The sequence below is a fragment of the Bufo gargarizans genome, chromosome 4 (genome assembly GCF_014858855.1).
Source record: "Bufo gargarizans isolate SCDJY-AF-19 chromosome 4, ASM1485885v1, whole genome shotgun sequence".
Lineage (NCBI taxonomy): Eukaryota > Metazoa > Chordata > Amphibia > Anura > Bufonidae > Bufo > Bufo gargarizans.
In genome coordinates, this window is record NC_058083.1 from 290,710,952 (window position 1) to 290,840,891 (window position 129,940).

Genomic DNA, 129,940 nt, shown 5'->3' on the forward strand with positions numbered 1-129,940 from the left:
TGGAGGTGCTAAACGCCATCGGCATCTCCTTTAATAAGTTACCTGCTGCTGGCTGCTCCGAGGTTTGGAATTTCTGCAGGGATTCCACCAGTATGCTGCAGTCTGGTGCGTTAGGGGAGTCTCTGCGGCATGGCCTCTGCTTTGCTGGGCTGTCTGTCGGAGTCGGCGGGAGAGAAGGCATCCGAGGCTAAGAAGTAGTTAGGCCCAAGTCTGTCTCCGCCAGTGGATCATACCTTGTTTTTAGCAAAGACACGGGGGAAATGTGAGGATAGCCTGTGGAGGCTTGTAGATTGTCGCCTGGTGAGGCAGGCAGAGAACCGGGGCCCGCTGATGGGTCTGCATTGGGCTGATGCTGGAAGGAGAGGAGCATGCACTGGTCATCTTTGTTGGAAGAAGTCAAACTTGCAGGGCTCCAGATGGCGACCAAAATGGTCGCCAATGCGACTTAGAATTTACAAATGGCGACAACTTTTTAGTCTTGTCGCCATTTGCATCTAGATCCGCCGCCACAGCTCTGCAGTTGAATACAGCGGTGGGGCACAGGAGATGATAGTTCTCTGCCCCGCCGCCGATGTTCTTCTCAGCAGCACAGTGGAGGAGTCTCTCCCTCCCCCTGTGCTGCTGCCGCCGCTACCAATAAGAAGAGAGACGGGAGGGGAGGGGCTGTGGCCACTGCGCCACCAATGAGGATAACTGACCTGTTAATACATATACAGGAGGTGGCTGCCGGAATCAAATAGCTGACACCCGACCTCTATGACAGGGAGCTGCGATCAGCGGCAGTTAACCCTTCAGGTGCGGTACCTGAGGGGTTAACTGCAGCGGATCGCAGCTCCCTGTCATAGAGGTCAGGTGCCGGCTATTTCATTTCGGCACCCGCCTCCTGTATATGTATTAACAGGTCAGTTATCCTCATTGGTGGCGCAGTGCGCCCTCCCCCCCAACACCCCAGTATAATAAACATTGGTGGCGCAGTGCACCCCCCCCCCCAGTGTAATAAACATTGGTGTGCCAATAAGGGTTAAAAAATTAAATAAAAATTAACTCACCTCGTCCAATTGATCACGTAGCTGCCGTTCTCTTGTTCTTTTTTCAGGACCTATCAAAGGACCTGTGGTGACGTCACTGAGCTCATCACATGCTCCATTACCATGGTGATGCATCATGTGATGTACCATGTGATGAGCACATTGATGTCACCACAGGCCTTTGACAGGTCCTGAAGAAAGAACAGGAGACCGGCAGCTAGGCGATAAATTGGAGCAGGTGAGTTCATTTTATTAATTTTTTTTTAACCCTCAATTGATCTTCTACTAAGCATTCTGTATTAAAGAATGCTATTATTTTCCCTTATAAGCTTGTTATAAGGGAAAATAACAGTGAATAGACTTTCATCCTAGCAACCATGCGTGAAAATTGCACTGCATCCGCACTTGCTTGCGGATGCTTGCGATTTTCACGCAGCCCCATTAACTTGTATGGGGCCTGCGTTGTATGAAAAACACACAACATAGAGTATGCTGCGATTTTCACGCAACGCACAAGTGATGCGTGAAAAATCACCGCTCATGTGCACAGCCCCATAGAAGTGAATGGGTCCGGATTCAGTGCGGGGTGCAATGCGTTCACCTCACACATTGCACCCGCACAGAAATCTCGCCCATGTGAAAGTGGCCTAAGGGTGAATAGAGGACAAGGGTTCCTGCCCCTAAGGGGGCTAATAGTAAGTAAAAAAAAAAAAAAAGATTGGGCGACAAAGAATTTTCTTTGGCTCCTACATTTTTCAGTTCAGGTGCCAATGGCTACTAGGTATTTTTTTTTTGGTCTGGAGCACTGTCTTGCCTTGCACTTTGTGGCTTCTTTTCCCTCTCAGCATAATGGGCGTAGGTTTTTAAAGTTCAGGAGTGAAATTAGGGTGAAAGGGGTTGCTTTAGCAAACTTTGCTGGTTCTCGTCGCTGCAGTGGAGACGGTGCTCAGGAATTATGCTGCCATCTTCCTCAGCTGCCTAGGCACGTCACACGTAGTTTTGGTTTTGAAGATGGCGTTGATGCTGAACCTGGTAACAATCGGTCTACTGGTATCGTCGCTGCTATTAATTCTGATCTGGTCGCCAAGGTTCGATGCTGTCAGCTCGCAGTAACCTTCCTCTGGTAAATTCTTTGTGCATGCATACTTTTGACTTAAAGTTTTACAGAAATCTCATTGCTCTGTACTAGCAGGTCATCTAGGTATTGCAGGGACAAAACATCTGGTCTCCTGGGCTTACTTTGTCATGTGATTTGGGCGCCTTTCTATCTGTGTGATGTGTGTGCTAGAGGCAAGGTAACCAGGAGACGTCCTGCGGGTTTACTTTGTCTTTGGAGCCACCCTTTGTACTTTGACCTTGGACCACATCTCTATGAACTTCATTACGGAGCTTCTGCCCCCCAGGGTAGGTCAGTCATCTGGGTAATCATAGATAGATTCTCAAAGACGTGTCATCTGGTGTCATTACAGAAACTTCCCAATGCAAAAGAAGAGTCCATTGTCTCGGATAAAGGAGGTGTCCAGTTTGTCTCAAGATTCTGGAGAGAGTTTAGTAACAAACTCGGGATCAAACTCTTCTTTTCATCTGCATTCCATTCCGAGACTAATGGACAAACGGAAAGGGTCAACCAGGTCTTGGAGCAGTTTTTAAGGTGCTTTGTTTCTGACTGCCAAAATTAGTGGAAAAAGTTCTTGCCCCTAGCGGCATTCGCCATTAACAACTATATCGGCTACTCTTGTGGCATCTCACTTTTTTACTGTAATTATGGTTTTAATCCGCGTTTTTCTTCTGTCTCTGGGTCCAGCTCTGTGAATCCTGCAGTGGATGCTATCATTGATGATCTGTGCACAGTTTGGGCCCAGGCTCGCAAGAGCCTGGAAAAAGTTCAAAGCCTCCAATGTAAGCAAGCTAATAGGAAGCAGCCTGTAGGTCGAAGTTTGTGGTGAGTGAGCACGTCTGGTTTTCTACTAGAGATGAGAGAATTTCATATTTTGAAATTCGTTCACACTTTGTTTGGTGGTGAAAGGTGAATTGCGTTATGGATTCTGTTACCACAGACCATAACGCAATTCTATGACGGAATGCATAATGGAACGCCTCTAAAGGAGAGGACTCCCCTGCAAAAGGGAAACGGGACGGATCCATTTTGCAGCCCATAGACTTCTATTATGACAGAATGAATAATGGAATGCCTCTAAAGGCATTCCGTCATAGAATTGCATTATGGTCTGTATAGCAGTGATAAGATACTGGACAATACACCTACCTTATGTTTGAGGAGGTGTCCATGTCTAGATTCTAGAGTAACACTGATGCGTACATTGATGGTGTTACCAAGTCTTAATAGGGTTTAGAGATAACACCCTCCTAGACCCTAGCAATACATTTAGGGATAGGAGATACAAAAGCAACTTGTATACCTCTTCCCCGCACCTAGGGGATATACCCTAGCCTGATACTTTTGAGTTATGAGTCTTTGACTCCGGTTTTAATTAATAAAGTAATAAAGTTTATTATTATTTTGTTTTAGCGTTCCTATCAGGCAGTAATGTTTTAGTATCAACAAATCTGAAACTAGTCTGCCACATGTGAACACACACTAAGGGGTAGTTTACGAAAGACCGTTGTTTTATGCCAGTCTTTGATATTGTCTGTGCACGCCTCATAATTAATTAGGCGCACCCTCTGGCAGTCTGCACACTAATAGGAGGCATACATTTCAGTTATCATTTATGCCAGAAAACAGGGGTGAATGATGATAAATGTGTTTGGGCTGATGGCCCAGCCCACATTCCACCCCTGTCACACCTCTTTTCGGAAAGTGCTGAGGGCTACGTAGAATCACCACCTGTTCTACATTTAGGTACAGTGGCATTTAAAAAGTCCCAAATGTGGGGTTTGCAACATTTTTACACCAGAAAACTGGTGTAGGGGGATGATAAACCCCTCATAGAGCATATTTACATGGTGCAGTATTGAAGCAGCTATGTTTTTTACTGTTATCACTGTAACCCCACAAAAGTTGTGGAGTCACATTCGTATAGCTTTACTTAAATTTTCAATAAAAAAATGTGAGTGTTGTTGGTATCTTTGTGGCACCATTTTGTGGTACAATGTATTGTTTAACTTTTTTAACTCTTTATGGGGAAATGGGAAAACAGTAATTCTGCCATTACATCTAAACAATTTTGCGTTGTTTCCCATGTAGCATAAATAATGTGTTACCTCTATTCTGTGACAGTATGATTACAGCAATAATAAATGGGCTAGTGGAGTGGAAGAGTGAGCCTTCAGTCTGTCTAGCTGTTTAGATGCCTTGGTCATTATTGACTACACCATCTAAAGGGTTAAAACTGCTGCAATCAGAGCTAGCTCCAATCCCAGCTTGTGCAGTAGGAACCCAGCTGTATATTACAGCTGGTTTCTACTACCTGTGGCATAGACACAACTGCTGTGCCATCTCCATGAAGTAACTGTATGTTGAGGTGTGTAAATCTAGTATTTACCACAACGTACAGTTATATCACAGTACAGGAAGGGGTTACAGTATATTTTTTAACCGATCATATGACTATATTAGAAAAACTATCCCATAACAGAGATTATAGACTAAAGAAGGGAAAGAAAAACATTTTAAAGGGATGCCGTGTTTCATATAATCCAATGACTATGGTGCATCAGCCTGACATGGTCACATGATGTCACATATGCTCTTTCATAACACGACTGTTGGATCCAGCTTAATGTATCTTTGCTATTAGGTAGGGGGGTAATAGCCCTGGAAATTTCGAGCATTAGTATTATCTTCCTCTGTCACATTAATTTTTATGCAGGCTTGGTATTTTTGTAAGCACAACAAAATGACAAATATAATAGGGGAGGGGGCGGCGGATTTAACATGAGGGGAATATTTGAAGTCAGTTTTGAAGTCGATTCTGTGTTGACCTACTTTATGCCACATTTAACAAATGTTTGATACATTTGTCTTATCCTTTAACCCCTTAAGGACCCATGACATACCGATACGTCATGCGTTGCTCTGATCACCGCCGCCCGGCGGGCGGTGATCGGAACAAGGTGCCTGCTTAAGTCATTGAGCAGGCACCTCGGCTAAATGCGCGGGGAAGGTCCCGTGACCCCCCCGTGTCGGCGATCGCTGCAAACCCCAGGTCAATTCAGACCTGCGGTTTGCGGCTTTTCTAAATTGCAGCGCTGCCTTCCGGTGACGAGCCTGTAAGATCCAGCCCCTGGATCTCACAGGCCAGAAGCTCTATGAGTAATACACACAGTATTACTCATACAGCCAATGCATTCCAATACAGAAGTATTGGAATGCATTGTAAAGGATTAGACCCCCAAAAGTTAAAGTCCCAAAGTGGGACAAAAAATAAAGTGAAAAAGAAGTTGAAAAAATGAAGTTTCCCCCCCCCAAAAAATTTAAAGTTTAGAGTAAAAATAAACAAAAACGTAATTTTCCCCAAATACAGTAAAAAAAAAATGGTAACAAATAGGGGGGAAAAAAAGTATACATATTAGGTATCGCCGGGTCCGTATCGACCGCCTCTATAAACATATCACATGACCTAACTCCTCAGATGAACACCGTAAAAAATAAAAACTATGCTAAATAAACCATTTTTTTGTCACCTTACATCACAAAAAGTACAACAGCAAGCGATCAAAAAGGCGTTTGCCCACCAAAATAGTACCAATCTAACCGTCACCTCATCCTGCAAAAAATGAGCCCCTACCTGAGACAATCTCCCAAAAACAAAAAAAAACTATGGCTCAGAATATGGAGACACTAAAACATCATTTTTTTGTTTTAAAAAAGCTGTTGTGTAAAACTCACATAAATAAAAAAAAAGTATACATATTTGGTAGTGCCTCGTTCGTATCGACCGGCTCTATAAAAATATCACATGACCTAACCCCTCAGATGAACACTGTAAAAAAAATTAATTAAAAACTGTGCTAAATAAACCATTTTTTGTCACCTTACATCACAAAAAGTGTAATAGCAAGCGATCAAAAAGTCATATGCACCCCAAAATAGTGCCATTCAAACAGTCATCTCATCCCGCAAAAAATGAAAAAAATGAGACCCTACCTAAGAAAATCACCCAAAAACTGTAAAAAACTAAAAAATATAAATAAATAAAAAGTTTACATATTAGGTATCGCCGCGTCCGTATCGACCGGCTCTATAAAAATATCACATGACCTAACCCCTCAGATGAACACTGTAAAAAAAAATTAATTAAAAACTGTGCTAAATAAACCATTTTTTGTCACCTTACATCACAAAAAGTGTAATAGCAAGCGATCAAAAAGTGACACGCACCCCAAAATAGTGCCACTAAAACCGTCATCTCATCCTGCAAAAATCATACCCTAACCAAGGTAATTGCCCAAAAACTGAAAAAATTATGGCTCTCAGACTATGGAAACACTAAAACATGATTTTTTTTGTTTAAAAAAAGAAATCATTGTGTAAAACTTACATAAATAAAGAAAAAAGTATACATATTAGGTATCACCACGTCCATATCGACCGGCTCTATAAAAATATCACATGACCTAACCCCTCAGGTGAACACCGTAAAAAATAAAAATGGTGCTAAACAATTTTTTGTCACCTTACATCACAAAAAGTGTAATAGCAAGCGATCAAAAAGTCACATGCACCCCAAAATAGTGCCAATAAAACCGTCATCTCATCCCGCAAAAATCATACCCTACCCAAGGTAATTGCCCAAAAACTTAAAAAATTATGGCTCTCAGACTATGGAAACACTAAAACATGATTTTTTTTGTTTTAAAAAAGAAATCATTGTATAAAACTTACACAAATAAATAAAAAAGTATACATATTAGGTATCACCGCATCCGTGACAACCTGGTCTATGAAAATATCACATGATCTAACCTGTCAGATGAATGTTGTAAATAACAAAAAATAAAAACGGTGCCAAAACAGCTATTTTTTGTTACCTTGCCTCACAAAAAGTGTAATATAGAGCAATATACAGAATCAGGGCCATAAATATTGAGTTTTGTTTGGCCGTTAACCCTTGCTTTGTTACTGGGAAAAATGTATTAAAATGGAAAATTTGCCCAAAAATTGAAATTCTGAAATTTCATCTCCATTTTCCATTAATTCTTGTGGAACACCTAAAGGGTTAACGACGTTTGTAATATCAGTTTTGAATACCTTTAGGGGTGTAGTTTCTTAGATGGGGTCACTTTTATGGAGTTTCTACTCTAGGGGTGCATCAGGGGGGCTTCAAATAGGACATGGTGTAAAAAAAAAAAAACGTCCAGCAAAACCTGCGTTCCAAAAACCGTATGGCATTCCTTTCCTTCTGCGCCCTGCCGTCTGCCCGTACAGCGGTTTACGACCACATATGGGGTGTTTATGTAAACTACAGAATTAGGGCTATAAATATTGAGTTTGGTTTGGCTGTTAACCCTTGCTTTGTAACTGGAAAAAAATTATTAAAATAGAAAATCTGCCAAAAAAGTGAAATTTTGAAATTGTATCTCTATTTTCCATAAATTCTTGTGGAACACCTAAACGGTTAACAACGTTTGTAAAATCAGTTTTGAATACCTTGAGGGGTGTAGTTTCTTAGATGGGGTCACTTTTATGGAGTTTCTACTCTAGGGGTGCATCAGAGGGGCTTCAAATGGGACATGGTGTCAAAAAAAAACAGTCCAGCAAAACCTGCCTTCCAAAAACCGTATGGCATTCCTTTCCTTCTGCGCCCTGCCGTGTGCCCGTACAGCGGTTTACAACCACATATGGGGTGTTTCTGTAAACTACAGAATGAGGGCCATAAATATTGAGTTTGGTTTGGCTGTTAACCCTTACTTTGTAACTTGAAAAAAATTATTAAAATGGAAAATCTGCCAACAAAGTGAAATTTTGAAATTGTATCTCTATTTTCCATTAATTCTTGTGAAACACCTAAAGGGTTAACAAGGTTTGTAAAATCAGTTTTGAATACCTTGAGGGGTGTAGTTTATAGAATGGGGTCATTTTTGGGTGGCTTCTATTATGTAAGCCACGCAAAGTGACTTCAGACCTGAACTGGTCCCTAAAAGTTGGGTTTTTGAAAATTTCTGAAAAATTTCAAGATTTGCTTTTAAACTTCTCAGCCTTGTAACATCCCCAAAAAATAAAATATCCCAACATGAAGTAGACATATGGGGAATGTAAAGTAATAACTATTTTTGGAGGTATTACTATGCATAATAGAAGTAGAGAAATTGAAACTTGGAAATTAGCTTTTTTTTTCAAATTTTGGGTAAATTTGGTATTTTTTCATAAATAAAAATGAATTTTTTCTCAGAATGGCCTGGATAAGTCAAAGCGTTTTAAAGTTATCAGCACTTAAAGTGACACTGGTCAGATTTGCAAAAAATGACTAAGTCCTTAAGGTGAAATAGGGCTGAGTCCTTAAGGGGTTTACCTAACCCCTTTGACTAGAAAAGCGACTCCAGTTTTCCTACTCCACCCTCCTACTGGAGTGAGATTGTGACTTTTTTTTTTTACTTTTAAAAAAAGTCTTAATGATAAATCTTGAGTGAAACTCATTAACATAGCTAACCACACTCACTTTCCCACCCATATTTCAAAACTGGCGTGAGTGGTGTAAAAATGCAAAAAGAATTCTGGAGTGAAGGCATGACAAATCAGGGCCATTGTTTCTGAAGGGCCTTAAAGGGGTTGTCTGCTTTTTACTACTGAGCTATCCTCATATGGGATCGATGGGGGTCTGACACCTTGCAGCCCCGCAGATCAGCTGTTTGAGGAGAAAGCTGTTCACTTGAACAGACAGAGCTGTCCCACAGAAGTGAATGGGGGCGCCATACTTGTAATTACACTGCTCGCCACTGCAATAGCTGCAGCAAGCAGGTGAACAGAGAAGAGAAGGCAGCATTCGTACGAGCACTTCTCTTTAAAGAGCTGATTGGTGGGGGGGAGTCGAACTCCCGCCGTTCTCATATTGATGACCTATCCTTTGTTAACCCTTTAGATGTTCTACAGGAATTAAAGCAAAATTGAAGCAAAATGTAAAAATTTATTTTTGCTGAATTTCCAATTCCATCCCTTTTTTCGTGTAATACAGCAAGGGTAACATAGTACATAAGACCGAAAAAAGACATCTGTCCGTCCAGTTCGGCCTGTCATCCTGCAAGTTGATCCAGAGGAAGGCAAAAAAAAAACAACTGAGATAGAAGCCAATTTTCCCCACTTTAGGGGAATAAAAAAAATCAGGCAATCAAAATAACTTCCTGGATAAACGACCCCTCTCTAGTAGCTATATCCTGTAATATTATTACACTCCAGAAATACATCCAGGCCCCTCTTGAATTCCTTTATTGTACTCACCATCACCACCTCCTCAGGCAGAGAGTTCCATATTCTCACTGCTCTTACCGTAAAGAATCCTCTTCTATGTTTGTGTACAAACCTTCTTTCCTCCAGACGCAGAGGATGTCCCCTCGTCACAGTCACAGTCCTGGGGATAAATTGATGATAGGATAGATCTCTGTACTGACCCCTGATATATTTATACATAGTAATTAGATCTCCCCTCAGTCGTCTTTTTTCTAAAGTGAATAACCCTAATTTTGATAATCTTTCAGGGTACTGTAGTTGCTCCATTCCAGTTATTACTTTAGTTGCCCTCCTCTGGATCTTCTCCAGCTCTGCTATGTCTGCCTTGTTAACAGGAGCCCAGAACTGTACACAGTACTCCATGTGGGGTCTGACTAGCGATTTGTAAAGTGTTCTTATCACGGGCATCTATGCCCCTTCTGATGCAACCCATTATCTTATTGGCCTTGGCAGCAGCTGCCTGACACTGTTTTTTGCAGCTTAGTTTGCTGTTTATTAAAATTCCTAGATCCTTTTCCATGTCAGTGTTACCGAGTGTTTTATCATTTAGTATGTACGGGTGACTTGCATTATTCCTTCCCATGTGCATAACTTTACATTTGTCAGTGTTAAACTTCCTCTGCCACTTATCTGCCCAAGCCTCCAATCTATCCAGATCCCTCTGTAGTAGTATACTGTCCTCTTCAGTGTTAATTACTTTACACAGTTTAGTGTCATCTGCGAAAATTGATATTTTACTATGCAAGCCTTCTACAAGATCATTAATAAATATATTGAAGAGAATAGGGCCCAATACTGACCCCTGAGGTACCCCACTAGTGACAGTGACCCAATCTGAGTGTGTACTGTTAATAACCACCCTCTGTTTTCTATCATTGAGCCAGTTACTTACCCACATACAGACGTTTTCTCCCAGTCCCAGTAACAGCAAAACAAACCTTAATATTTCTTACCCTGATATTGCAGTTTACAGAAACGCCCTAAATATGGTCATAAACTGCTGTATGGGCATACCGTACGCTTCAGAAGGGAAGTAGCGCATTTGGTTTTTGGAGGACAGATTTTTCTGGAATGGTTTTTGGGTGCTGTGTCACATTTGAAGAGTCCCTAAAGTTCCCCTACAGTGGAAACTCCCCAAAAAATTAACCCATTTTGTAAACTATACTGCTTAAGAAATGTATCAAGGGGGGTGTAGTGAGTTCTTTGACCATACAGGTATTTCAAAGAACTTGAACAAGTTAAGATCCCGGTGCTGTCGGACTCCGATTCCGCCTTCTTGTGCGCCCCTATCTCTTTGGAGGAATTACAAATGGCCCTGCATAGGACCCGGGGTTCTTCGGCGCCGGGATCTGATGGACTCCCATATGGCATTTATAAGTGCCATGCGGAGATGCTTCTGCCCGCACTGTTGCTGGTCCTAAATGAGTCTAGCAAATGTGGAAAGCTGCCCCCGTCCTTGACCGAAGCAACGGTTACACTGATCCTTAAAAAGGGAAAAAAGGGAAATAAAGTTGAGGATTACCGCCCAATATCACTGCTTAACGCAGATTATAAAATAATCGCAAAAGTCCTTTCCAACCGGCTAAAAAAAGTAATAGCCCGCCTGATCCACGTAGACCAGACAGGGTTCATTCCTGGGCGACAGATACAGACCAATATACGGCGGACCTTTCTTAATATTCAGATTGGCGGGGGGGAGGACCGCTCGATCCTATCATTGGACGCCGCTAAGGCGTTCGATCGGGTCGAGTGGCCCTTCCTCTGGCGAGTTATGTATAGGATGAATCTGGGCCAGGAATTTATTGGATGGGTTAAATTGCTATATAGTGGAGCAACTGCTAGAATTAAGGTCAATGAGGTGCTTACCCCTGCCGTCTCCCTAAAGCGGGGAACACGTCAGGGTTGCCCCCTATCTCCACTTCTCTTTGCAATCTTTATGGAACCCCTGGCCTGCAGGATACGGACTGAACCCGGTATAGCCGGTTTCGGGGGGAGAGGGACGGACGATAAGATTTGTCTATATGCAGATGACGTTCTACTCTATCTGAATGATGGTTGGAGAAGTGTCCCCAATGTTATGCGGATAACAGAGGAATTCGGCAGAATTGCTGGGTATGAAATAAATTGGTTAAAGTCTGTACTCTTCCCCCTAAACCGGATGCCCCCCCCCAATGATCTTAGGATCAGAATTATTCTTCCAACAGATCATTTAGAATATCTCGGGATAAAAATCAGCAATAACATCAGGGAATATAATCAGCTAAATATTTCCCCTTTAGTGGGGAGAATAAAAGACAAAATACGAGTGTGGCAGAAACTCCCACTTTCGCAGATCAACAGGATTGCGTTGATTAAAATGGTTCTGTTACCTTGGATATTGTACACGGTAAGCTCCTCCCCCGCCTGGATTGAGGATAGCGTCTTTAATCTGATTGATCGCCTGATAAGTGATTTGATATGGGGCAGAAAAAGGGTCCGTATTAAATTACAATACTTGCGAATGGCCGTAAGCAATGGGGGCCTAGGCCTGCCCCACTTTCAAATCTATTATCTGTGCGCGCAATTACAATGGTGTCTCAATGTCGGGGACGGTGTATTGCTATCACATATCCTAGGTCAACGCCCACTCCAGGCAAACAACATTTTTAGTATATTGGAATCCGGGCGTCTTCAGCGTGCAGATTACTCCTGTCCCATCGGAGCCGCGCTACAGAAAGCTTGGAATAAAATCAAGGTACTGATCCATGCCCCTCAAATTCTGGACTTCTCCCCGCTATGGGATAATCCCGCTCTAACAGAATTCTTGACTCTTAACGAAAATGAATACTGGACTCGAAAAGGTATTACACTATTCTCACATATATACACAAAAGGGAAAAGTAAACCAATACGGGAACTGATACAACAGGCACCAATAACTGCACTTGAGCACTATAGATATTGTCAACTACAACACGCACTTGCATACACGCTCAAAAAAACACCTCTGATAAAAGTTACTCCGGGGTTTTTATTATTTTGTTATAACATAGTAGGGAACAAAGTTAAGATTTCACTAATATATAGGAGATTTATTGAGGAAATAAGCACTATCACTAAATTTAAAAGTGTTGATAAATGGAAGACAGATATTGGGGAATGTAACCCCTCACAATGGCAGGAAATATACCAAAATATTAAGAAGGCCTCCCTCTCACGACAACACCGTCTGATACAATTCAAAATAATACATCGCCTATATGTTACTCCGAGTCTGTTATCCAAAATGTACATCAACAAAGGTCAAGAATTTAGTTGTCTGAAATGTTCTTGTGTAGCCGCTGGGCTTCTACACATGCTGTGGGACTGCCCTGCCATTAGGACCTTTTGGGGCTGTATATTTCAGACAATGGCGGCAAATAACAGGAATAGTCCCCCCTTGACTACCCAAGTAGTTATACTTGGACTGTTCCCTCCTGAGTACAAAAACAAAACTACTAAAAACGAACAGGCATATTGGCTAAAGGGGTTTCTATTGGCCAAGGTGATAATCCTGAGACAGTGGGTGAAAGATAGACCCCCAACAATGAATGATTGGCAAATCCTAATGACGAGAATAACACACTTTGAGGACATGAAACGACGTGGGTTAAGCGACACCAAGGGAATGGGCCCACAGAGAAGGGCAATAGCTAGTAGCAATATTCCTGATTAGAATTGATGATCATTAATCGGTGGAGACTACTGCATAAAAATACCCCAACAAACCATTATATAATCCTAAAAGAAAAACTCTATCAGCACAGCCCACGCTAAACATGCGTGAAACTGCAAAGGCTCGAAGAAAATACTTATGAGGGGGGGCAAGAATATTCCGCCGCCCCTCGCGGCGGCCGCACCAAGCCAGGTGGGAATGGGTGGGGGGCAAGGGGGGGGTGGGGTGGTTTTTTTGTTTGTGTCTTGGGCTCTGGATTCTATGCTTGAGAACTGTTATCAGACCTGGATTGTTCTGATTATAGATGTTTTGGTGTATGTGCCCGCTCTACGACATGGATATGATATTTTGTTTTATATGTGGCTATATATGTGAATAGAAACCTGTCTTTATATTGTCTGTAAAATAAAAATATAAATAAAAAAAAAAAAAAAAAAAAAAAAAAAGAACTTAGAAAGAGCTGTGAAAATGAAAAATGTAATTTATTCCAATAAAATGTTGCTTTAGCCCTAGAGTTTTCATTTTCACAAGGGGTAACAGGAAAAAAAGCACCAAAATGTTACATACCCCCTATGTGGTTATAAACGGCTGTTTGGGCACACTGTAGGGTTTAGAAGAGAAAGAGCACTATGTGCATTTGAAGGCAAGTTTGGTGATTTATTTAGCCCTGGCTAACAGAGGCTTTGCAGTTAAGTGTAAAAAAAAAAAATAATAATATAGAAACCACACCATCACAGAAATTACCAAGGGGTATAGTGTGCATTTTGACCCCATAAGTGTTTTGCAAAAATGATTGCACAGCAGATGGTGCAAAGTGAAATTTTGTGTAATTGCAATTTTTCCACAGATATGCCATTTCAGTGCCTAATATATTGTGCCCATCATATGCCAGTGTGAAAAGACAGTCCTCTTATTATTATGCCTTGCATCCTGGTTTTAGAAACACCCATGTGTCCCTAATCTTTTGCCTGGACATACAACAGGTGTAAAAAGGCACAATGTGCATTTTGAGACCCAATGTGGTGATTTACGTGGCTCATGCTGACAACTTTAGAGGCTCTGGGGTGGAAAAATATATGGCTTTTGAACAGCCTCTGGGGTACCAGTACGCTATTTTCTGACAACCATACATTTTTTATTTTTCCCTAGACAGAGCTGTGAGAGGTTATTTTTGGCGGAATAAGTTGCCATCATCATTGGTTCTATTTTGGGGTACATACGACTAAAGCTCACCTACACACTGCCCGAGCTACACAAAGTGCTCTTTAGGGTATTCAGCAGCTCCCTTTACCTGCTTGATCGTCACATCTCTCACCCAGAACAATGCCTGGGATTGGATGTGTCGATGGATCTACCATAAACAGCGGCGAACAACTACCTTTGCTTAACTATGTGAACATGGTGAAAGAGCTTGGTATGACATATCACAGGAGGATATCCAGCATCTGTATAACTATTACCATTCCAGAGTGGTAGCCTGTATCACAGCAAAGGGGGATGCCACCCGGTATTAATGTGACCCTGCCTCAACATATACCCTGCTGCAGAACTCAGAGTACACCACCTTGGCTGTTAACCATACAATTATAAAATATATATATCTATATATATATATATATATATAACCTTAACTATAAAAAAGTTTTATACATTTTTTCCAAATTTTTTATTTTTTTAAAGGCTATGTACATCTTTGGGGCAATTATTTTTTAATCTGTAAAGAGGTGACGTATAGAAACCACGTAGGACGCCACCAGGTACGTGATCACCATTTGAAAAATTCGGGATGACCATTCGAAAGCTTTGAGAGTTTCTACTGAAGCCTATGCCCATGTTAAACTAAAGGAAAAAGAAATTATCGCTGATTAAGCGTGCTTCTATCCTGTCGAATAAAAACCACAGATTGTGGTGAAGACATAATAAAGAGACTGCTTAAGTGGTTCTACATGCTAACACTGGGAACATTACTTGAAAAGATTGCTTTAAAGTCAGCTATAGCCTTTTTGTTTTGTTGCTCTTCCAGTATTTTTGTGGCTTTTCTCAAATAGTCGATGCTCTTGAGATTTTTCAAATAGTCGATGCTCTTGAGACCGATTTTTTTTGAACATTTTATCAGTCCTAAGAGTCGATTATTACATCGATTTATACCATCAAAGTCGACTATTATATCGATTTATCATCGAAAATTAATCGAATATTGTTTCTATATATGTTTTAAGTGTTATTTTAAATGTTATAATGACATGTTTATATAAACTTTTCCGATGCAACACCCTATGACTTGAGTGCCCGTTCTTTACATATTTTTACTTTCTGCTTGTTTATTGGGGTAAACATTTACGTGAGCACCTGATCCCATTCGGATCTAGTTATTTTTTATTATTGCATTGTACTCATTTTGAGCTAGAAATCATTTTTCAGTTGGTCTTCATTAAAAATGTAGAGTCCTTTTCTATGTACAGAGCTGAGATGCTCTAGTAGCAGGCTCTGAATTTTCTCTCTGCTCCGTCAGACCTGCTCGTCTCTCTGGCCTTATAAATGCTCATTATAGCTCAGTTCTTATCTTACTTAGTAATTTAGAGATAAGCTTTATTAGATGATGCACAAAGTGAAAGTAAAAAGCACCATTCACACTGCTAGAAAAACTGTTAACCCTTTGTGACAGAACTGCTCAATATTTCTTTTAATAAAGACTAATTGAAAAATGACTTTTTAGTCCAAAATGAGTATAATGCAATCATTAAAAAAAGATTTCCCCCCGAAGGTGTACAGTACATAGCCTATTAAAACATAGGTAAAACTATATAACTGTGGTATTTCTGTAATCGTACTGACCTAAAGAATGAAGGGCACGGATCAGTTTTACCGCGTGGGAGCATGGTAGAAACAAAACCATAAAACTGTGGCGGAATTGTGTTTTTTTTCCCCCAATTTCAACCAATTGTATGAAATAATAAATGGTGCCATTAGAATGTACAATTTATCCAGAAAACAAACAAGCCCTCAATCATCTATGTGAAAGGAAAAATAAAAAGGTTATGGCTCTGGGAAGGCTGGGAGTGAAAAACGACAATGCAAAAATGGAAATCGCCCGGGGTAAAAGGGGTTCATATAAGGTTTTTGCAATTCTTTCTGTTGACTGACAAATAGTGAATGATTCTTCACCTCCGACCCCTTTTATTATATATAATTTAGTAATGCAGGTTTAAAATATTATTTTACAGTCTAATAAAAACTGATAGTAGTGGGCTCAGAAGGGCTTAACATACTTTCACAATCCTTCTACCCACCAGACACTGCATTAGTGTTATGACGGTACCTATAAGTAACACTGGGCAAACCTAGTTCCCAACATAGTGCCCATCACTTCACGTTAGTATAAATGTATAGGCTCGAAGTAGTACTCTGTTCCCCTCATCCCATGGACACACAAAAGTTATGGCATGGACTTAAACGGGTCGTTCCATGAAAAATATGCTATAGTTTTCAAACCAGCACCTGGATCTGAAAACTTCTCTATTTGTATGTAATAAAAATTTTAGCATGGCCACTGATTTGTTCAATGAAATGTATCTGAATAGCGCCACCTGCTGTTTTTCTATTTCTTTGTTCAGCTAACTGAGATGGTCGCACATGCTCAGTTTCATTTTTCAACTGCTTCCTGAGTGGTGATGGGGAGAGCACAGACACGCCACTTGAGCTGCAGCAGAAAGGACACTCCCCTTGAGCTGCCAGCTTGATATAAATCTAGCAGAGCAATGAATGGGGAGTTAGCTGGATCCATGTGAGGTACAGGGCTGGTTCTAGTTTTGTTTGAAAGAGATTGTTACTATATGAGGTATAATTTTCATTTTTTACATTGGTCATGGGATAACCCCTTTAAGAGACTGCTTAAAGGGGTATTCCCATCTTAGACAATGGGGGCATATCGCTAGGATATGCCTCCATTGTTTGATAGGTGCAGGTCCCACCGCTGGGACCTGCACCTATATTGAAAATGGAGCAGGGAGTGCTGTGGCTGGAGGACCCCAGATTTCCCCAGGTCCGTCCACCACCAAGCGCTAATCCCAGTCTCTCCCATAGAAGTGAATAGGAGTGTGCCGCGCATGCGCGGCCCATGCTCCCATTCATTTATATGGGGCAGACTGCAATAGCCGAGCCAGCGCTCGGCTATTTTCAGCGGCCCCATAGAAAGGAATGAAGAGCGGCTGCGCATGCGCAGTGCGCTCTCCTTTACTTTCGGGGCTTCGTTCTCGATATAGGTGCGGGTCCCAGTGGTGGGACCCGCACCTATAAGACAATGGTCTGAGATGAGAAAACCCCTTTAATGATTATATCATTCTCCTTCAAGTCAAAAATCAGTGGGTCATTGTGGTTCAAAAGCCACCCCCAGTGACAACCAAACATATACAACAGGGTTCAAGATGGAGCTTAATAGTGGCCCACGTGTATACTCGAGCCAAACGGACCAAAACCTCAGACCTAAAAATGTTACACAGCTCGGCTAACCTGCCGACTGTGTGCTGCCATCTTTGCCCTGGGGCTTATGACTAGTATGAATGCTTACTGCAAGTCCCTGCTCCCCAGAAGGTCATTGTGAACCCAGTGAGGGAGCAAACCTCTGAGGTGTAAAACGCACTAGATTCGGCACCATTTTACAACGCTCCCCAGTAAACCTCTCACATGTGAGGAGATATACGCCGTTCATTTTGAGGTATAGCGACCAAGAGGAGATGCCTCCCGTTAACCAAACACCCTGTGCCCCAGAAGGAAGCGAGGATTAGCACTGACAGGCCAGGCACTGTGCGGAGACGGAAGGCTCCTGTCAGCCCTCTTCCCCTCACACACGTTACAGTGCAGCTGTTCCTGCCACATAAACTCACCGCCCGCGCAGTCACGGGGGGCGGGGACTCCCAGGGACACACCTCTCCCGGCGGCCACGCCTCTTCCAGAGGTTTAGCCTTAAAAAAACATGGTACCTCGACCGAGTGAACTGTCAGTAGCTGTGTCCGAGGTGACAGGAGCGGGGGCAGGGGAGCGCGGCTCGTGCGGGCTCTGTCACATAACACCATTACACCAAGTTCTTCTTAGCTCCCGAGTTGTGCTGCCCTGAGAGGAGACCTGGGAAGTGACTGCCAGCCCTCCCCTGTGTATGACAGCGGATGGGAAGCCTGTCCCCAGTCTGAGGTGAAGCCACAAGCCAGTGCAGCGATGACGGACGACAGAGCCCATGTGGAGACAGAGCTGGGGGCAGAGGAGTCTCCAACTGAGGTCCCGGCAGAGGAACAGAGCGCAGCAGTGGAGGAGACCTCACCCCTCAACGTGGAGGAGAAGAAAGAGAATGGAGAGTGGAGCGAGGACAAGAAGCTGGAAGTCAGTGAGGGCACAGAGCTCGCTCCCCCGGAGGGCGGCTGGGGCTGGGTTGTCATGCTGTCTGCCATGTGGTGCAATGGCTCCGTGTTTGGCATCCAGAACGCCTGCGGGGTCCTCTTTCTGTCCCTGCTGAAGGAGTTCGGCTCCGCGAATGATCCCCAGCTCATGTTCAAGACAGGTGAATGGGCGGGGCTAAGGGGGACTCTCTGTTCGGACTCTCACTGCACAGCTGGACTCCTTTCCGAACTGTCATACATTAGCTGTGCTTTCCTGTAAAGTCCCTACTAAAGTTCTATCTATCTATCTCTTATCTATCTATCTATCTCTCTCCCTCCTATCTATCTATCTATCTATCTATCTATCTATCTATCTATCTATCTATCTCTTATCTATCTATCTATCTATCTCTTATCTATCTATCTATCTATCTATCTATCTATCTATCTCCCTCCTATCTATTATCTATCTCTTATCTATCTATCTATCTATCTATCTATCTATCTATCTCCCTCCTATCTATCTATCTCTTATCTATCTATCTCTCTCCCTCCTATCTATCTATCTATCTATCTATCTATCTATCTCTTATCTATCTATCTATCTATCTATCTATCTATCTATCTATCTATCTCTTATCTCTATCTATCTATCTCCCTTCTATCTATCTATCTATCTATCTATCTATCTATCTCTTATCTATCTATCTATCTATCTCTTATCTCTATCTATCTATCTCCCTCCTATCTATTATCTATCTCTTATCTATCTATCTATCTATCTATCTCTTATCTCTATCTATCTATCTCCCTCCTATCTATTATCTATCTCTTATCTATCTATCTATCTATCTATCTATCTCTTATCTCTATCTATCTATCTCCCTCCTATCTATTATCTATCTCTTATCTATCTATCTATCTCCCTCCTGTCTATTATCTATCTCTTATCTATCTATCCCCCTCCTATCTATTATCTATCTATCTATCCCCCTCCTATCTATTATCGATCTCCTATCTATCTGACTGTTGTTCTATTTCATATCTATCTGTTTATCTAGCCATATGTTATCTATCTCAGATCTATCTATCTATCTATCTATCTATCTATCTATCTCTTATCTATCTATCTATCTATCTATCTATCTATCTATCTATCTATCGATCTATCTATTCTATCTATTTCATATCTATCTGTTTATCTAGCCATATGTTATCTATCTGTCTCAGGCTACTTTCACACCTGAACTTTCTGGTCTGTTTGGTTGCGCTCCCATCGTGGACAGAATAACTCTGCAAGCACCGTTTATCTATCTATCTATCCCATATCTATCCATCCCATATCTATCTCATATCTATCTATTTTCTAGCTAGTATCTATCTCATATCTATCTATCCAATTCTCTATCTATCAATCATCTCATATCTATCATCTATCTTTTTATCTAGTTGTCGTGCTGTATTGTACTTTAGGTATACATGCAGTAGAGTTGTATGTGGGACATCTGAAGCGCTTACAATACTCACGGGCTGTGAACTCTGTATATAATGTGTGCAATGCGGACCTTGTGAAGTGCACTTGGTTTTGTACTGTGGATTTTCATGTGGAAGCATAATCCAGTAATAAGAGCGTATATGACAAATCTCGTATACACTTTGCCTATATTTTCCGTGCCGTATCTGACCTAGCGTCAATTGTTTGTGCAGTTTCGCGCCTTCTGTACGGTGTTTTTTCCCATAGACTTCAGTGGAGTTGTTAACGTAAACAAAAAATCCGCACCAGATTTAACCCTTTGCAAAGTCTGCAGTGCCCGCACCGTTATTTCTCGGCCAGGTTGGGGTTACCATATGCCCTGGCTCTGTTGGCTGTAGAGCTGAGAGCGCAGAGTGCCCCCCCCCCCCCCCCCCCCCAGGAGATAAGTGCGGATAGATAGCTCCCATGTGAGGCCTTTGTTTTGTGGAATGCCAGCAGCGTCTTCCTGTCCCTCCTCTGGATTGATCCGCTTGCTCCTAGGCACGTGTTCAGCTGTACGGCCAGAAACACTTCCAGCACAAATGGCCTAGGAGCCAAAATAGCCAGGGATGGCGGCGTTATAAGCTGCGTGCCGTGCTGCAGGAAGAATCCACAACTTTCTAGAGGACTTCCCTGGTCTTCCTATTGTTGGTGTGCAGCAAACTGACAGTCCTGACCGCGGTCCTGCCTCAGTCCTGTACATGGCGCAGTATGTTCAAAGCAGTCAATAAAAGTCAATAAAAGTTTTGGCAAATGTACAGAGAGGTGCTACAGCTAGCGTTTTATGCATGGCACATATATACATGGTACATGATTCTATATTTTTCATCCTCAGCATACCCCCCCTCCTTCCCCTCCAAGTCCTATTTGCAGATGTCCAGAAGATGGTAGATGTTACATGCTCAGCCTTTGCTTAGTGTGAAAGAAATTCAGCCACGGATAGTTCTATACATCCTTATCACATGCCGACAAAGGGGCCACGAGTCCTCACTGCCAGGAACCAACATCAGTCAAGATCTCTGCTTCCTTGTGAATGAGCTGAGATACTGGGCTTGGTTCCAAGGAAGAGTTCACGCTTAGTTCTTATTGTGAAGTGCGTTATAATTGGCTTTATATTGAGTTTTCAGCACCCATTTCTTACCCGTTTTTTATTTAAATTTTATTTTTATTTTTTACACTTACTGAGATTCTTAAAGGGGTTTTTGCCATAAACATTGGTGATGCGTTTTTCTTGTAGGGGAATGGAGTGGTAAGGTTCCTGCGTGACTGTTTATGGGACTGCTGACTACATCAGTGAATGGGACAGTAGTCACGCCTGCACACTACCGCCGAACACACACAGGGGATTCGGGGTGGGACCCACAGCAATCATATATTTTTCATCTACGCTGTGAATAGTTGTTAAAGCGGCTTTCCAAGTGTTTAATATTGATGACCTATAGGTCTGATCGCTGGAGGTCTGACTAACGGCACCCCCTTGAAGAGGCTGTGGTGCTCCAGTGAGAGCTGAGGCCTAGATTAACATTGATGTCATGTTCATCAGTCACGTGGCCTAGGCGTAGCTCAGTCCTGTTTAAAGGGAACCTGTCACCTGCAAAACGCATATTAAACCGACCACAGTAGCTTACAGTATCCCCCACTGTGTTGCTAATCATGTTTTTCTTTCCTCTTTGTGTTTCTTCATACTTGTTAAAAACGCTGTTTTAATGTCGGTTGGCGCTGTCTCTGAGTCAGGCTTGAAGTCAAGGGGGCAGCGGCCTCCTTGCTTCAAGTAAGGCTAAGCCCGCCCCTTACCCCTTCTCTCTACAATTAGATGGACATGCTACCATGATGGCGGGATCACTCTCCTCTAGTGCATGCATAGTACGCTGCCTGTTACCGCGTGATGGCCGGGCGCGCGCGCAATTGAACTGTCCGGCACATCTGCAGCCAGCAATATGCAGACGAGTGAGTGAGGATCGCGCTGTAACAGGCAGCGTACCGCAAATGCGCTATTGACTTCAAGCCTGACTCGGAGACAGTGCTAAGGCTACTTTTACACCTGCGTTAGTTGCGGATCCGTCTGGTATCTGCACAGACAGATCTGCTCCTATATTGCAAACTATGGTATCCGTTCAGAACGGATCAGTCTGCATTATATTTCAGAAAAAAGTCTAATTGTTAGGCAGACGGATCCGTCCAGACTTTACATTGAAAGTCAATGGGGGACGGATCCGTTTGAAATTGCACCATATTGTGTCAACGTCAAACGGATCCGTCCCCATTGACTTACATTGTAAGGCTGGACGGATCCGTTTGGCTCCGCACGGCCAGGCGGACACAAAAAAAAGGCTGCAAGCAGCGTTCGGGTGTCCGCCTGCTGAGCGGAATGGAGGCCAAACGGAGCCAGACTGAGGCATTCTGAGCGGATCCGCATCCACTCAGAATGCATTGGGGTTGTACGGATCCGTTCGGGGCCGCTTGTGAGAGCCTTCAAACGGAACTCACAAGCGGAGCCCCGAACGCAAGTGTGAAAGTAGCTATTAAAACACAAGAAACACAAAGAGGAAAGAAAAACATGATTAGCAACACAGTGGGGGATACTGTAAGGTACTGTGGTCGGTTTAATATGCGTTTTGCAGGTGACAGGTTCCCTCTAAGTGAATGGGGCTGAGCTGCGATACCAAGCACAGCCACTATACAATGTACGGCGCTGTACTTGGTAAGCTGTGAGGAGACCACGGCACTCACTGGGGCGCCACAGCCTCTTCAAGCAGCTGATCGGCGGGGGTCCCGGGTATCAGACCACCAACTAATCAGATACTGATGACCTAGCCCGAGGATAGGTCATCCGTATCAAACACACAGAAAACCCCTTTAAATGGCTATGGGAAATCCCCTTTGTTTACACAGATCCAGAGTCTCATACCAGTTTTCTAAAACGTGGCCACATCACTGCAGGCTGCAAATAACAGCATTTCTGAGAGAGCCCCTAATTATTCAGTGTCTGAAAGAAATGCTCTATATAGATGACCTCATCCTCGAAATAAAAGAAACCACATTCTGCAGACCGTGCCATACATATGTATGGAAGTTTATTTAAACCCACCGTGTTATTATTTTAAAGCTGATTTACTGTACTGTTTGTTGTAGGCGTGTAGGAACAGATTGCCTGGGGTACTGCTTTGGTTCATTTAAGGTTACTGCTGCCCTCATCAAATCCATATCTTCAGAAAAGTGGTGGAACTGTAGAAAATGAATATTATTGTTCAAGGGGTATTCCCATCTTAAACAGCTATAACTTATATGTCCCCAACCCCCATTCTGCCTGATGAAGCTTCTGCTGTCCTCAGCATCCAGGTGGAAAATTAATGGAGATCTGGCAGAAAAAGCCATGGGAGCCACAAACGACTTGACTATGACCACACGCCAGATCTGTCCATGCAGCCATAAAGCTGGCACTACAGTGCCCTACAAACTGCCACAACTGATTTGAAGACCTCTGTTTGTGGCAGGACGTTGCACTGGCATGATTTGACATCTTTGATATGACCACCAAAACTTGCTTTTTGTGGGCGATCCTATCAAAGAAGAACTGAATAGAATTAGGAGAACTTAAAAATCTATCACTGAAAAGTTTTTGCTAGATAGGGGTTGGCCTTCTCAAAGAGGTGATCTTTTGGAGAGGCTTCACTGTATTTGTCAACGTCTACAGAGAAAATATGGGTATTACAGAGGTGAAGTCAACGTGTGACAGGCTTGGCGCCGAACTTGTGCTTCTCATTTTATTTAAGTATGTGTGGGGGTGCCTTGTACAGATGACAGTGGTCTTCCCGGAGACTCTGCATTATTTACGTGGTTCTGATCCGTCATATGAAAATATCAGCATTGTTGAAGGAACCCTACTGAGTATAGAAGGGTCCATCAAGGTTCCTTCATGGTGTCTTTCATTTTTTCTGACGAAATAGAGCAGCGTGTTATTTTGTCCAAGATTTTTTATGGAATCTGTGAACACAGAATAAACATGATGTGGGCAGTGACTCCCTCTTCAGCTATTTCCTCTTACCCTCACCCAGGGCCCTGGGCAAGACCCTGGGCAATAATTTACTTGGGCCCCCTGGATGCCGCCTTCCCACACCCTAGCATGCAATTACACCCTCCACCACAACACACACAAAAATCCACACACCTGGTAGAGTATAGTGAATGACTGTAAATACTTCCAGTTCTGAAGACTCCAGTGGGCTCAGGATCAGTGCTCTGGGCAGGCGGCAACGCCCTGCAGTTCAGGAATGAGACCGGGGCTCGGCTTACCCCAGCGTTGCAGTGCACCTCAGCACCCCACATTATGCAGTATAGCACCCTATAGTATACAGCAACCCACAGTGCGCAGTATAGCACCCTATAGTATACAGCACCCACAGTTTACAGTATAGCATACAGCACCCCACAGTATGCAGTATAGCACCCTATAGTATACAGCACCCCACATTATGCAGTATAGCACCCTATAGTATACAGCACCCCACAGTATGCAGTATAAAACCCTATAGTATACAGCACCCCACAGTATGCAGTATAGCACCCTATAGTATACAGCACCCCACAGTATGCAGTATAGCACCCTATAGTATACAGCACCCCATAGTATGCAGTATAGCACCTTATAGTATACAGCACCCACAGTATGCAGTATAGCACCCTATAGTATGCAGCACTCCACAGTATGCAATATAGCACCCTATAGTATACAGCACCCCACAGTATGCAGTATAGCACCCTAAAGTATATAGCACCCCACAGTATGCAATATAGAACCCTATAGTATACAGCACCCCACAGTATGCAGTATAGCACCCTATAGTATACAGCACCCCACAGTATGCAGTATAGCACCCTATAGTATACAGCACCCCACAGTATGCAGTATAGCACCGTATAGTATACAGCACCCCACAGTATGCAGTGTAGCATCCTATAGTATACAGCACCCCACAGTATGCATTATAGAACCCTATAGTATACAGCACCCACCACCGGCCGGTGGCTGGCGTGCACGCGAGGGAGCTGTGATGGTGCGGGGTTCCGGGACGTGCGGCGTGACGTCACGACTGTCCTACGGGGTAATCCAGAGACCAAAAAGATCCTACGCGTTTCGAAACCTACGGGTTTCTTCGTCAGGGAAGAAAGGTCCCTGACGAAGAAACCCGTAGGTTTCGAAACGCGTAGGATCTTTTTGGTCTCTGGATTACCCCGTAGGACAGTCGTGACGTCACGCCGCACGTCCCAGAACCCCGCACCATCACAGCTCCCTCGCGTGCACGCCAGCCACCGGCCGGGGCGGCGTACATGCTTAGAGGTTGAGCAGGAAGAATCCTTTCAGAGAAGCGCCGCACAAGTCATCTCATCCTGTCTGCAACATCAGAGAGTGAGCGGTCAACCATCTGAATATAACCGAACACTGACATAAGGTAATTACTAACCCAAAAAATTTCACTCCAGCGCTGGTACCGAACATTAGTTTGTTCACTCCCTCTACTGTCTACACAACCTTGGACCGGAGCAGCCGTTATCCAACCAGGTACACAGCAGCGGCTCTGTCTGCCTAGCGCACACAGAGAAAAAAACTCATACAGCGACAGCGCAGGCACAATTATAAATATATATTCTAAGTACAGTATAACACCCCACAGTATGCAGTATAGCACCCCACACTATACAGCACCCCACACTATACAGTATACAGCACCCAACACTATACAGTAGAGCAGTATAGCACTCCACAATATACAGCACCCCACAGTATACAGTAGAGAAGTATAACACCCCACACTATACAGAACCCCACACTATACAGTAGAGCAGTATAGCACTCCACAATATACAGCACCCCACAGTATACAGTAGAGCAGTATAACACCCCACACTATACAGAACCCCACACTATACAGTAGAGCAGTATAGCACTCCACAATATACAGCACCCCACAGTATACAGTAGAGCAGTATAACACCCCACACTATACAGTAGAGCAGTATAGCACTCCTCAATATACAGCACCCCACAGTATACAGTAGAGAAGTATAACACCCCACACTATACAGAACCCCACACTATACAGTAGAGCAGTATAGCACTCCACAATATACAGCACCCCACAGTATACAGTAGAGAAGTATAACACCCCACACTATACAGAACCCCACACTATACAGTAGAGCAGTATAGCACTCCACAATATACAGCACCCCACAGTATACAGTAGAGCAGTATAACACCCCACACTATACAGTAGAGCAGTATAGCACTCCTCAATATACAGCACCCCACAGTATACAGTAGAGCAGTATAACACCCCACACTATACAGCACCCCATAGTATATAGTAGAGCAGTATAACACTCCACAATATACAGCACCCACAGTATATATTAGAGCAGCATAGCACCCCACAGTATACAGCACCCCATAGTATACAGTAGAGCAGTATAGCACCCCACAGTATACAGCACCCCATAGTATACAGTAGAGCAGCATAGCACCCCATAGTATACGGTAGAGCAGTATAGCACCCCACACTATACAGCACCCCACAGTATACAGTAGAGCAGTATAGCACTCCACAATATACAATATACAGCACCTCACAGTATATAGTAGAGCAGTATAGCACTCCACAATATACAGCACCCCACAGTATACAGTAGAGCAGCATAGTACCCCACAGTATACAGCACCCCACAGTATACAGTAGGGCAGTATAGCACCCCACAGTATACAGCACCCCATAGTATACAGTAGAGCAGTATAGCACCTGACACTATACAGCACACAACTATACAGTAGCTTACAGTATAATAGCATAACAGCCCCTGCCCCCTTTTCTGATGTAATCTTCACAAAAAAAGCTCCACAATTATGGCAAACTTCTCCTGCAGGCTGCAGCAACACTCCTAGTAGAAAGAAAGGACCTTTGATTACCTCATAGCTATGTGACCAGTAATATCGATATGTTACTTGTCACATGGTGATGATGTAATCTAAGGTCCTTTCTCCTAAGAGAATCATAGCTCTCACTCATGCAGGCAAGCATGGCAGCACACTCCCCTGTGTAGCTGACAGCCTGACACCCGGGGCGTACCGCGATCCTACCCCTAGCCTTGGGCCCCCCAGGAGCAACTGGGCCCGGGGCATTTGCCCTGCGTTAAAGGGATTCTGTCACCTGGATTTTAGTGACAGAGCTTTTAACATCATCACATCAGTCTGCTCGTTTTGTATTAAAATATACTAGTATTACTACCCTAAGTGTTGTCCTTTGTCTAGAAAATCGCTTTTATTAATATGGTAATTACCTGAGTAAGGAGCCCAAGGGGCTGTCCCTCCAGCCGTAGGAGCCCAGACGCGCCCCTTCTCCTGGAGCCCAGCACTGCCCCACTGCTAATTTGATCACTACTCATTGCTGGCTGGTGCATATGCAGTGCGTCCTGTGAGGCCGATTCCAGGCGCTGACATGTTGACATGTGTATCCACGGCGCATGCGCGAGATTATGGCTCAGCAAACGCATTACGTCCGGCGATGAGGAGTGAATAAATTAGCAGTGGGGCGGTGCTGGGCTCCAGGAGAAGGGGCGCGTCTGGGCTCCAACGGACAGCCCCTTGGGCTCCTTACTCAGGTAATTACCATATTAATAAAAGCGATTTCCTAAACAAACGACAACACTTAGGGTAGTAATACTAGTATATTTGAATACAAAACAAGCAGACTGATGTGATGATGGTAAAAGCTCTGTCACTAAAATCCAGGTGACAGAATCCCTTTAAAGACGGCCCTGTCCTCGCCCTAGTAAGACATTTTGGAAAGAGCTGTCACTTTTAATAAACCATCTCGCTGATCAGTTGAGAACAGTTATCCTGTTTGTATGGTCCATTTAGCATTGGGAGTTCGGTGATCATGAGCTGCACAGACAAGTTGCCACTACCAATCTACTTCGTTTCACATTAAGCTGCTAAAATAAGATCCTCGCTTTGCAAAAGTTTATTTGACCAGAAGGGTGGACCCAAAAAGTGGTTTTTGGTCGTTCCCATATGTGACTTTTCTGTCTGTACCTACACTTTTCTTTTCCAGAAGGTACAGAGGGTAAAGGGTGGGTTCGAGTAATGTAATATAACCGGGCGGGCTTCACCTAGGTAAACTCAGTACTTTTCCAGAAAAATTCTACTCGGACAGCATAACATTGTGTGCAAAGCTGAGGCAGCATGTTTTAATTAGTGAAACAAGGCATTTTCCCCCCTCAGGTTATTAGAAGCGAAGCGGTTCTGATACAGAATCCTGGGATTGCAGGATTGTAGATACTGGCAAGGTTCCCATCTGATGTCATAAAGTGCACAAATGCATGCACAAGGATTTTCCACACATCTGTCTTCATGACCTGGCCATGGCAGAAGGGATTCTAGTTTTGCAGTTGGTTACTTCTCATCTATAGATCTGATGTGCCTTCAGAAGAGCACACCAAGTATCATGGCATATCTGGGAGTAGACAGGTAGCATTCCTATGCCAACCCATGCCCATGTAGTATTTTGATCTTGCGTGATATGATTGTGACTTGGTCGTAATGCGGCTGGTTGCTGACCCGACAGATTTTGTACTGTCTTTTCCCCCCATTGCTGACTCTGCCTGTTATCTCCTGTCTGTATTCTGTTCTAACTGGAACAGATCTACCAGACCTACGACTGTCATGTGTAAGGACAGAGATAAGGAGCATTTTTCTAATATACCTTGTACATTTATAATAGAAAACTTACCCAGAAATGTCCTTTAGCAGTGTACTCTGAATGAGTGTTACTAAGACACATGCGTCTTCCTAATACAGTACAAACTGGGAAGACGGGCTGGGCTGCTGCTCACATAGTGTACTATATTATATATATTTCTTTCCCTACTGATGAGTGTGGCCAGCGCTGTCAGTGAGTGATCCTGATGTATCCCCGGAGCACCGAGTAATCAGGACTGCGAGCAGTAAGTGCATGCTATTGTCAATGCAGGTAGAAGCTGTTCTACTGTATATAAGGACAGTTATAGTAAGGAACATTTCTGGGCAACTTTTCTACCATAAACGTACAAGTTCTCTAAATAAAGTATATTACAAACATGTTCCCTATCTCTGTCCCTACACATTAGCTAAAAATATGACAGTCACACCTTAATGCTTCATTGTACCAGGGCCAGGGAATATAGGGGGTCATTTACGAACAGACATATGCCACGTTTTAGCATATATCTGACGCAGATTGTTGTGCAAAGGTTATTTGCGCCGCAATCTGCTACTTTTTCCCCTTTTCTGCCGCCCACGCCAGGTCTAAGAAAAGGGGCGGGGAAAATATTGGGCTGGTAGGCCAGTCTCATTTATCATTTTCTACATCTGTTTAAGGAGTAGAAAATGGTCCAAGTCTACGCCAGCAAGGGAGCTGAAGTAGATTTAGGCCGGCACCTCTACATAACTTTAGTGGATGATCCGCCAGCGCAGGAGGGACGAAGACCGGTGTCTAAATCGCCAGTCTTCATAAATGTTCCCCATATTCTCGGTGATAACCACCTTGAGCTGAAGTACTGGGTCTGGTTGACTTACGTCGAGATCTTACGTATAGAGGGTGCGTGGGATAGGACAGTAGGACTTGACAGTTTCTACTGATATCTATGAAGGTGTTTTTCCAGAGGATTTATATGGATTGAATGATAGATACAAACAGAACACAGTCTGTTTCTATCCTTCATGCATTGACTATATCTACATCCTTCATTCAAAGAGTTTTCTTTATTTTCATGACTATGAAAATTGTAGATTCACACTGAAGGCATCAAAGCTATGAATTAACACATGTGGAATTCTATACATAACAAAAAAGTGTGAAACAAGTTTTAAGGCCGATTTATTGGCCTTAATTTGTGGGAGGGGCTCTGCCGCGCTATTTAGGCTCATTTCCCCCTCCCCTACATCCTACGTCTGCTTAACACACCCACCCTTCCCACCCTCCATTTCATCATCTCACCAGGGGATGGCCTCCTTCCTACTAGTTAGGGTCCCGGTTCAGGTGTAGCCCCGACCACAACTGAAAATATGTCATATTCTAGGTTCTTCAAAGTAGCCACCTTTTGCTTTGATTACTGCTTTGCACACTCTTGGCATTCTCTTGAGGACCTTCAAGAGGTAGTCACCTGAAATGGTTTTCACTTCACAGGTGTGCCCTGTCAGGTTTAATAAGTGGGATTTCTTGCATTATAAATGGGGTTGGCCACTCGTAAAGAAAAACGAGTGGCCATCATTACTTTAAGAAATGAAGGTCAGTCAGTCTGAAAAATTGGGAAAACTTTGAAAGTAAGGGCTATTTGACCATGAAGGAGAGTGATGGGGTGCTGCGCCAGATGACATGGCCTCCACAGTCACCGGACCTGAACCCAATCGAGATGGTTTGGGGTGAGCTGGACCGCAGAGTGAAGGCAAAAGGGCCAACAAGTGCTAAGCATCTCTGGGAACTCCTTCAAGTCTGTTGGAAGACCATTTCAGGTGACTACCTCTTGAAGCTCATCAAGAGAATGCCAAGAGTGTGCAAAGCAGTAATCAAAGCAAAAGGTGGCTACTTTGAAGAACCTAGAATATGACATATTTTCAGTTGTTTCACACTTTTTTGTTATGTATATAATTCCACATTTGTTAATTCATAGTTTTGATGCCTTCATAGTCATGAAAATAACGAAAACTCTTTGGGCCAGATTTATCATGACTGATAGCTCACTCCACTTTAACATATGGCTAAAGTCAGTTTTAGCCAAGTCAGATTTATGATCGGCCCTTTAAGACTGTAATAAATGTGGTTTGACGGTAGCAGTTTATCCTTCAGTAAGCAGCTTTACAAAAGTCGCACAACCTTACGAAAAAGTCGCACGTTTTTATGAAAAAGTCGCATGTTCTATTAAAAAGTCTCATAAGATAAGCATGGTCCTCACTGGAGTGAAATTGCGACTTTTTAAATAGTCCCAATAGTAAATCTGTCTAGAGATTCATTTACATAAGAAAACACGCCCACTTTCAGAAAACTAGCGAGCATAGTGCAGAGCAGAAAAAAATTTGTGCGCAGCAAATTTGTGTGCAGTTATAGCGTTTGGGGCTTTTTCACTCCATTATTCTGACCTGAGCTAATGATAAATCTGGACCTTTGAATGAGAAGGTGTCAAAACTTTTGGTCTGTACTGTATGTACAAGCCCTAATCTGTGTTCATAATCGGCAGGTGACCAGAAATATTGCGGTACTTTTATCATAAAGGAATTTTTGAAGGTCGTTTTAGTTAAGGCCTCATGCACACGACCGTTTTTTTTTTAAGGTCCGCAAAAACTAGGTCCGTGATCCGTGACCGTTTTTTCGTCCGTGGGTCTTCCTTGATTTTTGGAGGATCCACGGACATGAAAAATGAAAAAAAAATCTAAGTCAAGTTTGCCATTGAAATGATAGGAAAAAACGGACACGGATCACGGACGCGGATGACAATCTTGTGTGCATCCGTGATTTTTCATGGACCCATTGACTTGAATGGGTCCGTGAACCGTTGGCCGTGAAAAAATAGGACAGGTCCTATTTTTTTCACGGCCAGGAAACACGGATCACGGATGCGGCTGCCAAACGGTGCATTTTCCGATTTTTCCACGGACCCATTGAAAGTCAATGGGTCCGCGAAAAAAAACGGAAAACGGAACAACGGCCACGGATTCACACAACGGTCGTGTGCATGAGGCCTAAATCTGCTTTGGCATACTATGGACCAAATTTACATCAAACGTTGTTTGATAAATTTGACACGTCTTCAAAAATAGTACCTTTGTCTAGAAAAGCTACTGTTTTTTACCCCACCCCCGTAATGGAGTACACCTAATTAACTTAGCTAACCACACTCCCTTTCCCACTTAACCTCAGTGGAGTGGGAGGCAGAAAAATAACAAAAAGTCGCTTTTTTATATTTGCTAAATTGGCTTTGTGCAAAGATTTGCAAGTTTTTGGAGCCACATTTATGGCACAGGCGATTGATACATTCACCCTATTGTGTCACTTGCCCCATTCTTTCTAATGCCACTTGCCAGTTCTTTTCATGTTGGAAAGCTGGTGAAGTTGCAGTGATAAATCCCCCTATTATGTTTACTTCATGGCTGACATAATGGCCCTGATTTATCATACCTTGCATTTTTACACTCATTCAATTTAGTGACTTTTTGCATTTTGCATTTTTGTAATGTGGGTGTAAAATTGGCAGTGGTTAGCTATGTTAATGAGTTAAGAGTCGCACAAAAAGTCGCAACCTGAGGCCTCTTTCACAGGACCGTGGTTTGGTTCCACATCAGAGCCGCATTTTTTGCGGCTCAGGTGCGGACCCATTCACTTCAATGGGGCCGCAAAAGATGCGGACAGCACTCCGTGTGCTGTCCGCATCCGTTGCTTTGTTCCGTGGCCCCGCAAAAATTATATAGATCATGTCCTATTCTTGTCCGTTTTGCAGACAAGAATAGGCATTTCTATAATGGGCCGTCTGTTCCGTTCTGCAAATTGAGGAAGGCACACAGGCGGACCAAAAAACACGGCATGTTCATGTGCAAGAGGCCTTTAGTAGGAGGGTGGAGTAGGAAAACAAGAGTAGCTTTCCAAGACAAAATTGTTAGGTTTAAGGATAAGAGAAATTTATCAAACAACCTGTGACAGTTGATAAATGTGGCACAAAGTACTCCAACACAAACTGAAGCAAAACTGACTTCATATATTCCCCTAATGATAAATTCACCCCAATAATTTAATTTTTAATTTTTTTCTATTTTATTTGTTTAATACACAGCATCAGCAGTGCACAAGGATGCAATAAAATACACATCATGGCTACATGTCAGTACATGCAAAGCTTAGCAGTGGAACGCAGACCACGTACAATAGGTCACAGTATGCGAAGTAGGGCATACTTAATAGGCCATACACATTAGGTAGAAGTTGGTTGATGGTTGAACAACAGATTTAAAGATCTTTCTGGGAACGTTCTTTCAAAGTAAGATATTTTGTTCATGAATGATCTTTGAATGAAACATCTTTCGTCTGACTATTTGACGGCCGACTTATTTTTAAGCGAAAATGGTCTGTCAGCTAAAGTGATTGTACATTGTTAAATTTCTACCAAAGAACGTTTGTTTTGGTTGAAATCGTCCATTTTGATCAACTTTAGACTAATATGCAGGGCTGAGGGGGGAGCACTACTGGGGCCACTAAAAGATGGAAGTTTCTGTACTGGCACACGTTATAAAGGGCCTTTTTGTACTGGCACACATAAAGGGAGGGCACGATGGGGACATTGGTTCTACTGGGGACACTAAAAGGGGGCATGTTTTGGACTGGCACGTGTTATAAGGGGGAATTTGTGTACTGTAACACATTAAAAGTGGGTACTTTTGTACTGGCACACATTATAAGGGGGCATTTTTTACTGGCACATACTTTAAGGGGCCATTTTTGTACTGGCACACATAAGGAGGCATTTTTTTTGCTGGCACACATTATAATGAGTTTTTTTTTTGGCTGTTCGCCCTGTTGGCCATATTGCCTAGAAACTGCCCTGCTAATATGTATGGTCACCTTTAGGCTACATTCACACGTCAGTATTTTTCTATATCCCGAATTTCGGTCTGTTTTTTGCGGATCCGTTGTTCCTGAAAATGTTTCCGTATGGCATCCGTTTTTTGCGGATCCGCAAAAAGCGGAAACATGTATAAATTTCACAAAGCAAATAAAGTTGTTTGGATTTCTTTGAAAAAAAATTGAAAAAAAAAAGTTAATAAGTGATTTCTGTGGGCAGGATTTAATTTCCAGGAACGGATTCCGCATAAAACGGATGACATACGTAATGACATACGAATGTCATCCGTTTTTTGCGGAACCATTGACTTTGTATAGTACCAGGATCCGATTTTTGCGGAAAAGAATAGGACAAGTTTTATATTTAATCGGACATGCGGAACGGAACAACGGAAATGGACAGCACACATTGTGTTGTCCGATTTTTTCCAGGACCCATTGAAAATGAATGGGTCCAGAACTGGTCCTGATCTGTTCCGCAAAAAACTGAACAGATCAGGAAAGAAACAACGGACGTGTGAATGGACCCTTAGGCTGTAAACACCAAGAAGGGTTTCAGCACAGAAACTTAAAGGGAAAATATGGGACTAAACAAATTAAGTGATACCTCTGGTGTACAGGAGCTAATCGACTAAACGGAACAGCAAACGGGATACAAAATTGTCATTTGCCAGTGCAGGGCATGGTTTGTGTTTCGGACAGTACAAGTGAAAGCTTGTTGGGTTGAGGTTTGCATGAATGCAAATATCCAAGATGGAAGCACCAGGAACAACATTCAGGCCGCCTTTTCAGAATATGTTGTCATACTTTGTACGTTTTTGATGTTTCGAGGAGTTGGAGCATCATTACAAAATTAGGCAGTTTATCTAGAGTCTAGACAGAAGAGGAACAGGATTTTTCCTGTTAAGTGTTCTTGAAAGTATTATTTTATTTTAAGTACTTATATAGCGCTGACATATTCCGCAGCACTTTACAGACAGGTAAAAAGGTTAAATGAATACTCCTATCTGCTTGACAGCTGATATAGAGGGGTGTTTACGTCTCCTTTAATAGAGGCCATCTCAACCCTGCATAGAGCCTTTAAGGGTTTTGATTTTAACCGCAATTACGGTAATCTGTTTTGGGACTCCCCTCTAGAAAGAAATTGTCACTTGATGATTAGTTGTCTGCAGTGTTGCCATGTTATAGATATAATGACAAAGACACCAAGCACCGCAGCGCAAAAGGTGGCTATACACATTAGGTACAAATAGGCTGATATTTGAACAACTATTATAACTAAGTGCCAGATGGAACAACCTTTTTCAGGTCCTGCTGGTGCATTGTCTGGACTCTCTTCAATAATGATTCCATACAGCATATTTGCACAATGTTTATTCTTTTCCCTAAAGGTTACATTGACGCCATACAAAGTCCTGTTACCCCATTGTGGACATAAATACAGGATATTCATGTTTCTTCATTGGGAATGTTCCGGCAGCTGTTTTTGCCTTGTCTATAACACTAACAGCTGCAAAAGTAGAAAACCTTTTTAATTCAGTCAAGTGTGTTGAATTGAGTTCATCCGCTTATCGTATATCTTGCAGTTCCTGTCTCTCAGGTTACGTAATTCAGCTCTAGATTTTAAAGAGGCAGTTTGGCAATGTATGGGAATGATATGTAGAGGCTAGTGGGGCTGCTGAACAATGGTACGGGTGCGGACAACATGGTACGGGTGCAAAAAATGCGGCTCGGATGCAGACCCAAGCAACTATTGTCCTGTTATAGTAATTTCATCTCACTGATGGAGATGTTATCGTATGCAGGAATAGCTATAAATCAATACTCAATATGGGGTTTTCTTGCCAGTGTTTCATGTGCCAGCTTAGGCTTGGAAAGAGAAACGGAGACTCCCTAGTTTCAATACCACCTGGTAAACATGTATTTCATATTACACAGCCAAGTCATAAGGCGTATCAACTGGAATTAGGAAGGTAGTCAGCGATATACATGTAGCCTACGGTCTAGAGGAATAAATTATCACGAGACTTGTGACTGCAGTGCAACTTTTTTCTACACATGGCTCCGTGGGAAGTTTCAGAAACCTCACTAAACGTTTCACAACGTTTCAGTTGTATAGAAAGATATGACAAAAAAAGTTGCTCAACAGGGCACATTCACATCACCTTTTTTCCGTTCTTCCAATCAGATAGAAGAACAGAAAAAAACAAAAAACGATCCGTGTTTTTTCTGTTCTGTGAGGAGGACTTTCTCTTCTGTCCAAAAAAACTGATCTCTAACGGAACTGACAAAAACAGATGGGAACTGATCATAACGGATGTTCAAAATTACGGATCTGTTTTTTAAAAATGTTTTCTGTTCTTCTGACGGAGCAGAAGAATGTAAAACAAGAGGAGATGTAAATGTGCCCGAAGAGCCCATGCATATGACAGTATTAACCTGTGCTGAATGGACCTCTAATGTGGAGCTCGTAGGCTATCAGTGTGCCTCCCAGGTTCTTATTCATGGATTCATACAGACAAGTGAAAAAACGGACATGTTCTAACCCGTGCTGTATTGTGGAAGTATTCTAGAGTAGAATGCATGCATATGGAGCCATGTGCATGGACCCTGAAGCCCTGGGTGTTTCTGGGGTCATTTATTATAACTCACTATGCCACTATGCCAGAAACTGTTTGTACGCCGCCTTCGCCTCTTGCGTGGACAGGGCCATCATATGTGGCACATTTACTATTATTTATGCCAGTTTACTGTAGTATATATACCTCAGCTTTAGGTGCTTCTGCTTCTCGGCCACCGATGGAGTTTCTCTGTGCCAGCGTGAGATTTGGCAGGGCCAGGCGCTGATGTGCAGGATGAAAGGGACGGGATGTAGCAGCGAGGCAGACGGAATTGCCAGCTGTAGTCATTGATTCAACTCAGCCATGGGCACTCCCCCGTGACTCCACTACGACCATATTCATTATGTCAGTTACATTTTATAAGTTGTTTTTCCATACTAATGCAATGATTATAAACTTCAAGCAAACCAGCTGTTCTGGTGACAGGTTCCCTTTAACATAACTGGAATACAGTGGAAAATCACGGATGTGCGAATACACACATTAAAATTAATGGATACATGTGCTGTCTCTGGTGAACATGCAAACGTATCACTAACGTCTGAATGAGGCCTTTTAGCCAAATAATTACAAGGGTTATCCAACCCCAAAAATGCCCTGGCCCCTCACACAGATTGTACTTACCTCATTCCCTGGTACTCTTGTAGCTCCTGATGCCTGCTTGGCCGCCCCTGCAATTCCCTTTCGCGCGGAGGGAGGTCAGCCAATAGCATGCCTCGACGGGAACAAGCTCAACGTGTGCCTTCTATTCATACAGCTGATCGGTGGGGGTGCCGGGTGTCGGAGCCCACGATCTGATATTTATGACCTATTTTAAGGATGGGTCATTATCAATATTAAAAGCCTGGGAAACCCGTTTAAGTACTACTAAGTAGATCAGGTCTGGAGTTTAGAGAGTGTCCCTAAATTTTAATGGTGCCTATTAACTGCAGCTATTACTTAGGCTACTTTCACATCATGGATCAGCAAAAACGCTTCCGTTAGGATAATACAACCGGCTGCATCTGTTATGAACGGATCCGGTTGTATTATCTCTAAAAATAGCCAAGACTGATCCGGCACTAAAACCATTGTAAGTCAATAGGGGACGAATCCGTTTTCTTTTATGTCCGAGAAATCGGATCGGGCATCATGGACTTACATTGCGTTTCATGCAGGATCTGTCTTGCTCCGCATCCCATGACTTGCTTGCTGCGTTTTTCTGTCCTGCATGGGAACACAACCAAACGGAACGGAATGCATTCTGGTGAACTCTGTTCCATTCAATTTTGTCCCCATTGACAGTAAATGGGGACAAACCTGAAGCATTTTCCTCCGGTATTGAGATCCTCTGCCGGATCTCAATACCGGAAAGGAAAAACGCTGATGTGAAAGTAGCCGTAGGGAGAATAGTGTACTTTTATATATACATGTTTTGTGTGGAAAGCTGCTGGAGGTTTTCAACCATCCATCAAATGATCATTAAAGCTGAGTAAAATGTTTGAGCATTATATCTCTTACAGGGTATTAATGTATAAGTAGCTTATAATATTTGTCAGATTCTTAATAGCTCAATTATCCTAATTCTCCTAAATAGGATTCTACTAATTACTAATCTTCTTTAAAGGGGTTTTCCTAGTGCTTAGATATTGATAGGCTGTCATCTTGATAGGTCATCAGATTGGTGGGGGTCTGACACCCTGTGCCGCCAATCAGCTGTTACAGGCAGCCACCATAAACAGTAAAGGGGACAGAGACGAAAGCACAAGATTCTACCCTCTGTGTAGTGGCCATGCCGGGTACTGCATCTCTGCTGCCAATCAAGTGAATAGTAGCTGAGCTGCAGTACATAGTGCTGGAAACTAGGGCTGGGCAATATGCCTAAAATCTATATTGCAATATAATTTGAAGCATGTGCGATATAACGATATATCGCAATATATTATTTTCTTCTCTATGTATACAAATTACATGGCCATCATCATCCATATCCCCCAGCCAGCACCATCAGACCCATGCCATTGCCATCATCCATGTCCCTCAGCCAGCGCCATCAGCCCTATGCCATTGCCATTTGCCATCATCCATGTCCCCCAGCCAGCGCCATCAGCTCCCATGCCATTGCCACCATCATCATGTCCCCCAGCCAGCATCATCAGCCCCATGCAATTGAACCCCCCCCCCCCCCCCAGTAGATTCGGGCCCCTGCTAATATACTTACCTTTCCTGCAGGGTGCGCGGCTGGCTAATGGAGTCCGCAGGAGACGGACCGCGTCTTCTTCCCAGCATGCACTGGGAGGGACCTGACATCCCACACAGTGTCAGATCCTTTTGCACAGAGTACACAGATCCTTCTGCCTCCGCATCCATCCACTGTATAGTTTCTGGCAGCTGCCTGTCACGGCCATGGTCATGGTCGTCACTCCTGTGTCCGCATGCTGTTGCCTGTGGTTTGGGTGTTGTTGTTCAGCCACAGGTGAGGGCCGCTAGTTTGTTGCCTCACTTGTGGTTGCCGCTGGCAACATGTGATTGTACTTGGCAGTATAGCAGCCGGAGCTGGTGCTAGGTAGCTTACTGTCAAGTGCATGCGGTTACACCTGAGTGGTGTGTGTGTATGTATGCATGAATGTCTGGTGTGCACTCTGTTTTATGTTTGGTGTGCACTCTGACATTTTCCTTTCATCTGTGGCTGCCCGTGGCAACGTTTGGTGTTAGTACATGTGGTGGCAGTGTCTCGGCCTTTTGGCCGGCTCCCAGGACACGTTTGCCACACATGTCGTTGTCTACGGTAACAGCTGCAGTGAGTATTTGTGTGTATTTCCCTTTATGTGGTCTCACTACACTTCCTGGTGTTGGAAGGGTTAATTCCCTTCTGTGTGTGTGAACACTGGGTGTGTCTGTGTGGGTGTGACTACTTGGGCCTATAAAGCCTCAGTGTTAATCTCCAGTCTGAGGGGTACTTCAGCCATGGCTAGCTGGAGTAGCCTCCTGTGTTATATTACCTGCCAGTGGGGGCCACCCTTGTGGTCATAGGTTTATGTGTGATGTTTAAGTTGATGTTTTCCTTTGTTATTCGGTGCAGCTATGGATCTGGGTTCCTGTGTGTGGATGTGTGTGTGCTGACTTCTATTTGTATTGTTGTGGACTTCAGCTTGCCTGCACACGGATCCAGTCAGCAAGGCTGTGGCAGGTGGCTGGAACTAGTGCAGTTCACCTGCCATATCCATAGGCCTGTTTCTGTTCCCCTTTTTCCTGCAGCTTGGCCAGTGAGACTCCTGTTCCTCCGTGTCCAGAAGGAACAGGTCATCTTACCCTTCACTCCTAGTTCAGGGACCGGCGGAGGGTGAGTAGGGATCCGAGGTTCCTGAGCATGGGCCCTCCTACCTTCAAGGTCGGCCCATGCAGCTAGGAGTTAGGGGCAGATTAGGGATGCGTTAGGAGGTGACCTGCTCCCTAGTATTCACCCTATAAGACGCAGGGATATTTTCCCTTTACTTTTGGGGAAAGAAATGTGTCTTATGGGGTGAAAAATACAGTATTCCTAAATTCTGTGAAATGCCCGTGGGGTCAAAACACTAACTACACCCCTCGATAAATTCCTTGAGGGGTATAGTTTCCAAAATGAGGTCATTTTATGAGGTTTCCATTGCAGAGGTACCTCAGGGTTTCTTCAAAGACGAATTGGTGCCTAAAAACCATTCTAGCAAAATCTGCCCTCCAAAAGCCAAATTGCACTTTCCCTTCTGACCCCTGCCATGTGATCTTTTAGTTTATGATCACATATGGGTTGTTGCCATATTCAGAAAAAATGCTTAACACATTGTGGTGTGCTTTGTGAGTGGTACTTCTTGTGAAAATGAAAACTTTGGGGCTAAAGCAACATTTTCACAGCAAATTATAGAAAATTACTTGATCAAAACGCTCACTAAGCCCTTCAAAACATTCCTTGAAGGGTGTAGTTCTCAAAATTAGGTTTATCTTTGAGGCGATTCTACTATAGGGGTACCTCAGAGTCTCTTCAAATGCAACATGACACCCAAAAACCATTCCAGCAAAATATGACCTCTAAAAAGCACATGGTGCTCCTTCCTTTCTGATCCCTGCCGTGTGCCCATGCAGTAGTTTATGACATATGGGGTGTTTCTATAAACTGGAGAATTAGGGAAGTAAATATTGAGGTTTGTAGGAAAATCTGGACCAAAAATGAAATTTTTACATTTCACCTCCATTTTGCTTTAATTCCTATGGAACACCTAAAGGGTTAACAAAATGTCTAAGTAACATAATGGAATAATTTGAAGGATGTAGTTTTTAAAATGGGGTCATTTATGTGTGGTTTTCTATTATGTAAGCTCCTCAAAGTAACTTTAAAACTGAATTGGTCTTTTTTGAAAATTGCTTCTAAAATTCTAAGCCTTCTGAGCGTAAAAAAAAAAAATACATTTACAAAATTATGCCAAGATAAAGTTGACATAGGCCTCTTGCACACAAATATGTGCTGCCCGTTGCCGTATTGCGGACCGCATTTGCGGATCCGCAATACACAAGCACCGTTCTGTGTGCATTCCGCATCATGGATGCGGACCCATTCACTTCAATGGGTCTGCAAATCCAGAGATGCGGAACGGAAGCACGGAACGGAACACTACTGAAGCACTACGGAGTGCTTCCTAGCGTTCCGTGCCTCCACTCCGCAAAAAGATAGAACATGCTCTATCCTTTTGAGAACCCATTCACATTAATGGGTCCACGATCACCATGCAGCTGCCCCACGGACGATGAGTCATGAGAAAACATTAAAACATTCTCAGAATCGGATGGATAAGTAAAAGCATTCCAGAGTTATTATATAATGACATATATCAGATTTGCTAAGGGCTCTTTCACACCTGCGTTCTTTTCTTCCGGCATAGAGTTCTGTCGTCGGTGCTCTATGCCGGAAGAATCCTGATCAGTTTTATCCTAATGCATTCTGAATGGTGTGAAATCCGTTCAGGATGCATCAGGATGTCTTCAGTTCAGGACCAGAACGTTTTTTGACCGGAGAAAATACCGCAGCATGCTGCGCTTTTTGCTCCGGCCAAAAATCCTGAACACTTGCCACAAGGCCGGATCCGGAATTAATGCCCATTGAAAGGCATTGATCCGGATCTGGCCTTAAGCTAAAACGTCATTTCGGCGCATTGCTGGATCCGACGTTTAGCTTTTTCTGAATGGTTACCATGGCTGCCGGGACGCTAAAGTCCTGGCAGCCATGGTAAAGTGTAGTGGGGAGCAGGGGAACAGCATACTTACCGTCCGTGCTGCTCCCGGATCGCATGGCACGTCATCCATGCGCATGGGGCGCTCTGACGTCACTCTGGAGCGCCCCGGGAGCTGCACGGACTGTAAGTATGCCGCTCCCCTGCTCCCCACTACTACTATGGCAACCAGGACTTTAATAGCGTCCTGGCTGCCATAGTAACACTGAAAGCATTTTGAAGACGGATCCGTCTTCAAATGCTTTCAGTTCACTTGCGTTTTTCCGGATCCGGTGCGTAATTCCGGCAAGTGGAGTACACGCCGGATCCGGACAACGCAAGTGTGAAAGAGGCCTAAATTACGCTCGGTCCATTTATAAGCTGAAAACTGGCTGTGTCCTGAAGGGGTTAATAGCAGAGCATTCATACTTTGCTTTGTCTGATTGTATACATAGTACTGCATCTGTATTACTGGATTGTCTGGTGTTTGCTGTTCTTCGAGATGACTTCACCGTCTGGAAGTTGTCAGAGTAAAGCTTTAGGAAACAGAAACTATTCTCATCCATATATATATTCTGACGTCTTAGGGTGCTGGCACACGTCGTCGCGGCTGTGCTGCATTTTTGTTGTGAAAAAAAATGCGCAAAAAAAACATACCTGCATTTTCTTTCAGGAAAGGGAAAACACACAGCAGACTTAAATTATATTAATATAACTCTATTTTGTAATTAAAAGGGCATTTGTCAACAGTTTTGTACCTATGAAAGGCATCTGTGTTTGTCCCATGTTTATATGTGCAAAATAGTGTTTTAATATCTGCAAAGGAGCCTCTAGGAGCAATGGGGGCGTTGCAGTTACACCTAGAGACTCTGCTCTGCCACACTCTCTGCACTTTGATTGACAGGGACAGGCAGTGAAAACATCTTCACGGTCAGTGAAAAAAATCAGGAGACAGGCACTACTTTGGTCTGTGAGCGGAGCAAACACGCCCATTGAAGTCTATGGGTAGGTGAAAATCACAGATACAACATGGGTGGCATCCATGTTTGGTCAGTTTTTCACTGACCACTGTTTGGCGATGCTACTGAAATTCATTTTCAGCTGAGCAAAAAATGGACACACGGACTAAACATGGATCCTTCATGGACAACTTCACGGATAAAACGCGGACTGATTTTGTTTTGCAGACGGAAATGGAAATGTAAACAAGGCCTTAGAAGAGACTTCTGTGACTGAAAATCAGTTCCATCCATCTGAATGGAACTTGCAGAAATCCATGTGCTTGCCGCCAAAAGAACTTCATTCCAATGATTGAAACAGATTTCAGAAATCTGCTGCGTGTGCGGATGCCCGTAGTGGTGCACAATGTGCCTCAGTTCATGTGAGCTAACGGCTCAGAACAGTGAGCCAGCTGCTGCTGAGCTCTGTTTCTATGAGGCAGTGAAAAGAATTTGATTTCCCAATAGTCTTATGTATTTTCCGCACATGGCTCAGACGTGAGCAAAACACATTCTGATTGCCAAAACACAAGAAGTGAGGAAGAGTGCCCCTACATATAGGAATTCCTAACTGCCCAAATGGCAAGTACCAGCTAGCCACTACCTATCAGTATTGGTTTAAAATGTACCCTATATAGTGACACAGGGTTTTTCGAGATTTTGATACTCACCACCTCTCCTCTGGATAAGTCATTAGTATCTGATTGGTGTGGGACCCCCGACGATCATCTGTTTGAGAAGGCACTGGCTCTCCTGTGAGCGCCGCAGCCTTCTCTCAGCTCATCCAGCACAGCGGTGTACATTGTATAGCGGCTGTGCTTGCTATCGCTCTCAGCCTCATTCACTTGAATGGGGCTGCGCTGCTCCTAGGCCATGTGACCAATGGACGTGACATCACTCGCCTAGGAAAATCTGAGTGAAGGCTGCGGCACTACTGTGAGCACCACTGCCATCTCAAACAGCTGATCGGTGGAGGTCAGACCCCCACTCATCAGGTACTGATAACCTAGCCAGAGTATAGATAATCAGTATTTAAGGCTCAGAAAACTCTCCTTAAAGGGTTTCTACCATCAGAATTTCTGTTATGTAGCTGACGGACATTAGCGATGTGCTAATGTCAGCACTACATAACAGTGTTCTTTTTACATTTGTCCCTGTGGCCGTTCTCCTTAAAAACACACTTTTACAATATGCTAATGAGCCTCTAAGGGCTTTGTGGGCGTTGATTCGGCACCTATAGGCTTGGTCCACTCACCCTTTATCCCGCCCAGGTCCTCCGTCTAGCCCGCTCTTCTTGAGTGACGTCCGAGTTTGCAGACAAAATCCCGCGCCTGCGCCGTCCACTTCTTTATTTGGCGCAGGCGCAGTGATTGAATGACACGTTCCTGGTGCCGGCTTTCTCACTGTGACGTAGTCGGCACAGGCGCAGTGAGGAAGCCGGCACCAGGAGCGCGTCCTTCACTCACTGCGCCTTTGCCGAATACAGAAGTGGACGGCGCAGGCGCGGGATTTCGTCAGCGATGCTGCGAAGTCGGAAGTCACTCAAGAGGAGCGGGCTAGACGGAGGACCTGGGCGGGATAAAGGGTGAGTGGGCTGAGCCTCTAGGTGCTGAATCAATGCCCACATAGCACCTAGAGGCTCATTAGCATATTGTAAAAGTGTATTTTTCAGGAGAACGGCTGCAGGGACAAATGTAAAAAGAACACTGTTACAGACGTGGACAAAATTGTTGGTACCCTTTGGTCAATGAAAGAAAAAGTCACAATGGTCACAGAAATAACTTTAATCTGACAAAAGTAATAATAAATTAAAATTCTATAAATGTTAACCAATGAAAGTCAGACATTGTTTTTCAACCATGCTTCAACAGAATTATGTAAAAAAATAAACTCATGAAACAGGCATGGACAAAAATGATGGTACCCCTAACTTAATATTTTGTTGCGCAACCTTTTGAGGCAATCACTGCAATCAAACGCTTCCTGTAACTGTCAATGAGACATCTGCACCTCTCAGCAGGTATTTTGGCCCACTCCTCATGAGCAAACTGCTCCAGTTGTGTCCGGTTTGAAGGGTGCCTTTTCCAGACTGCATGTTTCAGCTCCTTCCAAAGATGCTCAATAGGATTGAGGTCAGGGCTCATAGAAGGCCACTTTAGAATAGTCCAATTTTTTCCTCTTAGCCATTCTTGGGTGTTTTTAGCGGTGTGTTTTGGGTCATTGTCCTGTTGCAAGACCCATGACCTGCGACTGAGACCAAGCTTTCTGACACTGGCTAGTACATTTCTCTCTAGAATTCCTTGATAGTCTTGAGATTTCATTGTACCCTGCACAGATTCAAGACACCCTGTGCCAGACGCAGCAAAGCAGCCCCAGAACATAACAGAGCCTCCTCCATGTTTCACAGTAGGGACAGTGTTCTTTTCTTGATATGCTTCATTTTTTCGTCTGTGAACATACAGCTGATGTGCCTTGGCAAAAACTTCGATTTTTGTCTCATCTGTCCACAGGACATTCTCCCAGAAGCTTTGTGGCTTGTCAACATGTAGTTTGGCATATTCCAGTCTTGCTTTTTTATGATTCGTTTTCAACAATGGTGTCCTCCTTGGTCGTCTCCCATGTAGTCCACTTTGGCTCAAACAACGACGGATGGTGCGATCTGACACTGATGTTCCTTGAGCATGAAGTTCACCTTGAATCTCTTTAGAAGTCTTTCTAGGCTCTTTTGTTACCATTCGGATTATCCGTCTCTTAGATTTGTCATCAATTTTCCTCCTGCGGCCACGTCCAGGGAGGTTGGCTACAGTCCCATGGATCTTAAACTTATGAATAATATGTGCAACTGTACTCACAGGAACATCTAGTTGCTTGGAGATGGTCTTATAGCCTTTACCTTTAACATGCTTGTCTATAATTTTCTTTCTGATCTCTTGAGACAGCTCTTTCCTTTGCTTCCTCTGGTCCATGTCGAGTGTGGTACACACCATATCACCAAACAACACAGTGATTACCTGGAGCCATATATATAGGCCCAATGGCTGATTACAAGGTTGTAGACACCTGTGATGCTAATTAGTGGACACACCTTGAATTAACATGTCCCTTTGGTCACATTATGTTCTGTGTTTTCTAGGGGTACCATCATTTTTGTCCATGCCTGTTTCATGAGTTTATTTTTTTACATAATTCTGTTGAAGCATGGTTGAAAAACAATGTCTGACTTTCATTGGTTAACATTTATAGAATTTTAATTTATTATTACTTTTGTCAGATTAAAGTTATTTCTGTGACCATTGTGACTTTTTCTTTCATTGACCAAAGGGTACCAACAATTTTGTCCACGTCTGTATGTAGTGCTGACATTAGCACATCGCTAATGTCCGTCAGCTACATAACAGAAATTCTGATGGTAGAAACCCTTTAAACCCTCTTAAAAAAAATGAAAAGTTAAAAATGAATGTAGGACCTCTAGTTGGGAGCTTTAAAGAGCATCTATTGGCCCTCCTGTCAGGTCTGATTTAATATATGTTTGTATGAAATAATTCCAGAGCATCTTTTCCTAGAACTGTGCGCTATGTCATGTAAATTGATAACTGGGTGTTACCAGTTGGGGGTGTCCTTACATAGTCTGACATTGGAAAGGAAAATGGTAACACCTAGTCAATGTTCGCATAAATTTCTTAGAGAAATAACACAGAAACGGCATAACTTACCTTAGGCCTAATGCACACAACCATTTTCTCCATCTGTGTGCTGTCCGCAATAGCTCACAGATGGAGAATAGCTCACTGGCCCATTCATTTCTGTGGGGCCATGCACATATCCATATTTTTTGTGGCCGTTTGGCAAATTGTAGAACATGTCCTATTCTGGTCGGTATTACAGACGAGAAGAGCCATTCCTATTGATGGGAGAAAATGCAGAATGCACATGGAAGGTATCCGTTTGTGCGGACCTGTGGTGTGCAGACCAAAATACGGGCATGGCTGTGTGCATGAAGCCTTAGGCCTATATGAGAATGGCAGCAATCTCAAGGAACGGGACTATAATATTTCTTTAACCCCTTCTACCCTAGACCAGTTTTCGCCCTTCTGCCCAGGCCATTTTTTTGCAAATCTGACATGCGTCACTTTATGTGGTAATAACTTTGGAACGCTTTTATTTATCCAAGCCATTCTGAGATTGTTTTTTTCGTGACACATTGTATTTCATGGTAGTCATAAATTTAAGTCAATATATTTCACCTTTATTCATAAAAAAATCCCAAATTTACCAAAAATCTTGAAAAATTAGCAAATAAAAAAATGTCAATTTCTGTGCTTTTAAAACAGAAAGTAATACCTCATAAAATATTTATTACTTAACATTCCCCATATGTTTTTTTTTTTTATTATGTTTATTGGACGGGGTGGATCATGTGATCGGGGTCGTTACGGACATGGTGATACCTAATATGTGTGTTTTTTTCCTTTTTGTTTCTATTTTTTATTATAAAATCAGGGGAAAGGGGCATTTATTTATTTTTTTACTTGAAACTTTTTTTTTATAAAAAACACATTTTTTTTTGTTTTTGTTTTTTAACTTTCTTTCTGTCCCACTCTGATCTGATCCCCTCTGCAATGCATTACAATACATCTGTATTGTAATGCATTGCCTGTTAGTGTATTACTCAGTATCATATACTAACAGGTTGCTTGGGAGACGCAGCCTGGGGCTGGATCTCCTCGGACCCCGTAGAAGGCAGGTCCCGATGCCGTGCAAAGCATTGGGCAGCCTGTGCATGGCATCAGGTTGCCTTGTCACCCATTGTGTCGCCGCCACAGCAGCCCGGGGACTTTATGGGCTCCCTCACCCGCCTCATACACCTTCTATGACCGCGGCATAGAAGGGGTTAATCCGCCGGCATTGGCTTTTACAGTGATTCCGGCAGATACAGCAGGGGCCTGGCTATCACGGACTGCCGAGTCCCTGCAGTGATCGGGCTCGCACCGCTTTGGTGCCCGCCCGATCACTATGACGTAATAGTATGTAAAAATGCGGCAAGTCACCTGTCACTATTACGTACTATTACGGCATATGTCGGGATGGGGTTAAATAAATAAAAACTTGCAATAAAAATATAAAAATAAATGTGATGCAGGGACTACATGTTTCAGGACTGGACGGGTCTTCTTCAGGTCCAAAAACACAATGGGGGAGATTTATCAAAACTAGTGTAAGGAAAAAACTGGCTTATTGTATGACCACATGGCGCGGTAATGAAGCGGTTAGACACGACATCTTGTTTCTCAATAAAAGTCAAGTTTCTGAGACCTGATACTTTCCAAGTTGCAATGACTGCACCTAATTTACGTGTGGTTGACCGCAAATAAACCATGTCCTGCTGCTTGCGGCTGTTGTCCACATGGGGTATACAGATAAGTATACGCGTGCGGTGTATGTTTAACATATTTTACCACGTGTCACTATTTGAAGTTCATCAGAATGCTACAGAACCAAGAAAATTAACAACAGTCCATTCACAATCGCGGACAAAAAACCCCACCCTAAACGCACGATTATGTATACGGTACCCGCATGCATTCCCTAACCGCATCATGACCGTGCAGTGTGGTTGTACCCTTAGTCGCCTCTAACAACCAGATGCCGTCTTTCATTTTCCAAAGGAGCACTAAAAAAAGAAAGGTGGAATCTTTTCCTTGACACCAGCGGCCTTGAACACGACATGTAATCCAGCGACAGGACTAGGGCTTGTATGTTGCTGGATGTGAAGTGTGAACACAGCAATGAAATTGGCCATAGCTAATCTCTATTATGTCAGCTCAGTGATGAGGATAAAGGCAACATTGTGGACTAATCTATAGGTAATTGCTTGAATTTGCCATGGGAGATTAGCTTGCACTGCGGACAGTTCACTGAGATTTGTCAAGCTGTCAGAAGCAGCGCTTATTGTGGAGAAGTTAATTGTGTATGAGATAATACAATAAACCCCCGTCTTTGCCCCATGTCAGTGCACCCAAAAGTGCACAAATCCCAGAGTAAACCATGCCGAATGTGGATGTCTGGAAAGTTTGTCAGACGTCTGTTTCCTTTTGTGTAGTTATACAAAGACCTCCCCATCACAATGTTGTGTGAGGTAGCGGCTGCTCCTTTCCAGCCATGATTTCCGTCTTGCCATCTTTCTAAATCAAGGTTCACGCCACATTTGGCAATAAAGCTGAAATAAGTTACTGCACAGTATCCATAGGGTTCTATGGTCCAGACATATGGTGAAAGAGTGTTTCTTTGGTATACAAGATTTACAGTTGGTTGTTGTTTTATGCTGCTGAAAGAGTGTTTTGTGACTTTTTTTTTATGAGGTCAATGAGTATTCTACTATGTGGAAATACACCTTGCATCCCATTCGTTGAAGGGGTTGTCTCACTCCTGCAAATAGCATTATTCATGTAGAAAACTTTAATACAAGGCACTTACTAATGTATTGTTATTATCCATCTTGCTTCCTTTACTGGCTGAATTCATTAAACCATCACATTATACACTGCTCGTTCCATGTTATGACCACCCTGCAATCCATCAGCAGTGGCCATGCTTGCATACTATAGGAAAAAGCGCTGGATTATGTGCGCTCCCATATCCTTGGCCACCAGAGAGGCCAGTGTCTTTTCCTATAATGTGCAAGCATGGCCACTGCTGCTGGATAGCAGGGTGGTTATAACCATGGAAATGAGCAGTGTTTAATGTGATGGAAAAATGAATCCAACATGGACAATCACATTACATTAGTAAGTAGCTTGCATTACCTTTCTGTACATGACAAATGCCACTTGTTGAACTGAAACAACCCCTTTAAGTCTGCAGTGCATGCTTTCTGGTGCCAGTGGCTACCACAGATATCTGATTGTTGGGGGTGACAGGTGTTGGATACCCACCAATCTGATATTGATCACCCATCCTGAGGATAGGTCAACAATATCTAAGCCCCAGAAAACCTATTCAACTCTTACGTTAACATGGTCCATAAGAGGCCCACCATTTAACACCATGTTCTCTCTAGGCCCAAAAGTCTTTACTTTATTTTACAAAATTCTACCTGCATCCACCACTAGGGGAAACTCCAAGGGTGCAGCATACTGTTTGTACATTGAACAGTGTCCACTAAGCTCTGTAGCTCCCCTTAGTGGTGGCCGCAGGAAGCAGAATTATATCTGTGCAAGGGAATTTGAAACTTTGCATAAAAAAAAAAAAAAATGATTGGACTTGACCATTGGAAAGCTATAATACAGATGTAATCAGCACAAAAGTTTATTTTGACGATAAGTGAAAGAAAATGATTTTCAGTGGTGGATATTTACTTTAAGGAGTTAAAATATTACAAGCGACTTGTGTACATTCACACGTCTACCAGTGAAAAAAATACATGGAAAGGAATGCCAGAAATAAATGACTTCTTTATGTCAGTGTAAGCCTAGGACAGCAAAAGAAATGTCATTTTATATAGTCCAACATGATTTAATTACTGTATGTATAAATGTAAATACTTATATGCATTTCTCAAAGGCAATGCAGAGGCTTGTCTATTTATATGTTACAAAGGACAGTTTTATATTCTATCGTACCTCCGGACGCCTTATGTACCGTAAACTAATGACAGGTGAAGGGGGAAAAACGCTGAATTCCATCCTTATCTGGAGCTCTCCGAGAACACTGACCTTTAGCTTGTACTATAGTGCGTTACAATACACGATTGTGCTTTCTTCTTCTGAAGTTCCCAAACCGTATTCCGAAGGGACGCAGGTGACAGACTACTGTCTTTTGCACTTTTTATTTATTTATTTATTTACCAATGGGATTAACTATGGTGAATTCATTTAGTTCTGTCATTATTATCTAGTCTTATGACAAGCAGGATCCCTGTGTTCTTTTCTGGATTCTGACACGTAGCGTATACTATATTTTGTGAGCAAAGTATCACATTTGTAAACCAATCATGTAATAAAAGACATGGTTTCAAATATAAACCCCTAGTTAATAAGTAACTTAGGTGCTTTATTAACCAGATTTATCCATCATATCTGGAAAATGTAAGGTATATGTTATTCTCTGTCTGCTAATGCATGGTTTGCACATGACAAGCCATGTATTAAACCTTTTAGACTAAAATAGGTTGTGAGGTTTTTTTTATTACTGTATTTTTTTTATTAATAGACAGTGGGGCAAATATTACAAAATGATCAGGGATGCTTCGGTTTAGAAAAAATGTAACAGATTGTAGAGGTTACTTATCACCTTTATGAAAGCTTTATTCCCGCCACGTGCGGGCCATATATCAGGTTAATTATGTTTCAAAGAACATTTATAGTTTTTTTTGTATAAGTAAGCGAAAACTTACAATGATGATTGGCAGAATATGTTACATAGAACAATTACATCTCTTGGAGGTATACTTATCATTTATCACATTTTGCAATATATCAGGATAGCAATGGTTTACTTCTGAACTTGAGGAATAAGCACATCAATCCATCAAACCTGCATATATCAGGCTTATTATATGCCTGACGCTAACAGATAAAAGTATCCAGAAATGTAATATTCTACAGTACCTATAGGCATGTAGGGGGCACAGGTATGGCACAAATGTAGGTTTATGTCTGGATCTTTTTTTTTTATGTTAGTGGAAAGTGTAGGTATGTGTGAAAATGTAAATTGATTTATTTTATAATGGAAGCCAGTGGTCAATGTTACATATTAAAAAAAAGTGTAATGCACTTGTGAGTGGTGAATGGTTGGCCGAATTTGGTTGATCATGCCACCATACACATCTGTCTTTAGACCACAAAGTAAAAAAAAATATTTTCTTATTCTGCCGTTGGCCAGACTACCGGAGTTACCGAATCCAGCATAGCTAGACATGGCCGTTCTCCATGGGATCCCCATGCAGGACTTGTCTGGCCGAAAGCCAGCTTTTATGTTGGAAACCTGTCAGATCCAATTATGGTCAGTGGGGATCCGGTGGTGTGCAGCCATGTCAAGCTGTGCTGGATAGGGTAACTCTGGTAGTCTGTTCCTCTGCCGGAACAAACTACCGGAGTTCAATAACTGAGATGTGAATGTAGCCTTATGACAATATCAAATCCAGGCACAGTTTATAAGTACTGCATGAAATAACTTGAAAGAATTAAAAGAACTTAAATGTATTATTCATTAATTTAGACCTTTTTAAAATAAATAACACCAGAATTCAACCTTACTGCATTATATAAGATGAACTTCGAAATGCATTTTGACGCCTACAGTATAAATGTGATCTGTGACGCACAACCTGTATTTACATTTACTGGGAGTGCCTGTAGCATCAGGTCTTTGCTTCTCCTTCCCCTCCCAGCTGGAATATCACACATCAAAGCAGGGCATGGTAGCCTCATTAGTATTCACTTCAGTACAATGATTACAAATGAAGCTATGTTGGATATGAGTTGGTGGAGGGACTATCTTCCAGCACAGACTTTTACTGAAGAAATTATTTAACAGGTCTTCATCAGCATTTGAACCCCACACTTTCTTTATGGCAGTCAAGAGATTTACCATTAGAGTACAGACCTGCTCATTTGGAAGGGCAGACTTATCTGTGCTTAAAAAGCTATTTTCTTCACAAGTATAGCACTAAATAAATTGTATATTACTGAAATGAAGGGGTAAACAAATTGTGCCATCTACCAATCACCATAAATGATATGTTCACTATATTGTACAGCTTATAATGATTACAGGGACACTAAATACTGTTTTTTGATATTTCGTACTATGTTTGTTACAAAGACTTTCATGGTTTTTGCTTTATTTTATTTTTTTAGTAACAATAACTTTGCAGAAAATGTTGAAATTTACCATAAAAGAAAAAAAGCAGGGAAGCCAAAATTCTATTTTTTTACCATAACTTTTACTATAAAGATAATTTTACACATTTTAGTGCGATTTAGAACCTCAGACCTTCTGTACACTAAACAGCTGTCTTACCTTCTCTTCTATAGAAATGCTCTGGTGTAAAGATGGGATTGGTATCATAATAACCAGTACAATATAGTGATTATATTATTTACAGTTATTGATAAACAGTGTGAATAAAAATGGGGGTAAGGGGCCTGTATGGAGCTCTGAAATACACAATGGCAGCCCTGGATCCAAGCCTGCTTGAAGCCCTGCTGGAAGAACCCCGCCCTAAGACACAGCATCATTGCTGACATCATGTCTACAGGGGCGGGTCCAGGAGAATAAGCAGAACACAGTCCTCAGAGGCAAGGTCACTGATGATGTTGTGTCTACGGGGCAGAGCCTTACAAGCCTTGCCATGACTCAGATGTAGACATGATGTCATCGGGACAGGGAACCAACACAGCGGGAAATGTCACATGAACATGAAGGAGTGCAGAGAAATGGGGCATTACAGATAAACAATCACTATTAGTAAATGATAACATGTTTCCTGTCAAATGATGCTGAAAATTGCAAAACCAGAATACCCCTTTAAGCTTCTAACCACAGTTTACATCAGCAATTTTTCAATAAAACAACAGCTCCTGTTTGCAGTGTTCATGTAGAGTTCTGGGTTCGTAGCAGCGGTCGTACACGTGCTTGGCATAGTGAGAATTATGTTTCCTGCACAGTCTGGCTTATTCCTGTCTGTTACCTAAATAAGGGCTCATTCATATCTGTGTTTTGCTTTCGTTCTCTAAATACGTCAGAAGAACAGAACAATTGGAAAACAAAAAGGATCCGTTAAACGGATCAAATGATGAATTCAATTTAACATACTTTGTTAGGATCTGTCATCCATTGACTTTCATGTAAAAAATTGCTCCTGAAAATGGAAAGCTCCATTCCATCATGTATTCATTATTTTTGGTGGAAAGAAAAGTCATGTACAGATGATTTTGACTTCTGCTAAAAACAGTGGATACAGGCTGGAGAAGACACTAACAGCATAAAGGATGCCCTGAAGCACCGACTCATACAATTGGGGCATAAAACGGGCACCTTTATTTCATTCTTTCTTTTCTTCTGACAGATCAGAATAACTCCTATTCATACATATTTCTCAGCATGGTTACAGACAGCAGTCAGTCCCTGTGCTATTTAAAGGGGTTGTGCACTGTAGTGATATTGATGATCTGTCTTCAGGATAGTTCACCAATGTCAGATTGGGTAGGGTCCTACTCCTGGCACCCCTGCTGATCAGGTGTTTGAAGGGTTTGTGGTGCTGCCGCAAGCTCTGCATCCTCCTGGATATTTAACTGCATAGCGTCTTCCTTGTATCGGTGGTGCAGTGTAACTACAACTGCTCGTCCGATTGTAATTACACTGCACCACCAATATAATCTAGTCAGAGGCCCACCAATCTGATATGGATTACCTATCCTGAGGAAAGGTCATCAATATCATTAAAGTGCACATTTATAATTAGTACTGCCTCCTGAGAAAGCTCTCCAGTTTTTAAAACTTGTGTCGAGCCCATACCCTGCCATATTATCAGTGGGTAAGATACCCTCAAGTCTACTATGGTATTACTCTTGGCCAGTTCCTGTTAACTACTATGACATTCTGTCTGGGCCTTACTTTATGATTAGTGAGAATACTTTTTATATCTGTACAACTTGTTGTTTTTTCCTGAGCCTCACTAGTTTAATTATATACCATATTTTTTGCCCCATAAGACGCACTTGGGGCAGTGCGTCTTATGGGGCGAATGCTGCCATTTTTACTCTGCTAACACTGATACATCACGGGCCGCAATTCTGCACAGCGCAGCCTGTGATGTATCAGTGGGGAGGGAGGAGGGGATGGAGGCTGACAACTGCTGTTAGAAACGCGGCAGGGCCCGGTGCAGTCACTGTACTTTATTACACCGGGCCCTGCACACAGCAATATTCATATGTAAAGTGTAGGCAATCCATATGTAAAGTATAGCAATCCTCTGCGGTAGTGCAATCCACGTAGTACTCACTATAAAACTCCCGTACTAGCAGGCAGGCTGGCCAGTCACTCACTTTGTCACGTGCATGCTCCATCTGCTTGGGAGGAGCATGTGCGTGACGAAGTTTACATATGGATTGCCTACACTTTACATATGAATACCGCTTTGTGCAGGGCCCGGTGTAATAGAGTAAAGTGACTGCACCAGGCCCCACTGTGATTTCGACACCAGTTGCCGGCCTTCACCCCCTTTTTTGGGGGTCACCATTTACACAGGGACACTGTTATGGGGGGGATCTGTGGATGACACATATATAGCATAAGCACTGTTATGTGTCATCCACAGATCCCCCCCATAGCAGTGTCATCCACAGATACCCCCCATAAGTGTCATCCACAGATGTCCCCAAAACAGTGCCATCCACAGATCCCCCATAAAAGTGCCAACCACAGATCCCCATAACAGTGCCATCCACAGATCCCCATAACAGTGCCATCCACAGATCCCCATAACAGTGCCATCCACAGATCCCCATAACAGTGCCATCCACAGATCCCCATAACAGTGCCATCCACAGATCCCCATAACAGTGCCATCCACAGATCCCCATAACAGTGCCATCCACAGATCCCCATAACAGTGCCAACCACAGATCCTTCATAACAGTGCCATGCAGAGAACCCCGATAACAGTGCCAACCACAGATCCCCCACAATGCTTAGCATCATCCACAGACCACCATTAGTTCAAAACCCACCAAAAGCACACCTTTTGGTTCAAATTTTTTTCCCCTTATTTTCCTCCTCAAAAACCTAGGTGCATCTTATGGGCAGGTGCGTCTTATAGGGGCGAAAAATACGGTATGTTATGTTAGGACAGCTCATATCTGTGCATTGTTACATGTGTGCATTTATAAATGGTTGGTCACATATATATATATATATATTTGGATATATTATTTTGTTACCTTCACAACTCGATGCAATCGTCGCATGTAATACAGCAGTCCAAGGACATTTCTTATTTAGGCCTCTTGTTTAGTCTCTCATTGTTTTTAGAATTTCTATTTTTATGATTTTTTTCTTAGATACTTTATAAATGATCTTTTTTATATTTACTATTATAGTTTGGATATAATTCCTTCAAATCGTTTTTTGATGTTTGCATATATGAAACCCTGTGTGAAGTCGGATCTTGCTTTCATATGGTTCTGTATTGACACTAGTGTGAACAGAGCCCTACTCTGTTCCATCCGCCCCCGCTTTTGTTGTCTGTAGGTTAGCTAGAAGAAGTCAGATAAAAAGAGAAAAACATGAGTACAGGATCAGACTGCCATGCTGTGCAACCCTGGATCATAGATATTCTCAGTTGTTTGCCTATTCCCGCCTTTAAATTGCTATTGCTTCCTATAGAAATTTGATAGTAGGATGGAGAGTTCACATTGTTTATACAGCTTGAGTAGACATTTGCCAGATTCAGTCAAGAAATCAATTATTGCGACATATATACAATAAAAACATGTAGAAACTTGAAAGAAATCTGGAAAGAAAGTAATATACAATGCATGTGAATAAGGTTTTGCAAATCCCCATTCAGTTACAGAACAAAATATGGTTTAAATGGCATTTTGAAGATTTGTTCCTGGATTTGTTAGAGATTGAAGTTATTGTCCACATGTACCTGTTGGACATCCCATTAATGTATTCGTTTTTAACCCCCCCGGTTTATGATACGTTTCGGGCTTGGGGTTCAAAAACTGCATCTAAGTGCCTGATAGTGGAAACCAAGTGTAAAAGGGGTTATCCCTCAAATCAGATTTGTACAAAAAGTCCCAAAAGGTTATTAACTGCTAATTTAAACTAGATTGCACTTCTGTACCCACCAAACATTATACAGTTTTCATCTTTTTTTCCTTTGTGTACTGCTCAGCACCTCCTTACTATTGTGGGTGGGCCTCTTGACAGTGCGACATAAGGTAACTGGTAACCTGATCTGGCAGGGTCTTCCGGCATTGCCGGATACTACCGTTCACTGCCAGACCCCATAGGCTATAATGGCATCCGGCCACTTTCCAGTATCCAGTATGAGTGCCAGGTTGCAATACTCCCTGCATAACGGACTCCCCTGCATAACGGAAACGGGACGGATCCGTTATGCAGGCCATCGACCACTATTATGACGGAATGAATAACGTAATACCTCTAAAGACATTCCGTTATGCATTCGGTCATAGAATTGCGTTATGGTCCGTGGTAACAGAATCCATAACGCAATTCTGCTTTTACCACCAAACAAAGCGTGAACGAATTTCATAACATGAGATTCGCTCATCTCTAGTGGTAACTTGTCGGATTTGCCTTAGATTTCACCCCCTGCATTACAAAAGGTGTAATCCACTCCAGATATCCACTATTTAAATTGACATGCTGCATATTTAAAATTCCCACTCCACATGTGAATTTATCTGCGGATTCCATTGTGGACACTCTCCGCAGCATGTGGACGAGTTTTTTTTAAATCCCATCCACTTTGCAAAGATCTGTAGCGTTAATGGTACATTTGGCCGTAAACTAAGGTCTCATTCACACTTACATATTAAATCACCATTTTGCATCAATAGTTGTAAGCCAAAACAAGGAAAGGTGGGGGTCATTTACTGACAGCGGTATGTCAGCATCTGGCAGTAAAAAAGTCACAATACCTTTTTTGGTTACTTTTTAAACACCTGTGCCACTATATTTTGTCACACAGGCGTTATTACGCCATCCTCGCCACTTAGGAGTGGTAGAAGCATGTCAGAGGCAGGACCGTCGCCCCCCGGCAAATTTGCTAACATTTATGCCTGGCAACAGGCTTAGGGCTCGTTCACATGAACGTTTTTTGCGCTCCGTATACGGGCCGTTTTTTGCTTTCCGTATACGGTCCGTATAAGGAACCATTCATTTCAATTGTTTGCAAAAAAAAAACGGAATGTACTTCGTATGCATTTCGTTTCCGTATTTCCATTCTGTTGAAAGATAGAAAATGTCCTATTATTGCCTGCAAATCACGTTCCGCGGCTCTATTCAAGTCAATGGGTCCTGAAACAAAAACGGAACACATACAGAAATGCATCCGTATGTCTTCCGTATCCGTTCCTTTTTTGCGGAACCATCTATTGAAAATTTTATGCCCAGCCCAATTTTTTCTATGTAATTACTGTATACTGTATATGCCAAAACGGAAACACATCGGAACCAAAAAACGGAACAACGGGTCCGTGAAAAACGGCCCGCAAAACACTGAAAAAGACATACGGGCGTGTGAACGAGCCCTTATATGTTGATGTTGGCAAAAAAAAAACGACTCCCTCAGGGAGTGGAGTAGTTTTCCACTCCAGGCACGTGTACTGCCATAGATGCACCTCGTCATAAATGATGCGTATCCTCCGCAGAGCAGAGGAGAATAAAAGATCGGCGCCAAAAGCCAGTATTTGTAAATGACGCCCATTATCTATTAACAGAAAAGGTATCACCTGCTCAGTGAATTGGACCTACTCCTGTTTTTTCTCCATAGACTCTATATGACGAGAAAAATGGTAAAAAAGGCAGGTACATATTGTTACAAAATATAAATGCCATCAATAACACTTGTAGAAAGCAGCATTAAAATGCTGGAAATACATGGCATTTTTATTTTAAAAAAAATGCTGAAAAATGTGTGTGTGAAGGAGCCTTAGGTAGGGGTTTTCACATATGTAATGCTTTTGAAATCCATTACTCCTTTGCATTGGTGAGGAAGGAGGAGGTAGTCCCAGAAAGCTCAGGAGCATTGCCAAATACCTCCAAGAAACGCTGATTATTTCCAGATGTGCTTTTATCGCTGCTCCTTTTATATCTTATTAGCAGCAGCTCTGGGGAAGGTAAATTCCTGTATGTGGCACAATGCTCTCCAGATGTATTTTATAGATTTCAGTGCTGCCTCCTGTATTATTTAATAGTCTGCTTTGAACTATTTCATGTTTTCTGTTTATACTGCTCTTTTGTTTTTCATATGCCATGAAAGCTACAGGCGAATACAGTCTTGAGGTTTGAAATTATTCAAAATATCAAGAGTTGCGGCTGCTTGTGATTTATTGCGGTATTTTTCTCTGTTAAAGAAGTTCTATAGGTTATTGAGCGTTTATTATGTTTTATATATTGTGGGGGAGAGTTATGAGTGGAAGTTTTAATGCAAATTAGCTCTCTTTCCAAAAATCTTTTAAACATGCCTTATGACATGATTACGGATTATACAGTCGGGCATTGATTTATAGGATAGCTACCTTACATCTGGTGGGATTACAGGCTCAGCTTTCTTTCCTTTTTGGAAACAGAGCTAATTTACATTCCCCCCCCCAAAGGAGCCTTGCCTGGCCTATAAGACTTTTGATGCCTTCTAGGCTCTCTCCATAAGGCCTCATGCACACAAACATATTTTCTTTCCGTGTCCGTTAAGTGTTTTTTTGCGGACCCATTGAAATGAATGGTTCTGCATACGGTCCGCAAAAAAAAAAACAACTGAAGTTTCTCCGTGTGCATTCCGTTTCCGTTCCGCCCAAAAAATAGAACGTCCTATTATTGTTCGCATTACGGACAAGGATAGGACTGTTCTATTAGGGGCCAGCTGTTCCGTTCCGCAAAATACGGAATGCACACGGATATTTTTTGCGGATCCGTTTTTTCAGACAGTTTAGCATGTCCGCAAAAAAACTGATTGCATTTAGCATTTTTGCGGACCCATAGATTTCAATAGGGTCATGTCCTGATTTTCACTGACATAGGACATGTTTTATTTATTTTGCGCAATCGCATAACAGAAGATAAGGGCCCCATAGAAGTGAATGGGTCTGCGTCTAAAACGCCAAAAAACGGAACCGCATTTTTGTGGCCAGCATACGGCCGTCTGAATGAGCCCTAATGGGAATGCTGCCCCTGGGGATTTTTGAAGTCAATTTTGCTTTGAATCTACGTTGATAAATTTGACGCATCTTTAATCAAAATAACACTTTTGTCTGGAAATAGTATACTCCGGTTTTTATGCTAGTTAGGGCTCATGCACACGACCGTTGACTGTTTTACGGTCCATGTGTGTTGTGCTTTTTGCGGAACTGAACGGCCGGCCCATAATAGAACAGTTCTATCCTTGTCCGTAATGCGGACTGGAATTGGACACGTTTTATAATTTTGCAGACGCCACAAATGGATGTTGACAGTACATGGTGTGCTGTCTGCATCTTTTGCGGCCCCAATAAAGTGAATGGGTCCGCATGTGACCCGCAAAAAAGTGGATCGGATGCTGACAAAAAATACATTTGGGTCCATGAGCCCTAAGATTAAGGAATTTTTGGAGACTTTTTGATAAATCCAGCATACACCTAGTCATCTAGCTAACCACACCCCTTTCTCAGCAACTTTTTGAAACAGGTGAGACAGGCCTAATATAACAAGAAGTCTCAGATTTCGCATAAAAATTGCATGTGCTAAAATTTTCAACTTTTTTACAACACAAAAACCAGTGTGCAGCCTGGTTTTTGCATTTTCTTCCTTATTTTGTTGGCCCCTTGCAGCAGTGCAGACATAAAGGCATCAGCACTGCTTTTTCTATGCTCTGCATTATTCTTTAACCACTTCAGCCCCGCTAGGTGAAACCCCCTTCATGACCAGAGCACTTTTTACACTTCGGCACTACACTACTTTCACCGTTTATCGCTCGGTCATGCAACTTACCACCCAAATGAATTTTACCTCCTTTTCTTCTCACTAATGGAGCTTTCATTTGGTGGTATTTCATTGCTGCTGGCATTTTTACTTTTTTTGTTATTAATCAAAATGTAACGATTTTTTTGCAAAAAAATGACATTTTTCACTTTCAGCTGTAAAATTTTGCAAAAAAAACGACATCCATATATAAATTTTTCGCCAAATTTATTGTTCTACATGTCTTTGATAAAAAAAAAATGTTTGGGCAAAAAAAAAATGGTTTGGGTAAAAGTTATAGCATTTACAAACTATGGTACAAAAATGTGAATTTCCGCTTTTTGAAACAGCTCTGACTTTCTGAGCACCTGTCATGTTTCCTGAGGTTCTACAATGCCCAGAGAGTAGAAAAACCCCACAAATGACCCCATTTCGGAAAGTAGACACCCTAAGGTATTCGCTGATGGGCATAGTGAGTTCATAGAACTTTTTATTTTTTGTCACAAGTTAGCGGAAAATGATGATGATTTTTTTTTTTTTTTTTTTCTTACAAAGTCTCATATTCCACTAACTTGCGACAAAAAATAAAAAATTCTAGGAACTCACCATGCCCCTCACAGAATACCTTGGGGTGTCTTCTTTCCAAAATGGGGTCACTTGTGGGGTAGTTATACTGCCCTGGCAATTTAGGGGCCCAAATGTGTGAGAAGAACTTTGCAATCAAAATGTGTAAAAAATGACCGGTGAAATCCAAAAGGTGCACTTTGGAATATGCGCCCCTTTGCCCACCTTGGCAGCAAAAAAGTGTGACACATCTGGTATCGCCGTACTCAGGAGAAGTTGGGGAATGTGTTTTGGGGTGTCATTTTACATATACCCATGCTGGGTGAGAAAAATATCTTGGTCAAATGCCAACTTTGTATAAAAAAATGGGAAAAGTTGTCTTTTGCCAAGATATTTCTCTCATCCAGCATGGGTATATGTAAAATGACACCCCAAAACACATTCCCCAACTTCTCCTGAGTACGGCGATACCAGATGTGTCACACTTTTTTGCAGCCAAGGTGGGCAAAGGGGCACACATTCCAAAGTGCACCTTTCGGATTTTGCAGGCCATTTTTTACACATTTTGATTGCAAGGTACTTCTCACACATTTGGGCCCCTAAATTGCCAGGGCAGTATAACTACCCCACAAGTGACCCCATTTTGGAAAGAAGACACCCCAAGGTATTCCGTGAGGGGCATGGCGAGTTCCTAGAATTTTTTATTTTTTGTCACAAGTTAGCGGAAAATGATGATTTTTTTTTTTCCCTCTTTTTTCCTTACAAAGTCTCATATTCCACTAACTTGCGACAAAAAATAAAAAATTCTAGGAACTCACCATGCCCCTCACAGAATACCTTGGGGTGTCTTCTTTCCAAAATGGGGTCACTTGTGGGGTAGTTATACTGCCCTGGCAATTTAGGGGCCCAAATGTGTGAGAAGAACTTTGCAATCAAAATGTGTAAAAAATGCCCTGCAAAATCCGAAAGGTGCACTTTGGAATATGTGCCCCTTTGCCCACCTTGGCATCAAAAAAGTGTCACACATCTGGTATCGCCGTACTCAGGAGAAGTTGGGGAATGTGATTTGGGGTGTCATTTTACATATACCCATGCTGGGTGAGAGAAATATCTTGGCAAAAGACAACTTTTCCCATTTTTTTATACAAAGTTGGCATTTGACCAAGATATTTTTCTCACCCAGCATGGGTATATGTAAAATGACACCCCAAAACACATTGCCCAACTTCTCCTGAGTACGGCGATACCAGATGTGTCACACTTTTTTGCTGCCAAGGTGGGCAAAGGGGCACATATTCCAAAGTGCACCTTTCGGATTTTGCAGGGCATTTTTTACACATTTTGATTGCAAAGTTCTTCTCACACATTTGGGCCCCTAAATTGCCAGGGCAGTATAACTACGCCACAAGTGACCCCATTTTGGAAAGAAGACACCCCAAGGTATTCCGTGAGGGGCATGGCGAGTTCCTAGAATTTTTTATTTTTTGTCGCAAGTTAGTGGAATATGAGACTTTGTAAGGAAAAAAGAAAAAAAAAGAAAAATCATCATTTTCCGCTAAATTGTGACAAAAAATAAAAAATTCTAGGAACTCGCCGTGCCCCCCACGGAATACCTTGGGGTGTCTTCTTTCCAAAATGGGGTCACTTGTGGCGTAGTTATACTGCCCTGGCAATTTAGGGGCCCAAATGTGTAAGAAGTACCTTGCAATCAAAATGTGTAAAAAATGGCCTGCGAAATCCGAAAGGTGCCCCTTTGCCCACCTTGGCTGCAAAAAAGTGTCACACATGTGGTATCGCCGTACTCAGGAGAAGTTGGGCAATGTGTTTTGGGGTGTCATTTTACATATACCCATGCTGGGTGAGAGAAATATCTTGGCAAAAGACAACTTTTCCCATTTTTTTATACAAAGTTGGCATTTGACCAAGATATTTATCTCACCCAGCATGGGTATATGTAAAATGACACCCCAAAACACATTCCCCAACTTCTCCTGAGTACGGCGATACCACATGTGTGACACTTTTTTGCAGCCTAGATGCGCAAAGGGGCCCAAATTCCTTTTAGGAGGGCATTTTTAGACATTTGGATCCCAGATTTCTTCTCACACTTTCGGGCCCCTAAAAAGCCAGGGCAGTATAAATACCCCACATGTGACCCCACTTTGGAAAGAAGACACCCCAAGGTATTCAATGAGGGGCCTGGCGAGTTCCTAGAAATTTTTTTTTTTTTGCATAAGTTAGCGGATATTGATTTTTTTTTTTGTTTTTTTCTCACAAAGTCTCACTTTCCGCTAACTTAGGACAAAAATTTCAATCTTTCATGGACTCAATATGCCCCTCACGGAATACCTTGGGGTGTCTTCTTTCCGAAATGGGGTCACATGTGGGGTATTTATACTGCCCTGGCTTTTTAGGGGCCCTAAAGCGTGAGAAGAAGTCTGGAATATAAATGTCTAAAAATGTTTACGCATTTGGATTCCGTGAGGGGTATGGTGCGTCCATGTGAGATTTTATTTTTTGACACAAGTTAGTGGAACATGAGACTTTGTAAGAAAAAACCAAAACTAAAACAAAAAAAAATTTCCGCTAACTTGTGCCAAAAAAAATGTCTGAATGGAGCCTTACCGGGGGGGGGTGATCAATGACAGGGGGGTGATCAATGACAGGGGGGTGATCACCCATATAGACTCCCTGATCACCCCCCTGTCATTGATCACCCCCCCTGTAAGGCTCCATTCAGACATCCGCATGATTTTTTACGGATCCATGGATACATGGATCGGATCCACAGAACGCATGCGGACGTCTGAATGGAGCCTTACAGGGGGGTTATCAATGACAGGGGGTGATCAGGGTAATCAGGGTGATCACCCCCCTGTCACTGATCACCCCCCCTGTAAGGCTCCATTCAGACATCCGCATGATTTTTTACGGATCCATGGATACATGGATCGGATCCACAGAACGCATGCGGACGTCTGAATGGAGCCTTACAGGGGGGTTATCAATGACAGGGGGTGATCAGGGTAATCAGGGTGATCACCCCCCTGTCACTGATCACCCCCCCTGTAAGGCTCCATTCAGACATCCGCATGATTTTTTACGGATCCATGGATACATGGATCGGATCCACAGAACGCATGCGGACGTCTGAATGGAGCCTTACAGGGGGGTTATCAATGACAGGGGGTGATCAGGGTAATCAGGGTGATCACCCCCCTGTCACTGATCACCCCCCCTGTAAGGCTCCATTCAGACATCCGCATGATTTTTTACGGATCCATGGATACATGGATCGGATCCACAGAACGCATGCGGACGTCTAAATGGAGCCTTACAGGGGGGTTATCAATGACAGGGGGTGATCAGGGTGATCACCCCCCTGTCACTGATCACCCCCCCTGTAAGGCTCCATTCAGACATCCGCATGATTTTTTACGGATCCATGGATACATGGATCGGATCCACAAAACGCATGCGGACGTCTGAATGGAGCCTTACAGGGGGGTTATCAATGACAGGGGGTGATCAGGGTAATCAGGGTGATCACCCCCCTGTCACTGATCACCCCCCCTGTAAGGCTCCATTCAGACATCCGCATGATTTTTTACGGATCCATGGATACATGGATCGGATCCACAGAACGCATGCGGACGTCTGAATGGAGCCTTACAGGGGGGTTATCAATGACAGGGGGTGATCAGGGTAATCAGGGTGATCACCCCCCTGTCACTGATCACCCCCCCTGTAAGGCTCCATTCAGACGTCCGCATGATTTTTACGGATCCATGGATACATGGATCGGATCCACAGAACGCATGCGGACGTCTGAATGGACCCTTACAGGGGGGTTATCAATGACAGGGGGTGATCAGGGTAATCAGGGTGATCACCCCCTGTCACTGATCACCCCCCCTGTAAGGCTCCATTCAGACGTCCGCATGATTTTTACGGATCCATGGATACATGGATCGGATCCACAGAACGCATGCGGACGTCTGAATGGAGCCTTACAGGGGGGTTATCAATGACAGGGGGTGATCAGGGTAATCAGGGTGATCACCCCCTGTCACTGATCACCCCCCCCTGTAAGGCTCCATTCAGACGTCCGCATGATTTTTACGGATCCATGGATACATGGATCGGATCCACAGAACGCATGCGGACGTCTGAATGGAGCCTTACAGGGGGGTTATCAATGACAGGGGGTGATCAGGGTAATCAGGGTGATCACCCCCCTGTCACTGATCACCCCCCCTGTAAGGCTCCATTCAGACGTCCGCATGATTTTTACGGATCCATGGATACATGGATCGGATCCGTAAAAATCATGCGGACGTCTAAATGGAGCCTTACAGGGGGGTGATCAATGACAGGGGGGTGATCAATGACAGGGGGTGATCAGGGAGTGTATATGGGTGATCACCCGCCTGTCATTGATCACCCCCCTGTAAGGCTCCATTCAGACGTCCGTATGCTTTTTGCGGATCCGATCCATGTATCCGTGGATCCGTAAAAATCATACGGACGTCTGAACGGAGCCTGACAGGGGGGTGATCAATGACAGGGCGGTGATCAATGACAGGGGGGTGATCAGGGAGTTTATATGGGGTGATCATGGGTGATCAGGGGTTTATAAGGGGTTAATAAGTGACGGGGGGGGGGGGTGTAGTGTAGTGTGGTGTTTGGTGGGACTGTACTGACCTACCTGAGTCCTCTGGTGGTCGATCCTAACAAAAGGGACCACCAGAGGACCAGGTAGGAGGTATATTAGACGCTGTTATGAAAACAGCGTCTAATATACCTGTTAGGGGTTAAAAAATTCGGATCTCCAGCCTGCAAGCGAGCGATCGCCGCTGGCAGGCTGGAGATCCACTCGCTTACCTTCCGTTCCTGTGAGCGCGCGCGCCTGTGCGCGTGCGTTCACAGCAAATCTCGCGTCTCGCGAGAAGACGCGTATATGCGTCCAGGAGGAGTAAAGCAACCACCTCCCGGACGCATATACACGTACAGCGGTCGGGAGGTGGTTAAAGAGGACCTCTTACCTTCCCTGACATGTCTGCTTTAGGGCTCATGCACACGAACGTGTTTGCTTTCCGCTTCCATTCCGTTTTTGTTTTTTTTAGGACAGTATGCGGAACCATTCACTTCAATGGGTCCGCCAAAAGAACGGAAGGTACTCTGTGTGCATTCCGTTTCCATATTTCTGTCCCGCAAAAAAGTAGTGCATGTCCTATTATTTTCCACAAATCGCAGTCCGAGGCCCCATTCAAGTCAATGGGTCCGCAAAGAATACGGAACGCACGCGGAACACATCCGTATTTTGCAGATCCATACTGTAGAAATGCTATGCCCAGCCCATATTGCTCATGTGTTTGGTGATTAATAAGTTACTGTTTCAGTTTCCGATCCGCAAAAAACTGATCAAATACCGAAACCATACCGATATGTTTTGTGCAGTAATGGAACGGAAGAGCACTTAAATCAGAGGAAAAAAAATCATCAGATGCGGAACAACAGATCCGTGAAAAACGGACCGCAAAACAACAACGGTCGTATGCATGAGCCCTTAGTAAGTTATTGTATTTTCTATTAAAGGGGTTCTACAGTTATTTTAAACTGATGATCTATCCTCTAGATCATTAGCATCTGATCGTCAGGGGTCCGACACCCGGGACTAGTATCACTGGCCTGGGCGGGGCTAAGCTTTGTTCACTTGAATGGAGCCTAGCCCCGCCCAGGCCATTGATATTAGTCGTGACATCACTGGGCCTGTGGTAAACAGCGAGAAGGCCGCGGCGCTGCTGCCAGCGCCGCTGCACCTTCTCAAACAGCTGATCAGATGCTGATGATCCATCCAGAGGATAGAGCATCAGTTTAAAATAACTGCAGAACCCCTTTAAAGGCCAGCATTTTTTGTTAGAGCACAGTTTTTTGCCTCTGTTAGGCCTCATTCACACGACCGTATGTGTTTTGCAATAAATGGGTCCGCATCCTATCCGCAAAAAAAAAACGAACCGACACGGAAACAAAATACGGTCGTGTGCATGAGGCCTTATGCCTATCAGCAATTAATGAATAAATTGACAATTGGGTGTCGTATGAGTGCCACCTCAAACCGTGAGTCTGAAAAACACTGGCATTGGGTTTAATGGGTCCGTTATCTGCAAGATGTTATGAAAGATAGAACATGTCCTATCTTTTTCGGTGCAGAGACACTGAAACCCTTCCTATCTTTCACTGCACCTTGTGGATTGCGGACCCGTTGAAGTCAGTGGGGCACATTTATCAAGCTCGTCTTTTTTTGGAGTAAAAAACAAGGGTATTGGCAATGCCTGTCTTTAAATTGCATCTTATTTATTATCCACATTTCCGTTTTTCACTGACGTGCTGCCGCATTTTCCACGGACAGCACACATACCCATTTAAATTTGTCTTTTCACATTTCAGTATTTTTTTACTGACCGAGGGTCAGTAAAAAATAATCAGGGAGACATGCACTACTTTGATCTGTGATGTGGCCCAAGCACGCCCATAGAAGTCTATGGGTCTGTGAAAATCATGGACACAACATGGATGTTTTTCACTGAAGACTGATCAGAGATTCTTTAGAAATTAATTTTCAGCTGAGCAACGTGAGTGAATTAGGCTGAGTTCACACGGGCGAGATTTCCACGCGGGTGCAATGCGGGAGGTAAACGCATTGCACCCGCACTGAATCTGGACCCGTGGTGATGGACCATGTGATTGGAGCATGTGATCTGACGTCACCACAGGCCCTTTACACCGGCAGCTCATCATTAAAGAAGTAAGAAGAGACCGGCAACTACATGATCAAGAGGAGAAGGTGAGTTAATTATTTTATTTTTTTTAACCCTCAATTGACCACCTACTAAGCATTCTGTATTCAGAATGCTATTATTTTCCCTTATAACCATGTTATAAAGGAAAATAATAACATCTACACAACACCGAACCCAAACCTGAACTTCTGTGAAGAAGTTCTGGTCTGGGTACCACAGTCGGTTTTTTATCACGCGCGTGCAAAACACATTGCACCTGCGCGATAAAAACTGAACATCGGAACGCAATCGCAGTCAAAACTGACTGCAATTGCGTACCTACTCGCGCGGGTTTGCGGCAATACACTGGAACGCATCCGGACCTAATCCAGACACGCCCGTGTGAACCCAGCCTTAGGCCTCTTTCACACGGGCGTCATGTTTTTTGCCCGGATAAGAGCCGAGTGCGTTGCAGGAAAATGCGCAATTTTCCCGCGCGAGTGCAAAACATTGTCATACGTTTTGCACTCGCGTGAGAAAAATCGCGCATGTTTGGTACCCAAACCCGAACTTCTTCACAGAAGTTCGGGCTTGGGATTGATGTTCTGAAGATTGTATTATTTTCCCTTATAACATGGTTATAAAGGAAAATAATAGCTTTCTGACTACAGAATACATAGTATAATAGTGCTGGAAGGGTTAAAAAAATAAAAAAGTTAACTCACCTTATCCTCTTGTTCGCGTAGTTCGTTCCGGGTCTGTTCTTTGCTAGCTGTGGGCTTGGGCTAAAGGACCTTTGGTGACGTCAGATCACATGCCCCATCACCATGGTGATGGACCATGTGATTGGAGCATGTGATCTGACGTCATCAAAGGTCCTTTAGCCCAAGCCCACAGCTAGCAAAGAACAGACTGGGAACGAACTACGCGAACAAGAGGATAAGGTGAGTTAACTTTTTTATTTTTTTTAACCCTTCCAGCACTATTATACTATGTATTCTGTAGTCAGAAAGCTATTATTTTCCTTTATAACCATGTTATAAGGGAAAATAATACAGTAAATAGACTGTCACCTAGAACCCATGCGTGAAAATCGCACAGCATCCGCACTTGCTTGCGGATGCTTGCGATTTTCACGCAACCCCATTCACTTCTATGGGGCCTGCGTTGCGTGAAAAACGCATAAGTGATGCGTGAAAATCACCGCTCATGTGAACAGCCCCATAGAAATGAATGGGTCAGGATTCAGTGCGGGTGCAATGCGTTTACCTCACGCATCGCACCCGCGCGGAATACTCGCTCGTGTGAAAGGGGCCTTAGGGATGACAAACTGATGGTAAAAATGGACACACGGATCCTTCACGGACATCTTTAAGGTTGAAACACGTACGCTTTTTTTCACGGATGTGTCACTGACATGGAAATGTGGACGAGGCTTAAAGGGCTTCTGTCACCCCACTAAACTCTTTTTTGGGGGGGGGGGGGACTTAGTATCCCTATACTGCAATATATCTATACATTATGTTATTAATAATTTTCGTTCAGTAGATAATGCAAAAAACGTACTTTTATAATATGCAAATTACCTGTCTACCAGCAAGTAGGGCGGCTACTTGCTGGTAGCAGCCGCAAAAAAACGCCCCCTCCTCCTGTTGATTGACAGGGCCAACAGCGATCTCCTCCTCCGGCTGGCCCTGTCTGCATTTCAAAAATCGCGCGCCTGTCTTGATTCGGCGCAGGCGCTCTGAGAGAAGGAGGCTCGCCTCCTCAGCACTCCCTCAGTGTGCCTGCGCCGATGATGTCACCGAAAGAGAAGACGTCATCGGCGCAGGCGCACTGAGGGAGTGCTGAGGAGGCGAGCCTCCTTCTCTCAGAGCGCCTTTTTTTTTGCGGCTGCTACCAGCAACTAGCCGCCCTACTTGCTGGTAGACAGGTAATTTGCATATTATAAAAGTACGTTTTTTGCATTATCTACTGAACGAAAATTATGTTATAATGTATAGATATGTCGCAGTATAGGGATTCTAAGTACCCCCCCAAAAAAATATGAGTTTAGTGGGGTGACAGAAGCCCTTTATGGCCTCAAGCACATGAACGTTTTTTCTTTCCGTGTCCGTTCAGTTTTTTTTTGCGGCTGTATACAGAACCATTCATTTCAATGGGTCCACACAAAAAAAAGGAAGTTACTCTGTGTGCATTCCGTTTCTGTATGTCCATATATCCGTTCCGCAAAAAAATAGAACACGTCCTAATATTGTCCTCATTATGGACAAGTATAGTACTGTTCTATTAGGGGCCAGCTGTTCCGTTCCGCAAAATACGGAACGCACATAGATGTAATCCGTATTTTTTGCAGATCCGTTTTTTGCAGACCGCAAAATACATACGGTCGTGTGCATGAGGCCCAAGTCTGAAGTCTAGTAGTTGTTTTCTTGTAAGGTTCATATTCACTAAGACTTGTCTCATTGGTTTGTGCATAAAAAAAATGGGGAAGTGACCAGAAAAAAGTTCTATCTCTTTCAATGTAAAAATTGCACAAGTTCCCCCTCAAAACACATGGGACAAAAATAAGCCTGGTTAGGAGTGGAGTAGAAATAAGGCTGTTTATGAGTAGTGTTGAGCAAACTCGTGTTTTAAGTTCAACGTCTAAAGTTCGGGTTATCGAAGAATGGCGTTATGGATTCTAAATTCCATTATGGTCCGTGATAGCAGAATCCATAACGCGATTCTTTGATAACCCGAACTTTAGACGCCGAACTTAAAACACAAGCTCGCTAAACACTATTTATGAGCCTAATTCAGGTGCAGAAAAAGGAGCACCTACGTAAATCAGAAAAAAGGTCGCAAAAGTTTTAAATCTTCTGAACTAGTCTTAAAACTCAAAACAGGCACAACAGGTGCAAAATCAGTTGGTAAATAAGACTTAAAAAATAAGACAAAAACAGGCTTTTTACTCATGAAAAGAGGTGCAGACACTATAGTAAATGTGCCCCAGTGGGTCCGCACTGCAATGCGGGATGCACATGGCCGATGCCCGTGTTTTGTAGCCCCATGGTTGTATGCAGAAGGCCTCATGGGCTGTATAACCCCTTTAACTACTGCACAGGGCTTGAGGCAAATGTTGAGGAGAAGTTGTGGTTGCACCTGGCTGGATTTGGGCTATTCCCTGAGAGGAACTGATCTTTGCTTTCCTGTTATTAACTGATGTTGCAGCTTGGCGTTTTATTTTGCAAGTGCAGTCATTTTTGAGGACAGGTTCTGTGGCTTGTATTCATTTTGTACCTTAGCAGCAACTTTCTGCTTGTACTTTGTTTCCTTTTTTGTCATTGTGTAACAGGGACCCATCTTGACACAGCGTGCTCCTTGGTCAGGCCCCTACGACAAGAAAGCTGACCACATCATTTTCTGCACTATGGTGTCAGCACCACAGGACTGGGAAGTATGCTGTACTTGGCACATTCTTCAGTCGTTATGTGGTTTTATAGATGAGATATTGTCATTGGTTGGATAACTACAAAATTCGGAGCAGAAAACTGCAGTGGGGGTCATTTATCAAGGGACTTATAAAAAAAAAAAGGCGCAAATCCCTTTTTTGACCGGTCATGCGATAATATTATTTTGTCACACGGCAGGATAAGGCATTCTAACATTCACACCTGGAAACAATGGTAGTTTTTACACCAGGCACACGGACTGCTGTAGATGCGCCTAATTTATGACGAGGCAAAGGGGAAAATCTAAGACCAGCATAAAAGCTAGTATAAACAAATGACCCCCAATGTCTTTTGTCTTAAGTTGTTTGCAGATATTTCTTTATGGTGATGTACATGAATACTTGTGGTTTATGAGGCTGTTAGGGTTATCTGCTTTAGGGCTCATGCACATCAACGTATTTTCTTTCCATGTCCGTTCTGCTTCCGTATGTCCGTATTTCCGTTCCGCAAAAAAATAGAACATGTCCTATTATTGTCTGCATTAGAGACAAGGATAGTGCTGTTCTATTAGGATTAGGGGCCAGCTCCGTTCCGCAAAATACAGAATGCTCACGGACGTCATCTGTATTTTTGGTGGATCCGTTTTTTGGGGACCGCAAAATACATACGGTCGTGTGCATGAGCCCTTAGCCATTTCTTTTTGTTAAAGGGGTTGTCCGGGTTCAGAGCTGAACCCGGACATCCCTCCATTTTCACCCCGGCAGCCCCCCTGACATGAGCACCGGAGCTGTTCATGCTCCGATGCTCTCCTTTGCCTGCGCTAAATTGCGCAGGGCAAAGGCATTTTTTGGAGATCCGATGACGTACCGGGGCTCTCCATGGGGCTGCCAGGAACCCCGGTGACGTCACCGGCACTGATGGGCGGGATTTAGCTCTGCTCTAGCCAGTAAAACGGCTAGGGCAGAGCTAAAGCCAGCCCCTCAGAGCCAGTGATGTCACCGAACACACTGCCGGGCGGACGTTTCCGCCCGGCAGTGTGTTATTGAAAACAGAAGAACCCGTGCCCTGCCCGATTCAGCGCAGGGCAAGGGAGCGCATCAGAGCATGAAATGGGGCCTCAGGGGGGCTGTCTGGGTGAAAATAAGGGTATGTCCAGGTTCAGCTCTGTACGCGGACAACCCCTTTAATAGTCCCCTGATAATAAGAGGACTGTCCCAGGGTAGTGGGACTTCCAGTTATAATTAGGGATGAGCGAATCGACTTCGGATGAAACATCTGAAGTTGATTTGCATAAAACTTCTATAGAATACTGTATGGAGCGAGCGCCTGTACAGTATTAGGATGTATTAGCCAAAGTTATTACTGCACGAAGTCTCGTGAGACTTCGGGTAATAACTTCAGAAATTAATTTCTACTGTTGAAAAACCTTTTACCGAACTCGCTCATCCCTAGTTATAATCTATGGGGGAACCTGGCAGCAAGCACTCGGTACCTCGGTAGTGCCACTACAGGACAAATAAGGCATTGCATTATTTTTGGTTCAGATAATTTTCCTATCTGTTTAATGCAGGGACATACTGGGGAAGATTTATCAAAACTGGTGTAAAGGAAGACTGGCTTAGTTGCCCATAGCAACCAATCAGATTTAACCTTTTATTTTTCAGAGCTTCTTTGGAATATTAAAGGTGGTTCCTATGGGCATCTAAGCCAGTTTTCCTTTACACCAGATATTTACACAAGATATGCTATTTGTGGCCAATATGTGATACATGAGAACACCCCTCTAATAAAGGGATTTTCAGAGACTTAAATACTGATGATCGTATTGGATAGGTCATCAGTATCTGATCGGTGGGGTCCGACACCCGAGACCCCCGCTGATCAGCTGTTTGAGAAGGCAACAGTGCTTGCAGTAGTGCCGCCGCCGCCTTCTCGCAGCTTTCCCTAGGCTGAGTGACTACGCATTCAAAAGTCAAGTGACCTAGGCGTAGCTCAGCCCCATAGAGGTTAATGGGGCTGAGTTGTGATACCAAGCACAGCCACTGTACAATGTCACGGCGCTCACAGGACCACAGCTGCCTTCTCAAACAGCAGATTGGTGGGGGGTTCCGGGTGTCGGGCCCCACCGATCGGATACTGATGACCTATGCAGAGAATATGTCATCAGTATTAAAGTCTCAGAAAACCCTTTTAACTCTGAATTCTCGTATGTGGTGTTTCACAATTGTTTATCAAAGCCAGACAACCTGCATAAAAAGTTAGATCAAGTGAACTATAGTAAACGTGTCTGCTTCATCTCAAACAACACCTTAGTACAAATATTTGGCTTAATGAACCTAAAGGGGGTTCCATATGGACTTTGTAATTTACACCATGTCCTAATGTGATACACAAGCTGAGATTATGGGGACAGTATGGGGTGTTGTTTGCACAAACTCTGATCGCACTGAGGCGGATTGTCAGTATGTGTTATAAAATCTGTCTCAGGGTAAGCTTTGTAGTTTCTATTGAAGGCATCGTAGCAATAAAGATTTTCTAGAATCCCACACAGTTTAGGGAAAAACTGCGGGGGACGTTTATCAAAACAGTTATGCCAGTTTTCTGGCATAAAACAGTTTCAAGTGATGTTACTTGAGACTTTTTTTGCAAAATCTTGCAACTTTTTGCGAGCTATGCCACCGCTTGACACTGAAAAGTACCATGAAAATAGATCATTCTAATGGAGCATTTATGATGTGCGACATTTTTTTAATGTCGCAGCCATTCGCCCCGAACTCCAGGATATTTCCTGCCATATAATTTACAAAAAAGAAGCTCCCTTGCTGGCGTAGATTTAGGTAATTTTCCATGCCAAAAACTGGCGTGGAAAATGATAAATGAGACAGGCCTACCAGTCTGTCCCCCTTAATCCATAATTATCAAACTAAGTACCCCTTCACTACTGGTTAAGTAGCCAACAAGGCTGATTTACTAATCCTATGTAATGTGATGACATATTAGATTTAGGGCTCATGCACTGTGTGCGGGTCGGGCCCATGATGCGGACCGCAAATTGCTCGGGCACTGACCGTGGGGCTGTCGCATGCTGATCGCGGACCTATTCACTTCAATGGGGTACGCAATCTGCATCTGACGGCCCGCACCGCAAAAAAGTAGTGCATGCACTACTTTTTTGCGGCACGGACAGAAAACCCACGGAAGCACTACGGACTGCTTCCGATCTGTGCCTCCGTTCCACACCGCATTTCACGGATTGCAGACCCATTCAAGTGAATGGTGCCTGTGTATTACAGACCCGCTGTATGCGGGCCGCAATACGGCCACGGTCAGGCAACGGCCGTGTGCATGAGCCCTTAGGCCTCATGCACACGAACATATTTTCTTTCTGTGTCCGTTCAGTTTTTTTTTTTTTTTTTGCGGACCGTATATGGAACCATTCATTTCAATGGGTCAGCAAAAATAAATAAACGGAAGTTTCTGTATGTCCGTATTTCCGTAAATAGAACATGTCCTATTATTGTCTGCATTATGGACAAGGATAGTCATCCGTATTTTTTGCGGACCGCAAAATACATACAGTCATGTGCATGAGGCCTTAAGGTGGCTGCACTTGATGCAGATTTTGCACACTTTTTTTTCTGCGCGGATTTCATGCAGAAAAAACTGTGTCATACAATACCAGCAAAGTAAATGAGATTAGACAAATGCCATGTATACTTTGCTTTTTTCTTTAGGTGCGGAAATTGAACTGTTAGGCTACACGCACACAAACGTTGTTTGTTTCCGCGTCTATTCAGTTTTTTTTGCGGATAGGATGCGCACCGTGTGCAGTCCGCATCAGTATGTCCGTTCCGTAGCCCTGCAAAAAATATAGAACATGTCCTATTCTTGTCCGTTTTAGGCATTGTTACAATGGATCTGCAAAAAAAATTAAAAACGGAAGTCATCCGTTTGTTTTTGCGGATCTGCAATTTGTGGACCGCAAAACACATACGCTCGTGTGCATGTAGCCTTATGAAGATTTGAAAATCCACAGTATGTCATTTGTTTGAATGATTCCACACTTTCTGTAGAGGGCTTTTCCCCATAGGCCTTACATAAAAAGTTTAAAAGTGTGAAAATTCATTAAAAAAAACTGCATAAAACCACACCAGAACCACAATAAATAGTGTGGATTTATGTGTGTTTTTTTGTGCAGTTTTTGTGCAGATTTCATACGGATTTTCTGCACATATATCTGCACCATGTGCAACCACCCTTTAGGCCCCTTTTACACGGGCGAGAATTCCGCGCGGGTGCAATGCATGAGGTGAACGCATTGCACCCGCACTGAATCCGGACCCATTCACTTCAATGGAGCTGTGCAGATGAGCGGTGATTTTCACGCATCACTTGTGCTTTTGAGTGAAAATTGCAGCATATTCTGTGTTTTTCACGCAACGCAGGCCCCATAGAAATGAATGGGTCTACGTGAAAATCGCAAACATCCGCAAGCAAGTGCGGATGCGGTACGATTTTTTTACGCATGGTTGCTAGGAGATGATAGGGATGAAAGCAACCCCGGACCCCATTAAAGTGTATTCACTGTATTATTTTCGCTTATAACATGGTTATAAGGGAAAATAATAGCATTCTTAATACAGAATGCTTACTAAAATGTGGCATGAGGGGTTAAAAAATAAAAAATATTAACTCATCGCCTCATCCACTTGTTCGCTTAGCCGGCATCATCTTCTTCTTTCAGGACCTGCAAAAGGACCTTTGATGATATAATCACGCTCACCACGAGGGGAGCGCGATGACATTAGCGCAGGTCCTGCTGAATGAAGATAGAAGTGACTTATCCTCAGGATAGGTCATCGTTACTACATCAGAGGAGATCTGAGTCCCGGCATCCCTGTAAATCAGCTGAGCTGCAGCTAGGTCATGTGACCGATGTACAGTGATGTCACATGACCCAGGAATAGCCCACAGCGCTCATGGAAACCCAGCCTCTTAACAGCTGATCAGTGGGATTCCTGGGTGTCAGATCCTCGCCTATCTGATATTGATGAGCTATCCCGGGTTAGGTCATCAGTTTAAATTCCAGGATAACCCAATGTAATTTAAGGCTACTTTCACACTTGCGCTTGATCGGATCCGTTCTGAACGGATCCGATCATATTAATGCAGACGGAGGCTCCGTTCAGAACGGATCCGTCTGCATTATTTTAGCATATAAAAGCTAAGTGTGAAAATAGCCTCGGACGGATCCGTCCAGACTTTCAATGTAAAGTTAATGGGGGACGGATCCGCTTGAAGATTGAGCCATATTGTGGCATCTTCAAACAGATCCGTCCCCATTGACTTACATTGTAAGTCTGGACGGATCCGCACACCTCCGCACGGCCAGGCGGACACCCGAACGCTGCAAGCAGCGTTCAGCTGTCCGCCTGTCCGTGCGGAGGCGAGCGGAGCGGAGGCTGAACGCCGCCAGACTGATGCAGTCTGAGCGGATCCGCATCCATTCAGACTGCATCAGGGCTGGACGGAAGCGTTCGGGTCCGCTCGTGAGCTCCTTCAAACGGAGCTCACGAGCGGACCGACGAACGCTAGTGTGAAAGTAGCCTAAGTCTGCTATGTGTTTTTTCCTTTGCTGGAAGAAAACGCACCATAACTGTGGGTATGTTGCTGTAAAAACCACATACCTTTTTTTTGCCTCAACAAAAACTCAGCATAGCCGAGACATGTGCGAGCGCCCTAATTTTACTGAAACAGACTGCCAAATGTGGTCTGAGCTACAGTATATACAGTGGTCCCTGAAGTGGTGTGAGGTTACAATATTTTCAGCATGTAGTGGTCCTTCCTGGCCCACATTTAAAGGAAACCTGTCACCAGGATTTTGCGCATAGAGCTGGGGACATGGGCTGCTAGATGGCCGCTAGCACATCTGCAGTACCCAGGTCCCATAGCTCTCTGCGCTTTTATTGAGTTAAAAAACAGTTTTGATTGATATGCAAATTACCTGATATGAGTCCTGTAGCCGGAGATGAGTCAAGTGGAAAGGAGCCCAGCACCTCCCCGCGTCCTCCGAATCTCCTCCTTGCTGGCCGACGTCACAGAGCTAGAGCGCCGAAATCTTGCGATGCGCGAGCTAGCGCATGCGCAGTGTCGGCATCATGGTCACTCCCTGTGCTGGCATCAGCACAGGGAACGAACTGTGCATGCGCTAGCTCGAGCATCACGCGATTTCGGCGCTCCAGCTCAGTGACGTCAGCCAGCAAGGAGGAGATTCGGAGGACGCGGGGCGGTGCTGGGCTCCTTTCCGCTTGACTCATCTCCAGCTACAGGACTCATATCAGGTCATTTGCATATCACTCAAAACTGTTTTTAACACAATAAAAGCGCAGAGAGCTATGGGACCTGGGTACTGCAGATGTGCTAGTGGCCATCTAGCAGCCCCTGTCCCCAGCTCTATGCACAAAATCCTGGTGACAGGTTCCCTTTAACATACAATGCCACAGACACGACAGCCAAACATTATGGGCATTTGGAGGGTTGTGGTATCAAAACTGTTGCAAGGAAAAACTGGTTTTGTTGCTATGGGCAACTAATCAGATTCCCCCTTACATTTTTCAGAGCTCCTTTGGAAAATGAAAGGGGAAATATGATTGGTTATCATAGGCAACTAGGCCAGTTTTGATAAATCTCCCACACTGACTGTTTAGTAATACCTCAGTGCAGTACTACATGTTCTGTACTGCTGTTTCCCTGTGCCAGGATGAGCACACTATGGAGGAGATTTTTCAAGACTGGCAGTCTTGATCTCTCAAATTTATTAAGAGGCAGATGCACCAGAAACTCAAGTCTACATTTTCCAGCCAGGGCCTGGCATATGGCGGGCCACGTTAAGCCCCACCCCTCCAATAAGCCCAGACCCTTTTCTCGCTACTTTAAAAAGCTTAAAAAGTCACAAATTATGGCACAGATATGGCGTGGAGCATAATTAGCAACTTTTTACCACCACAGTAGTTACATAAAAGCATTAGTAAATGTCCCCCTGTGTGTGCTGTACAGGACCTGCACCTAGAAGAGTCTCCTTCCTCTACGTAGAAAGTGATTTACGCAGCTATTAATCCTTGTTATCTTATTTTTCTTTCATTTTTTTTTTTGTCTTATTTTTGGTTTACTCTTTGAGACCTCAGATGTATTTACCAGTTTTCTGTAGAATTAGGGTGCCCTCACATGTGGTTGAAAATTCCGCAGGTTCAGATTTTTACTAAGTTGCAGATTTTTTTATGTGAATTAGGCCTCATGCACACGACAGTTTATTTTCACGGTCCACAAAAACGGGGTCCGTAGGTCCGTGATCCGTGACCGTTTTTTCGTCCGTGGGTCTTCCTTGATTTTTGGAGGATCCACGGACATGAAAAAAAAGTCGTTTTGGTGTCCGCCTGGCCGTGCGGAGCCAAACGGATCCGTCCTGAATTACAATGCAAGTCAATGGGGACGGATCCGTTTGACGTTGACACAATATGGTGCCATTTCAAACGGATCCGTCCGCATTGACTTTCAATGTAAAGTCTGGAGTTCTTTTATACCATCGGATTGGAGTTTTCTCCAATCCGATGGTATATTTTAACTAGAAGCGTCCCCATCACCATGGGAACGCCTCTGTGTTAGAATATACTGTCGGATATGAGTTTTTACGAAGTGAAAACTTAGATCTGAAAAAGCTTTTATGCAGACGGATCTTCGGATCCGTCTGTATGAAAGCAACCTACGGCCACGGATCACGGACACGGATGCCAATCTTGTGTGCATCCGTGTTCTTTCACGGACCCATTGACTTGAATGGGTCCGTGAACTGTTGTCCGTCAAAAAAATAGGACAGGTCATATTTTTTTGACGGACAGGACACACGGATCACGGCCTCGGCTGCAAAACGGTGCATTTTCCGATTTTTCCACGGACCCATTGAAAGTCAATGGGTCCGCGAAAAAAAAACGGAAAACGGCACAACGGCCACGGATGCACACAACGGTCGTGTGCATGAGGCCTTATGGTGGACATTTTGGTGCAGATTTCCTGTATGAGATGCTCTCCATTCATTTCAATGGGAAATTGATCCTGCAGTGGAAAATGCTGTGGAAAAAAAATCTACAACAAAATTTTTCAGCAGCGTTTTCCACTACAGGATCAATTTCCCATTGAAATGAATAGATACAGGAAATCTGCAACACAACATTATTTACATGAGGAATTTAAACACAACATAGGGATAGACAATTTTCATCCTGATAGGGGAAGTTTTGATGTTGCAGAATTTTCCGCCATGTTTGAGGGCAGCGGCACACGAGTATGGGTGAACAGACATAAGATCTGCACGAATTTACAGATTTATGTGCATTTCTGCACAAACATCCGCAATTTCTAACAGCGTTTTTTGGTGTGGATTAGATGTGGTTTTTCCACAGATCTCACCCGTCATTGGAAAAGGGTGAAATCCGCAGCTAAAACTGCAAACATAATTGACATGCTGCGGATTTGGAAATCCACACGGCAGGTCAATTTCCGTACAGAAAAAATCAGCAAAGTGTACATGGCATTTGTGTAATCTCATACTTTGCTGGTACTGTATAAGGCCTCATGCACACGAACTGCAAAATGCAGTCCACAATGCACGGGCATCGTCCATATGTCCATAGTGCCGATGGTCCGTAGTGCATTGGTCCACATCCGTGATGCAGGGTACACGCGACCGAGGCCTGTGTATTGCAGACCCGCTGTTTGTGGGCCACGATGTAGCCACGGCCGGGCAACGGTTTTGTGCATGAGGCCTTACACTCTGGTTTTTCCACATAGAAATCCATGCGGAAAAACTTTAAGTATGCTGCAACGTGTGTAGCTGGCCTAAGGGTGCCTGCACCAGCTGCAGCTTTATGTGCAGAGAATCTGCATGAAATATGCAGAAAAACTACACCATAAGGCCTCATGCACACGACCGTTGTTCTGGTCCGCATCCGAGCCGCAGTTTAGCATTCACTTCAATGGGGCCGCAAAAGATGCGGACATGGTCCGCCCAAAAAATATAACGTGTCCTATTCTTGTCTGTTTTGCGGACAAGAATAGGCATTTCTACAATGGGCCGCCTGTTTCCGCAAATTGCGGAAGGCACGCGGGTGGCTTCCGTGTTTTGCGGATCTGCAATTTGGGGACCGCAAAAAACCGAACGGTCATGTGCATGAGGCCATATCCACACTATTTATCAAGGTTTGGGTAAGTTTTTTTTGTGCAGTTTTTCTGTTTATGTCTATAACCCCATTGAAGTCTAAGGGGAAGTCCACTCTGCAGAAGGTGCGGAATCGCAAGAACAATTGACGTGCTGTGGATTTTAAAATCCACACAACAGTCAATTTCTGCACCTAAGAAAAAAAAGCTAATTGTACATGAGATTTGTCTACTCTCATTCACTTTGCTGGTAATGTATTATTCTGTGGTTTTTCCACACAAAACCTATGCAGAAAAAACACATGTAATCTGCATCATGTGCAGAAACCTTTACGGTCTCAAGTTATAGTATTTTCAGCTTACAATGGTATGATCACATACTGTTCCCACTGGAGGATCCACGATCCGCAGTGCACTTAATCAGCTGCTAAAATTGTCATGACTTGCTAAAGTTCAGCGCTGGTTGTACATAAAAGATAAAAGCTAAAAAAACATCTGACCCAGCAGCAGTATGGTAAGCTAAGGCTAAGTTTACATCTAGAGATGAGCGAATTTCCAGTTATGAAATTGGTTCACGCTTCGTTTACTGGTAAAAGTTGAATTGCGTTATGGATTCCGTTACCACGGACCATAACGCAACTCTATGACGGAATGCATAACGGAATGCCCTTAGAGGCATTCTGTTATTTATTCCGTCATAATAGAAGTCTATGGGCTGCAAAACGGATCCGTCCTGTTTCCTTTATGCAGGAGAGGACTCAGGATCAGGCGAGTCCTCTCCTGCATAACGGAAACGGGACGGATCCATTATGCAGCCCATAGACTTCTATTATGACGGAATGAATAATGGAATGCCTCTAAAGGCATTCTGTTATGCATTCCATCATAGAGTTGCGCTATGGTCCGTGATAACGGAGACCATAACGCAATTCACCTTTTACCAGTAAACGAAGCGTGAACCAATTTCAAAATATGAAATTCGCTCATCTCTATTTACATTTATGGAGTTTTTCCATTTTGCTGGTCTGATACAGGAAAAAAAATTAAATAAATGGAAACGGCAGATCTGGCAAGTGACGGACGCCAGTGACTAATAGGATCCATCGGGTTTCCGTTAAGGCGTCCATGATTCTGCTGGACTAAATAACCCTGTACGCTGGAATCTGCGACAGACGCTCCTAACAGGACCTCCGAAACAGATATGAACGAAACCTAACCACAGCCCACTTTTAGTAGGAGAGATGTATGTTTTCTACACTTGAAGAGAATATTGCCTGTAGGCTAAATATCACTTGACTCTTATTTAAATGTCACATGATGTTTTACGTGAGTTTTGATTCTTGAGTATGTGACCTCTTTGTTATATGTTCACTCTTTGAACTTCAAGTGGCTGGCTGAATGCCGGATACTTTTGCTCATATGCTCCCGCATTTTCAGGTTATGTAAGAAGTCATCTGAACCTTACAGACTTAGGCCTCTTTCACACAAGCGGTGATTTTCACGCATCACTTGTGCGTTGCGTGAAGATCACAGCATGTTTTATATTCTGCGTTTTTCACGCAATGCAGGCCCCATAGAAGTGAATGGGGCTGCGTGAAAATCGCAAGCAAGTGCGGATGCGGTGCGATTTTCACGCACGGTTGCTAGGAGACGATCGGGATGGGGAGCCGATCTTTATTATTTCCCCTTATAACATGGTTATAAGGGAAAATAATAGCATTCTGAATACAGAATGCATAGTACAATAGGGCTGGAGGGGTTAAAAAAAATAAAAAATAATTTAACTCACCTTAATCCAGCATCTCTTCTGTCTACTTCTTTGAGGAATAGGACCTTTGATGACGTCACTGCGCTCATCACATGGTCCGTCACATGATCCATCACCATGGTAAAAGATCATGTGATGGACCATGTGATGAGCGCAGTGATGTCATCAAAGGTGCTATTCCTCAAAAAAGAAGACAGAAGAGATGGCGGCTGCGCGAACAAGTGGATTAAGGTGAGTTAAATTTTTATTTTATTTTTTTAACCCTTCCAGCCCTATTGTACTATGCATTCTGTATTAAGAATGCTGTTATTTTCCCTTATAACCATGTTATAACGGGAAATAATGCAATCTACACAACCTTGAACCCAAACCGGAACTTCTGTGAAGAAGTTCGGGTCTGGGTACCACATTTAGTTTTTTAATACGCATTGCACCCGCGCGATAAAAAAACTGAACAACGGAACGTAATCGCAGTCAAAACTGACTGCAATTGCGTACCTGCTCCCGCGGGTTTGCCGCAACGCATCCGGACCTTATCCGGACCCGCTCGTGTGAAAGAGGCCTTAGGGCTCATTCACATGACTGTGGTTTGGTTCCGCATCCGAGCTGCATTTTTTGTGGCACTGGTGCGGACCCATTATCTTTAATGGGGCCATAAAAGATGCGGACAACACTCAGTGTGCTGTCCGCATCCGTTGCTCCGTACCGTGGCCCCGCAAAAATAAATCATGTCCTATTCTTGTCCATTTTCCGGACAAGAATAGGCATTTCTATAAAGGGCCGTCTGTTCTGTTCCGCAAATTGCGGAAGACACACGGGCAGCATCCTTGTCTTGCGGATCCGCAATTTGCGGACAGCAAAACACGGCACGGTCGTGTGAACAAGCCCTTAAGGGGAAATGATTTAAAAATGATAGAGCATGTCCTATTCTTGTCCGCGGACCAGCTTAGGAATTCTCTTTATAGCGCTGGCCATGTGAGGTCTGCAAATTGCTGAACGCACACGGCCGGTATCCGTGTTTTGCGGATCGCAAACCACTTACGGTCGTGTGAATGCACCCTTAATATATAAAAATTAGCCAATAGGAGCAACAAGGGTGTTGCCATTACATCAAGCAGGCATCTCAAACTGCGGCCCTCCAGCTGTTGCAAAACTACCACAATGCCCTGCTGTAGGCTGATACCTGTAGGCTGTCCGGGCATGCTGGGAGTTGTAGTTTTACAACAGCTGGTGGGCCGCAGTTTGAGATCCCTGACTAGAGGCTCAGCTCTCTCTGCAACTGGTGTGCCCTCTTCACTTTAGGAGAAGTCAGGGTCAGTGATGGCCAGTTTGCCGTGTGTTCGCCCGCGAACACATGCGGGCTGCCATCTTAAATCACAAGTCCGGCGAGGCACAGGTAAGTCCTTACCTGTGCCTGCGCCGCGAGCCGGTCTGAAACAAATGCGGTGGCTGTTCTCGGAACTGCCTGCTCCCGGTGACCGCATTTGTTTCAGACTGGCTCGCAGCACAGGTAAGGACTTGTGAGTTAAGATGGCAGCCTGCATGTGTTCGCGGGCGAACATGGTGAACTGGCCCTCACTGGTCAGGAGTGATGACATTTATACTGCCTGGCCCTGTCAATCAAAGTGCAGGGGGCGCAGCAGTTGCAGAGAGAGCAGGGCCTCTAAGTGTAACGGCAACACCCCCGTTGCTCCTAGCGACTCATTTACATATATTAAACATCATATTTCTCAGCAATGCGGTTACGTATGAACATGGGACCAACACAGATGCCTTCAGCTGCCAAGTGCACATGTAACAGGTCAGTTTCATAGGTACACTGACATAATACATTAAGTGCACACCATGAACTCCATTTTCAGGTGCAGTATGTGACAGAACACCTCCCCTATTATGTTATGTATGTCCCAGTTCTAAGGCCGTAGCTGGGACTAAATGCTTACATGACAGGTAGCTTTCCTGTTTCGGGTGCATGTGACAGATCAGCTCTTGTATCTTATTTGAAGTGATATTACACAAAGGCTCCAAACACACGGGCTTTTGCCTGTTTTTAGTCCCTTCGCACATGTGGTTTATCAACATACCCTAGTGTGAGCATTGATTGGAGGAGCGGTGGGTGGGACAGGCCGCCTGCGCCTCCTCTGTACAAGCCTGATTCTGTTTCAAAGCAAACAACAGCTAGTCCTGAGCACCTGTATTGCTAGTAGTAAGTCAATAAACCCTGATCCCATTCATCCAGCGCTTTCTTTTTAAGTGTCGGTGGCGCCAGGCCTGCAAGTAAGCATTTAACAGTTTCACCGCGGCACAGTGTCAGCTCAGCGATTTTCCAGATCTCCTAGATCATAAGTTTTAGACAATTTAGCCCCAATAAATGTTGAGCGGTGCAATAAACTGGCACCATTGAGAACCTGCATTGTCTACATGCAGTCCATGTGGGAGATTTATCAAAACCGGTGAGCAAAAAGTGGCATAGTTGCCCATAGCAACCAATCAGATTCCACCTTTCATTTGTTAGGGCTCCTTTGGAAAATGAAACGTGGAATCTGATTGGTCGCTATGGGCAACTAAGTCAGTTTTTCCTCTACACCAGTTTTGATAATTCTCCCCCTGTTTGAGCAAATATCTGTAGCCATGGACTCTGTTCACACTGGCCTCATGGATAACTATTTTTAGGCTGCAGCATTTTTATTGAACATTTTAAAAACCTTTTCGCACAAATAAAAATCGTGATATCCATAGAAATCAAGTGGTGACATTTATTCAAGTGTTACCCAAGTAAAACTTGTGACGTTTTGACCCGTCCAGGACTCGTTCTCAAGCATACCCACCGGACAGGTCGAAACCTCACAAGTTTTTTTTCTGTATGGGACATGTGGCTAAGGCCTCATGCACACGACCGTGCTGTTTTTTGCGGTCCGCAAACCGTGGATCCGCAAAAAAACGGAAGGCAATATAAATGCCTATTCTTGTCCGCAAATCGTTGATCGCGGAACGGAGCCACGGATGCGGACAGCACACGGAGTGCTGTCCGCATCTTTTGCGGCTCCTTTGAAATGAATGGGTCCGCATCCGAGCCGCCAAAACGGCGGCTCGGATGCGGACCCAAACAACGGCCTTGTGCATGAGGCCTAAACATCACCATTGACGGGTGTACATGGATATCATAAGGCCCCATAGCAAAACATATGCACCCCCTTCCCCCCAGTGAAACTGGATACAGAAATTCTTTAATTTAAAAAAAAAGTTGCACTCCTTGCCACAATGTCAAAAAGTGAACCGATCATTCTGAACATCATATTTCTCAACTTAATACATTTATTAATTCCCCATACAGCTCTAAATCTCACATACTGTAGTACATTATGAGGAAGCTCATCACATAGGAACTTAATATAGTTGTCATAGAACTCAATGGCAGCTGCAAAATCCCTATGCAGCGATCTCCCCTAGTAACAGCTGCCGGAAAATGCTGTGTTATCATGTAAGGAAAAGGAGATCAGTGCCGAACCCCTGTTCACCAGGAGTCTTATGGTTGGACTCCATGTGAACGGTAGGGTTTTATTGTAGCAGTTCTCCATCATATGCTATTCTCCCTTACAAGCATTGCTTCTAGGTGAGTATAAGGCTAGGTCTACACGACGACATAGGGCCCAACTACACTGCAACATGTGTCGCGCAACATTGGTGCGGCAAAATTTATAATGATAGTCTATGGTGTCGCACTGCAGCATGCGACATCCTGCGACAGTAACAGAAAAATCCATATTGAATGGATTTTTTGTGACTGTCACGTTGCAGTCGCAGCATGTCACAGCGCGACACCATAGACTATCATTGTAAAAATTGTCACGCGACATTGGTGCGACAAATGTTGTTGTGTAGACCTAGCCTAAGGTGCTATATATAGAGTATATGGCGACATGCGGAGTGCCTACAGCTCTTCACTGCATCCATTTAGGCTAGGGCTACATGGTGACATACATTTCTTGTCACGTGATGTGCTGTGACTGTGACTGCCAGATTTTGTCGCTACTTGCACGTGGCTTTTCTTCCATTGACTTTAGTGTAAATTGCGATATGGTTGCAACTTCTCAATTTAAAAATAGTCGCTCGACAGCCAGTTGCAGACAAGTCACCCATATTTTTGGGTTGCATTGCTTTTCTGCGACTTGCTGTCGCTCATCACATGTCGCTGTGTATCCTTAGAGACAGTGGGGCACTTTTACTAACAAACTTGTGACTATTTTATTTTTTAACCAGCTGTGTGACAATGTTTAGGCCCCATTCACACGTCCGCAATTTTGCGGAACGTGTGCAGACCCATTCATTCTCTATGGGCCCGGACGTGAAGCAGAGAGCACACTATGTGCTCTCCGCTTCCGCAGCCCCGAACTTCCGGTCCGCAGATCCGCAAAAGATAGAACATGTCCTATTCTTGTCCGCAAATAGGCATTTCTATAGGGGGTGCCAGCCGGGTGTGTTGCGGATCCGCAACACACCACAGACGTGTGAATGGACCCTTAGTTGCACGGCTAGTTGTCCGCCAGGTGGGAGTGATGGGGGCATGTCCGGACTCCAGCCCTGGCAAATTTACTAACATTGACGCCAGGCGTAGCTTTTACACCAGACGCATGGACTGCCACAAATACGCCTTATTTATGACGATACAGCGTAAAAAGCTGGTTTTAGTAAATGTGCCCATGTAAGTGTGCTGCCATGCAGGCCAGGGGTTGCTGTGTACATGGACCTACATGAAATTTACAGTAACACACAAGCATAGCTGTCACTTAGCAAAGGTTATTTAAGGAGTCCAGTTCAGTGAGGACACTGGACAGAAGTACGGACGGAGTTTACATGGTGTAATTGTATTAATTCATCCTCATTTACTGTTGTAATTTATGGCTTTAGACGCTCATGGGTGAGTTAGCAGAGCACCAGAGATGCCTATCTCAGCAGGTGGACCGGGCTTTCATGTTCCCATAATAAGCGGTTAATATTTGATATAAGCAGCAGGCGGCCACTAATGCCTAACTTGTACATTTTCCTGACTGGTATAATTGGTTACTGGGGCCCAGCTGGTTTTTTCACATATGTGTGCCATCAGAAATATTACAAAGAAACAGCTGGTTCACCTTTTCTTCAGCTCCAGCAAATGTAACTCGCTTTGCAGAGCATTTAAGATAAGGGGGGGTCATTCACTAAAAGGGCCCTTTTTGCAACTTTTTAAATGCTCATGCGACAAAATATTGTTGCATGGGAGTTTTTACACCGTCCTCGTCACTTAGGGGTGGGGGCGGGCAGGCTGGGACATCAGCCCCGGCAAATTTACTAACATTTACACCTGGAAATAGTCAGGGGCTTGAGTTGTTTTCACTCCAGGCACATGTGGGAAGATTTATCAAAACTGGTGTAAAGGAAAGGATCTCTGAAAAATCGAAGGTGGAATCTGGTTGCTATAGGGCGGCAACTAAGCCAGTTTTCCTTTACATCACTTTTAATAAATCTCCCCTATGGACTGCTAGAGGTGCCCTTAATTTATGAGGAGATCTGCACCTCATCATAAATGAGATGCTTACCCAGGCAGCAAAGGAGCTATTAAGGACCGACGTTAAAGAGATGTTCTTTTACAAATGACCCCCAATGTGTATATCTATGTGGCTCTGCTTATAGCTAATACACTTCTACGTGTTTATGTTCCGTTTTTTTTTCAGCGGGACCGCAATATGTGGGGACCGGCCGCATGCACCCCCATCACCAATGCGGACCCATTCACTTGAATGGGTCCACAATCCGGAAGGTTGGTGCAGAACGAAGGCACGGAACTCCATGGACCTTCCGTGGGGCTTCTGTTCGTGCCTCCACAGCAGGAAAAAAAAAAAAAAAACATGTTCTATATATTTTTTTTTTGCAGTGCGGAGAGATCACTGACCCATTCAATTGGAATAGGTCTTGATCCGGCTCGGCAGCCACCACAGATTGTGGCCCCCAATGCACGGGATGGCTGAACAACGTGTGAATGAGGTCTTATTCATGTTTTTTCACATGTTGCAGTCATATTGCATTTTTTATTTTATGCATGGAAGCAAAGAAAATATATGTTTGCAACAGTGCACATAGCCTTTAAATGTCTTACTCAGACATGAAAATCAGTATTTTAGGTCAGCGTCAGAAAATGAGTCGTTAGTAGCATTGTAGAAGAAAGAGATTGCGAACAAATGGCCTTAGTAGAAGCTGAGGTCTGCCAGAGGATACAGATGCCAGACTGGAAAATTAATTGGGAAAGATAAATTAAATCTTCAGATTATCAGCTCAGAAATATGACTCACTTCCAGATTTGAACGAATATGGAAACACAAACACTGCCGCATTTGTTCAGCACTAGAAATGCGTGGTGTTCTTGGTAAAGAATGACAGAAGTGATTGAGTCTGTCAGGAAGTAGATCAAGGGGATGACGTTTAAATGTATATTTGCCTTCTGTTGCCCATACAGCTAAAGTATATTTGGGGGTTTGAAAAAAAATGTATCAGCACATTGTGATGTCAAGTTACCGAGGAGAGATTTTGCATGTGCATAGAGCTTTTCACATGTTATGGCGATTTCTTAGAAAGAGAGCTAAGACATAGTCTTGAAATACTATACATTGTCATGGTCATTGAGTTCACATACTACACTATGCCTTCAATGAGATCTAGGGATCTTCCCTCAAATTTTTATTTAAAGGATTTGTCCAGGGCTTAAATATTGATGACCTATACTCAGGATCGGTAATAAATGTCAGATTGGTGTCCCTCATGATCACCTGCTTGAAGGGAGCACGGAGCTTGGATGAGCACTGCAGCCTCTCAGTATACCAAGCACAGCACCATACTTTGTTTAGCGGCTATGCTTGGTATTGCAACTCAGGCCCATTCGCCTAAGAAGTGGTCTGCTTGGCAGAAAGACCATGTCTTTGATGGACATGACATCACAATCAAGGAAGCAGGTGATGGGACTGGTGGGAATCAGACCCCTGCTGGTAAAACACTGATGACCTACCCCGTGGTTCTAGACAACCCCCTTGTCTATGACCTACCCTGGGTTCTAGACAACCCCCTTGTCTATGACCTACCCTGGGTTCTAGACAACCCCCTTGTCTATGACCTACCCTGGGTTCTAGACAACCCCCTTGTCTATGACCTACCCTGGGTTCTAGACAACACCCTTGTCTATGACCTACTCTGGGTTCTAGACAACCCCCTTGTCTATGACCTACCCTGGGTTCTAGACATCACCCTTAGGGTCCATTCACACGTCCGTTGTTTCTTTCCTGATCTGTTCCGTTTTTTGCGGAACAGATCTGGACCAGTTGCGTACCCATTCATTTTCAATGGGTCCTGAAAAAAATCGGACAGCACGTTTCCGTTGTTCCGTTCCGCGTGTCCGAAAAAATATAAAACTTGTCCTATTATTATCCGCAAAATCGGATCCTGGTACAATGCAAAGTCAATGGATCCGCAAAAAACGGATGACATACGGATCCGCAAAAAACGAACCGAAATTCGGGATATAGAAAAATACTGACGTGTGAATGTAGCCTTAAACTTAAGTGAATGTTCACCCTTTCAAATCTAGACAGGTCCAAAATTATGTCCTGATTATTTTCACAACATATATGTATAGGTCAGAGGTCCATTTCTTAAGAGTGCTCCAGATCAACTGCACATCCACCTGTGGATTACATGATAAAATTCCTGCTGCCGATGAGGGGTCTTAGGGGCATTTTGCGTATGACTTCTACATAAATAAAAAACTGTATGCCATTTAAATTTTTTATTTTAACTCTACATCTATGCAGTGTATGTGGAACTGCCAGCACACAGTTTTTGGGTGATCAATGCTGGACATTCACTGTAAGGCCTCATGCACACGGACGTTTTTTTTTGCGGACCGCAAAAACGGTTTCCGTTGTTCCGTGATCCGTGTCCGTTTTTTCTTCCGTGGGTCTTCCTTGATTTTTGAAGGATCCACGGACATGAAAAATGAAAAAAAAAATCAGTCAAATTTGCCTTTGAAATGATAGGAAAAAAACGGATCACGGGCACGGATCACGGATGACAATCTTGTGTGCATCCGTGATTTTTCACGGACCCATTGACTTGAATGGGTCCGTGAACCGTTGTCCGTGAAAAAAATAGGACAGGTCATATTTTTTTCACGGACTGGAAACACGGATCACGGACGCGGATGCCAAACGGTGCATTTTCCGATTTTTCCACGGACCCATTGAAAGTCAATGGGTCAGCGGAAAAAAAACGGAACAACGGCCGCGGATGCACACAACGGTCGTGTGCATGAGGCCTAAGTCACATAAGGTAGCTTTACCTTCACTGCATTGAGTGTCAGCATAGTGGAGTCCCCTTATATTGTTATTTTCCTACAGTAATTTGGGCATGTAAAAAAAAGGGCTGGATAATGGTTGAGGACATAGTATGACCCCATTTCTCTTTAGGACTGGCCACAAGTGCCATGAGACTTTTTTTGGTTTTGGTTCCTAATTTTATTATAACCTCTGTTGTAGACACTACTAACTAGCTTGTGGGTTTATGTTGTGCTGATCTAAGTACATTGATTCATACCAGAAGCGTAACTAGTGGGGAGCAGTCTCCGCGGTCTCACTGAGGAGTAGGGGGGCAACCAAGGGAACAGAGCACCCTGCCTTTTAGGGGACACCTCCGGGCCTTGTAGCCCCATCTAGATGGACAGGACCTGCACGGGTATGCAGCTGCTTCATTTAACTCCACTGGTAATTGCACAACCTAGCTCCATTCAGTCAGGGATGCTGGGACCCCATAATTTTTAATGTCACATCAGTTGGATCCCCACCGATCAGACTCTTACAGTTTGACCTATCACTTGATAATACAATAATACTGATACTGTGACAAAAAGCTTACAATTCAGTTTCCATCCAGAGCTCTACCTGTCCTCAGAGTTCCCCATTGCCCCAGAGAAATACTATATTTTCTGTAGCCTTCCACATGGCTTTTAATCATGGTGGCCAGTATGATGGTTGACCAACTTGTAGCCTTGTATGAAACTGAGATATGGTAGGACATTGAGGGCAAGTAGAGATCTGTAAGGGTCGGCTACACGGTGATGCTGGTTATGTAAAAGCTGTCACTCCCAAGGATCGCAGCGTGGCGGTGCTAGAATAGAAAGGAATGGGGTCACAACGCGACTCACGCTGCAATCCCAGAATCACTTATTGTTGGGTCTACTGGGTTAGGGGCCCACTCAGATGTGTTTGGCTCCCCTTGTATGTGTATGGATGGGTATCAGGGAGTCCCTTGCACTGTCCTGTGTTTACAGGTCTTATAAACTACCAAAGGTCGATCTGGATTTGTCTACTTTGTGCATATTTCTAAGTTAATTATTAAGATACTACATGGTCTAATAAGCCAAAAAAACATATATTTATAGCTAATCCTGTTTGTGCCATAGCCATTATCTCAGGGCAACATGGATTAATGTGCTTGGCATGTGCTTTATAGATAAGAGAGAGCATGCTTGATGATAGACTAGTCATTATCAACCCAACCCGCCTTGATTTACTAGTGAAACGAGCCATCTGTCGCTGCTGTGTCACGCGTTTTTAGGAGCGTGTGCAGCACTTTTAGATCCCTTCAATGAAAGTGTACTTGAAAGATAAGCAACTAGTAGATCATGGTAAATGGCGCAGAATTGCACTGCAACAGATACAGCCAAATGTTCACCGCCACACCAATGCAGACACCATTACTACATATGTTCTGCCTCACAGTTTTCTCTATACCAGGGATGGCCAACCTGTGGCTCTCCAGCTGTTGCAAAACTACAACTCCCAGCATGCCCAGACAGCCTACAGCAGGGCATGGTGGGAATTGTAGTTGTACAACAGCTGGAGAGCCGCAGGTTGGCCAGACCTGCTCAATACTATATTCAAATTTTAAGCCCTTTAGGAGGGAAGAGGACCTCATGTAAATGGATTTATTAAAAGAGGTTTCTGGCCAGTAATTAATTTTGCCAAAGCGTCAGATTGGCAATGGCAAGGTAGCGATATGTCCAATCCCCCACCGCTCCTGCTTTGAGTTTTCCCATGTCCCCACTGGTCCCTACTTCCTGACGCACATGAAAGGATTGTACAGCCAATCACTAGTCGCAGAGATGACCCGTCTTAGCCAGTTATTGGCTGAGTGGTCATTTCCTGTGTGTCAGGAAGGACCAGGAAGTAGAGACCAGAGGAAACTGGCAAAACAACCCCTTAAAGATCCTTGCATCTCCACCTGAACAGGAAAAGACTTTCTGATTCTGTCAGTCAGAGTTGTAAATGTTTAGTCTCTGGTTAAAGATTGACAGTGAACAAGGCTGCAGTGCCTCATTTTAGTAGTAGTATGCATATTCGGCTTAGTATGCAGGCATTTGTCATTGAATAGTTTATAGGGGTTTTCTGAGAGTTTTTTTTTTTTTTACTGATGACCTATCATTTGGAAAGGTTATGAGTATCTAATCGGAACTACCCGATCAGCAGTTTGAGAAAGCAGTGGCGCTCGCTGTAGTGCTGCAGCATTCCCCCTCGTTCCCAAGGCCATATGATGTTCATATTACGTTCAGCAGTCACATGGACTAGGCGAAGCGCAGACCCGTTGAACTGCGATACCAATCACAGCCGCTATACAATGTACGGCCCTGTGCTTGGTGAGCTGAGAGAAGACCACAGTGCTACTGCGAGCGCCGATGCCTCCTCAAACAGTTGATCAGCGGAAGTCCCAAGTGTCGGATTCCCACCCATCAGATACTTATCCAGAGGATAGGTCATCAGTATAAAAATCCTGGAAAACCCCTTTAATTTTGTTGAAAAATCTTAATGACCTACTGAAAATAACAGTGGCGTGAAGTTGCTGGGCTATGGCAAGATCATATGAATGGCATGTAGTTTAGGACCTGTATACATCATTGTACAATAACTCCTCCACCACTGTTGGTTACATCAGGACTTGAGAACACAACTGCTGTTGGACTGAACTGAAGATATTGCATCTGGCAGGAATCACTTTTCACAATGTGAACTGCTCCTAGCACAGCGGGAGAAAGGGAACAGAGAAACAAGCCCCTTAAAGACATCTGGGCGTCAAATGCTCAGCAGGATGCTAATAGGCTGTTGTTGGAAGAGAAGAATACATTTCTGCTGACCAGCGTACGCTGGGTTAATAACTGCTGGTGCTTAGTCTAGGAAGGAATGCCATTATTTATACAGCATGTAATACCCAGCTAATGCATTTACATACTTCAGATTTCCTGTTGCTTTCTTCACATATCCTTAACTTTAGGGCTCATGCACACAAACGCATTTTCTTTCATTGTCCGTTCCGTTGTTTGTTTGTTTTTTGCGGACAGTATGCGAAACCATTCACTTCAATGGGTCCGCCCCCCCCCCCAAAAAAAAACACAAGTTACTCCGTGTGCATTCTGTTTCCGTATGTCCGTATTTTTCCGTTCCGCAAAAAAATAGACCATGTCCTATTATTGCTTGCATTACCGACAAGGATAGTACGGTTCTATTAGGGGCCAGCTGTTCCGTTCCACAAAATATGGAATGCACACGGATGTCATCCGTATTTTTGGCGGAACGCAAAATACATACGATCGTGTGCATGAGCCCTTAGGCTGCGTTCACATCTCCATCAGAGATTAGCCAGCTGTCACCCGGATGAAAACTGCCTCATGCAGCGGTATTTTCCCGTCTGTAACCCGCCATTTATACGAGAAAGCGTCCGAATCACCGCCAGACCTCATTACAGGCAGTGGGGATACGGCGGTGAAGTAGAGGATCCAGCAATGTTGGATCCGGTGAACTCCGGTAGGCAGAGAACAGCCGGAGGTGTGAACGCAGCCTTGGATACAGCTGGATATAGTCAATTAGATTAGTTGACCAATCCAACACATTTCGATGGGATCTGACGATAATCTAGTGGGAGTTGACAGTCGTCAGTTGTCAGGAAAAATGAAGGTAACCTGAGTTATCTTAAGGATAACCTGCTAAATAGCATCACATTTCGGAGCATTTTACAACAAAGTCTAGGTGCAATCACATGAGTCAATGTGGCCCAATGTGCCTTCAATCTGTCCGTGCAACCAAAGTGATTTGGATGGACTTTATTTCACCTGCTTTTCTATCTCGCAGCATGAGCGCTCGACCTACCAGAATACATTTGAGGTTTGGGAATTTTAATCATGACCTTTGCAAAGTAAATATGCATTCCATGTATGTTAACAGCATCCAGCATCCCCTCGCCCAGCAGGTTATCAGGGCACACCTATTTTTAGACTTTCTCCACGCCCTCATAAATCTTATGGGCTATTTTTATTTCCATTTTTGCTCTATGATATGTTTGGGGGTCAGGATCTTGCAATACAGCCCTCAGAACAGTAGAATCCATTTCCAGGCAACTAGCCTTAGGGGAAGAGACATGAAAGCTACTATTACCATTCTTTCACGCACGAGACACAGTGCCTTACAATATAGTGTTTTAATGGTTTTACACGCATACAGTCTAACATTGACCACTGGAATGTGCAGCACTCTTTAAAGATAGCGCAAAGCTTATCAAATAAGTAGTCATCATCTTTCATCCCAGTCATGTGCTGGAGAGGACGTCAGCCGATGCCACCAGACGGTCACGAAAAAGCCTTGCACCATGCAGTACTATAAGAATGGTCCATTCTCCTACGCATTTCTAAAATGCTAAAGCCCTGGAATAAAGCAAACACTATTTTTTTTGCATTTATTTTAAGACCTCAGCCCCTGGAAACTTGCTGAACTGAACTTACACCACCATAGAACACTACAGACGTGCACCAAAAGGATACTCTTGTCCTCTGCCAGGTGAATTACGGCCTAGGGATACCGTGCAGCAGGAGCAGCGAAAATAGCAAAAAGACAGTAAAAACACTATTGCAATGGCTGTGAAGGTAGATTTTCGCTTTTAACCCGTTACACTCCTAGGCCTAGGATCCTTGACATTCTGCACGGAGATGACCACATGCTGAAGTCGTGATAGATTGTAGTGTTATATCACTATCATCATTAGTGCTAGTGAGAACCTCTAATGGCTCATCAAATCATATGTTAACATGCTGCAACAATGTATGCTTTAGGGCTCGTGCACACGATCGCACCGTGTTTTGCAGTCCGCAAATTGAGGATACATAAAACACGGATGCCACCAGTGTTCGTTCTGCAATGGGTCCCCCATAATAGAAATGTCTATCCTTGTCTGCAAAATGGACTAGAAAAGGACATGTTCTATTTTTTTTCCTGCCCCACGAAACGGAGCAACAGATGCGGCACACACAAAATGCGGCTTGGATGCCGAACCAAGCAATGTTTGTGTGCATGGGCCCTTATAATGGTAAAATCAGGGGTGCATGCAGTTTTATATACCGTATTTCTCGTCTTATAAGACCCACCGGCCTATAAGACGCACCTAGGTTTTTGAGGAGGAAAATAAGAAAAAAAAATTGGGGGGACCAAAAGGTGTGCTTTTGGTGGGTTGTGAACTAATGGTGGTCTATGCATGACACTATTATGGGGGATCTGTGGATGACGCACTGTCATGTGGGGGATCTGCGGATGGCACTGTTATGGGGGCGATCTGTGGATGACACTGCTATATATGTGCCATCCACAGATCACCCTCATAACAGTGTCCCCCAATACACCGGCCCACCACAGTATTTATAAATATTAATCCTTAACCTGTTAATAAGTTTAACTAAAGATGCTCTCTCCCCTGTATCATTACTGTACTTACTAACAAGCTTCCATAGCAGGCAGAGCGGACGGCAGCAGTAACATCACTCACTGACGTTGCGCTCCTGCTCCGCCTGCAAAGTGGGAGGAGCAGGCGGTGTGCGACGTCAGTGAGTGACGTTACTGCTGCTGTCCGCTCTGCCTGCTATGGAAGCTTGTTAGTAAGTTTAGTACTGATACAGGGGAGAGCGCAGCTTTAGTTAAACTTATTTACAGGTTAAGGATTAATGTTTAGAAATACTGCGGTGAGCGGCGGGGCCCGGTGTAAGAGTACAGTGACTGCACTGGGACCCGCCCCAAGTTCCGGACTTCAGCCCCTCCTCTCTCCCCGCTCATCAGACTGCAATGTAAAATGGAAGCATTCGCCCCATAAGACGCATTTTCCCCCCACTTACAGTATGTCTACTGACAGTAGCAACAATAAGGTGAGCAGAGGTCGCAATAACACCTGTACAGCGTCATAGATGCCTGTTCAGGCCATCTTACTCCCTGGAAAAAGACTCATGAGTATTTTTTACGCACGGTCTTTTTCTAGTCAGGAGCGCTGTATCAGAAGCTGCCAGGTCCAGCACACATGAAGCCCCGCCTCTCTCCTGAGAAGCCCTGGCAGCTCCAGTCTGGACTAAACACTACATTGTGGTTACAGGACCTGTGGTGATGTCACAGTCATGTGATCAGCCATGTGTGTGGGAGGAGTTAGGGGAACACAGGCTCCCTGTAGGACTGTGCTGGTGGTGAATGCAGAGGTACTTTATGTGTGGAAGGTGTGTATAAAGCAGGGCTATGTCAGTGTAACCAGTCTACCGTACAGTTTTCTGTGTGTAATGTGCACACAGTAGTTCTATCTGTGTAATGGACATGTAACAGAGCTGTGTGTGCAATGTGTATATAGTAAACTATCTGTGTATTGGGCACGTGGTAGAGCTGTGTATGTAATATGTATATAGTAGTGTTAGGTGAGCGCTGTGTATGGCAGCGTCAGGTGTGTGCTGTGTATGGCAGCGTCAGGTGGGAGCTGTGTATGGCAGCGTCAGGTGGGCGCTGTGTATGGCAGCGTCAGGTGGGCGCTGTGTATGGCAGCGTCAGGTGGGCGCTGTGTATGGCAGCGTCAGGTGGGCGCTGTGTATGGCAGCGTCAGGTGGGCGCTGTGTATGGCAGCGTCAGGTGGGAGCTGTGTATGGCAGCGTCAGGTGGGAGCTGTGTATGGCAGCATCAGGTGGGCGCTGTGTATGGCAGCAGTGGTCTTATGTTTAGTGTATGACAGGGATCAGCAACCTTTGGCACTCCAGATGCTGTGAAACTACAACTCCCAGCATGCAAGGCTGTTCTTCTGACTCCCACAGAAGTGAATGAAGCATGCTGGGAGTTGTAGTTTCAGAACATCTGGAGTGTTGGAGGTTGCTGATCCCTGGTGTATGATGTTGGATAAATGTAAAATTGTCTACATTTATTTCTGCATGGGAGACTAGCAATGGTTTCTCTGCATAAATATCAGCCTCATAACGTTATGTGGGCCTATGCATTATATATGTGAATTACCGCACAATTTGTACTCCTCCTCGGCTAAAAATACTCCTCAAAATTGTTAAGAGGAGTATTTTTACTCTTCTGGAAAAAATGTAGTGCGACCTCTAAAGGTGAGGCTGTGATTATCATGTGCATAATATGGCTTTAATGGAGGTAATGGGGTTGCCACCCTCTTGTGTACTACGTGCGGAGGGATATATTGCTATGGTATCAGCGGCTAATTCAGGAGTTTGTCATAGCTCTGCAGTTAGTGCGCCATCTTCTGGTCAGGAGAAGCACAGACTTAGGCATTCTTGCAGCACATGGTTTGTGAATTTTGTACCGTATGTTCCACTCTATACCAGTTAGGCTTTGTTCACACCTCTAGTTTGTGTTTTCTTGAGGCTCTTTTTCTTGTTCTACAGCTAATATAAACTGGTGGAGGAAATGATGTAAATTCGTTCAAGTTGGCATAGGATTATTGTAGTCCGTCAACCGATCTATTACAATACAACTTTTTATTCTAACAATAAGAATAAATTAAAAATAAATAATTAAAAAAAAAAACTTTTAAGGGGGTTGTCTCAAGAACACACCCCACATTTCTTTCTTTTTTTTTTAAAGGGAACCTGCTGGCTCTGAAACACCCCCCCCCCCCCCCAAACTTGAGTAAGTGGTGTGTATTGTAAGGGAGTCCGATTATGTAATTTTAATCATACTGACTTGCGTGCTGACACTGTGCTCCCACAAACCAGCAGTAAAATGCATTGAGAGGACTCCTGAGCTCACACACATAATGTAGAGGACTCACAGAGGAGTCCTGTCGATGCATTTTACTAGTGGTTTGTGGGAGCAAAGCATCGGAATGGCAGTGAGCATGAAGATAAAAATGACATAACCAGACTCAGCACCACTTACACTGTACACCGCTTACTCTAGTTTGGGGGGTGTTTTGATGCTGACAGATCCCCTTGCAGCAGGTCTGACGAAGAGCGGGAGGGGAAATGCAGCAGCTCATACCAGCCATTTGGATGATACAGAGCAGCTCTCCATTCTGGCACATAGAGGAGGTAAATGATGCCCATACCCTTTCTAGGGTATTTGGACAAGGGTTGTCATGGTAGGACAACCCCCTTTTAAGAGTTGCTATCAGCTCTAAGGGAGTATGGTGGAATATGTGTGGCTACACATAAGAGTAATAAAGGATTTCCTACGGTACTTCATTCACAATTCTTATTGGACTTGTGTTGTGATTACCACGGGTTCATCATTCTCATCTTTTTTGGTGGTCACCAGAGCTGGACCACCACAGGACATCCTCCAGGGTAAACTTATACATTCCAGTAGCACAGTAACGGTTGCATGTGACCAAGAGAAGAAGGTCCCTTTTCTTTTGATTGTGGCACAGTGCAGAAACTAGACAATTTCCTTACAGACAGTAGAGTAGACTCCAGCGCTGTAGATGGTGAAATGTCTCATGTGATTATTGGAATCTCCACAGAACATGAAAGAATGATGACATTTTCAGTTCTTACAATCCTATGTAGAAGTATATTTTCTAAACCCATGTACACATTTGCTTATATTTAGGATTCATTTACTAATTTGCTCTTCAGCGTTAGTACATAGCAGTGGTTTAATCTATCTGTTTATAACGTTGGTTCCTATTTTATTCCCCACAGCATGGGTGAACTCGCTATCAATGGGAATGATATTCTTCTGTTCCCCTGTGGTCAGCGTATTTACGGACATGTTTGGATGTCGAAAGACCGCAGTTATCGGTGCTGCAGTTGCCATTATTGGCCTTTTTTCGAGTTCTTTTGTCAAGTAAGTTTTATATCCTTTGTTAGCTAAACAAATCACAGCCGTCACGTTTTAATGTGTGTTACATAATCTCCGTATATTGATTGACCAAACATGAATAATGTATTTTTATTGGTTTTCATAAGACATTATGAATGATTGCACTTGCAGTAAAGTGAGGAAATCCCTTCATAGATAGTATGATTTTTACTGATTTCTAATTATTCAAGAACTGTCACCAAACTGAATAATGAAAAATTGGTTCTTACAAGCCTTATAAATGTAAAAGCGCACTACGAATGAAGCTTTTAAAGAAGCACTCCCACAAATTTTTTGTGGGAGTGAAAGGTAGATTATATAAACTATAGTGAAGGTAATTTTATTATCGGTGACTGTATTTGTGAGTTATAACCTCCCTTCTGATCCTTAGCTGTGTCATGTGACCAATACTCTGATCTCCAACTTACACAGGACAGGAAGTCAGTTACTTCTCTATTCATTCCTATGAGACTGCCATTGAGGCTCCCATAGGAATACATACAGAAACTGGCTTCCTGTCCACACATAAGATGCTGTGTTATTTGAAGAGTCAGAGTGTCAGTCACATGACACAGCTGAGGATCAGAAGTGAGGAGATAACTCACAAATACAGTCTGGTAAGAAAATGACCTTCATTATAGTTTACATCATGTACCTTTCTAACAGGACAGAGATTAAAACATTTTGTGGGAGTGCCTTTTTAGCGGTTGTCCAAAGCAATTTACAAATTCTCTCCTCTGTTACTACAATTATGCATAATATGTGAAATCTGTATTTGCACTGTGATGACATATGGGATCATATTATTTACTTATTTTACTCACTTATATAGCGCTAACATATTCCATGGTGCTTTACAATCATCATCATCATCACTCACTGTCCCCAGTGGTGCTCACAATCTAAGGTCCCTAGCAGTATGTCTTTGAAGTGTGGGAGGAAAGCGTACCAAGGAGGAAACCCACACAAAAAAGGGGAGAACATACGAACTCCATGCAGATGTTGTCCTTAGATGGAATGAAGCCTAGGACCCCAGCTCCGCAAGGCACCAGTACTAACCACTGAGCCACCATGCTGCTGCTTGTATCATAAAACATCACAAGCAATATGTTGTCACAGAGCCTCGGGCTTCTTAGTAGGTTTCTTTATTGCCCAAAGGAAATGAAGGTCTCACACAAACTCCTAACAACTATGTACACAACTGGGGCAGAATCACGTGTGCTACTACTGCACTACTGCTTCTGTATTTTCTTCCGCCAAACCATTTGCCTTTGTTTAGTCATCTCTACTTCTGTTCGTAGTGGCTTGGCATTCTGTATTCTGATATTGTCTAAATGGATAAGTGTTACATTTTTTGTTGTTGCTAGGATTTAATTTCTTACCTGTTTTTCTTTTGCTATAGGAGCTTGGAGCCTCTTTATTTTACTTATGGAATTTTATTTGCCTGTGGCTGCTCATTTGCTTACCAGCCATCCCTGGTAATCTTGGGACACTACTTTAAAAAGCGCTTGGGTCTAGTAAATGGTATTGTCACAGCAGGCAGCAGCCTGTTTACTGTGTCACTGCCCTTTCTGCTCACTTATTTGCTTGAAAAAATTGAATTTTATAATACACTGCGTGTATTATGTGTCTTGATATTTGTGCTCTTTTTGGCTGGATTTACCTACAAGCCACTGTTGCCTAGAAGCAGCAACAGGCGTAAAAAGATCTTCAATTTCCACATCTTCAAATACAAGACTTATTGCATATGGGCATTTGGAATTCCAGCAGCACTTTTTGGCTATTTTGTGCCTTACGTTCATTTGGTAAGTGATGGCATACACAACATTCTTTTTTTCACCCACCTAACAACAATTTGTGCCTTTCTTTGTGCCATTTATACATGATAATGAGGTTTTAGGCTGGGGCTACATGGTGACTTTGAGTGCCACAGATACCACGTGGCCAAAGGTTTTGCAGTGTAGTGCAGCATGAATTGCAGGTAGTTGTGGCCACAACCTGAGAGTTGCAATAAATGTTGTGATCTTTGGTAGTGCCACTGTATGTCACTGTCGTCATGTTCCTCCAGCCTGAAGGACTTGTCCACCATCTTTAAAATGTTTAAAATAATTTTATAAATGGTTCAGAATTTAGTAAAATAATTAAATAAGTCATACTTATTTTACCAATACCTTTCTGATCCAGTTTTGTTCACGGGAAATGACCAATCAGCCAAGCACTGGCTGAACCAGGTCACTGCTATGGCCATTGTTTAGCTGAGTGGTCACATTTCCTGTGTCGAGAGGGACCAGGAAGGAGAGACCAGTGGGGGAAGCTTCGGAATTGGAGCAGAGTATTACTCAACTTATACCATTCTGAGTTATTTTTAAGAAATTTTAATGATCTTGACAACCCTTTTATCTAGATGAATGTGTGTCTTTTTAAACATCGATTACATACCTTCAAAGTTTTTTAAAGGGGTTGTACACTTTGGACAATCTTGTTTTGTTAGAACGGTTCCCAAAAAAGAAGCTGATTGCCAAGTGTCAAATCAGTTAGTCCTTTTAGACAATTTTAAACAATGTTTCAGGCAATTATCGTGACTGAAAGAAATGTTTCTGATAATTGCCTGATTGTCAAAGGAGATGAGGGCTGCATTTCCATGCAACAGAAGGAGTTGAACCCATTGAAGGAACTTTTGGCCAAACCTAAAGAGATCCATTACTGCCCATAAGTATCTCCACTCCACAGAGTCAAAGGTCTTAGGCCCCCTGCACACGAGCGTGTGCTTCCCGTTGCTATATTGTGGACCGCATTTGCAGATTTGCAATACACGGGTGCCGTTCCATTGGCATTCCGCATCACAGATGCGGACCCATTCACTTGAATGGGTCCGTAAATCCGGAGATACGGACTGGTCCAGAATGGAAGCACGGAACGGAACCCTACGGAAGCACTATGGAGTGCTTCCGTGGGGTTTCGTCCCGTACTTCCGTTCCGCAAAAAGATAGGACATGTTCTATCTTTTTGAGATCCGCTGTGGCTGCCCGTGTTCGTGCATGCAGGGGGCCTTAGCCTGATCTATAAAAACTAATGTACGCATACCACAGTTATCTTCAGTAAGGGAAAGATTAGTATAGATCCTACGTAAGTTACTATCCGTACTCTTTCCAAGCATAAAGCCTGACTGATCAGCATGTATAATATCAGGGAGAACTTGGAACAGGTGCGTTGCCAGGACCTTAACCAGTATTTTTATGTCACAATTTAGCAAAGATATAGGTCTGTACGATCCACAGTCTGTCTGGTTCTACCCAGGCTTGGCACTCCCCTATGTTAACGAGATTATTGGATATTTAAAATATTTTTTTTCACGCCATTTTAATTGGAGCCTGCGCTGCCATTCATGCAACTGTAGATTATTTACGTGTGATTTTACGGACCGCACGAAGAATGGGCATGTCCATTCTTGGAGCGGGTTTGCACAGGCACCACTAGAAAACACTAAAGGGTGGCTCTGTCCTATTCACTTGAACAGGAGGAGCCATTCCATAGAAGTGAATGGGGACACCATACTTGTAAACAGAGCAGATTCAAACAGCTGAAGGGTGTCAGGAGGATAGGATATCCTCAGGATGGGTCGTCAATAGTAAGAAGCGGAGAACTCCTTTAATAAATTGGTCAGATCTTCCGCCTGCAGTTTTTTTTTCTAAGATTAGCTTGTGAGATACCAGTTTTTAGTATATAACCCACACTGTGCGCAAAAAATAAACAGCCAAAACAAAAATGAAAGCACTTATTCAGATGTTTTTTTTTTTTTTGGGGAAAATGCCAGGGCTAAAGTTCAGGTGTATAAGTGACAGATTAGGTCCGGATGCGTCCAGTGAAACTTGCACCATTTCGCAAGCAAGTTCAGCCAGTCTTGTCTGCAATTGCGTTAATTTTTTTTCACGCGGGTGCAATGCGTTTTTCACACGCGTTTACAAACAACATCTTCTAGCAACCATCAGTGAAAAACGCATCTCATCCGCACTTGCTTTCACTGAAGCCACATTCACTTTTATGGGGCCAGGGCTGCGTGAAAAACACAGAATATAGAATATGCTGCGATTTTCACGCAACACAGAACTGATATGTGACAAAAACGCACATGTACACAGACCCATTGAAATAAATGGGTCAGGATTCACTGCGGGTGCTATGCGTTCACATCACGCATTGCACCCCCGCTAAAAACTCGCTCGTTTGAAAGCGGCCTAACTCTTGCTTTTTCCATTCATCTACAGATCAAACATGTTTCAGAGCGTCTGGGAAATGAGGTCAAGGTAGAGGTTTTGTTGCTATGTATCGGCGTTACATCTGGGGTTGGAAGGCTTGTTTTCGGCAGAGTTGCAGATTACATTCCAGGTGTCAAGAAAGTCTATTTACAGGTAATGCAATACTTACCTCCTGTGTCTGTCCTATCTGTTGTTCATAGAAAGGAAAGTTCCCTATTTTGTACCGGGAAACATAGATGTAGATCCTGTCATCAAGCAGGCTTCACTTACTCTGCTTTATCAGATGATTGTGTTAATCTAGATATCACATTACACAGTTGTTGTGATAACTCCCTGGACAAGGAGATGACTTCCACGATGGGATCACAAAATTCAGATTCCACTGAACTTCCCAGTCAGACTGCATTACAAAGGCTTATGTGTACTGCAACATATCTTCAACCCTATTTTGCTGATTGCTTTGCAAGACACTGGCAAGGAATTAACCTTTTAATGACTGCACATTTTGGGGAGATTTATCAAAACTGGTGTAAAGTAAAACTGGCTTAGTTGCCCATAGCAACCAATCAGATTCCACCTTTCAGTGTGCAAAGGATCTCTGAACAATGAAGAAGGAATCTGATTGGTTTCTATAGGCAACTAAGTCAGTTTTCTTTTACACCAGTTTTGATAAATATCCCCCAAAATGTGCAGTCATTAAAAGGTCCATTCTGAATAGGAATCATTGACCACAACTCTCCGGACATGGTCCTTCAGCCAGTTTTTAATCCAATTACAAACTATCTATAGACCTTATTTTACATAATAACCATTTCGCTACTAGTGCCGTACATGTACTGCAGTGGGCAAACATGGCGCCCGCTTGCACGTGTTTCAAACAATAATGCAGATCGTGGTAATTAAAGCCTTTAGATTCCATGATCAAGTGAGGTAACTGCCTCTTACCGACATCCTCTGTGGCCAATGAGGATGTTGGTAATTAAATTCAATACCCCAGATCTCGCTGAAGAGACTAAGGTCTCTTTCACACGGGCGCCCCGTGTGAAATGCGATTGCATTCCGATGTTCAGTTTTTTCCGTGCAAGTGCAATGTGTTTTGCACGCGCATGAGAAAAAACTGAATGTGGTACCCAGACCCGAACCCAGACTTCTTCACTGAAGTTCAGGTTTGGGTTAGGTGTTCTGTAGATTTTATTATTTTCCCTTATAACATGGTTATAAGAGAAAATAATAGCATTCTTAATACAGAATGTTTACTAAAATGTGGCTTGAGGGGTTAAAAAATAATGAATGCTATTATTTTCCTTTATAACCATGTTATAAGGGAAAATAATACAGTAAATTGACTTTTATCAATTTACTAACATCATCTCCTCGCAACCATGCGTGAAAATAGCACCGCATCCGCACTTGCTTGCGGATGTTTGCGATTTTCACGCAGACCCATTTATTTCTATAGGGCCTGCGTTGTGCGAAAAACGCAGAATATAGAACATGCTGAGATTTTCACTCAACGCACAAGTGATGCGTGAAAATCACCGCTCATCTGAACAGCCCCATTGAAGTGAATGGGTCCAGATTCAGTGCGGGTGCAATGCGTTCACCTAACGCATTGCACCCACTTGGAACTCTCGCCCGTGTGAAAGGGGCCTAAGGGTATTGGAGCTGCAAGTCTTATTGGTGGCAGGCCAACATAAGAAGTGAGCAAGTCTAAGCAATACCTAGATTATAAAAACCATGATTGTTCAGAAGAATTTTTTTTTATTTTTTACTCTCAAATACGAGCTTCAAAATCATAACAAAAAATAAAAAAAACACATATATAAAAAATTTTACAGTTTAAATCACCCCTTTCCGTATAATAAAAAAAATCTATATATAAATGACTAAAAATATAAACATCATGGGTATCACCGCGACCGAAAACGCCCGTACTAATCGAATACCAGAATATTTTTCCAATACGGCGAATGGTGTAACCTAAAAAAGGGTCAAAATGGCCACTTAGCCATTTTTTTATTGCTTCTCTTACCCAAAAAATGTAATAAAATGTAATCAAAAAGTCACACACACTTCAAAATGGTATCAATGAAAACAAGAAATGAGCCCCCACACAGCTCAATATATAAAACTATTAAAAAAAAAGTTATGGGGGTGAGAATATGGTGATGTAAAAAAAAAAAAAAAACATTTTTCTCAAAGTTTACATTTATTTTTACACTATTTAGACATAAAAAAAACTATTCATATGTGGTATCGTTGTAATCGTACTGACCAAGAGAATGAAGGGCACAGGTCAGTTTTGCCGCAAACAGAACACCGTAGGAACAAAACCTGTAAAACAGTGGAGGAATTGCATTATTTTTTTCAATTCCACCCCATTTTAAAAAGAAAATCTCGCTTCGCACTACACTGTATGCCATATTAAATGGTGGTATTAGAAAGTACAACTTATCCCGCAAAAAATAAGCTCTCATACAGCTATGTGAACGGAAAAATAAAAAAGTTACTGCTCAAGAAAAAAGAGAATGAAAAATGAAAACGAAAAAACCTCTGGTATCCGAAGGGTTAAACATCTATGAGGGACAGTATCAAAAGCCTTTGCAAAATCCAGAAACACTACATCCACAGCTGCCCCTCTGTCCAGGCTACTACTCACCTCCTCATAAAAACAAATCAGGTTAGTCTGACAACTTCTGTCCTTGGTAAACCCATGTTGGTTGTCACTTATAAGATTATTTACAGTCACAGACTCCTGTATATAGTCCTTTAAGAGTCCTTTAAACATTTTTGCCACAACAGAAGTTAAACTACCTTGTCTATAATTACATGTAGAGGACCTAGATCAGTGATGGCGAACCTTTTACAGACCGAGTCCCCAAACTGCAACCTAAAACCAACTTATTTATCGCAAAGTGCCAACACTGCAATTTAACCTGAATGCCAATATAGTATCTTACATGTACTTTATCATTTAGCTATAATAGCCTGCCTACATTCAATGCGCTGCCTGTGCTGTTCATAGTGCGCCCTGCGCTGATGAATGGCAGGAAAAATCTAAGGCATATTGGTACACCATAGACTTTTTCCAGGTTGTGGGTGCCCACAGAGAGAGCTCTGAGTGCCACCTCTGGCACCCGTGCCAAAGGTTTGCCTAGATCCTTTTCTGAATATGGGCACCACATCTGCCTTGCGCCAATTACTTGGCACTGTACCAGTACCTAGAGAATCCTTAAAAATTATAAACAAGGACACAGCAATGCCTGAACTGAGCTCTTTAAGAACTCTTGGGTGTAATCCATCTGGACCTGGAGTTTTTTTCAGATTTACCTTATTTAACTTAGTTTGGACCATATCTACAGTTAGCCAATTGAGTATATTACTGGATGTACTAACAGCACTGGTACCACCGATATCATCTCCTTTCTCTTCTTTTGTATTTACAAAGCTAAAAAAAAACATTTAGTAACTCTGCCTTTTCCTTTTCGTCAGTGACTAACCCCCTTTATCGTTATTTAAGGGGCCTACTTGCTCAGACCTTGGTTTTTTAGAATTTTTATATTTAAATAATTTTTGGGGATTTGTTTTGCTCTATTTTGCAGATTTTATCTCCTTTTGACAGATTCTATTAAGCCCCCTCAGATTTGTATTTTTAAATGCCCTTTTTTGTAATTTATTGTCCTTTTTACATTAGCTGTAAGCCATTGGGGGTTTATATTTAGGAGTTTATACTTGTTACCTAAAAGAATTAAAAAAAAAAGTGCAATTACTCAATGTGTATTTAAAGCTCTCCCTTTTATCCTAAGTATTATTATGTGACCGTAGCAGCTCCCAGTTTTTGCTCTACCAGACAGATTTTGCTTATTATAGTTCGGGGGAATATAATTATATTGTAGTCACTATTACCAAGTGTTTCTTGAACAGTAACATTTCCAACACGCTCTGCACCATTAGAAATTGCCAGATCCAGCAGAGCATTGCCCCTAGTGGGAGCTTCAACAAACTGGCCCATAAAGTGGCCCTGCAGCAAGTTGAGGCAGAACCATGACCCCAGTCAATGTCTGGGAAGTTAAAATCTCCCATTAATTAATCAAAATGCGTGAAGGACTTCTTGCATGCACAGCCCATTTTGAACTCTTCCAACAGTACGTGGATGGAAGGTGGATTCAGGATTTGACTTTGCCATTGAAAACCCCTCCATATCTTTATTTTCAGACATTCCTTGGTGGACTTAACTGGTATGTGTAAAGTCATTGTCAAGGTGTGCTGTCCAAGTCTGGTGGATCTATAATCTTCGTAAGCACCTTCTCATACAATGAAGAAATGATAGTAGATTTTATGATGGTGAGCTACAGCAAAACAACCATAGCAGTTCCACCACAATGCTTCACATGCGGTGTCAAGTTCTTTGGTTTTCACCTAACTTGTCTTTTGTTACTGTGGACCATATACTGCTGTTGCACATGGGTTCTCTGCTGTCTCTGTCCGCCTCTGTATTGTTTTATAATGTGACAGGCTTCACATATTTCTTTATTGTCTTTATGATTGATGCGGTTTATAGATTCATTTATTTCCATTAATTTATTATTTTGATTTTTTTCCCTGCAGGTGATATCTTTTTTTTTCATTGGACTGATGTCTATGATGATTCCATTGTGCCACAGTTTTGGTAGCTTGATTGCTGTGTGTCTCTTCATGGGCCTCTTTGATGGCTGCTTCATATGTATTATGGCTCCAATCGCATTTGAACTTGTTGGGCCAGAGTATGTGTCTCAAGCAATTGGATTTTTGCTTGGATTTATGTCCATTCCTATGACTGTTGGCCCACCTGTTGCAGGTAAATCAAAATGTCTTGATATATCATTGTTTTCAGATTTACACTAAAACAGCCACAATAAATTTATTGGGTCTTTGATTCATTAAAGGCTATAGACACCTTCAGTGTCATTTTTTATAATTGCATTTTAAAAATTTTGGGCAAAAAAAAAATGTTCAGCTGTTTCTGTTATACAGCTTTACCTTCCAGTATATCTTGTTTTCCATTTTACAGAGAATCCGTCAGGGAGCTGCTCTGATGGCTCCATGTATAGTCCTTATCTCTGAATTCCTGCCAGCTCATAACACTTATTTAAGATTATTATCAGTTTGATAAGAATGAACCTATAATGAGTATTTCTGTGCGGTCAGGAGTTCAGAGATAAGGGCTACACATCCAGCCATCAGAGCAGCTGTCAGATGGATTTTCTATAAAGGGAAGGTGCCCATAGCCTTTATGTTATCAGGATGGGTGTAATGAGCATGTAACACTTGCATTTCTTATTCGTTTCCGAGTGTGAGGTGAAAACTGCAGGTCCCATAATTCAACTGCCTGTATACAGTTTACAGTTACAGTCTACTGAGCTGTCAGAAGTTCAGAGATAAGGGCTACAAATCCAGCCATCAGAGCAGCTGCCTGATTCTATGTAAGGCGAAGGTTTCCATAGCCTTTATGTTAGTTTTTCTTCTTCTAATCTAACTTATTAAAAGGGGTGTAATGAGCCCCCCTTGTTTCTTATGCAATAATGAGTCTGAGGCAGAAACTGCAGGTTCCCATAAATGAACTGCCTGTATGCCATTTATACTTACACTACTGAGCATGTGTGGAACAGCACACTAATGCCACCATGCGTGCACACTTGCAGGGAGAAGTAGATCCAGCCCCCTTAACAGGATGTCACTGATGAAGTGCATTCGGGGACTGGATTCCCGAACCAGGGCTATTGATTGATACATCAGTTGTAGAAAAAAACAAGCTCCACTGCAGTGATGTGATCAGCTACGTAAACTCAGTCAGAGCCACACTTCTAAATGCATTTAAGTCATTTAAGTTTGCAAAATAGGAATGGGGAGAATAAAGACTAGGTCTCAGAAGACCCCCTTTAGTATGTTTAATGGTTGACATTGTCAAACAATGGCATCATTATAATTTTTTTTTAAACATACATGAAAGTACTGATTGGTGACTGATTTATTTCATAATTTATTGTCTCTTCAAGGTTTTTTGCGTGACAAACTTGGTTCCTACGATATAGCATTTTATTTGGCGGGTATCCCCCCAATTATTGGTGGATTTATCTTGTGCCTTATCCCTTGGATCCATGAAAGGACTTTAAAGGAGACGAAAAAAGAGCTGGATAAAGAGGCTGAAGAGAAAATTCTGGATAGTGCTGCCAGTGCATTGACACCAGGCACAGCAGAAAATTCTAAAAAGGAAGATGTCTCTATCATATAATTTCCCTTCTTTTACAGTGTATGACAGTGACTTCATTGTAACTGGTGCTACAAAACCAAAGCTGTATGATCACATTAGGGTGTTTGCTTACCTGTATGACTAAGCCTGTCATGTCAGCCTAAGTGTGGGTATCATGCCAGGACTATTGAGCAGCCTTATGAATGCCACAGAAAAGTAATGCATATTCAGACGTAGCTTTACAGCAATACAGGGCTTGCTTTATATGGCATCCACAATACTAATATTCAGTTTCAGTGACTGAAAAATGTTCTACTTTGTTTACCAGATTTCTCTGCACAAAATTTGTCGGATATACAATCACATTAGATTGCTGAAGTATAGTGTTAGTGTAGTTTGATGTGTTTGAATTGCAATGTATTTTATTTTGCAGACTGCTGGCATTATGATTATTATATTATTTGTGTTTGCAATCAGTGCTGGGTATTCACATACATTTCTTCTGCAGGGTCTTGTTTGTCCAAGATTTCAGGATTACCTAAAACTATAAGGCTGCATTTCCATATTGCAGCTTTTTCAGCAGTTTTTGAAGCCAACGCCAGGAATGTATTCTGAAAGAGTATAAGACTCCAGAATAGCTTTATCACCCCTTATGCCTCTTTTCTATCCCCCAAAAAAACACAGAACCCAGGTTTGCAGCTTTTTACACACAGCTGAGCTTAAATCCAGGCACAATTAGCGTTTCTACACTACCCTGCTCACTTTCCGAAAAAGGGTTGTGCTGAGGGTGGGTTGTGAACAGGACATCAGTCCCAGCACATTGATCATCATTTACGACAGTTTCGGGTGCAATTGATTGAAATGGTAGCTGGTGTAGATATCAATCTAGGTGCACAGACTGCTAGAGGACATGCACCTTGTCCTAAATTGAGCATATACTCTGGCAGTGCAGGAGGATATCAAGATTGTCATACAAAGGCAGTCTTCCCTTTATATGAATCCTCTGTTTCTGGCTTTGGCTTCAATAATTACAATAAATACCTAAATGTGAAAACTCAACCTAAAAGATGAGCATACAAGCAAAAGTTGTCCAGAATGAATTTGATTATGGGCTGTGTTCACATATTCTTTGTTTACCATGACACTTTTTAGCTAGATGAAGGGGTGTACTTTTCCTTGAAATTATTTTTTGGAACTTTGCAAAGTACTAGATGTATGTGCAGAAGGTAAGTGCGTCTTTTGAAAAAGTGCATTTGGCAAATTATCCGTCTCCATGGGTGCACTTTCAAGTTTAAAATAAGCATATCTGTCCATATAAGCAGAGGATAGATCATCAGTTTAAAAAAACATTCAGATTCAGCTGATTACAATTAGAGCTCATGCAGACAATCATATTTTTTTCTTTGTCCAATCTGTTTTTTGTTGCTGACCGTTTGCGGAAAATGACTCCGTCTGCATTCCTTGTCTGTATGTCCGCATGGACCGCAAAAAAATAAAACATGTCCCATTGTCCGCATTATGGTCAAGGAGAGGACTGTTCTGTTAGGGGATGGACATTCCGTTCAACAAAATGCGGAATTCACGTGGCCGGTATCCGTGTTTTGTGGATTCGCAATTTGCGGACTACATTTGTGCTCTAAAAGGGGTTTTCCACAATACTTATCGGGGGCACCATCTCCGTTAGTCCCATAGAAGAGAATGGAGTGGTGAGACCCTCATTTTGTTATCACTTGGAGGGTCCCAGTAGTCGGACCCCCCCCCCCCCCCCTCCCAATCAGGCACTTATGCCCTATTCTGTGGATAAGGGATAAGTGTTGTTAGTGGAAAACGCTTTCATGTACTGAAAAAACTCTTCACAGTTTTCTTTGTTGTGCATTATCAGGACAGTCATGTTTGGAGGTTCCAGCAGTAGACTGCTATTATGTGTCTGTCCCACCTTGCCTTTACACCTTTCCTCCATCACCTTGATATCCTGATGGAACCTCTCCCCTGGTTCCTCACTAAAATCATGAAGATTTTCTGGAAATCTGTGTAAGGGCTCATGCACACGACCATACAGGTTTGATGTTCCTGGAGGGATACACCAAATGGAAAAGGATTTAGGAAAACTAGAGGAATAGTCAAAAATCTGGAAAAATTTAATGTTGATAAGTGCAAGATAATGCACCTAGGGCGAAAACCCAAGAGCAGAATATAAAATCTGTGATACAGTCCTAACCTCAGTATCTGAGGAAAAGGATTTAGGGATCATTATTTCAGAAGACTTAAAGGTAGGCAAACAATATCATAGAGCAGCAGGAAATGCTAGCAGAATGCTTGGGTGTATAGGGAGAGGCATTACCAGTAGAAAGAGGGAGGTGCTCATGCCGCTCTACAGAGCACTAGTGAGACCTCATTTGGAGTATTGTGCTCAGTACTGGAGACCATATCTCCAGAAGGATATTGATACTTTGGAGAGAGTTCAGAGAAGAGCTACTAAACTAGTACATGGATTGCAGAATAAAACTTACCAGGAAAGATTAAAGATTAACATGTATAGCTTGGAAGAAAGACGAGACAGAAAGGATATGATAGAAACTTTTAAATACATAAAGAGAATCAACAAAGTAAAAGAGGAGAGAATATTTAAAAGAAGAAAAACTGCTACAAGAGGACATAGTTTTAAATTAGAGGGGCAAAGGTTTAGAAGTAATATCAGGAAGTATTACTTTACTGAGAGAGTAGTGGATGCATGGAATAGCCTTCCTTCAGAAGTGGTAGCTGCAAATACAGTGGAGGAGTTTAAGCATGCATGGGATAGGCATAAGGCCATCCTTCATATAAGATAGGGCCAAGGGCTATTCATAGTATTCAGTATATTGGGCAGACTAGATGGGCCAAATGGTTCTTATCTGCCGACACATTCTATGTTTCTATATGCCCTTCGAGACATACAGTCCGTGAGCGGGCCATATGTCCCGGAGCGGCATACATCGTGCACACGGGAGCGCACAGCATCATAGGTTACAATGATACTGCGCGCATCCGGCCGCTTATAGGACTACTGTCCTGCACTCAATTGATCATATGAGTGCAGGACAATAGTCCCGCGGGCGGCTCGATGCGCACAGTATCATAACCTATTATGCTGTGCTCTCCTGTTCGCACAATGTACCGTATGTCTCGGAGGGCATACAGTAGTGTGCATGAGCCCTAAGGGTGGCGGATCCCGCAAGCTGTTGCGGCAGAAAGCATTCTGCCCAATTTCGCCAGTCTGGCATTGCTGTATTCTACCGTTTACAGCTGGATACCCATTAGGGTCTGTGGTGATCTGGCCGCTTTTTGTCCAGCATTTGTGTCCCTTTCTGTTTATCCTTGTACCCAGGCTTTGATAGTATGTTTTGCATCCATTCTTTATAATTGTCTGCTTTGTGGTTACCCAAAAATATCATTTATGACTTTTTTTTAATTCAGATCTTTGATGAGTTTATGAATTCGAGAACCATCTTTATTCTTGTTTTTAGTTTTTCACTACTCAGTCCAAAAAGAAAGACCATACCCTGCTACGTATTACTTATAATTATTTATAAGGGGTATCTAGTATATCAAAAATGAAAGACAATATGGCATAACCAATAACACTTTTGGATTCCACATCCCAAAATGCTCTAAATTTCTTCAAACATCAGGTAACTAAAAAATGTTTTGTTGGGCTGCCCAGGAAGAAATCAACAATATCTGCCTTCTCCTGCACCTGACTATGCAGTACACCGGCTTGTGATGTATATTTTAGCTATACATTCCTGTAAGTCTGAAGGTATCTTTGTGCTTCACAACAACACTCTTCCATGTGGTGGAAGAATAATGTAGGATCTGCAAGTTGTCTTGTAGGATTTTAATTCCGTATGTAGCAATTCTTTAAATCTCAGTTTATAGACTCTTCACTTCCAATGTGTGACTGTTTGCTGTATATGCACTTTGCGCCTTAATTTTTTGTGGGTAACTATCTATAAGTAATTATTTGAGTGATCCATAGAATTTATAGGTGTGAATCCTATCTGCTGACAGTACAGGTTGGAAAGGTTGTATATGAATATGTGCCTTATGAGTAAACAAGGGCTGATTACTTAAAAAATGCAGAGTTTGAGAGGTTATCATAATGATCATGAGTGAAGACAATCTGGGCAAAGCATATACACTGTGCTATGCCTAGTGCAGGACCTGAGGGAGTCGGGCATCATAGGTGTGCTTGCTTTGTGTCATACACAAGTCTCTTAGGTTCTGCACTATTCATACCAAACCCTATACATTTTGCCTGTAGTGTTTTAACGATAACAAGAAAATAACTATGCCAAAGATTTATTGTACATAACTATGTGACCAGATTAAAGGAGTTGTCTGGCCTTGGGTCCCTAACCTGTTCCCCTTAACATAAAAAAAAACCTCATTCACCTACCTCCGGTCCCGCCACTGCTCCGTTTCCAGAACACAGCTGTGATGTATCGTTCAAGCCAATGTGATTGCTGAAGTCTGTGATTGATTGCAGTGGTCCTGAGGCCATGGTGCTTCTTGGTCCTGTGGGGACAAAAAATGGCCTGAAATGGAGCTGCGGCTGGACCACGGACTGCTGAACTAGTTTTTTTGTGTTATGGGGCACTGGTTAGGGCACTGGTTAGGACCCCAGGGTTGTTGGTCCCAGGACCAGATAACCCCTTTAAGCTACTTTATGGTATTATCTTTAGTAATGTTTATTTTTATTTTTTACTTTGTGTGATGTTATATAATTACACTGTACAGTGAATATAAATTAGAAATATGCTAAGTCACAAGTGCTGGGAGATTTGTGTGCCTCAGAGTAATGCAACGGAATATATCCAAGTTTGCCTTATCTCAATTTATAGCCCCATTTAGATACCTAGCATGCATGAATATTGTTTACTTTTGATGTCCATGTGTTCTTGGGACAAGATTACTATGCAAAAGGAACATGTAATATGGGCTTTTTTCTATATTACCCTCATGTATTTGGTGTTAATGTGTATAACATGGTGTATTTACACTATATGTAAAGCAATATCTTTATTCTTATTAAACACATAGCATAAAATCAAGAATGATGTATGCATCACATGGTGATCATACCCCTCCGTACTTGCAATTTGCAGGCAAGGCTCAGCTATAAATAGTGTGTATAAATATAGAACTCCTAAAATGTCATCCCGTCTCACGACTATTTTAATGACCTTCATTTAATAACTTATTTTTCTGGTTACTAGCTGCTATTCATGAATACGAAAAGTCAGCAAAATTAAAGGGGTAGTCTAGTGGCAATAAATAAACTTCATTCATTATAACTAATCAGTAAGATAACTATAATTGAAAATCAAACTCTAAGGGTCCATTCACACGTCCGTGTGTGTTTTGCGGATCCGCTAAACACGGACATCGGCGATGTGCGTTCCTCATTTTGCGGACCGCACATCGCCGGCACTTAAAAGAAAATGCCTATTCTTGTCCTCAATTGCGGACAAGAATAGGACATGTTCTATTTTTTGGGGGAACGGAATTGCGGACCCGGAAGTGTGGATCCGCAATTCCGGATCCGGGCAGCACATCGTGCCGCCCCATAGAAATTAATGGGTCCGCAATTCCGTCCCGCAAAATGTGGAACGAAATTGCGGACGTGTGAATGGACCCTTAAACATTCACTATAACGTGATTTAAAGCAGCCTGACATAATAACTGATAGAAGCATATACCAAATTTGCCATTGCTAATAGTAACCAAGGGGGCCATACGCTATATCAAACACAGAATAAAGCCTATGAAGTGCAATAAGGTGCTCTGTCTACAACCATTAGGGAAATGACCAACAGTGATTTTTCTTTACTGCAAAAAACTTAGTTCATTCTCTCTTTTCCCTTTTTACCCATTTATTATGGCAGAATCCTTTAAAGGGGTTGTGTAAAAAATTGTAGGGTTTTTGGCAACCCACCCCCCATACACTCACTTTACTGGAGCTGTAAAGGGAAAATGAATTCCCTGTTCCCTGGCACTGGCTCCCTGCTCCTTCTCCTCCAGGCCTGCGATGCTCTGGTGGACTTCCTCGATGTAAACATCTGGTTTGACATCGCCACAGCCAATCACTTTCCCATGACAGTGACCGGCTCCCCTATTGTCATGACAAATGGTCGCATGTGGCAAGGTGATTTGGTCTCGCAATATCAAAAGTTGACTTCAAAGGAGCCCATAGGAGTATCACAGGCTGGGAGAAGGAGTGGAGAGACAGCGCTGGGAAGCAGGTAAGTAATCTTCCCTTTAGAGGTCCAGTAAAGTGTATGTGGGGTTGCCGAAAGCTCCCCCAATTCTTGAACAACCCCTTTAAGAAGTAGCCTCATATCCACAGATTACAACAGTCACTTAATTTTCCTATATCTCTTTTAGTCTTTTCCATTCGATTCAAGGGGGTCATAATGGGGAATCTCACATAGTATATGGCCAAAAGCAAGACCGTTGGCTCCCCCTATCACTGCAAAGTGATCACCCCAAAAAGTGTGTGCCCACACAGGGTGCTATCCCTGAAACTTCTCAGTGTGCTCTGTTGTTGACCAACAAAAGAAATAAGGCAAAGTAAACATCAGTGTCCACATCTGTGTAATAAGCAACACACACCAATGTCCACCACTAACACAAACCAAAAATTCCCAACAAGTTTCTCCATTGAAGGTCATCAGGAGACCATATCAACAATGTATATAGAAAAAAATGGCACTGTGTCATGATAACTAATGGATCCCCTGGCACCTGGTACAATGTTGCTTATGGTCCTGCATTTGCCGTCTTCCATTGCTGAGGGAACTTTATATAGTAAAACGCCAGGTACAAAAATCAAAAATGGGAAGCGAGTCAATTTCTGTTCGGTTTTCACTGCTTTTATGATAAACTTAATTTGTGTCCAAAAGATGATAATGTATCCTAGCCATGTGGTGATTACTGAGGTGTCCTGACCAACAGGACTACAATACAGTTATCAGAGCTCCATCTTGCCACAAACTGTGGTTCAGGAACTAAAGAATGAAGTTAACGACAGCAAGCAGAGACCTTAAAAAATTTGGAATTTATCCATCAGTAGAAGAATATCGAAATTCATGCAGAGAGAAAAAACTTTGGGGGAAATTTATCATGAGGGTAAATTTGGTACACTTACACTTTCTTCTAGGAATGCTATTTCAGTTTTTTTTTTATTCCCTTACTGGGATGAGAGTGCAATTTTATTAATTTTTTTTGCAGCTTTGCAAAAAGTCTCAGTTGATAAATCTGGAGTGAGACGAATGAACATTTCTAACACTAAAGTTCCAAAGCCCAATTTTGCACCTTTTTAAAAGCACAATTCTGCAGTCCGCAGCTTGATAAAATCCCCCCATATTCTTCATTCAGCACCGACACATACCAGAATAAAATGCCACCAGACCTGACATAATGAAATCTCCTTCTTCCCTCTATTCTCCATTGGTGAGAGGGTTAACAGTCAACTGTCTGACTTTGTAAAACTAATTGGCTGCGTTATAGTAATCCAATATCTTCATGTGTACAGCAGAGATGTTGAAGCGCTGAGATCTTGCCCTCTTGAATCAGAAATAACTTTTTGTACTGGGTGGAAGACCCAAAATAAGGAGGGAGAAAAAAATGCATGTATTTTAAAGGGTCACCACATACCACTATGTTAAAGTCAGCAGCTGTCCATCCTCCCTAGTAAGCAGAATCCCATGATGTCTCTCGCATCTCTATATGTTACGTCAATCCTAAAAAAAAATATATATATATGAATTTTTATAATATGCAAATTACCCCCTAGGTGCAAAGAGGGCAGTGACCTTGCACCTTGTTGCCCCCAGAGGCTCCCCTCCCTGTCTGTGCCTAGCCCCCACTGCTGTAACGGCCGGGCAGATGGGCAATCTCTTTACTGCGCATGTACTGAACACAATCCCGCAAAACTTCAGGGACTGTCTGGCCTGTCCATCACAGAGGTGGGGGCGCAACATAGAAGACAGAGCCTCTGGGTGCAATGGCAATATCTTTTTTCTGAGGATTGACGAAACGTGGAGATGCCAGAGACATCGTGGGACTGCTTACAAGCGCTGATGGACAGCTGCTGACCGTTTGACATAGTGGTAAGTGGTGACACGTGCTCTTTACGTTGTTTTTGTACATCTGCTAGAAGGTTGTGTACTGCATCACGTTATCCTATCTGTAGTCAACTCTAGACAGAAGAAGCTATGAGGAAACCTCATACCAAATGTTAGCTTCCTGCTCATGTTCTGGTTCATACAGGTAGGAAAACTTGTTTTCTCATTACTAGAGGTTGTGCTACTCATTCTGGCAAAATTAAAAAGGTCCCATTCAAATACATTTCAGATGACTAGAGGCTGGAATTTACTATTGTGCATGGCCATATAAACAGCTCCAACCAGGTTCTGTTCTACAACGACACCCATAGAAATCAATGGGTTTATTTTATATGGCGTTTTTTTCCTCAGACTGAAATAGGGTCCAAGAGAAAAAAAATTGCCATGTTCTATCAGATGCTGTATTACATGTATAACAGCAAGGGTTGTCCTATCCTCTGCCAGCAGTTTGAGAAGGCAGCAGCGTTCTCGTGAGCACCGCAGCCTTCTATCTACCTTTCCAAGGCTAGTAACAACATGTTCATCTATCACGTGGCCTAGGAGCAGCTCAGCCCTATTCAAGTAAATGGGGCTATACAGTGTACGGCGCTGTGCTTGGTATGCTCACAGGAGCGCCGGTGCCTTCTAAAAATAGCTGATCAGCAGGGGTCCCGGGTGTAAGACCCCCACCGATCAGATACTGATGGCCTACCCTGATGATAGGTCATCAATATAAAAATCTCAGAAAAAGCTTTTTTTTATATTTTTTCAAGGAATTTTTTTTTTTTTTTTTTACAAAAAAGGCCCTTCTACTGTCTTTCTAATGCTGTTCCAGATGTCGGGTTCTCTCTGCTTCCTGTCCTGGCTCAACACAACAGAAATGACAGAAAGCCAGCCAGTGCTTGACTGAGCAGCCCTTTCACGGCATTTCCAGCATGTCAAGTTGGGACAAACAATGGAGAGCACTGCAGCATGGACTAAAGCCGCATTGAAAATGGCAGCAACACGGAATTGGTGGAGGAGGACCGCTATTTGCTATTTACAATCTCCCTGGAAAACTCATTTTAGAAATGCAGGAAATGTTATAAAATAACAAAACAAACATTACTCTGAAGCTTTTTTTATTTTTTATGGCCAGAATGTGTTAGGGCTTGTTCACATGCAGGTAATCTGTGCCAAGCCCCGCTCCGGACAGCACAGACACGGAGCAGTAACATGATTGATAAAGCTCTTTGCCTCTCTGTGATCATCTTACTACAAAATCACAGTGAGATAAAGTTGTCACCGTGATTTTGTAGTAAAAAGATCACAGAGAGGCAAAGAGCATTATACAATCATGTTACTGCTCCGTGTCTGTGCTGTCCGGAGCGGGGCTTGGCACTCTTTCACGCAGTGGATTACCTGCACGGGATCCGCTTGTGTGAAAGAACCCTTACCTCTAGTGATTCTTGCCTTTATATAGTTTTTAGTAACTTGGGAGCCTGTCGGGATTTCTTGCTGCCTGTGGATTTCGTGGCATGAACGAACCGTCTGACTGGTTTCCTTTCACATTGTGCTTCTTGATGTAATCAACTTAAAAGGTAGTTAAAGTATATTCTATAGTCCATTCTCACCAACGGCATCATTTACAATTTTGTAGGCTTTCTCTGATTTGGGTTCTAAGAGGTATTCTGTTTACAACAGGGACTGAACCTTAAATTAATGTACCCACTCTCAGAAAACTGGGCAGCAGAGAGCATTGCATTACGGGATCTTGACTAAGTTGTTGTGAGTGTACCTGTCGCCAAACTGTTGACTAATTCTACTGGAAACCAGCAGCATGTTGAATGCACCTCTGGGCCACTATACATGACGTATATGCATAGTTACTCACCTTAAAATTTTCATACTTGACACGATACACAACTAGATGTTTCCTTTGCTACTTTGTATGATTGTAGATTTTAGGTGTTACAAATGTCCATGAGTTGTTATACAAATATGTATCGCCCCTTACACTCTTTGGGAATTGTTTTCAAAAGTGCTATTATTCTATTATGCCTTATACTGACATTTGCTAAGGTCCTTCCAAGTACTTCTTCTTCTTCTTCTATATACTATCTGAATGTATAATATATCATTGTCCGTAAAATGAAGACATTTTTAGCAAATACAGTTTTATACGTCTGCTTGACTAATTTTCATCTTTTTTTAAGTAATGAAGTGAAACAAAAACAGTATTTCCTGATGCTATTTTTGTTGTTAGCAAAACTAATGCTGAAGTATAACTATGCAATGAATGTGAAAAGAAGGCAGGAGTGCTGTAATAACTGCCACAGTATATAAGTACATAATAAATATGAAAGTCTTTACTATGATATATGCGTGGTCTTATTTTTGAACATGGGGAAACATATTGACTTCTTAGAGTGAGAAATGGTGAAAATTATAAAAGAATAAAAAAAAGAAACTGGAAAAACAATTAGGGAAAGTACCTACAGGAAATATATGGCTACAAGATGCATACCTCCCAACTTCTGAAAAGTCCAAGGAGGGACATTATCAGTAGTGCGTGTAGCTGCAGCAAATTTTTACACTAAGCCACGCCTCTAACTCCATCCAGTGCCTAGCTATACACCCAAATCCCGCCCAGTCCCATTTGTTCCCCCACACAGTAGTTTTGCCCCCTTAGTGCCTCCACTCAGTAGTTATGCCCCCTTGGTGCCCTTACACAGTAGTTATGCCTCCTTAGTGCCCCTACACACAGTAGACTGCCCCTTTAGTGACCCCACAGAAGAATGCTACCTTAGTGCCCCCACACGGTAGTTGTGGCCTTTAGTGCGCCCACACAGTAGTTATGGACTTTGGTCCCCCCCTCCCCATAGTTTTACTCCTTTAGTGCCCAAACACAGAGTAGAATGCCACTTTGGTGCCTCCACATACCGCAGAATGCCCCCTTAGTGCACACCTTACAGTAGTGTAGTGTCCACCCTTACAACAGCAAAGCCTGTACTATTTATAAAATTTAAAAAAGCACTCACCTAGCCTTGTTGCCCCAGTGAAGGAGCACAATCTGCTCTCCCCAGCAGCATGCTAAATTAAGTGATGTCATTGCGCCTGCTGAGCTGAGCACAAGAGCGCACAGGCCAATGAATGATCATCATACCCAGACTGTATGCTCTCTTACTCAGCTCAGCGGGAGTGATTATGTCATTTCATTGTGCATGCTGCAGTGGGGTAGGAGCGCCAGCCATCAGCTCCCTGCTTCACCAATATATTCAACTGTTTCTGTGTCCTCAGATTGCAGAGACAGTTGAAAGCGGGACATGCCTCAGTCCTGCCCGGACCGCAGGACAGCTGCCTAAATCAGGGAGTGTTCTGCCCAAACCGGGACAGTTAGGAGGAATGCAAGATGGCTAACTTGTAAAGAACGAAAGAAAAGTGAATATTGGGTCCTTTGATTGAATCTGTTGCCAGGCGTACACTATAATGTCTAATGCACACCTGTAAACACAGAACTATAAAAGACAGGGTCATTTAGAGTCCTCATAAACAGCACATTTGGAAGTATTCGATAGGATGGTGCCAGCTAGGTAGGGCTCCCCCTCTGGACCCTAATCCACGCCTAGCCCTGTGAATGTGCGGAGGTCTGTCAGACTGGCTGCACATGTCTGACTTCTCTGTTTGTTTTGGTTTGGGTTTGAGCTGGATCCACCTTCCCTCAGGTGTACTGGGTTTGAGTGTTAGTGAGGCTATTTATCCCTCCTTCCCCCAGTGGACTGTGCAGGTTATAGTTATTTCCTGTGAGGTCTGGATGTGTGGTGGATCGTCTGCTCCAGCTCTGCTTAAGATAAGTCCTTTCCGTTATTTCCCAGTCTTTTATCTAGGCCTCTAGGGAGACGCTTGCTTCCTCCGGGTTTAAAGAAGCAGGTTGCCTCTTCCCTTTTCCCTACAGTTTAGGGTTTGCCCAGGGTGTATAGGTTTAGGCACGAGGGCATGTGCATATCCACCATTAGGGTATGCACATGGGCAAAGCAGTTTAGGGAAAACTTTTAGGGATCGCTAGGAGGTGACACTTTTCTCTCTAGCTTTTGGGCCTAGTCATTTGTTCGGTTTGTTTTCCTGTGTTTGGTTATTTCCCAGCTTACCTACCTATCGTGACATTATAACCCGCCTAAAAACGGTCATTTCCCTGCTATTTGCGAAATGGAGGCTATGGATGCTTTGGTTGATCGCATACAGGGATTATCGCTGGAGGTTGCGGACCTCTGCAGTTCTGTTGCACGGTGTCAGAATGCTCTGGTGTCTGGCACCGTTGGAGGAAATCAGGTCTGCTTAGACCCTAAAGTCGTTCTCCCTGATAGGTTCTCAGGGGGTGGTGATGGCTTTATTCGGTTCAGGGAGTCCTGCAGGTTGTATTTTCGTCTGCGGCCGATTTCATCTGGTGACGAGAATCAAGGAGTGGGGATCATTATATCTCTGCTCAAAGGGGACGCGCAGTCCTGGCCTTTTCTTCTGCCGACCTGTTCACCATCCCTCCGGTCGGTGGATGAATTTTTCAGAGCCTTGGGATTGATTTATGATGGCCCAGACCGGTTCTCTATGGCTGAATATAAGTTGTGCAGTTTGTTACAGGGTGAACGTACTGCGGAATCGTATTGTGCAGAATTTAGAAGATGGGCAACTGACTCTGGGTGGAATGATCCCGCACTTCGGAGTCAGTTTTTTCAGGGGCTATGTGAGAGGTTGAAAGATGCCCTTGCTTTTCATGAGTATCCCGATTCATTGGAGAAGGTCATGTCTTTGGCAGTGCGGATTGATAGACGTCTTAGAGAGAGATGCATAAGATTCCTCTCGAGTGGGGGGTCCCGTCTGAAAGTGGATCCGTCCCACCTATTCCCCGGGGTAATATGACATTTGAATCTGGGGCAGGAGAGGAGCCTATGCAGTTGGGCCAGGTTTCCTTTTGCTCAGGTGATAGGGATTTTAGGAAGCTGAATAAAGCTATGTTCCTTCTGTGGAAAAGAAGGTCATTTTGTTTGTGCGTGTCCTTTTGTTAAACCTCAAAGAGGTAATAAAAAAACGACGGAGGTATTCACATAAAGAGAAAATATGCATTCTCTCTGCAATACCTGTTTCCTCCTGCCCTCCATGGTAGCGCTAGACTCAGGAAATTTTGATTTGAGGTATTTGTTGACAGTGGTGCGGGGGTAAACCTTATTGATTTTCAGTTCCACCAAAATCTTGGTTTTAGAACTAGCACATTAGATAAAGAGATACCAGTGTTTGCTATTGATTCCTCCCCTCTCTCACAAAAGAGTCTTACTCATATCGTTCATGACATTCAGTTAAGGGTGGGTGATTCACATGTTGAGTCCATTTCTTGTTTTATTATGAAGGGCTTGCCTGCTCCGATGGTTCTAGGTTTACCGTGGTTGATAAAGCATAACCCTATTGACTGGCAAACAAGACAAATCATTAGCTGGAGTGAATTTTGTACGGACAACTGGCTTTGTGCTTCTATTTCAGGGGTGTCAACTACGGTTCTACCTCAGTTTCTCTCTGATTTTGCGGACGTATTCTCGAAAGGGTGGAGCTCAGGAGTTGCCCCCCCCCCATCGAGAATATGATTGTCCGGTCAATCTCATGCCTGGAGCTAAACTGCCAAAATCTCGGCTATACAACCTTTCCCAACCCGAAAAGAGAAACTATGCGGAAATACCGTATATTGCAGAGAGTTTGGCAAGGGGACATATTAGGCCATCTAAGCGCCCTGTGGCCGCCAACTTCTTTTTCGTAAAAAGGAAAGACTGATCACTTAGATCGTGTTTAGATTTCAAGAAATTGAATCTCATTACCGTCTGTGATCCGTATCCCCTTCCTTTGATTTCTGATCTATTTGATCAAATTGTCGGAGCCAAGGTGTTCTCCAAGTTGGATTTAAGAGGAGCTTATAATCTGATCAGAATTAAGGAAGGAGATGAGTGGAAAACGGCCTTCGAGAATTTTGTAATGCCCTTTGGTTTAACTAATGCGCCAGCGGTCTTTCAGCGATTTATCAATGATATTTTCCATCATTTAGTGGGAAGGTTTATTTTTGTTTACCTTGATGACATACTAATTTACTCACCTGATTTGGAGACCCATCAGGATCACGTAAGACAGGTGTTGTCGATCCTTTGGGAGAAAAAAAATTGTATGCAAAATTGGAAAAATGTGTATTTGCTGTCCAGGAGCTACAGTTTTTGGGATACCTTCTTTCTAACTCTGGTTTTTGTATGGACCCCGAAAAGGTCCGGGTGGTACTGGAATGGGACTGGCCTGAGAATCAGAAAGATCTGATGTGGTTTTTGGGTTTTACCAATTACTACAGAAAATTCATCTTGAATTATTCCACCATTGTAAAACCTTTGACAGATATGACTAAAAAAGGCGCCGACTTCTCGGTCTAGTCGGATAAGGCATTACAGGCTTTTTCTGCTATTAAGAAATATTTGCGTCTGCTCCCATTCTGATGCAACCTGATGTGTCTTAACCGTTCGTCGTGGAGGTTGATGCATCATGATACGGTTTTTGCGGGACATCATGGAAGCAAATCCACCATAGATCTTATTTCCCGGAGATTCTGGTGGCCAGAGTTGCGCAAGGGTGTGGAGGGTTATGTGGCAGTTTGTGAGATCTGTGCACGTGCGAAGATGGCTCACACTCGGCCTTCATGATCCCTTCTCCCTTTGTCCATCCCGTCTCGTCCTTGGACGCATTTGTCCATGGACTTTATTACTGATTTACCGAGTTCCTCTGGGAAAACTGTGATTTTGTTGGTAGTTGACCACTTCAGTAAGATGGCCCACTTTGTACCGTTACCTAGCTTGCCCAATGCCAAAACTCTCGCTCAGGTTTTTATCTATAACATCGTGAAACTACATGGCATTCCTTCTGATGTGGTGTCTGATAGGTGAACGCAATTCGTTTCCAGGTTTTCGAGGGCGTTCTCGTCTGGGAATTCAACTGTCTTTCTCTTCGGCTTTTCATCCCCAGTCGAATGGTCAGACAGAGCGCACTGGAGACCTATTTGAGGCGTTTTGTTGCCGAGAACCAGGATGACTGGTCCTCGTTCTCGTCTCTAGCCGAATTTGCCTTAAATAATCGTAGACAGGAGTCCACAATTTTTGGGCACATATGGTTTTCACCCACAGTTTGGTACTTTTTCTGGGACTGGATCTTCTAGGATGCCAGAAGAGGAGAGATTCTCTTCCGCCTTGTCATCTATCTGGCGGAAGATCCAAGTTAATTTGTAAAAGATGGGTGAAAGATATAAACTGATGGCTAACAGGAGACGTATGACTGGTCCGAACCTGTGTGTATCTTGAAAATTGGGTCCAAGATTTATTGGCCCTTACAAAATCTCTGCTATTGTCAACCCGGTGGCGTTTCGCCTGGATCTTCCGCAGACCTGGAAGATCCATAATGTGTTTCACAGGTCTTTATTGAAGAAATATGTGGAACCTGTGGAACCATCTCCATTGCCAGCTCTCCCTGTCCTGATGGATGGCAATTTGGAGTTTGAGATCTCTAGGATTCTCGACTCACATGTTGTTCGGGGTTCCCTTCAGTACCTGGTACCCTGGAAGGGATACGGCCCGAGGAAAGAATGTGGATTCCGGCTACTGATGTTAGTGCTAGCCGCCTGGTGAGGGCCTTTCACAGGGCACACCCAGATAAAGTTGGTCCGGGGTGTCCGGAGGTCACCCGTAGAAGGGGGGGTGTACTGTCACGCCTTGCCCTGTGAATGTGCGGAGGTCTGTCAGACTGGCTGCACATGTCTGACTTCTCTGTTTGTTTTGGTTTGGGTTTGAGCTGGATCCACCTTCCCTCAGGTGTACTTGTTTGATTGTTAGTGAGGCTATTTATCCCTCCTTCCCCCAGTATCCTGTGCGGGTTATAGTTCTTTCCTGTGAGCTCTGGATGTGTGGTGGATCGTCTGCTCTAGCTCTGCTCAAGATAAGTCCTCTCCGTTATTTCCCAGTGTGTCTTTTAGCTAGGCCTCTAGGAAGACGCTTGCTTTCTCCGGGTTTGAAAAAGCAGGTTGCCTCTTCCCTTTTTCCTACAGTTTAGGGTTTGCCCAGGGTGTATAGGTTTAGGCACGAGGGCATGTACATATCTACCATTAGAGTATGCACATGGGCATAGCAGTTTAGGGAAAACTTTTAGGGATCGCTAGGAGGTGACCCTTTTCTCCCTAGCTTTTGGGCCTAGTGATTTTTTCGGTTTGTTTTCCTGTGTCCTACCTATCGTGACACCAACATTTCATAGTAGAGAACTGACGGTATCTGTACATAGCCTTCTCCATTATACTTTATGGAATTCACAGAAACAGCTGATCAACGTTCCGTCACTTTATTACAATTGAGTAACACACAACCCTCCCTGGCAAAGTACAAATCCATAGCATGCAGTACAGATCATCCAGGAAGCTCCCAAGGAGGTATTTGGAAATGCTTAAGAAACATTAAGGCGCTCCTAGGGTAAGGTATACTAAAGGCCAGTGAAACAGCTTTGTAGATTAAATTATACACAGGGGACTTCCTGGAAGAGTCCACTGTAAAGACTATGTGTGTTAAAACTTTCCTCAGTTATCTAATAGCACATTGAAGAGGTTTATTTAGCATGTCCTGACTCTCTGTTAACAGCTTATGAATATATGGAACTACATTTAACAAGTGCTCATTGCTGCGGCTCCTATGTATTGGTATGACCCTATTGCAAACCTGCAGACTGGATATTTTGTGAAACTTCATGTGCACCATATTGACTGTACTACATTTTACCCCTCCTGAATTTCACCAAATATATAACACTAAACAGTACAATATAACGTGATAGAAAACTCCAATGAGAACAAAATTGTATACTTCAGTTTGGACATTCTAGGGTATGTGAGCATATGTCTATACAGGATAACTGTTTCTTGGACCCTCTCTTGAAGGACCACTTAAGGACTACTTGCACTACCCTCACGTAGTAAGTATTACAAAGTGCCTATCTACACAATGCCTAATGCAAGAAATATTACAGAATCCCCTTTGTGCTCCTCAACTCAGCACCTACATATCGCAAAACATGCTGTGTTTTGTTTTTCTGTGATATCTACCTTAAATGTCTACATTTATATATTTAATCATAAGGAACTACAGTACTACTGCTTCTAGTAACTCTCCTTCTTCTAGGCACCTAGATATCCTGTTATTCACTGAACACATCAGTCTGTTTACTGGTCTAACAGTTCTTCCAACTCTTGTTTGAGTTCCCCTGTTTGAATCAGACTGGCTTAGATTGGTCTGCTTCTTCTCAGATGATGGTTTAGAACTCCAAATTTGATCAGTTTGACCCTCTGACAAAGATAATGTCTTTAATAAGTCATCTTTATGACTGGTTTATAAGTCTTGCTTATCATGGCAAGGATCAAAGTCTGATGGACCATCTCTTAGAATGTCCTCTGGTAGGGATTTCCCAGTGTCTTTGGCATTTTGCAAAAGCTCTTCATCAGAACCAAATAATACTGAACTACATTCTTCAGTTCCTGATGTCTGGTCAAGAATTCTCTCTGCATTTCTATTGTTATTATAATTGAAGGAATCTACTTGTTCTTCATCAATCTGTTCTTCCACCTCATAATCCGATAAAGCGGAAGCCACCTCAGACAATTCTTCTTCTCCCAAATCAATGGGTAAAAAGTTAACTGGTAAGATCAAGTTGCGATGAACTACTCGGACTTCTCCAGTCTTTAAGTTATGTATCTGGAAGATATGCGTCTTTGGGTTGGTGTTAACAACTCTATAAACAGTTGACTCCCAAATATCAGCAAGTTTAAGTTTTCCTCTTTCTTTCTTATTCACAAGAAGAACGTGGTCTCCAATACTGATTGGTAAACCCTTGATCCTTTGGTTATATCCTCTGGCCTGTTTGTTTTGCTCTTTGCTAGAATGTTTATGTGCTATTTAAATTGCTTCCTTCAAGTCTCTTCCTAGAGCAGCAACAAATTCATCATAGTCCTTGACCGTTTCATCTCTTAACACATTCCTGAACATTAAGTCAACAGGCAGTCTAGGAGTTCTTCCAAACATGAGGAAAAAAGGTGGATAACCCATGGTTTCATGTACAGTACAGTTATATGCAAAGGTTAGCGTTTGAATCATCTGTGGCCATTTATTCTTTGATCTTGGTGGTAGCGATCGCAGCATACTTCCTAGTGTACGGTTGAAACGCTCTACTTGACCATTTCCCATAGGATGGTATGGTGTTGTGTGAGATTTCTCAATACCAGCAATCTGTAAAAGTTCACTAATTAGTTCACTTTCAAAATTAGCTCCTCTATCAGAATGCAATCTTTCTGGAAATCCATAGATGCAGAAGAAATTGTCCCAAAGTGTGCGTGCCACTTGCTTTGCAGTTTGGTTCTGACATTGGAATGCATGAGATAGTGGTTACAGACCACTTTACAAAACTAACACATCAACACTTTCATTTCTGCTGTTCTCCGCGGACCAAAAATCAATGCATATAAGTTCTAATGGATGATTTGTAACTATGGATTCAAGAGGGGCTCTTCCTTCTGGTTCTGGAGTCTTGCTCACTATGCATCTCTTGCACTGTCTCACATAGCTTTTGATGTCTGCTTCCATGTGAATCCAAAAAAATCGTTCTCGGGCCAAAGAGATCGTTCTGTCCTGACCTTGATGTCCAGTATCATCATGAATACCCTTTAGAACATTACTCCTAAGTGAATGAGGGACAACAAATTGATCAATTTTGCTTCCTGATCTATGTTTTCAAATCCTATAAAGAATTTCATTATTTAACTTCAATTTATCCCAGTGCTTCAACAACCGCAAAGTGTTTTGAGATTCAAAACGGCGTTCTCTTCTGGATGGTCTTCTTCTCCTTTGAACAAAATATATGGCCCTTGCCAGTTTATCATCTTCATTTTGTTTCCTCTGAAGGTTTTCCAACGAAAATTTGGGGAGTGGGACAATTCCCTTCTGCAGCACAGCATTCACATGTTGTCTTAGCAGGACTGTATATGGTCTGGTAACATCTTCTGGTCGCAAATGATTTTCAAACATGGCTTTAACTTCATTGTTCGTAATTGAAACTCCCTGATGGTTCACTAATAGCTTAAATGACTCCTGAATAGAGTCCTTCTCAACAGTTGTACACAACTTCAGTAAATCTTGGTATGGTTCGCTTCCTATCTTGCTGTTGATACTTTGTCTGAAAAATGGCTCTCGACTCAGAAGATCAGCTGGAATATTCTGTGTTCCTGGCACATATTTTAAATCAAAGTTGTAAGGTGCAAGCTTGGCAACCCATCTTTGTTCACAAGCATCCAACTTTGGCTTGGTCATAATGTAGGTTAGAGGATTGTTGTCTGTCCAAGCTGTGAATCTGTGTCCTTTTAACCAGTGGCTAAATTAGTCACAAACTGCCCATTTTAAAGCTAAAAATTCCAATCGATGAGCTGGATATCTTGACTGAGATTTTGTTAAAGTTTTACTGGCAAAAGAGATGTACTTTCTTCCCACATTTAGATAGTTGACTGAGTACTGCTCCAAGTCCGCCCATAGAGGCATCAGTAGCCAAAATAAAGGGCTTGTTAAAGTCTGGATACTTCAATGTCACTGTCTTCTGAAAAGCAGCCTTCAAATTTTTGAACGCATTCTGACATTCTTCATCCCAACTTTCCGGACTCAGCTTTCCTATCATCGACTGCTTTCTCTTGAACCGTTTTGACTTCCCTTTTCCTTGTATTGGCTCTGATGTTAGGTTGTACAGTGGTTTTGCTATTCTTGAAAATCCTGGTATGAAGTGAGAATAATAATTCGCCAATCCCAGAAATGATCTGATCTTCTTTACCGATGGTGTTTTGCCATCTTCTTCCATCAGGTCTTTTGCAGCAACGCTTGTTATCGCTGAAACCTTATCTGGATCTGTGGCAATCCCTTCTGGTCTTATGATATGGCCCAAAAACTTCACAGTGCTTCTTAAAAATTTGCATTTCTTTGGTGCTAACTTTAAATTGTATTTATGTTATCGGCTGAAGACCATCTGGATTCTCTCAAGAGCTTCTTGTTCATTCTTGCCAAACACCAGCAAATCATCTAGATAGCATAACAACCCCAGATAGTTTTGGTCACCAAAAATTGACATCATCATCCAAGCA

The 129,940-nt window shown here is 43.0% G+C and overlaps 1 protein-coding gene across 1 annotated transcript; it reads left to right on the plus strand.

Annotated features, from left to right (window-relative positions):
* Positions 1-18,064: 18,064 nt before the first annotated feature.
* On the plus strand, positions 18,065-111,744 carry SLC16A10 (solute carrier family 16 member 10). The gene is made up of 6 exons (XM_044291800.1): positions 18,065-18,680; positions 98,953-99,097; positions 100,515-100,917; positions 103,378-103,521; positions 107,977-108,205; positions 109,404-111,744. Exons 1-6 carry the CDS (start codon positions 18,341-18,343, stop codon positions 109,637-109,639), a joined length of 1,497 nt encoding a protein of 498 aa, XP_044147735.1. The 5' UTR covers positions 18,065-18,340; the 3' UTR covers positions 109,640-111,744.
* The last annotated feature ends 18,196 nt before the right edge of the window (positions 111,745-129,940 follow it).

Excerpts from the sequence above, each read along its gene's own strand:
- SLC16A10 (XM_044291800.1), top strand. The coding sequence starts at position 18,341 with ATGACGGACGACAGAGCCCATGTGGAGACAGAGCTGGGGGCAGAGGAG. Across the intron at positions 99,098-100,514 it reads TTTTCGAGTTCTTTTGTCAA|GAGCTTGGAGCCTCTTTATT; the intron begins GTAAGTTTTATA and ends CTTTTGCTATAG. Across the intron at positions 100,918-103,377 it reads TTGTGCCTTACGTTCATTTG|ATCAAACATGTTTCAGAGCG; the intron begins GTAAGTGATGGC and ends ATTCATCTACAG.